Source organism: Poromitra crassiceps (genome assembly GCF_964638095.1).
Source record: "Poromitra crassiceps genome assembly, chromosome: 4".
Taxonomy (NCBI): Eukaryota; Metazoa; Chordata; class Actinopteri; order Beryciformes; family Melamphaidae; genus Poromitra; species Poromitra crassiceps.
In genome coordinates, this window is record NC_139626.1 from 10,181,094 (window position 1) to 10,287,862 (window position 106,769).

Consider the following 106,769-nt stretch of genomic DNA (forward strand, 5'->3'; position numbering starts at 1 on the left):
TTTCCGGAACGGGGTGAACAGACTCGGCCAATAGGTCCTTGAGTTTCCACCGCATAACAACAATGTTTCAATTTGTCTAATCGGGGGTATTTAGGCTAAGTAAACTATCACTCTTCAGGATTTCATCTGTAGCCACAGCCCAGTCCTGCAGACCTCTTATTCAAACCATTTGTGTGCGGTGGAGAGTGGGAGTTGGGGAGGGCGGCCAGTGGAGATGACAGGGGGATTGGATGGCCCAGGGAGAAAGTCTGGGACGCAGAGAGTGAGAGGTCTTGGCACGGAGCTTGAAACCACACGCAGCTTTGCGTGATTGTGGTGCTCTCGCAGCTCTCTGCTCTCTCTCTGCTCCCCCTGCCTTCGCTTCCTCCCTCGCCGCGCTAGCTCTCCCGAAAGCACCTGCATGCCTGACCGCTTGACCTCTTGACCTTTGAACTTGACCGCAAGAGACCGGACCCCCCCCCCCCCTTCCCGACGTCAAGCCGATTCGTCTGGTAGGTCCGGTACACGGTATATAAGTCGTTATTGACACTGGGGGTTGAGCAACGCACTACGCTGGTGCAAAGAGCCGTACAATCAGCCACACTCGCTTTTATTTGTGAGGTCATGGCACTGCTCCTCCAACTCTGTTTCCTGCATCGATTTAGGATCATAACTGGCCTCATAAAAGTTTGAGAGGGACGTGAGAGCCAAACTCCAGACCCAGCCAGCGGGTTTTAATGGTACAGGTTTATAATGAAACACTCCTTGTTACTCTCCCAAAGCGCTGACGTTATCCACTGGACACACGCGCATATTAAAAGCGCACGCTATTTATAAAGTGTGGGACTATCAGCAAGGCAAGGCTGCGGGGAGTTGAGAGGATGTAGAGGGGTTGGTTGTGTGTGTGTGTGCTCCAGAGAATTGACCGTTACCACGAGGTTTATCTGCCTTGGTTACACTGTGTAGTTTTTGTCGTGAGGATTTTGATTTTGATTTTTTTTTTTTCTTGCCATTTTAGCCGGATGAGCAGAGCTCTCTGTTGTTGTAAAGAGCAGATGTTTTGAGGTCACTGCTTTTCGATCCGCCTCTCTGCAAGTGTTGACACTTGTGGGTTGGAGTCATACTTAATGAGCGAATCATGATGTGTGGGTTGTGGCGCATAGGAAACAAAAAAAATAAATGCCATAGCCATTCATGTTCTCCAGGCCATACAGGCTTCGATTATTAGGTATAGCAGTGCCCTAACCTGACGCTGCCAGATGGGGGCGCTAAGACACGCAACCGCCCTCCCCCCATCTGGCAGCGTCAAGTTAACAGTACCCCGCTGTGCCCAGTAAAGTCATGTCCACAATTCCTACCATCAATCCAACGGTCCCACCTCCCACCTCCCACCTCCCACCTCCCCGCTCTCTGAGGTTTGTGACCCATGATGAGATCCCAATTGGCCTATAAAATGTTCGTGTACATGAGATATTTTAAGGTTCGCACACGGAGTTGCTATATTTATGCATCTATTGAGGCGTTCCTAATTCAGGTAATGGTGCATTCCATCTGTCCATGTTGTTCATTGCCTCCACGTGCCCAGTCCACACAGGCTCTAATGGTTTCTCCTGATTAGGGGTCGAAATATTCCCATGTGTGGCCGCTATGCGTCTGTGGCGTCTGGTTACCAGTCTCACCCTGCAGGCCACTTTGAACATTTCACTACCGCCTGTCCAATGAAGACACAAGCCCATGATGTCATTTCCTCCTCGGGGGGCTTCTGCTCTTTCCCTGATGGTAGCAGGAGGGCTTCCTGCCAGTGGAGCGAGCACTATGGTCCCAAAGATGGACCATTCATTTTGAACTGACATCCTTGATCACCTTGGGCATGACTTTTACTCATTTATTTTAGTCTTCCTGAAATGAAATGTATGGGGTTTGTACATTTGGGATTATCTGACCAGTAAAGGATCTTGAGTCACAGCCAGGCCACGGTGGCGCAGTGGTTAGCATTTTTCTTTCCAATATTTTATTTTAAATTTTTCAAAACAATGCACAAACAAGACAAACGAACACGCTCAGACACAAGAAAATAAAATAAAACATACTATTATTGATTACCAGCTGCATAAAGTGCTTGTAGGAGATATTGTTCCTGGGATCTCACACAAGGGGTCCATGAGAAACCAGCCAGGCGAGTCACCCGTCACCCCGAACTTCATCAAGGTAGGCTAGAAACGGCTCCCAAATGATTGAGAACTTTTTAATTGAATTGGTCCTCAGAAACCTAAGGCCAAGTTCAGACTAGGAGGCCAAATCTGATTTGTGAACTTTAGTGACCTATTAAAGGGGGACTAACCCCCTAGATATGTATTAGAACAGTGATTTGAAAATACCTATGGAAAAAACCAAGAAATGACATATACTCTTGTCTATACTAGACTCTTTGGCTGTGTTAATGACTTTATCCAGATTGGTTTTATGAGTCTGGATGCTCCAAGTCTGATTTGTGTCACTTGTCCCAAACCACATATGGAGGTAGTTTCCAATCTGCTTTCGACTGATGTGACTTCAGTGCGGACGCGCAGATCCACCAAATCTGATTTGAACGTCACTCGCAACTCGTCATCAAATGCTTCTGCACAGGAAAACCACGTCACCAACATACGTATTTACTGACGCCCACATCGTTATCAAAGCAACCCATGCAGATAGGCTGTTTAGGTCTGGACACACAGATCCGACTTGAGAATCAGATTTGTGGCAGTGCGGACACACTCCCAAATCAGATTTGGGAAACCAATCGAGATAATGATGATTAATGACTTTATCAGCAAATCAGATTTGCCTGTAATGTGAACATGGCCTAAGTCTCTCCATCCGTATAACAGAGGTCATGTCCGTCAACCACAGTTGGAAAGAAGGTGAAGAGGATGACTTCCACTCCTTCAGAATCAATTTTTTGGCAGCGCGCGGTGGTTAGCATTGTCGCCTCACAGCAAGAAGGTCGTGGGTTTGAATCTCCGCCGCCGCGGCCCTTTCAGTGCATTCAGAGTTTGCATGTTCTCCTTGGGTTTCCTCTGGGTGCTCCGATTTCTCCGCACATGTGCATGGGTGCTGTTCATGTAATATCATAATCAAGTAAAATGTGTAGTATGATATATGTAACCTAGTGTAGTATGATGTATGTAACCTATGTTGCGTGTACAATGTACATGTAGTATGTAGTAGTATATGACTGTGACAATGCTATGTAAAGCCCTGTGAGACATGCGTGTGTGATAAGGGGGCTATAAACATAACTGAACTTTCAAATTGTCAGTTGACTTGTGTCGGCTTCCCCAGGGACCTGCAGGCCCCCCCCCCCCCCCCCCCCCAAGGGCCCCGCATCACACACGGATGAAACATGGTTGATCCCCTTGTGGGATAACAACATAGATGTGGCTGTGATCTGGTCTTGACGCTGAGCCTGTGTCATTCCTTATGCTTCAACGCTTTGAACAGAATGCTCTCAGGAGTGGAGAGCATCATGGAAATATCAGGCGGCAGTTCACAAGCTGCGCTGACACATGGGGACACCCAGGGACTCTACATCACAGAGGCTGCACGCTTCCTGGTTAACCAAAACAGTGACTGATGTGGAGATGTGAGTAAACCTGAGCCACCACCTGTGGCTCTGCGGAAGCAACAGCCACTGTTCAGTTCTCCATGAGTAATGGATCACAGTATTATATCACTGGAGGATACAAAACGACCATAGTTCCCATTCACTGTTCATGTGCTGCCATCTGCTGGTTAACGCTATATTTCTGTGGAATAGAAAGAAGCACCTTGTGCAAATAGTTTGATTAAACATATTGAGAAATAACAAATTGAATAGTTAGCATTAAAGAAAGGTCGTATTATTTTTGCTTCAATATAAACATCTTAAAAAAATAAAAACTTGTATTCTCGGATTTCCTCTGGGAACGTTGAGATGAGCTACACCTGGATCTGGTTTGCTTTTCTCTGCTCACAACCTATTTGATAGATAATATGAGCTTTAGAAAAAACGTGTTGACCTTCGTTAGACTTCCAGGATGTTTGATCGCGGGGCAATCCAGCCTCCCAGAGGAGCAACAATACCAGAGAGGAGGAAACAAATAGACTGAGGGAGGCAGCCACTTCCTCCTGGATACCCCAGGATATAAAAAGAAGATGGATAAATTTAGCTGTGTGCCTGTGTTTGCATTTGTGTGTACAGCTGTTAGAGTAGGTTAATGTGCCCTTGTGTGTGTGTGTGTGTGTGTGTGTGTGTGTGTGTGTGTGTGTGTGTGTGTGTGTGTGTGTGTGTGTGTGTGTGTGTGTGTGTGTGTGTGTGTGTGTGTGTGTGTGGTTGGTTGTGCGTGCTTCTGTGTGAGTGTGTGTATATATAGTGGTGGAAAAACGTGAGTCAGAAAGTGAGGATGAAGGGACTCATACGGTGGAATGCCCCAGCAGCAGGACACCATCGGGGGGGTGGGGAGGAGGATGGGGGGGTGGGCGGAGGATGGGTGTTGGGGGAGGCGACTGGGTCACAGCAGTGGGGCCCTAGGGTGCTCAACCAGGGATAGAAGGGAAATACTGTAGGGATCCTGTATAGGGATGGTCTGGCCAGCTGGTCATCTCCTCATTATGTTTGCAGGTGTCAAGAGGTCAAGAACGGCCCGTCCACTTCGTCTGAGCTTGAGTCATGTGCTCTCTCTCATTAAACTCCCCAACAACTTCTGCTCATCATGGTGCTCACATACTGAGACATGTCTCATGTTTGCAGTTTGTATCCATCATGCTGTGGGAGATTCTGTTGTCATGGTGACATCTGTCTGTCTCTCTGTCCATTTATCTGTCCATCCCTGACCAGTGTTGGGCAAGTTCATTTCAAAATGTAATATACTACACATTGCTAGTTACTTTCATTTGAAAGTAATAAGTTACTTTACAATATTACTGTCTGTGTAGAGAGTAACTTGTTTACTTATTACACTACTTTTGCATTACTTTCACCAAAACAACAGCAGCAACAGAATGACATCGCTGCCCCGGAACCATCCAGAAAAAGAATGTCAACCGCCACGAAGTCAGTGTAAACAATCCAAAATTCTAAAAGTACGGGGTACCACACCTGTACTTACAGGGTAGGTACGGGGTACCACACCTGTACTTACAGGGTAAGTATGGGGTACCACACCTGTACTTACAGGGTAAGTACGGGGTACCACACCTGTACTTACAGGGTAAGTATGGGGTACCACACCTGTACTTACAGGGTAAGTAAAGGGTACCACACCTGTACTTACAGGGTAAGTACGGGTTACCACACCTGTACTTACAGGGTAAGTACGGGGTACCACACCTGTACTTACAGGGTAAGTACGGGGAAACAATAAGTGAATTTACCCTGTAAGTACAGGGTACCAAATCTGTACTTACAGGGTAAGTACAGGGTACCAAATCTGTACTTACAGGGTAAGTACAGGGTACCAAATCTGTACTTACGGGGTAAATACGGGTTACCACACCTGTACTTACAGGCTAAGTACGGGGTACCACACCTGTACTTACAGGGTAAGTACGGGGTACCACACCTGTACTTACAGGGTAAGTACGGGGTACCACACCTGTACTTACAGGGTAAGTACGGGGTACCACACCTGTACTTACAGGGTAAGTACTGTTAGGTATTGCACACAATGCACAGATGTTCTACATCATCTCTTACTGTTGAAGTAGTTTGACAGTGGAACAATACTTTAACATGGGCTTGAGAGCCACATCATTATGTCACTGAATACATCTGAATGCTTTGCAACATGGCTGACAGCCAAGTGTAGGAGCCATTCATGTCATTGTGTCTGTTTAGTTGTGGCATAATACACCAAGTTGACCACTTGGTGGCAGCGTAGGCAGGTGAGGTCTTCACCAGACAAGGGGATCAAAGCAAAGAAAATCTGACTGAACATTTTGCCAGGCATACTTTAGCTATTTCAGGCTTTTTGAAGTGTCTGATTTTTCCCACCGTGTGGTCGCTTCCCATAGGTTTTCATGTAAAAAAAAAGGTGGACAGTGTACATATCACACTCATTTCACTCTAAAGTTCCCAAACACCCAGTAATGATGCATGAATTGGATTCCAGGCTGAATCAGTAGGCTATGTTATAGGTTCCAACATAGACATTAGCGCGCAAGATCCCTAGTTTCTTACAATTGGCGAAGCCTGGAGTGGGGTGTCTCTAATATAAAAGGTTTCTGGTCAGACACACACAGTTCTTCCATCATAAAGTATTTTGATACAAATTACAAATACTTGCTCAAAACATGTATCACAATACAAATACAAAATACTCGTCGGAAAAATGTATTTGAAATACAAATACGCATTTTGTATTTTGAAAATACATAAAAATAAATTTTCTAAAAACTGATAAAGAGCTGCAACAATTAGTCAATCCATCGATTCATTGCCAAATATTACATTAATTGCCTATTTTGATGATCTATTAATCATTTTGAGCCATTGCTGTAAGGAAAATGTCCTAATTATCTGATTCCAGCTTCTCAAATGTGAAATTTTCTGGTTTCTTTAGATGGTAAATCCTCTCTTTAGTCCTCTGTGACAGTATTCTCCTTTGTGTACCCTCTAACACAGTGGTCCCCAACTACCGGGCCGCGGACCGGTACCGGGCCGCAACGCATTTGGTACCGGGCCGTGACCCGGTCTGATGACATCACAATCGTGACCCACACTGCTACCACACACACTGCCACCCACTTTGCCAATTTTAATTAAGAAGATAATTAGTTGTGTCTTTCTAATATGATACACTGTGACTGGTTTGAATATGCAGTAAACCGTTTCATTTGCAGATAGGCCAGCACATGCAATATCTAATCATCAATTTATATTGACACCAGGGCCTTGAAGAGGGCCAGAAAGATCATGGCTGACCCATCCCACCCGGGTCACGCCCTCTTTTCCATGCTTCCTCACGGTAGGCGGCTACGCCTGCCAATGACTCTAAAAAACCGTCACAGACTCAGCTTCTTCCCCTCAGCAGCACGTCTCGTAAACCAGTCAGGTATCCCCCGGTCCCCCCCCCCCCTAAGGGGAGCTGCCTCGGGCCTGAACCCTTATCCAAATATTTGCACTGCCCATACCTGTATGATCACCAAATATTGCACTTTCTTGTCCTGTTGTTCCACTGTATTTGCCTCGTTTTGCACTGTCCCTTTTATGTGAAAAAAGATTAAGCACTTTAATGCCAAAACAAGTTCCTATATGTTACATAACATAATGGTGAATAAATGATATCTGATTCTGATTCTGATTAGTAATTGATCTCTGGGGGAATTTCCACCAATACAAGGCTTCATACTAGTTTAGACAAAGAAGTGATGTGTCTGACTCAAGACCCACCCTACTCTGCCTCTGATTTGTGGTTGAGTTTGTTCTGAGGGTAAGCCAATTAGAGGTGACATGTCACTTTTTTTTCTCTCCAGTTTAAACCTGTGTCAATGGTAAAAATGTGTCAATTTGAATGAGTGAATGAGTAACTCCCCTGTAAGTGATGTTTGTGTAGATGGGCCATTGTATTTAATTGAGCAGTATTCTGCCATATGTGACCTGTATGCAGAATATATATTATGTGGGGAGACATTTATTTTTAGCATCATTATAAAGCAACAGCACAGTAAAGAGGATATTAATCTAATATTATGTCTGTAGTTCTTTATAGATCTAGCCTCTTAATTTTGCTCTCAAAGTGCACCAGATTGAAGCATTTTACTTTAAAATTGACACAATTTTCTTACCGGGGCGGCACAGCCCCCCCTGGACCACCCACGCCGCGCTAAAATGACCTCGGTATTTCTCAAACCCTGGCTACAGCCATGTATGCATTTAAAATACAAGGTCTGAAAGTATTTTGATACAAATTACATCTCATTTTTCTCTGTCCAGCCAAATACAAAATACAAATTACAAAATACACAAATGTATTTGAAATACATGTATTTAAAATACTGCCCATCTCTGCTTGTTTCACCGACAGAGAGTTTGTCTAATGCTTCTTTCAGTGGAGAACTCAATTGAAAGAACAAATGAAAAAAATCACATCTTCAAATGCGCTTGAGTTTGAAGTGTTTTTTCGGTTTTATTAAACAAAACAATAATCGTAATCTGTAGTCTGTAAGCTGTAATCGACAAAAAACTATGTACATGTTGATTATTTGTCTTAAATGACAGTGAGCCCTGACACCACTATACATCAGATGGCAATAAGCCATTTTGTTGTAGGCTCATAGGCCACACACCCATTTAGGGGGACACCCACCATAGAAAAAGACTGTACAAGAAGCCGAAAATACTTCAAACTATTTACTGTCACTAATGATAAAAAACAAACAAACAAAAACACTATTATTATTAACATTTTCACATTTAAGATGAACTGAACTGGCAGGACCGGACTTGTTCCTCAGCACAGCCTACACCCAGCCATGCTAGAGCTACTATGGGGGCTGGGGGAGGCCTGCACCGGGGAAGCATCACCATGGAGCCGTTGGAGTCGGTGGAGGTCTGGGGCTGCAGCTGGGGGTGACGGTGAGGGGCTGAGCGTGGAGGTCTGGGGCTGCAGCTGGGGGTGACGGTGAGGGGCTGAGCGAGCTAAAGCCGAGCTGTGAAACTGGGGGGAGAATTGAGACATGGTGGGAATGGGGGGAGGAGCTGGCTTGCAGGGTTGTTGCTAGTCAGTCATTTTGCAGCACAGAAGCAGCCATGCTCTTGATGATGGGAGACTTGAGCTGAGGAAGCAGGCTGATCATGGAGGCTGAGCTGCTGGCCAGGGGCGTCGCTAGACCCTGGCTTCCGGGGCTAGAGCCCCGGATGTTTTTTTCCTAGCCCCGGATGTTTTTTTCCTTTTTTTTTTTTTTTTTTTCCCCCCCAATAAACAAAGTCTGGCATTAATAATCAGTACATTATACAAATCAAATCAGACTAAACATTTACAAAATTGGAACAGACAATCAAATAAACAACAAAATAAAATAAATAAAGCAAAATCATTAAGTCAGAGTTCTAAACAGTTTTCTAAAAAAAACAAACAGAAAATATCAGTAGGCTATGCAGGACCAAATTATCAGTTACTATTGTCATAGTGTGTCATTACATAATGTTTCTGCTTCACTCCTCACCACCTCCTCTCCACACGAGCTCATCATCTCACTATGAAATTATTCAAACAAATGACATGCGCCAACATGCACAGCATCACAGTAGCTACAACTATGAAATTATCTTATGTTATTTAGTTGTTTAGTTGTGAAGATATTTTCTGAGATAAATGGGCCTTGATGCTCAAGGCCCATTTATCTATACCAGAAAATATCTTCACACAGAATATTATTAACCATACAACCTACAACGCTAGCATCAGCATGGAGCCACAGCCATCCACTCCAATGTCTATAGAAGCTAACGTTAGCATGACTGTCACAATAACAATGCCTTCACTTCACAGTTACATTAAACAAAACCACACATCACTGCTTCATTAAACCATTACAACAAACAATACGTTGTTCCCAATTCCAGCTAGGCGCTTTTGATTAGATAGAACCGTAGGTTGAAGAGCGACATGTGTTTTGCGACCGGCCGGTGAGCACACCTTACGTCAAGTAGCGTAGATATAACATCACTACGTCCGCTCTAAGTTTCAAAATAAAAGTACCATATGATACAAAAACGGCACCATCAGAATTTAGGTTTACAGGAAGCGTGTACCTTAATAAAATACCTTCACAGGAGTTACTGGGGGGGTTCGTACCATTGAGATATAATATTTAATCAAATAAAATATGTAAATTTGCTAAGTGGACTCCCGCCAGAACCCTATCAAGGACCTCTGGTGGTCCCTGGACCTCGAGACCCACTAATCTTGTTCTTCTGTATCCATCTCAAATGACTCACAACATGGGTATTTACGGATTGGAAAAACCAAAATTTTTGGAGTGGGGGGGGGGGGGGGGAGCCCCCTCCCCCCTTACCCCCCCTCCCCGTCGGGGTACCTGCCTAAAGCCCCCAATGTCTTCAGGACCTAGAAACGCCCCTGCTGCTGGCGTATATGTTCCTGACAGTCTGCAGGGAAATACAAGGCATTAGATCATACTAGAAACCTATTTCATCTTATTGAGACTGCACTGTAGGCAATAGGCATCTAACTCACCATGAACTTGGTTTTCCCCTCATTCACTGTCAGCACATTTCTGGCCATACGCTGCATGACCGGCTTCAGGTGGGCCTCGTGGTACGTTGAGTACTGCTGCTGTGGAAGAGACTGCAACACAAGGGAGGAGAGAGATACATTCAGTCAAGTGTTGTTTGATTCTTTAAGTCCTGTCATTTGCATTATGAACTCATGTTGACTTGCTTCAGTCAACCTTTGACTCCATTTGTAGCTCTATACATGATAGACTTCAGCTCACCCATGACCGCCCATCCAGCAGCAGCTGGGAGAGGCAGAGGGAAGCAGCACCGATCTCAGACGGCCGATACTGCACCATGTCATAATCAAGCAGACTCAGCTCCATGAGGTACTTGGCTAGCAGACGTGTCTGGAAAGAAGACTAGACAGAGAGAAGACAATCACTTTGAGAGCCCCGATGACAAACTACATGAAGACAGGAGACAAAATTCCAACTCTCCAACATCTATCTATCTATATATCTATCTATGAAATTCCTTCTGCCAACGGCCATAAATGCATGTAGTATTCATCCCAAGGTGTTGGGAACTATTTTGTGTGGTGTTGTTGGGAACTATTTAGTAGACAAACTCACGCTTTCAACCTTTGAAACCCTCCTGAGAAAGTGGAGTGGCACAGGGCGCCCAAGATCAAAGTTGAGGGCCCTCAACATGAGCTGCTCCATCTCCACAATCTGGGCCTTTGTGAATGCATGGTCTGTGTAGTAGGCCAACTTGTCAATCTCAAGACGGTGGTACCGCTCCTCATACTTTGACGCCAGCAGTATGGCGGTCACACCGACAAGCTGCAGATTGGCGCGAGACACTGCCACTGGCTGGACCTGCAGCATATTAAGAAGAATGTCAGCTAGTTCACAGAAAGCTAAACAAGAAAACCTTTAAAACAGTTTTTTTTTTACCTGTAGAAAACGGTCCAGGATGGCAACCATGAGGTACAACGTCTCCTGAAGCAGCCCGAACCAGGAGTGAACCTCGACCATCCAGTCAACGAGCTCAGCTCGCATGTGTCCAGTGATTTGGGAACCCTGCATGTACTTGGGTCGCACAGCCAGCTGCACCTGTGGAGACAGGACAGAACAAATGGTAAACCGACGAATAAACCGACAGTCTTACCTCAGTTTTCAAAGTAAATGAGGTAAATGGATGGAGGAACAGGTTTGAGGTAGGACTTTGGAATGTATATTTTTATTTGATGTTTGTGTGTATATATATTATGCACTGATCCCTGTTCTTTGTTGTACAGTGTAATCAGCTTATAGTGATCACGGTTATAGTAGTCTGGCTGGACGGAAACAGGCAACTGGGATAAGCCCTCCCCAGCTGCTCTGCAGCTGCTCCCCATTGGAGCGACTGTTTCAATCGCTGCCAGATGTCCGCTCCCCGCTTATTACAAGCTCTGTCATTGGCTCCGACCATGTCAATCAGAGCGGCTTCCGCTCCCTCCTCCCTGTGTGTCGCTGTAAATAGTGCCCTGCCGCCTCAGTGAAAACAACAACGCTAACTAGCTAGCAAGCTAACGGCAGAAACCTACACGCTAGCTCGTTGCTACATGGTGAAAATGGCAAGTTGGATTGTTGGAAACTATTTTCCAAGGGCACTGTCGCCAAGCGCCGCCCATCGCAATCCCACAATTGAGACCTGCGCCGCCAGACTCATCTCCCGGTAGGGAGGGGAGGCTGGCCAGCGAGACTACGGTTATAGTGATCAACCACTTATATTGATGAAAAAGCTTGGTCCCGAATCATTCCTATACACATGCTGTTTAAATAATTTGCTTATATCAATACTGTAATTACAGTGATCATTGTGGGCCTTGTCCCACCTGAGAACAATATATTTTTTTTAACTACAGTAATTGTATTATTTCCTTTACTTACAAACTGCCAAAAATGAGCCAACGAGATACAGCAGCGATACTCAGTGCATGTCTGTCTGTATATGGAGAGATACAGCAGTGATACTCAGTGCATGTCTGTCTGTATATGGAGAGATACAGCAGTGATACTCAGTGCATGTCTGTCTGTATATGGAGAGATACAGCAGCGATACTCAGTGCATGTCTGTCTGTATATGGAGAGATACAGCAGTGATACTCAGTGCATGCCTGTCTGTATATGGAGAGATACAGCAGTGATACTCAGTGCATGTCTGTCTGTATATGGAGAGATACAGCAGCGATACTCGGTGCATGTCTGTTTGTATATGGAGAGATACAGCAGTCAGTGCATGTCTGTCTGTATATGGAGAGATACAGCAGTGATACTCAGTGCATGTCTGTCTGTATATGGAGAGATACAGCAGTGATACTCAGTGCATGTCTGTCTGTATATGGAGAGATACAGCAGCGATACTCAGTGCATGTCTGTCTGTATATGGAGAGATACAGCAGTGATACTCAGTGCATGCCTGTCTGTATATGGAGAGATACAGCAGCGATACTCAGTGCATGTCTGTCTGTATATGGAGAGATACAGCAGTGATACTCAGTGCATGTCTGTCTGTATATGGAGAGATACAGCAGTGATACTCAGTGCATGCCTGTCTGTATATGGAGAGATACAGCAGCGATACTCAGTGCATGTCTGTCTGTATATGGAGAGATACAGCAGTGATACTCAGTGCATGTCTGTCTGTATATGGAGAGATCACGGCATCTCAGTCTGTGGAGAGATGGCGACACCTTTGTCTACGCGAGACCACTGTGTTTGAAACAGCTAAAGGCCTAATTTATTGTATGTATTTTTAAAGTCAATAACATTCCTTTACTTTATATGTGATGTATTCATGTCATACATATACAAATGTCAATTAGCATGAGAAATAAAGAAAAAGAAATCGGTTATAATCATCCACTTATAGTGATTGATTTGACCTGTCCCAAGGTGATCCCTATAAGAGAAGTGCACCGTATTGTTTTGTCTGTCTAGGACCAAGGACCACAATAGAAACAAGTCTAGGACTTTATAGTGTGTCTTTGCTTGATGTTTTATTCAGATGCGTGTCTTTTTATGTCGTGTTTTTAACCTAACGTCAAATCAATCAATCAAAAGCATGATTTACCTCAAGGAGGCGCAGATAGGCATCGATGTCTTCGACGTATTCAGAGCAGCACTGTGGCATGTCTCCAAATCCATCCTGCTCATCCATGTCCTCCATAGAGACGAGCGTCTGTGAGTAAGCCGGGCACAGTTCCATGGGCACCTCCTCCATGCACACATCGGCTGTCTCCTCTGCCACGGGGCGGAGCGGGGCTTCCTCCTCCTGACAGGTGGAAGCAGAGTGATGCATTTTGTGTGTGCTAAAGAGAAGGTGAGTGAGTGAGTGAGTGTGAGTGTGAGTGTGAGTGTGTGTGTGTGTGTGTGTCTGTGTCTGTGTGTCTGTGTCTGTGTCTGTGTGTGTGTGTGTGTGTGTGTGTGTGTGTGTGTGTGTGTGTGTGTGTGTGTGTGTGTGTGTGTGTGTGTGTGTGTGTGTGTGTGTGTGTGTGTGTGTGTGTGTGTGTGTGTGTGTGTGTGTGTGTGTGTATGTGTTCTCTACCTGTCTTTTTAGACGTTTGGATTCTGGTTGGTCAAATCTCCCCTCACTACGTCTCTTCCTGCTGCAGGAAGGGGAAGCCTATGAGGAAAACAGCACAAACAATGACAAACCGCTCTACTGAATTTCTACTTTTTACATTTCAGCTACCATGCACCATGACATCTTCCTCACAAGAAACCTTTCCCACATGTTACATCCACTGTAGCCTATACACAGAGAAGCTAAAGACCTGATCAAAACACAGTATTCTGCCCTCAGTAGCGTGTTGAGGTGCTACTAGTCTCATGATTGAACTAGCTTGGCACATAGCTTAACAGGTTTCTTCAATAAAACACTGTGAAACTACATGTCTTTGATGGTGAGAGGAAACCGGAGCACCGGGAGGAAACCCGCACGAACACGGGGAGAACGTGCAAACTCCACAAAGGACCTGGGATGGACCAGGATTCCAACCCGGGATCTTCTTGCTGTGAAGCAGCAGCTCTAACCACTGATCCACCATGCTTTGCATTGCATTATTTGGATATTTTACCAATTCCAGTTCTGCTTTTCACTTCTCTGTGTAGATATTGTATATAACCTCATGTGTGCCATGTGTTCACTGTAAAACCAATTTCTTTGTGGACTCATAATCAATGAAATAACCCCTTGAAGTACATGTTGAAGACATTTTGGTTCCCAATTTTAGATGCTTACCTGCTTGCTCCCGTCCTCCATGTCTCTCCATTGCTCCACTATAGCTCTGTTCACCTGGTGCGGAGCTGGGGGGTTTTCTGTTTCTGCTGCTGGCACTCTGAAGAACAGGATTCAAGTCAGGAAAACAAACATACAATTCCTACCCGTCCACACACTTAATTACCACCTTCACCAATGTAAATTTCAACTTCAGTTAATAAATAAATCTGTCTGGTTGTTCAGTAGTCTTCGTGTCAGTCCTTGTGCAACATGTTACAGCTGACGTCCTGAAGTCCCACCGACAAACATGATGTGTCCTCCATATTATTATCATTCTCTCAACAATTATAGCTTTCATATTAATGCTCCCATTAATGTCAGTGAGTTCATCCTCTTCTACATGATTCATCATAGTGGAGATGACATCTGTCAAGTGGCTACCAACCTCTTCACATGAGATCACATAATGACCTTGTCCGTTTCTTCAAACATGAGCACTGAAGTCTGCGGCTGCATACCTACAGCCTCATTGTAGATCCTCTACTTGTCATTCATGAGTCCATAAGGAGAATTTTCTGTTACATGTAAATGTGAGGAACAGCAGAGTTTTATAGATAACTACTTGCATAATGCAATACATGGATTACAGTTAGTTCTGGTTCCTAAGCACTGACAATATCCTTAAAGCCTGGATTCATCCATTTCCTTATGGTAAGCAGGAACCCAGAAGTGAGAACGGATGTGTGTGTGAATATTTACAACCTAACTTGGTCAAATCCTTTACATCATGACAAATTACTCTAATTCTAAATGCGTTTTTGAAGGCTGATACATCATACCTACTGCTATTTTTTAATGATGCTCCCGGTAGCTGATGTTTTGTGTCAACATCTTCCAATTTTACAAATTATTATTATTATTATTAATAAAGTATTCAGTGTTTCCCCCAGAAGACTCTCAACCACCTGTTCAATGGTAGGGAGAACTATGGGATGTGTTGCTGCATTTGTTTGACACACAAACAAAACAAACAAACAAACAAAACATTGAACAATTAAATCAAAAATTGAAATGTGCAAAGAAAATAAAGTTTCATGTGAGGTTTGACAGAGCGTTTTAGCTGTGGTCCAGATTGGCAGTGTACCTCACTGATTGGCTGATTTTAATAGAAGTTAAATAACGGCAAACCAGTCTAACCTCAATAGGCCAACAGAGGCGGAAAAACAGAATATAGGTCACAGTCACATCATTCAAGCAATATGATGCACATTCATTGACATTTATATTGCCATGCCATGGTCACACTTGACATACATGTATGATTGCATGATCTCATTGAGTCATTGAGTTTGCAGGCGCCTATAGAACTCCTTTGCCTTTACAGTAACAGTGCAGTTGAGATGATACAAACGGTGATGCTGAAGTGTTTGCTGTCCTCTTCGGCTTCATTTCAAGTGTCAGCCACGTTGCTGCGAGCGCTTCTTCCATGGCAGCCACCTATTTCACAGAGCCCAGTGCATATAAAAGCCATCACACTTGAAGTCACCTATTGAACTCTGCTGAGACACAAACCCCAAAGTTTCACCATTGACCATTTTTTTCCGCCATCTCATTTTAACCTGGATGTGAACTGTTATATAAAACAACATGGTTGCATAAAATACCACGAGCAGCAAATAATATCCTTGAAGAACAATATTACTATTATTTTTTGTCAACAATGTTTTTATTGAAGTTTTCAAAAATAAACAAATATACAAAAGATGTCGGGAAGGGGGGGTGTAAATAATGCTCCGAAGTTGATGAATTGGAATGTAACTAAACGAGTATGTTGATAGTGCAGGGGAAGGCACACTCTGGTTCCAGATGAAATAAAGTGTAATTTAACGCTATTTGACAACAGTTTCGGCCGTAGCCTTTGTCAAGTCTCATACAAACACAGTGCAAGACAGGTGGGCTGATTGAATGGACAACACCTGTCTTGTGAAAGCACACCTGAGTGTGATTACAATGACATCATAGGATCAGTCATGCAGTAATAGGCTACATTTTCGGTACTGGCGCAGATTAATCAAAACATTGATGTCACAGGTAGGCTGTATACCATATTATAAAATGGGTACCTCAAATCAAGCAATCTGATTGGTTCACAGCCATTGTATAATTCCAGTAACCGAGTTCAATAACCCATGGCCATGGGTTATTGGTTACCATGGCAACTCTCTTACTAAATGGCAGCGCTGCGCTCGAGCCAAACAGCTTTCTCCTGATCTGCTGTATGGAGGGTCACTAGTCCTTCAAGTCTTTGTACAATGAGTCATTATGGACGCATGATGGCGCAACTCTCTTACTAAAAGTACGTTACTTGGTGTCGGCATACGGCTCTGGGGCCGGTTGCACCAACTGGTCTTACACTGGTCTTAACTGCCTGTAACAGAGATCTCCGCGGAGACCTTTTTGACCGTTATCGTCGTAACTGCGGTCAACTGAGCCGTGTTCGTCGTAACACCGCCAGTTCGCTGTCTTTGAAAGCACGACGTTAGATTATAACTAACTAGTTGTGTGGCTTAGCCTTCCAAAATGTTGCCGTTAGTTTTTTAGAAGTTAATACATAGAATTGGGAACGTTACATTCAATTTCATTCAGACTGTCTTTCTGGCTCAATCGCCGCCATTGGTGCAACCGGCCCCTGGTCGGGCTTTGCTCTCAGCAAGCGCCAGGATTGGCCAATGTCGACTTCAGTCTCCAGAACGATCCAATCAAATCACCCGCACGTCTATCTTCTTGCTAGAGGTCCCGCCTTACAGTAGTGTTTCAACTGACTCTTAAAGAAAAACCATGCCAGTCAGACTTATAGTATTATTATTATTATATTATTATACTTGGAAACCGTTTTATAAAAGCAATATAGCACTCGAGCAGCGTGTGTTGTGAAATATATCACACTGATAAGCTGTTATCCCACTCGGCCTGCGGCCTCGTGGGATAACAGCTTATCAGTGTGATATATTCATCACAACACACTTGCTCTCATGCTATATTGCTTAAATATATCATGAATATATGTGAATAAATATATTTATATAAATAGTAATCACAGCCTAATGCATAGAGATAAATCCTGAAACCTTGCAACAGTTGTAGCCTAAAGCCAGTGGTTTTCAAAGTGGGGTAATCTATCTATTTTTTTTTAATTCTATCTATAATCTATTTTCACTATAATTCCATGCCATCCATAAGTAACACAATCTAAGCTAGTGTAGAAGTGAGTAACTAGGCTAATAATAACCATAACAGCACAAATAATTGACAAAAATCACAAAATAAATATACAGTATTTACTCTGAGAAATGAAATAATGAGAAAAGGAACAATTATTGATGGTTAAAACTGAATAATGACATCACAACAGTCTAATCCTAATGCTAATTTAAAATGAGATATTCCTCTAAATCTGTCTTCAAACTGCAAGAGAAAAAAAAACGCCCAAATTTTTGTGACCGTCTGGTAAACAACTCTCTAATTGTATTCTAATAAACCCTGTCTGACATTTATGAAACAGAAAGTTCAATACTAGGGCAGACACTTTCAAATGTACAGTTGATCCACCCGTTCTACTATGAATCACTTAATTCAATGGAAAGGAATTGCTTCAAAATGTCCCCATTCGATGGGGTGGAGTTGTACAATCTCTACAACCCAGTTTCCCTGGAGATTGTGAATCAATGATTCATAGTAGATCGGGTGGTTGATCAGAAAAGCAGTTATGAAAACAGATGGCCTTCCGTTTCAGACAGTTCTAGGCAGAGAACAAAGTACTTTGATTTCACGTCAGACAGACAGATCACAAATTTGCAACACAAAATACATGCAAAGGGAAGCTACCTCCCCTGTTTCCAAGCTCACCAGCCGCCACTGAAAACTATACATGACATCGCTTATATTTTGACATTCTGAGTGAGAGCAGAAGTAGCTCAAGAGTCTGATGTATAGGCATGTTGTGTTAAAGTTGTGTGAACTGTCGCAGTTTTTAAAATGTAAACAGGAACAGAAAAAGTGGAAGCAAGCAAGCTCAAAGTCAAAATTGTGATCAACAGTGGAAAAAGGAGCTTTGTGGTTTCCTTTTAGAGAAAAATGTAATGCTTGCCCGACCGTGTCTCCTATTTTTTGAAGTTGTACATTGTATTGTAAACCTGTGCAGGTTACCTGTGTACCAACACTTCTGCATTAAACCTGTGCAGGTTACCTGTGTACCAACACTTCTGCATTACATTTTTCTCTAAAAAGAAACCAAGAAGCTCTTTTTTCCACTGTTTAAAATGTAAACAACATAGAGTGAGACATTCAAGGCTGGCTCCAGTGTCGTTTCGCCCCAGTTTGTTTACCAAAATGCTGCTCGGCTGACCCCTCGTATAAGCTTGTCTGTAAAGTGGCATCACTGCCTGGAGTGAGAAGGGGCTGGTTTCCTTCAGAGACCTATACACATAGATGGCCATTTTGCGTCCTTTGATCTTCTGAGGAGGAAATTTGATTTGCCCAACACACATTGGCTTATATACCTACAAGTTAGAGCTCATGTTCGATCCAAGATTCATGACTTTGAAGTAATCCCAAATGAACATGCCTTTTTTGATGTTTTGTTAAGCCCCCCCGACTCCAGGCATCTTATTTCTAGATTTGTGTGTGTATTTGATGGCTGCACCAGAGCCCCCACTGAGAGGATAAGAGAGGCGTGGCAGGAGGAACTTGGTGTTGATTTATCAGAATTTATATGGGACAGGAGTCTATGTGGTCCAACTCTGCTCAATCAACAGCAGACACCAGCTGATCCAATTTAAAGTCACTCACCGTCTTCATTATTCGAAATCTAAGTTGCACAAGATCTACCCCTCGGTCTCACCACTTTGTGATAGGTGTCAAGTGTTAGAGGGTAGCTCCAAGGCCTATAAAGTAACCCTTCAGCCGGAGGCGGAACTTGCCATCTTCGGCTGCTCTGAATCTTCTCTGCTCCTTCCTACTGCTGTGCAGCAGTCTCTGACGCAGGGGACGACTGTCGCCAACAGACTCATCCTAAGGGAGTGGAAGTCCCCCTCCCCACCTTCTTTTCAGCCATGGCTGTCAGACATGGTTTCAGTTATACGTATGGAGAGACTCGGGTTGCTGAGGACCAATTCACTTAGGAAGTTTTCTACCATTTGGGACCCATTTATGGCCTACTTGGACGAGGTTAGGGGCAACGGGTAACTCACCCAACTGATCTCTCGTTTACTCCTCACACTGGATTCTATATATCGTGGTAGCACCTCACTATGATGTTGTAAGATATGTGTATGCTTTTTCTTTCTTTTCCTTTCCTGTGACTGAGCTTGTGTGTCTTTGTTTTTGTTGTTTTTGTTCTTGTGTGTCTTTATTGCATATAAAAAATGAAAAATAAAATATAATATATTTTATTTTTCATTTTTTATATGAAAAATAAAATATAATATATTTTATTTTTCATTTTTTATATGCATAAAAAAAGTGGCATCACTGTATGCTTTCTTGGACATATTACTTGGCTCAATAAGTGACAAATTGTGTTTTCGGAGAGGATAGGGGATATATCAGCTATTTTACAGTTGTGACTTTTAAAATGACTTTATCAGAAGGGCCCATTGAGAATGGTCTGCCCCCTCTGGACTGAGAGTGTCGCTCCGTCCGCCCCCTGTCTGGGAAAGAAAGTGAAATGAGAGAAAAAGAAAGCAAGACAGTGGAGCACTTCTCTTATCTGACAAGTCACACTATAACTACTGAAGGCTGGCTGTCTGGATGCAGACGAAGGAACAGCGGACCTCAGCAGATGCAACATCCAGGTTGTTGTCCAGCAGATTTCAAAACGTACATTTATCTTATTATTTATCATACAAGAAAATGTATGTGGTCACTTCTTACAACACTATTTTTATAGGCTTACGTGTATTTTTAACCTACCGGTATTTTAGTCCTGCTGTATATATGCCTGCTTCAGTCGTTTATCATTCTACTTTTAATGAATGCCTACATTCATTATTACTGTTATTGTTACTAACAGTAGTATTAACAGTAGTGAATATTGTGTGGTAGTCTAGTCACGCCCTGGTCATCGGGCCCTGAAGCTATAATAATTAGCAGATGACAACCGCATCATGTGAGGTAGGGGTTTATATTATTAATAACTGCTGAGATTAATACCGTATACAGATCGGCTATCAAGTGTTCCCTGCAGTAAATTCTGACCAATGCTGTCTATGGGGTGTTGTGGTAGCCTGTATAGGAACTGGGATTATAATGTAACTTGCAGTGACCTCTCTGACATCTTCTGCCAAACTCCCCCCAAAACCAGAATCTCTGTCACTTCTGAATGTGTAACTTCTTAATTATTTTTAACAGGATTGTGGCACTCTCGGCACCCGTCGACTTGGCATTCCATTATTTCAACGACAATAGAGCTTTTTCGTGACGTCATTTGCCCCAGAACTCAGTTCCCCATTCATTTTCTCCATAGACATTTAGAAAAATCCTTATATAACGAGTTTTGATTTTAGGCTCTTTGCTCATAACAACTTCAGTGTATCGCCTCAGTTCGACCTCTTATGCCCATGTGCCTATGTGCTGTTTTCTGATAGGCTTAAGGCAACTAGCTGTGTTGTAACAGAACCTGGTTTAATGTAGACTAGTATCTTACAAGGTTTTGAAAGATGTGTGTTTGTTTTATCCAATACAATATAGTATAAGACAAATATAAGAACAGCCATCTTGGTCCAAGTGAAAACTACTCGTAATCCAAAGCAGTAAAGGTCAGAGCTCCAGTGGAACCAAGTATAGTGTGAACAGAAAGAGGACTGAGGCCCCATCAGAGCTGAAATGGACCAGAAAGAGAACTGAGTCCACTTTCAAATGAAATGACAATGTGAACACAAAAAGAACTGAGTCCCTTTTTTGTTGGTCCCCTTAAAGAGGTCTGAGTTCGGTTCTTTTAAAGGGGTCCAAGTGTGAAAACATCCGAAGAAACCCTCCACCGTTCCCTGACCTATAGTGTCCCCAACAGCAGGTCTCACTCTGAATGGAAGAATGGAAGATTCGTATGAATTCGCCTTGACAGTGACGGCATGGATCGTCATCTCCGTCGGCCTTCCTTTGACCTTGCTGGCCATCTGTGCTCTGCTTTTCCTGGTACTGTCTTATCTGATCTACCTGTCTTTCTGTTATCTGTCTATATGCATAGAGACACTGCAGAGCTCGTCATCATTCAGAAACCACGCCCAAAACGGGGGAAAACAACCCCCCCCCCAATCCTGGCGTTCTCCTATGCATGGTTGCGTGTTGCACACAAAGATCATAAATTATTTACGGAAGTTGAACACTCCAACTTACTTCCTTGACAGCTAGATCCAAATTTTTCTTCTCGCCAATTCTCAATGGCTTCCTTGTTTTGCTCGGGAGTACAAAAACATTTGAATTGGTGATTTCTTTTACATTTGTTGTCTGCGCAGCGCACCACACAACAGCTTTTAGCTATGTTTAATTCAAGGAAAATGACGCTGGTGTATGGGAGTGAATGGAGCGCTTTCCCCCGTGATGGGTGTGGCCTATTTCATGCAGTGTCTCTATAGAAAGGTGATGATCAGTACTTTTAAAACACCACATACTGTAGCTACAGGCAGTTTAGTGTCTAATCCACCTCGGCTGTGACAGGGACTACAGCGCAGCATTTTATACAATCATCTTTATTCTGTCGAGTTCTGCTTATTGTTTCATTCAAGGTTTAGGCTACACATTTCATTTTTCGTGTCTTATTTCGATCATTATTTCATCCACACATCTATGCATTCATTCATTGATTTGTGCATTCTCACATCCCTCCAATTGTTGAATCACTCATTGATTAATTCATTCATTCAAATAAATTTATTTGGACTTTCTCAGATCATGTATTTCTACCTCCTGTGCCTGTAGGTGCGAAGAGGCCAGGTTGCTCCGATCTACGTCATCAACCTCCTCGTCTCTGATGTCATCCAGATCTGCTGCCTGGCCTTCCGGGAGGCGGGTTACACCGGCCGCTATCTTTATCTTGTCTACAATATTGGGGTGGCGGCCAGTCTTTCCTTCATGGTGTGTGTAGCCATGGAAAGGTAGCTAACCATCTATGTGTGCTCTATCTATCTATCTATCTATCTATCTATCTATCTGTCTGTCTGTCTGTCTGTCTGTCTGTCTGTCTGTCTGTCTGCCTGCCTGCCTGCCTGCCTGCCTGCCTGTCTGTCTGTCTGTCTGTCTGTCTGCCTGCCTGCCTGCCTGTCTGTCTGTCTGTCTGCCTGCCTGCCTGCCTGCCTGTCTATCTATCTATATATCTATCTGGTTTAAAACACCTGCCCACTGGCCTACAATGGTGCAAAGTAGGCTACATTGTTTCTGGGACCTTTTGGGTTGAGGAATTCATAATTGATGTAATTTTGATTATTTTACAGATTTTTGACCTTCAAATGCAAGAAGACCACCGATTTTCAGCTCCAAAAAATGTCAGATTTTCAAAGTCGTCGTAGAGTCTTCATATAGGCTCTAATGATGATACAATGCCAGTCGCGACTATGCTAAGCTGAGGACGAGGAACTACACTGTGACACGTGACAGTTGTACTCGACTGTGAGAACACAGACATGTTTGTGCTAGTATGCCATCCCTATCAATATCCAAGAGTGCGGTCTAGCAATTTGAGAGCATGATTTATGGATTTCACCTTCAGATTTTGAAAGGCTTTCCCTCAAACTCCGCCCTCGCACTCAAATAGCCCCTGCTCACGCTTAGATTTGATCTGCTTGTGCTCAAACTCGGTGCTTGCACTCAAATGTCTTTTGTTGCTTGGACAGATTTCCTGCCCTCAGTCAAACTGCTTCTGTGTGCTTGTGAAATTTCTTGTCTGTGCTCGGATTCTTTGTGCAAAATTTTGACAGGGTTTTTTGCACACACAAATCCAAGCACAGAGAAGAAATCCAAGAACAAAATTTGATGTTTTTTGTTGTTGTTGTTGTTGAGGAGTAATACAGTACAATAACATTTTCTTTCTTTCTTTCTTTCTTTCTTTCTTTCAATTACAGGTATTTGGTCATCAGCTCCCCACTATGGTACCACTCCAGGCGCACCATCAAGTTCTCTCTGGTGGTCTCCTTCATGTTCTGGGCCTTCTCTATCACCCTCAACATTGTTGAATATTTTGTGGTGGGCAGCTGGGTGGGTTCATTGATCCTCCTCGCCACCTCTCTCCTCCTCCCCTTCCCCATACTCATCTTCTGCCTGGCTGGGACCCTCAAAGCTCTGTCTGCTGCCATCACGGTGCCCCCTGAGGAGAAACGGCGAATTGTGGGAGTCTTGGTTCTGGTGCTGCTTAACTACACACTGCTGTTCCTGCCCACCATCTTTTGGTTCCTGGCGGCTGCAACAGGATCGTATGGGCTCATTTTCGATGATAACCTGCGTCTCATCTTCATCCAGTTCAGTCCTCTTATGGATGTGATTCTGTATTTTTTCATGAGGAAAGGAGCCATAGACAAGCTGCTGGCCCGCCTATGTCGGTGCAGGAACAGCGAAGAGCAGACAGAGCTCAACACCGTGAATGATACCACAATCAGCACCGTGTAGGAAAAGGAGAGGAAGAGAGAGGGGGGAAGAACTAGAGGAGGGGAAAGGAGGTGAAGAGAAGAGATGGGAGGAGCCTTCCAGCACTGAGGAGTTGTTGTCGGGGGTTGAACTAGACCAGAGAGAGAGTGAGAGAGAGTCATGTGAGTGAGTGAGTGACCAGAGAGAGAGGGGGGGGGGGGGGGGGGGGTCGTGAGCAATAATTTGTCTGTTAGGTACATTTGCAAGCCATTGAGTTTATTATCAAGGTCATCCATGCTCGCTTAAATGCTCTTCTCATAAATTCTGTTCTCTTCTCCCTATATGTATTCCATATGATATAGCTTTGCACAAAATAGGGAGAAACCATATAGTGCCGATTTTTATATTTTGTATTTGTGTAACATTACATAACCAAAAGGAAAACAACCATAATAAAATCACCAAAATTATGGAATAAATAGTTGTTTTCATTTGTGCCTGGCCAGTGGAAATATACAAGGGGCCAGTGGGGGGAAGGGATGTTGACCACTGTTGTACCAACATCCCTCTTTTTTACTTCTTCTTTTTCTCTCCCTCTATCACACATGGAATCTCACAGTGTCCACAAACTGGACTGTTAAGTGTAGAGGAACTGGCTTCTTAAGTCTATTTGAGTTCTTTGTTTTATTTAAGTGTTCGTCAGAGTGATGGCCTGTGGGAAGAAACTATTAGCCTATATATCATAATATATTTTATTATGTTATACTATTGTAGCAACCCCATATTATACTATGTTATATTGACCTTTATTGGCCTTGACAAGGCCAATAATAAAGCTGATTCTATTGTATGGCTTGAAGTCCCCTTGCAAGTCACAAAATCAAGACAAACATCGCCCCCATGCGGCTAAGACTAATACAGCACATAGAACAACAACAAAAGCAGCACAGCACACAGCACGGATGAGGGAACTAGTACTACCCATAGACAAATAAAACCGCGACCAAATCGGAATTACTGATTGAACGTATTTAATTGGATACTATATAACGTTTTGTAACGGTGTAGCTCGACGCAGTGTTTTAAATTCACAGACCAGCAGAAGGTAAACGAACAAGAGCTGTCACTCTGTCAAGGATGTATTGTAGCCTACGGAAACGAAACGGCCTTCCATCAGTGCCGCCGTTTAGGAGCGAAATATACCATCTGGTTTGATGAAGATCCGATCGGATATTTTTGTCTCAACTGTCCACTTTGACTTTGGTCATCTGTGTTTTTCTGCCTGCCGCAGCCTCCTCTCTCCTCTCCTCGGCTCTAATAGTCTGGTGTACACAAAATGGACGGTAAGCTCACATTTGACTGTCTTTCAACGACCTGTAGCTTGGTTTGGCGTCTTCGTCGTGGTAACAGTTAAATGAGAAGACTGTAATTCAGTTGTATTTTGCGTGTGCAGTAGGCGTGTGTGCGTGTGTGTGTGTGTGTGAGAAAGAGAAAGAGAGAGAGAGAGAGAGAGGGAGGGAGAGAGAGAGGGAGCAGCGCGTCAAGCTAGCTCACAGTGATCTTACCTTCAAAATAAAAGCATATTGTTTGTCCCAAGCACTGACCCAATGCTTTTTGTAGATATTCCACTGCATGTGTGATCTCTGAGCTGTAGCCGAAAAAGCAGACAAGAACAACAACATTATGTTATTGATGACACTACTGACCCTGTCTATCAAAACTCAGCGAAGCACAAAATGAGCGACTCTGGGGATGCAGACTGTGTACCCGGGTCCTCTGGAATCAGCGGCGGTGGCGGGCTGAGTTCCCCACCGGGCAGAGGGCTCCCTGGCCGGGCCAGGGGCCTGTCCTCTCCCCCTCCCCCTGGAAGACTGACCTCCCTCAGATCCAGGGACCTGACGCTGGGAGCCTTCAAAAAATCAAAGGTAATTGATATTTGGTGGCAGTAGCCTATTCAATAGTGATGATCGAAATTCAATATATCCCAATAGAGAAATGTGACAATATGTATTGTGGCCTCCCCACTTTTTGCTTCCTGACAGAAAACCTTTGAACCAAACGTCAAAGCTGTGAGGAAAAGCAAGGATGAGTGAGTGACTGTCGATAAGACAATTGCCATGTTTCATGTGTGTTTTAATAGGATACACAATTGAAATATATATATACAGTATATACTTTTTTTAAGCCTTTATCAGCCAATACCGAAGACATGCTTCCCTGTTTTAAACATTGCACCTGCTATTGTTTCTTTTATTGATTGTCATGTTGGGTTCTTGTCCAGGTTGAGGGAGGAGATTCACACGGCACCGAAGGAGAGAAGACAGTGGGAGGAGAAGAAGAGAGAGAGCAGAGGGAGGAGGAGAGAGAGGCCTCAGACCATCCAGTCTCACTCCATCTTCGAGCAGGGTCCCGCCGACTCCATACGCAAAACAGGTTTACACATCACTGTTCTGTTCTTTCCTTTTCGGTCTTCACGCAGGCTTGCCACGGGTCTGTACTTGAAAGTGGTTTGGGGCAGGGGGGGGGGGGGCCTTGAAAGTGCTTGGATTCATAAAGAGGTCCTTAAAAGTGCTTGGAGCCTACATTTATTTAGCCTACAGAATCTCTGAGTTTGAGCCTTGTGTGCTCCTTCATCTCAAAATTCACCTATGATACGATTATAATGGGAGAGTTGCGTGTGCGTCTGTCCGTCCGTGCAAGGCACACCTTGACACAGGGGGCGCAACAGCAATATTTTACATAGACCAATCTCTGCAGGTCATGCTGCTATGACATCACTGATGACATCACACTTGCTTGAGTAACCACTGTCACTACAGTGATAACAGCTCACAGCTATGACATCAACTTACATAGACCAATCACAGCTCATGCTGCTATGACATCACTGATGACACCAGAAATCACTGATGATGTCATACAGTTCTACATCACTGTCACTACATCACAATTGCTTGAGTGACATCACTGATGATGTCATCAGTGACATCACTGATTATTATTACTAGTGGGAAATGGACCCCTCCCCACCCTGGGAGTTATACCCCGTTCAAGACAACTCGGACCGCCGGAAAAAATGGGTTCCGACCTGTAAAAAGTGAATTGAACGGTCGTCCAGGCCAGAATTACAGCTCGGAAATTCGGGTATCATTCAGAGCTCCGGTTTCTCCGAGTTGACGTCACAGCCACATCAAAATGGCTACTTGCATCGTTAATGATAATCACAGAATTATTATAAAGACGTTTGTTGACGTTTTAACACACAAGTTGAGTTCTTAATTATGTAATGTTAACATTTCATATGTGTTTGTATCATCTGTGTTTCGCTCTGTGTGAAATTCAGCATTCAGCATGTTCGGTTAGCATTGTTCACTAGTAGGTAGCTACCATGCTAACGCGGGTTGCTATAGCAACAGTTTGGGCTTTCCCCCCGAGCGGGAGGTGCAGCGTGAACGCAAATCTGTCCAGGGCGGAGGTTCCGTGTTGAAACCTCCGGTGGGCCGAGTTGTCATGAATGCGGTATTAGACCCACCCAGTCTGCCCACCCACTTCCCCCCTCCGCTGGGAGTTGGACCTCTTCCAACTTAGGGCAATTACCTAATTCAAAAATCTGGTTCTGTCAGGTCACCCGCACGGGTGCTTTTTACACGCCCTGAAAGTTTCAGCCCGATCGCACGTAACATGGCATAGCCGTGACCGGACCAAATTCTGCTCACTCACTCACAGACGGAGACTTTTCATTTTTAATAGTACTAGCAATCGAGCGCCGAGGCTTGCACGCTGCGCGGGCTCGCAGCCTCACCCGCCCACAGCTCATCGCATACGCAACTCGCCCGCTACGTGGCTTCGCCTGCTCTATGACATCACTGATGACATAATCACAGATGACATCACTGATGACATCATCACTGCTTAAAAGTCCTTGAAATGTATCATTACAAAAGAGTGGCAACCCTGCTTTCAGTGAGATGGTAACATGTAGATTAATCTTTTCATCGTGGTGACGGATTGTTTTAAGGTGTCATTTCAGTTTAGTTTGTCTTCTCCTCTCTCCCATCCAACCATCAGTCAGTCAATGAATATAAGTCCCTGTCCTCTCCTCCCTGGCAGCCTGGCGCGGTGCTACAGATGTGTGTGACTCCACAGCCTCTCCTGTATGTAAATCTGTGAAGGAGAGGAGACAATCGGAGGAGGATGAGGACGAGATACTCCGTAAGCTGCAGCGAGACGATGTGAGCACTTACTGCTGTCTGCTATACCATGACATCACATTTACACACACTTTGTGCGGCGCCTCACACCTACCGTAGTTAGTTTAGAGCAGTTAAAGCAGCTTTCTATGATCTCATGCTATATCTATTTTACTTGGATATTACTTATTGCCAGTCATTATTACATAATTAATGGCCTGTAATTTAAAGGGTTACATCATTTATTTCTCTAAAATATAATTAATGATGTCACAACGACTGTCATGATGTCATAGTCACAGATCACATGATGTCATTAACGAGCCAGTGATGTCAGATCTCCTCTGTGTCCTGTGTTCTAGACACCCGGGGGGCGAGCGCCAGCTAATAACGAGTCGGCATAATGCATCATAATAAAAAACAACAGCCTACTTTTTTTTCAATATTACGTAGCCTTGATTAGACAGTTTACAGAGGCAGATTACATGACAAAGGTCCTTGGATGCACTTTGTAACTGTTTTGAAAAGTGCTTTCGAAATGATTATTATACACAACAACATATAATAACAACAACAATACTACTACTACTGTGAATACAAAATAATCAGCTCATTAAGAGTTTAATAATTGGTGCACAAAAGGCCAGCAAGTTCTCCTGTTGGAATTATTTTAGTTAATAGACTTAATCAGGCAGATTATTGCCATGTTTAGATTGTTTTGAAGTCATTTTTCAGATGTTAAGTGTGCGTGCATCAAAAAGTACATGTTACATGCATTCATTCTGTTTAGGAGTTCTAGCACCTTCTGGATGAGGTGTTGCATGTAAAGTTCTAGCACCTTCTGGATGAATGTCGCTTATATGGATGTTTGCATGCTCATTGGTTGTTGAAGTCACATGGTCTGTTAGTGGCATGTTAAAAGAAGCCGTCCCTTCCTCTGAAGATAGATAACATCCCGAGTCAAGACCTTTGTTGATCTCGCTCCTTCTGCCCGTACCGCACATTATATAACAATCTGAACATTTGGACAAAAAAAGAGTGGTGCATAATCGTGATGCGTGTGTGAAGACAAAATAAATCTTCTTGTTGGGACATCATCTTATCTCGTGTGCTCTAACTGGACCTTCTGTGGAGCGGAGGTTGCCACCGGATAGTAACCAGCATTAACTAGCCCAATTCTGTACAATTGGTATTTTCTCTTCCCAAATACAGTTTATAGATGACCCAGGTCTGAGGAACGATGCCAAACTGAGACCCATTCAGCTCCCTCTGTGTCATTCCAGCAGCTTCATAAGGACAGAAGCATTGACAACCACCTCAACATGTAAGTTATGGTTACATCATTATGGTTATCAGGGGTGTTTCTTGGCAGTGGGCGTGGCCACCCCGGGAATCTGATTGCTCGCCCAGTTGCCACCTCAAAGTCCTGAGGGTGTCGGCGTGCGTCCGTGTCTTATTTTGAAAGCTAGAGTGAAGGTACTGGTATCAGTGGCGTGTCCAGGCCATTTTGACTGCGGTGGACCAGGTGGGGTACAGACTCAAGCAAGGGTGGCCCTGAGTGCGGCATTTAAGAAGGATGTAGATAGGCTTTCCCTAGAAGACCTAAGCCATCCATTGGCACCAACCATGCTATGCTAGCTTGTTGGGCACGGGGCTAAATACATTTTGGCGAGGGGAAACTGGCATAGCCATTTTCAAAGGGGTCCCTTGCCCTATTTTCTTAAAAGCAATACTTGTTTGTTTTTTCAATGGGCCATAGTATGTTTAATACCTTAAGGCTTAGATGGTAAATCATCTCTTAGTCCTCTGTGACAGTATTCTCCTGTGTGTACCCTCTAACACAGGGGTGGGCAACTATTTTTCATGGGGGGCCACATGAGAAATCCAGATTGTTGCCGGGGGCCGAACAAATATTGTCATGCCGTAACCCAGGGATGGGCAACTTTGATGATAGAGAGGGCCACAAAAAAAGTCCTCGCTACCAGATTTTGCTGAGGGCTGAACGGCGCCAGCGCGAAAAAATTGGGCATTTGAAGCCAGGTTTAGAGGAATAACTCATTTTAAATTAACAGTTGTGATGTCATTATTCAGTCTTAACCACCAATATTTGATCCTTTTCTCACTCACTCCTATGTCACCACACTCTCCCTGCAGGGCTTGAAATTAACTTTTTTCACCACCTGCCAATATGGCTGCTAGATTTTAAAGTTACCAGCCAATTAGAATTTCCACTATCCGAAATGTTTTTCTTGAAATAAACCAGAATATGAGTGGGTTAATTTAAGCATAAGTATCAGTAAGTGGCCGGGATTCTCAAAGCCTGTGTTGAGGGTCACACGAACATGCACTCTTGAAGCTAAATAAATCCAAAACCAACAAGTTAATTATTTAAATTTCTACCTCAATGTAGAACAGCCATTTCTTACACATGAGATTACTTTTGGCCTTTTAGTCATAAAGATTATTGAAAGATATTCCATATTCCAGACTGAAATGCTATAACAGAAGAATATTGGCCAGAATGACATGAACATTTGGACACTTATTCAGTGGGTATCTTGCATGTTGCGTTCAGGTGCACTGTAAAAAAAAAATATCTTTTTTTGCAATTCCATCGCGGGCCACACAGGGGGCCGTATGTTGCCCATGTGTGCTTTATAGTAACGTTCAGTCATAACTCATTTATAATTAAGCCCATAGTTAATTAACTAATCATGTACAAAACACACACACAGTCACATATTTTATATACTGTATATGTTGTAAGCCTAATCTTTGCCATCACAGCTGCTTTTTACATGTATGGGATAATACAGGCTAATATACAAGGTGTCCCAAGCTCTGAGTCATTATAAACTCAATTAGCTACAGAAGCTAATGTTCACATTCAGTCCTTGTATATTTCTCTCATGTGTTCATCATTCCTTTCCTCCTCTGTGTGTGTGTGATTGAGAAATGAGATGCAGGTGGTGTTCATCCTAATTGGCCTGGTCAGGTGTCAGATTGCTGCTGGCTGATTGGCTGGTGGAGAGCATTTAAGCCAGCTGATGCCATCCTGTCGCCCCTTGCTCTCCTCATTCCCAACGATGATGGCTGCTGTGCTGACTGCTGTGTTCTGTCAGGTAGGAACTTTGTGTAGACCTACTTTAGTAGTTCTGCAGAACTTTATTAAGATGTGTCTTTATCTTGGTAGACCTGTGCAGTCTAAACTGTAAATAGTTACCTTCCAGATCTACACTTTTGTACACTGTAAATAACACTTACCCAAGTAGCAGAAAGTAGGGGGAGAAGCCCTTTAGTTTTTTGTAACATTTTCTCATGTTTATTTTGTAGGAGCTTATAGGTAAGAGCTGTGTCTCTTATTTAATCCATCATTTTCTTTTCTTAGGTAAATTTAAGGTTGGGGATTAGTTTGATTGGTTAGTTGTGTTGGGGCCATGCTGTGCTCTGAAACTAAACCTGCTACTTGTGAACTTGTGATGGTGGTTTGGCTGATCATCCTTGGGAGTGGGAAGAGTGGGGGCACTCTTGTGTTGTGGTCCGGTTCCCCGAGGCCGGTTCCTAACATAATTGGGTGCTCATCTGCTTTTCTCATTCGTCAGCACGTTGTGTGTGTGTGTGTGTGTGTGTGTGTGTGTGTGTATAAATATATTTTATGTTTGTCTGGTGGGCAGTCTTTGTGCAGGTGGTAAATGGTGTTAGTCAAGGTGCCTTTGCATGGAGCTGAGGAAGCTCATGGTGGTAAAGCTGGTGGAGATGTTTGTTGGAGGAGGAGCCGGTCAGAGGGGACCAGTAAGACTGAGGATGGGCGTGACAAGGCAGGGCCGTCAGTAGCACCGTTTCTCCTCTTTCTGTGTAGACTGTTACCCTACAAGAGTCTCCGTACATAGACTTGCCTGTCACTCTGACTCCCAAGCCGTCTAAATCAGCGATACAGACGTATTTACAAGTGTCACAGAAACATTTCAAAGCCACATATTGAGAAGGGTTCATAGCTTCTCGACGTTGGGGTTAGAAAGCTCGTCGCTGCTCATAAATGCCTCTTTTCATCTGAAGTCTGTGCTGGTGATATTTTTTACCAAGCTTTCGGCCAGAGTGGCGCTGTTGAGCGCTCTGACGGCTGGGAGCTCTAACCTGGAAAAAATATCACCAGCACAGACTTCAGATGAAAAGAGGCATTTATGAGCAGCGTCGAGCTTTCTAACCCCGACGTCGAGAAGCGATGAACCCTTCTTCTCAATATGTGGCTTTGAAATGTTTCTGTGACACTTGTAAATACGTCTATCACTGATTTAGACGGCTTGGGAGTCAGAGTCACAGGCAAGTCTATGTACGGAGACGGGACTCTTGTAGGGTAGCATAGTCTACACAGAAAGAGGAGAAACGGTGCTACTGACGGCCCTGCCTTGTCACGCCCCTCCTCAGTCTTACTGGTCCCCTCTGACCGGCTCCTCCAACAAACCTCTCTCTCCACCAGCTTTACCACCATGAGCTTCCTCAGCTCCATGCACACCATTTACCACCTGCACAAAGACTGCCCACCAGACAAACATATAATATATATATATATATATACACTCAGACGACGTGCTGACGAACGAGAAAAGCGGATGAGCCCCCAATTATGTTAGGAACTGGCCTCGGGGAACGGGACCACAACACAAGTGCCCCCACTCCTCCCACTCCCAAGGATGATCAGCCATTTAAAACCACCATCACAAGTTCACAAGTCGCAGGTTTAGTTTCAGAGCACAGCATGGCCCCAACAACAAACTAATCCCCAACCTTAAACTTACCTAAGAAAAGGATGGATTAACTAAGACAGCTCTCACCTATAAGCGCCTACAAAATAAACATGAGAATGTTACATAAAACTAATGGGCTTCTCCCTCCTACTTTACTTGGGTAAGGTGTTAGTGTACAAAAGTGTAGAGCTGAAAGTAGCTATTAACAGTTTAGACTGCACAGGTCCACCTAGATAACACATCTTCAAGTTCTGAAGCACTAAGTAGGCCTCCACAGTTCCTACCTGTCAGAACACAGCAAAGAGTCAACAGAGAGCCATCATAGTAGGGAATTAGGAGTACAATGAGTGGACTCTTAATTCAATCACACACTGAGGAAAGGAATGCTGTGAACACATGACACAAAAAGGTCTAATTCTGTAGCTAATTGCGTTTTGAATGATAGCCTCAAACATTTTATTTCATTCACTTCCTGTTTCTGTACTGTTGAATGGGTTTGGGGATGCCATCCCTTGCTGTCATTGCGAACGATGATGGCTGCTCTGCTGACTCTTTGTTCTGTCAGGTAGGAACTGTGTGTAGGCCTACGTTAGTAGTTCTTTAAGATCTGTCCTTGTCTATGTAGACTTGTGCAGTCTAAAATGTAAATAGCTACCTTCCAGATCTATACATGTTTACACCAAATAACTCTTACCAAAGTAGCAGAAAGTAGGAGGGAGAAGCCCTTTAGTTTTGTAACATTTTCTCATGTTTATTTTGTAGGAGCTTATAGGTGAGAGCTGTGTCTATATATTTTTTTTAATCCATCCTTTTCTTAGGTAAGTTTAAGGTTGGCGATTAGTTTGATTTGTTGATGTTGGGGCCATGCTGTGCTCTGAAACTAAACCTGCTACTTGTGTACTTGTGATGGTGGTTTGGCTGATCATCTTTGGGAGTGGGAAGAGTGGGGGCACTTTTGTGTTGCCGTCCCCTTCCCCGAGGCCGGTTCCTAACATAATTATGGGGTCGCCCGCTTTTCTCGTTAGTCAGCACGTCATCTGAATATATATATATATATATTTTATATGTTTGTCTGGTGGGCAGTCTTTGTGCAGGTGGTAAATGGTGTTAGTCAAGGTGCCTTTGCATGGAGCTGAGGAAGCTCATGGTGGTAAAGCTGGTGGAGATGTTTGTTGGAGGAGGAGCCGGTCAGAGGGGACCAGTAAGACTGAGGAGGGGCGTGACAAGGCAGGGCCGTCAGTAGCACCGTTTCTCCTTTCTGTGTAGACTATGCTACCCTACAAGAGTCCCGTCTCCGTACATAGACTTGCCTGTGACTCTGACTCCCAAGCCGTCTAATAAATCAGTGATACAGACGTATGTACAAGTGTCACAGAAACATTTCAAAGCCACATATTGAGAAGAGTTCATAGCTTCTCGACGTTGGGGTTAGAAAGCTCGACGCTGCTCATAAATGCCTCTTTTCATCTGAAGTCTGTGCTGGTGATATTTTTTCCGGGTTAGAGCTCTCAGCCGTCACAGCGCCACTCTGGCCAAAGGCTCGGTAAAAAATATCACCAGCGCAGACTTCAGATGAAAAGAGGCATTTATGAGCAGCGTCGAGCTTTCTAACCCCGATGTCGAGAAGCTATGAACTCTTCTTCTCAATATGTGGCTTTGAAATGTTTCTGTGACACTTGTAAATACGTCTGTATCGCTGATTTAGACTGCTTGGGAGTCAGAGTGACAGGCAAGTCTGTGTACGGAGACTCTTGTAGGGTAGCAGTCTACACAGAAAGAGGAGAAACGGTGCTACTGACGGCCCTGCCTTGTCACGCCCCTCAGTCTTACTGGTCCCCTCTGACTTGCTCCTCCAACAAACATCTCCACCAGCTTTACCACCATGAGCTTCCTCAGCTCCATGCACAGGCACCTTGACTAACACCATTTACCACCTGCACAAAGACTGCCCACCAGACAAACATAAAATATATATATACACACACACTCACAGACGACATGCTGACGAATGAGAAAAGCAGACGAGCACCCAATTATGTTAGGAACCGGCCTCGGGGAACTGGACCGCAACACAAAAGTGCCCCCACTCTTCCCACTCCCAAGGATGATCAGCCAAACCACCATCACAAGTTCACAAGTAGCAGGTTTAGTTTCAGAGCACAGCATGGCCCCAACACAACTAACCAATCAAACTAATCCCCAACCTTAAATTTACCTAAGAAAAGAAAATGATGGATTAAATAAGAGACACAGCTCTTACCTATAAGCTCCTACAAAATAAACATGAGAAAATGTTACAAAAAACTAAAGGGCTTCTCCCCCTACTTTCTGCTACTTGGGTAAGTGTTATTTACAGTGTACAAAAGTGTAGATCTGGAAGGTAACTATTTACAGTTTAGACTGCACAGGTCTACCAAGATAAAGACACATCTTAATAAAGTTCTGCAGAACTACTAAAGTAGGTCTACACACAGTTCCTACCTGACAGAACACAGCAGTCAGCACAGCAGCCATCATCGTTGGGAATGAGGAGAGCAAGGGGCGACAGGATGGCATCAGCTGGCTTAAATGCTCTCCATCAGCCAGCAGCAATCTGACACCTGACCAGGCCAATTAGGATGAACACCACCTGCATCTCATTTCTCAATCACACACACACACAGAGGAGGAAAGGAATGATGAACACATGAGAGAAATATACAAGGACTGAATGTGAACATTAGCTTCTGTAGCTAATTGAGTTTATAATGACTCAGAGCTTGGGACACCTTGTATATTAGCCTGTATTATCCCATACATGTAAAAAGCAGCTGTGATGGCAAAAATTACGCAACATGCAAGATACCCACTGAATAAGTGTCCAAATGTTCATGTCATTCTGGCCAATATTCTTCTGTTATAGCATTTCAGTCTGGAATATGGAATATCTTTCAATAATCTTTATGACTAAAAGGCCAAAAGTAATCTCATGTGTAAGAAATGGCTGTTCTACATTGAGGTAGAAATTTAAATAATTAACTTGTTGGTTTTGGATTTATTTAGCTTCAAGAGTGCATGTTCGTGTGACCCTCAACACAGGCTTTGAGAATCCCGGCCACTTACTGATACTTATGCTTAAATTAACCCACTCATATTCTGGTTTATTTCAAGAAAAACATTTCGGATAGTGGAAATTCTAATTGGCTGGTAACTTTAAAATCTAGCAGCCATATTGGCAGGTGGTGAAAAAAGTTAATTTCAAGCCCTGCAGGAAGAGTGTGGTGACATAGGAGTGAGTGAGAAAAGGATCAAATATTGGTGGTTAAGAGTGAAAAATGACATCACAACTGTTAATTTAAAATGAGTTATTCCTCTAAACCTGGTTTCAAATGCCCCAATTTTTTCGCGCTGGCGCCGTTCAGCCCTCAGCAAAATCTGGTAGCGAGGACTTTTTTTGTGGCCCTCTCTATCATCAAAGTTGCCCATCCCTGGGTTACGGCATGACAATATTTGTTCGGCCCCCGGCAACAATCTGGATTTCTCATGTGGCCCCCCATGAAAAATAGTTGCCCACCCCTGCCTTATACCATGATATTTTGGTCAATACTGTACCTTACTTTGAAAATTCATACTGTTCCAAAGCTTGCTCTGTATTATCTTCTGTCTGTATGTCTTTACAGTATCTTTACAGTATTACAGTATCTTTACAGTATTGGCGGCAGGGTGGCTCAGTGGTTAGTACTGTTGCCTCACAGCAAGTCCCGGGTTCGAACCCCGGTCCGTCCCAAGTCCTTTCTGTGTGGAGTTTGCATGTTCTCCCCGTGTTCCTGTGGGTTTTCTCCGGGTGCTCCGGTTTCCTCCCACCACCTAAAGACATGCATGTTAGGGTTAATACTCCTGTCAGTGCCCCTGACCAAGGCAATCGTAAAAGAACTGGAGTTGGTCCCCGGGCGCTGCACTGTGGCTGCCCACTGCTCCTAGTCCTAGGAAGGTTCCTAGTAGAGGATGGGTCAAATGCAGAGGATGAATTTCCCCATGGGGATAAATAAAGGTTAACTTAACTTAACTTAACTTTAACTATCTGTATTTTCTTGTCTGTTTTACTCCATTCTGTTTGTGCCAGGTGAAAATGTGTTTGTTGTTGTCCTGCCAGGTAAAGAGGACCCTCCGCTCTTCAGGACGCCGTGCTGCGTACCTCCAGGCAGAGGGGTCCAGAGCGCGGCGGAGCAGCCCGGGCCAGAGCACCCGTCGCTGCTCCAACTCTTCCAGGATCTGAGGCTGTCGGGCGGGGAGGAGCTGTTCTTCATCCAGCTGCCTGACTGTATGCCTGGCAGAGCGTCGGCCAAGGCCCCCTCTGGTGTCGGACCTGCGACAGAGAAACCCGGCAAGAAAGATGGCAAGGCAGAGGACAAGAGGGCGGCACATGTAAAAGCACAAGTGAGTGAGTTAAAAGGACCACGATGGAAATAAGCCTTTGGACTTTATTGTGTTTTTATCCTTTTGGTGATTTTTGTATCTGGGGCTTCTCTGAGGCCACTTGTATTTTAATTACCAATAAAGAAAAGAAAGAAAAAGTGAATACAAGGAACAATCACCTGTGTTAGTGACACATCTGGTGTTGCTTTTCTGCTTTAGAGGCCACTACTTTAACCAGAACATAATGCAGGGTTCCAACACCACCTTAAACATCAAATTCAAGGGGGCACGGTGGCGCAGTGGTAGCGCTGTCGCCTCACAGCTAGAAGGTCCTGGGTTCGATTCCCACCTGGGACGCTGTGAGCGCTGAAGGAGTGCGTGCCCGTCCGCATGTCCTCGTTCAGGGTGCCTGTTCAGAGGGAGGGGAACTCGTTGGAATAGCGTGATCCTCCCAACGTGCTATGTCCCTACCGGTGAAGCTTCCCCTGTCAGGTGAAAAGAAGCGGCTGGCTAACTGCCCGCGTCTCGGAGGAAGCATGGAGCCAGTTTCGGCTCTCCTCAGATCGGCAGAGGGTGGAGCAGCAACCAGGATAAATAAATTAAAAATTAGCACTAATGGGGGATAAAAAAACATTTTCCGGGCATAGCTGAAGGTTTGCTTAACGTTTCCTTTCTTGCTGCTGTTTAATCTGCGTCATTTGACTTCTATTGGTCATGTGACTGTGGCACTTTCTCCAGGTAGAATGTAGCCTTTCATTCATTGCATGTTTATTGGTGTAGGGACAGATATACATACAGTACACACAGAACATTTAACAAGAAACACTCATGTCATATGTCACATTTATAGCCTGAGCTAATTTGCAATGCCTATTCATTAACATCAAGTAAAACAAAATATCAGAAGAACTTGCATTTCTATTCTTGCCCAAAATATATCAATTCAAGCACTTTCATTGACATGTCGTCTATGTCTATTTTCAAAAACGTCAAGGCCTTGTTTTTTTCTCTCGCTCTCAAATACCCAAACTTTCAAGTATTTCAAGGACCTGTGGGAACCTCATATTGGTCAAACCTTATTTTGAAGCGGTTGTGTTGAAGGCTCTCCCTCCATCTCTCTCCCCCCTCCCTCCTTCCCTCCATCTCTCTCCCCCCTCCCTCCTTCCCTCCCTCCCTCCCCCCCCCCCCCTCCCTCTCTCTCTCTCCCTCCCTCCCTCCCTCCAGGAGTGTGTGGTTAAGGAGGACTGTCCTGTGCTGTCAGATTTCCCAGAGGGTTTTCTGGGGAAACTGCAGATCAGGAGGTCGGGCAAGGTGGAGCTGAAGCTGGGTGACATCGTCCTGGACGTTTCTGAAGGAGCCGCGTTCTCATTCCTACAGGTGTGTATGTGTGTCATATACAGTGTTGGGAGTAACTAGTTACTAAGTAACTAGTTACTGTAACTTAACTACTTCTTGCAGTAACTAGTAATCTAACTAATTACTTTTCAAATTGAGTAACTCAGTTACAGTTACTAAAATAGCAACTGGGCTAGTTACTAGTTACTTTAGGACATGAAAATAACGGACAACTTCAGAGGATTATCTGGTTTCTGATCCTCAGACCTAGTCCGGGAAGAGAGCTGCAGCTGCAGCCAGAGCCCCAGAGGCTAATGACCTTGATAGGCTATAAGCCTCCCCAATAAGTGAATGTTCAATGCCACACTGTGGCACAGCAACACTAACATAATGTGTGCATTAATAACAATCGAAGCAGACTTTTAAAAGTAATGCAAAAGTTACTTTCCCTAGGCAGAAGTGAAACGAACATCAAATCTGTTATTCTTCTATTCTCTCTTCGGTTCTCAGTGGGCCTTCCAGAATACTCACTGCTGTTACCAACTGTGCTACTCTGGACTACTGGAGTACCAACTCTTTACCGTTACTGTGGTACACTGATCATATTAAGTAGGCTATGTATGTGAATGTGAATGCTTAGTCTACTGTCATACCGTGCATCTTGTCTCCACTATATTATGATTATAATTAAAATGTCATCTCCTTCCCCTCACAGCAACTGGTTTCTGTGCGTCTGTCCGACGGGCGAAGCGGAGACATGATGGTGTTGGGGAACGTCCACCACAAACTGGTCTTGTCTCCTGACTTCCAGGCTTTGCTCCGAGAAGCTCCGACAAAGCCGCTGCAAGGACACCGATAATCTGGCTGCTGCCTGCTACATGCTAACCCGACTCGAGCATAAGCTAGACTTTTCCTACAGGAAGGACATTTCTACTTTGACCTGAGCACAGACAAGAGACAGAGACAAGCCCCAGAAGCTGTATGACACATGTATATACAGTACATACATGTATGTATGTATGCATATATGACTGACTTCTCATTGAGAGGATACTATACATGCATACATACATACAACATACTGCACACTCCATCACAGCACCGAGTAGGGGGGATTCCGAGATTGGTTTAAAATATTTTTCTGTCACCAGTTGGTCTGTCCTCTTGACCAGTCCACAACTCTCCAACACACCAGCTACATGTACTGTATCAGGACAGATGACCCATACTGGGACGACCCATGTGGATGTTAAAGGCTCTTATCCAAGGATGAAAAGCACAGGAACAACCAAAGTGCTAATAGTTTGTATTTTAGGTGAATGCTTGGTTATTATCAGTATAACCGACCATTCATATTTGCCCAAAACGGTGGTCCCTTATTGATTCCATGTAATACATCCGTTTTAATAATGCAGGGCAGGTGTATGAACAGAAAGAGATGGTTAATTAGAATCTTTTATAACTTGAGACAATTGAAACGTGGATAAAAGTGGTAGCCACGTAATATTAAGATTATGTTCTTAATCTTATCTTGTACTATTTTCTTACCATGTTGTTAATGTTGGGGTAAAGACACATTTTGGCACAGACTGATAACTCAATGTAACAAATTTGGACTGCTACACAGCAACTGCCAATGCACTGATAATGTATACAATGGCATTTGGAACTTCTATATTGTTTCTTTAGGGGTAAAGTAGTATTTTCAGTGTACTGTAGCTGTCAGGGTTTTGTTCTTTGCGTGAACCTGATTCGTCCGGCTACAACTTAGTTTTTCAATCAGTCATACAAATGTAAAGTAAAAATGTACAACTGTTTTTATCTGGTTAGACTAGTGAAACAAACACTGGTGGTCTTTTTTTCCATGATGTTACCACTACTTGGCCCCATTGATCATAGTCGGTTTATGTTTGGTCTTTTGTGTTCCTTATAAACTTTGTTGATTTGTCTTTTGTATACAATAGTTTTTTTTTACTAATTTTAATGATTGCACTACAGAGACTACAAAGAGGTAATTTTGTAGAAAAGTGTAGGTAAATGTTTATTTAGTAAAACGATACAAAATACATACTTAATGCAGTCTGAATATACTACATTCTACAACAAAAGGAAACAGTCATTACTGTAAGTAACTGTTCATAACTTCACAAAACACCCATGAGTGTTGGAGAAAAAAGAAGAAAGTCATGCAGCAGGATGGACAGCTATCTATTTCTCTATCTATATATATATGGTATATATGGACAGCTGATAGTGGCCAGATTGACTTTGACATGAAGGATTTTTTAGCTAGATGTTTGCCTTATGTCACAAAGGAGAAACAAGGAGGGAAATTATGGAATGAGATTTTTGCCGGTTTATAGAAACCATAAACCGTTAAAAGTATTTTTCAGTTATTTATAGGGGATGTGACCAAATATGCCACTCAACAAAAAACAAAATTCTTTGGATGAAAGCACTCCAAAAGCTCATCCTTAATGACAAAAAACGCCAGGGTTTTATTGCAGTAAAACAAAAAAATCTCATATGACATTGCAATGCATAATTTTATACTTGTGTTCAAAAACTGTCAGCTATTATAATGGATTTTGCCTGGACTTATTGTTTGCCATAATGACACATATTTCAGTTTGAGGTTGCTACTGCAAAGCTTATGATGCACTATGATGATGCACTACCGTTCAACATTAGTGCAGCCAGTGATGGAAAGAGTTTAGGCAGGTTGCTTTACTGGATTGCTGCCCATCCAAACTCATTTTAGCATGAAAAACAAAAACTGAAGAAAAAACGTGAGGTCGTTCTTGGGACGGCAACTGTTTACATTCCCTCAAGTATACTGTGGTTACGTTCAGGGCGATGGAACCTTTTATTTTGAAACATTGCAGACAGAAATGTACAAACCAGAACCTGTGCCTGTTTTTGAAGACGACCTCCAATCATGTATCGCCTCATTCAAATGCCTACAAAAAAAAACAATCTGAAAACACTCCGTCTGTCTGCCTGGTGTATAATCCCAGTCAACATAATTTCTGGGATGTATATATCCTGTAGATTTTTAAATTGATGTGAATGAAAATCTTTTTTTTAAACAGGAGAGGGGTTTCAACAAGCATCTACACACAATTTCCCATGTGAAAAAAGCTCTGCAGAGGTCTGTTTCCAGTTGTAACGAACGCACTTTAGCTCCTCTCGTCTCAGTAGATAAACGCGTCTTACGCCTTCTTCCTACCCTGAACAGTCTTTGCTGAGCTAGATTTTGTGGTTTTCCCGGCTGTTTTCGCAGTGCCCGACGCCTTCTGGACCACTTTCGCTTTAGGCTTGGCCTTCACGACTTTCTTAGCCTTGGTGGGGTTTTTCACAGCAGCTTTTCTCCTGGCGGCCAGCGTCTGCTCGCGGAGGAGGTCGTCTCGTCCCATCTCCACCATGTTGTCCTCCCACACCTTCATCTCATTCTTGTAACGGATCTTGTCATCCTCAGCTAGCTGCATGTACCCCTGGGACGCAAAGAGAGGAGAGGGCGTTTGAGGGGAATTTCTGGTTTAATTAACATGCAGCGGCAAAGGAAATCTACAGTATATTAAAAGTACAGTCATTCATAAATGACTGTGTCCAAGTCCAACCTGTCTCTGATGGCCAAACAGATTCTTCCAGTCCTCCATCAGTGACTTCATCTTTGCCTGAATGACATCAACATCATTATTATTACAGGGTTCCCACACATTTTCATAACCCGACTCCGCCAGGTGGGGCGGTATTGGGTTGAGAAATGCATCTTTTTTAAGGTAAATACCGTACATAGCCAGAATTACTTTCCAAACATGGCCGCCAGGCACATGCGCTGTGTACAGCGGAAGCGCTGTTTACAGGCAAACAAGGAAGTAACTTGGTGTGTGGATTTACTAAAATGACGTTTCACGTAACTATGAATTAATATTTCATTGCATGGTGAGTACCCGATGCACAAAGAGCTTTTTTGTGGCGTTAGATGTTTGTTTTTGGTGATTTTGAACGACTATACCATTTGCCTCCATTCTATGGCGATGCTAACTTGACGACTGTAGCTCACTGTATACTGTGCGGAGAGTGACCGTAAACACATTGTGTATCTCGTGTGGTGAATTCCATTACTTTTCGAAAGCTTTCAATGATTTTACTAATTCCATGACATTTCCAGGCCGGGAAAAAGAGATGTTGAAATTCCATGAGTTTTCCATGGCCGTGGGAATCCTGTTATTATTACGAATATTATACAATAATCTTTCCTCTCCATAGGCATGGAGATTCTTTTTTGCAAGGCAGGCACACAAATAATTTACATGAATGAATACATTTAGTTGTGGATATTACATACTGGCCAAATAAATTCTGGTTCCAACACAACTGACAACAACACAAGCTCAACTTTGGATATATTTTTTTTATCCAGGTGTGGAAAGCCAAATTTTTCAGTGGAGTGAGTAGAAGGGCAGGTAGACTTTACACAATTGTAGGAAGGCATTGTACACTCTATACAATAGGGTAGACTTTTCTATCTACACAAAAATGTCACAGAAGGGGCATGCAAATGCTTAATATTTACTCAGACTATTGAGATTTTCTCTCACACACAACTTGATTTGTAGACTAGGGAATCTGCACCACAATACTTTGTTTAGTAGGAAGAGGCTACTCTGAATGTGTGTCTGCCTGGTGCACTAAGTTGACCAGATGGCCAGTGTTTGTGGTGACCGACCTGCGTATTGATTCCTCTGGCCTCCTCAAAGTGCTCCGCCATGAAGATGTTGAAGGAGGAGCGAGGCCGTTTGGGCTTGCCTAGGTTGGTCAACTCCTGAACCAGAGAGAGAGAGGGAAGAGAGACGAACCAGAGAGAGGGAGAGGGAAGAGAGACGAACCAGAGAGAGAGGGAAGAGAGACGAACCAGAGAGAGAGGGAAGAGAGATGAACCAGAGAGAGAGGGAAGAGAGAGACCATGAGGTTGATGTCAAGCCACCGGACTGCGACTCAATCTTCACTGATTCCAGGGTTCCTACACATTTTCAATTTAAAAAATCCAGACTTTTTCCAGACCTTGATTTGAAGATTTTGTCCGGTGTTCAATAGGGCTGGGTTCAAAAAATCGATTCTCCGATTTTTATGTTAATCCTTTGATATCGATTCATATCTCCAGAGATCGATTTTTTTTAAATTATTATTATTATTATTATTTTTTATAATAAACATAGGCTAAAATATTATGCTGTGTGTGGTAGTTGAAACATAGTTTCAAGTTGACGTTTATTTATGTTTGTAGTTGAAACAAAAACATAAATACTGTAGGCTACATAAATGGAAATGTTTGATCAAATATCTACTTTTAGAAATTATATAGGCTGAAATCAACTCACTGTGCATAATTGTGAAAGTGTCTTTATTGACAGATGAAAAGGCTGTTAATTACCCTTTGTCACCACCTGGTGAGTAAATATATTCAAATTGACAACCGGTCCGCAACTTTTTTCCCCCATCTATCTACTTGGCGCAAAAAAGGTTGGGAACCCCTGTGTTACATAACTGGACAGTCATGTAATTCAGGTTACAGCTCAAAAACCACGTTTTGGTATCACTAACCAAATCGATATTGAAATAAATCGAATCGGAATCGAATCGAATCGCGATTAATTGATTCGCAACCTTGTGAATCGGAATTGAATCGATTCTTGAAATTTGAACCAATACCCAGCTCTAGTGTTCAATATGATTCATGCAGTCACAGATAGACATCTTGCCGCTGCTAACTAGGTCATATCACTGTATAGATGAAGATTGTTCTTCACAGCAACCAGAGATGATTGTCAAGGTTCCTACACACTTTCCATTTTAAAATTCCATATTTTTCCATGTTCCATTTTTCTATGTTCTTGACAGGATGTGATTTTGGTGCAGGGTATTTGATATAATGCATGCAGACAGTGGCTGGGTAATAAGAGCATCGCTCGCTCTGAACATAATTGTTCCTTCACCTATCCCAGAACCCCGGAGGGTCTTTGGGGCACCACAGACGATCTGTTGACAAGACATCATTTTTCACATCAACAAAAACTGTGGACTCAACAACGACATAAAAACTACAACATATATTTTTGTACCATTTCTATATATTCTAACATGTTACTGTCCAGGTTAAAACCTCAATACCACTTCGAGCTGTAACCCGGTTACATCAGCAACACGCCTTTAACTTAACATTTACCTTTCATTGATTATGAGATTGCAAAAGGAAACAGTGTTAGTTTGAGATCACTTCTATGGAGCACTGTATCAATATGCAACAGAATTCCCCGGGAGGGAATAAAGCTCAAGAGAATAAAGTGACTAACACAAAAGCAAGGTTTATTAAAAACAATAACATTAACACACTAAATAAAGGAGGAGCAAAATCGGGGCAGAATAATTTAATTCAAACTAACTTTTTAGCACCTAAACTAATACTTTTTAAGGGCCTACATTTTCACTAAAATGATTTATTCCCCTTTAATACTTTTTAAGACCCTGTGGACACTCTGTATAATTGTGTGTATCGGACTTGAACCACAACATTTTCCATACTTTTCTGCACTTTTTTTTCAAATTCCCAAACTATTCAAGACCTGGAAATGATCTAATTAATTTTTAATACTTTTCCAGACCTGCATAGGAACCCTGTGATTAATTCCTCTGCATTCGTCGATTTATTTCTCCTGACAATAGTTGGGTTTCCATCCAAAGGTATCGCAAATTTTAAACTCTGTGGTTTTTGAATGGAGAGACAACGGAATATCGCTTAATCTCTTTCCACTGCACTTATCGCATTTTCCTTTTATCGATACACCCGACTCTTCCACCTCCCTCAAGCGTGAAAACTTTTGCGATATTTGGAGGCTTTTGCTTATTTTGCAGCCTTTCCACTCAGTTTATTTATTCGCAAATTAAAATTTCACATAAAAACAGGTGGATGGAAACCCGACTACTGATCCTGGGTCTGAAATCATCATCTCTCTCTCTCCCGCTCTTACCCTCTTCTTGCGAATGGCCTTCCTCTTGTCCATCCTCTGCCTCTTCTCCATAGCTTGCTGTTGGAGCTGTACCGGGGTCAGCTGGGCCTGGTACCGCTGGAGGTCCACTTTGAACTGCGCCCGGGCCCGAACAGACGCCTCCTCAAACGGCTACAGGGTGCAGAGAGAGCTTCAAGTCACATCTCTTAAACACAAGCTTTGGTCACAGGCTGTAACAGTGAGCTAGCTTTGGTCACAGGCTGTAACACTGAGCTAGCTTTGGTCACAGGCTGTAACACTGAACTAGCTTTGCTCACAGGCTGTAACACTGAACTAGCTTTGGTCACAGGCTGTAACACTGAACTAACTTTGGTCACAGGATGTAACACTGAGCTAGCTTTGGTCACAGGCTGTAACACTGAGCTAGCTTTGGTCACAGGCTGCAACACTGAACTTCCGTTCACAAATGAAGAACTTGCATTAAGTGCAACAGCAGAATAAGTCAATAAACACAAATTCCATTCATTCCTAGTCGCGAAGTAATAAAGAAGAACAACAGGCGTTAGAGCAACTCTCAGGCACAACAGGTGATTCCAACTGAAGCTATCCATATTGACACACTACCAATGTTTACAAGTAGATATTGTAAATACTGTTTGTACCTGTTTCTGTTCTGGGTTCAACATTCTCCACTGTTGAGCGATGCTCCTGATGATGTCCACTGATTTGATTTCTGAAGGGAAATAATAACAAGATTGTCATCACCATTATGATTCTGTCATGTTCAAGACTCCAGAGCCCTTTCTAAGCATGCAGTGAATTCCTGAACATTACCAGACACTACTCGGTCGGTCTGCATGTTTATGATGAATCACATGCCGAAAATATGGACTTGTTAAAAGTGTGTTGGGATGCATCGGCAACTTCACAGTGAGATGTGCGTTATGGAGTGGAGAAAAGTGTTGGGCAGAGATCTCGTGTTGTGGATACAGTGTGCCTGTGTTTGGTGCCAATTCTGTTCCTTTCTGCGCACTCTCTCTCTGCAGCCTGCAGACTTTTGCAGCACCACTGGAGCACACGTCATGCCCCATCTCTCCCCACTCCCCCTGCCCACACGTCATGCCCCATCTCTCCCCACTCCCCCTGCCCACACGTCATGCCCCATCTCTCCCCACTCCCCCTGCCCACACGTCATGCCCCATCTCTCCCCACTCCCCCCACCCACACGTCATGCCCCCTCTCTCCCTACTCCCCCCGCCCACACGTCATGCCCCATCTCTCCCCACTCCCCCCGCCAGCTCTACTCAGCCAAAAACAGACCTTTTCCTCATGTTTAGAAACAAAGATCTTTCATGTCTGGAAGGGCATTTCCGGGAAATACCCGGACCTGATTTACCGGGCATAGTCCAGACTTCATGTGTGGAAATGGCTCAGATGTGTGTTTTACAGAGTAATGTTTGTCATCCTTTAGATTACCATATATTTTATTATGGCAATCACTACTGCAAAATAACTAGAACTCTGTTAGGAAATCGTTAAGACATACACATTACTGACGTAATAAAATAAAATAAACAGCAGCATAATAAAAAGCAGTGTTCAATCTACCTGGGTATTGTTTGGTAACAAAGGGCTTCTGTTGCTGAACAAATCTCAGGTATCCATTCATAGGTCTCTTTGGAGGGCTGCTGGCTTCAGAGCTCAGACACTTCACCATGCTGAGGTATGGAGCAGGCAGCACGCTGGTACACCTGGAGCGCACACACACACACACACACACGAAATACTCAAGATGTTTGCTTGAAATGGTCTGTAGACGGAAGTGGGCCACGTTTACTATGCAGATCAAAACCCTAACATGTATCTTGTATAGAGAGAACTTCAAACTAAACTCCATTCAAAAATCTGGCAAGTCTATGGTGCCTTATCATCAAAATTACATGAGTGTTATTACATAAGGCACATTAGGCACTCTACAATTCGTCTGTAGGTTTGCTTATTATCAAATGCAATTTCTATTCCAATGTTTCTATACATACATTCTATGCATTAGTTACAATACATACACATAGCGTTATATTAATAATGGGGGTTGACTGGAGGTCATTCATCCAACTTTTTATTAAAAAAAAACTTTATTTACGTTAACGTTACCACTGACGTTAGCCACATCACTGACATATATCAACATGTCAAAACTACGTTGAATAGGATATTTCTGATAATAGGAGTTGCAATATCTGTAATGCAAGTGAAGCTAGTTGACTGGCTCTCTCGACAGCCTAGGTAAAGTTAACTTGAGGTTAGCCAACGTTACCTTGCCAGAGTAGGTCTGCACGACAACACAGTGAAGGACTTGGCCAACAGGCTAACACCCGCCGTCATTAAGCCGAAAGGAGCCATGTCTACACGAATTACCCCTCAAAACCCTTGTGCAAAGTCAGAAAAGACAGACGTCTTCACCCGTCGATCAACGGGTTTATATTTTCATGCATTAATTTGAGATGAATCCAGGCCTCAGCTTTCTCCCCTCTGCTAGCATGCAGCTGCAGAAGGCGCCTTCTGTCTCTCCTGGTGGATTGTGGGAAAATTTCAGAGTCAGAGAGTATACGGCGAGACGACATGGTTCACTCGAGCTCACTTCAGTCTTCGCTCAAATCCAGTTGGGCAGACTTTGTCAGTACCGCTGTGTTAAAGTAGGCTACCTACGACCAAATCGGTCCCCGCTTTAAAAAATAAAGACCATACCGAAGTTGCTCAACTTGATCAAATGGCTGTGTCTTTTGGGCAAACATATCACAAGGCCAGATTTCTTCAGTCTCTTCCTAAAAACCTGTTTTAGGTTGAACTTTGTGGAGTCTCAGTGAGGTGCTGGTGGCCTTTGTCAAGTCATGTAAACAGAAACACAGCCTAAATAGAAGAGACACACCTGCAGCTAATCAACATGATAGACGATGATTACTACAATAGAAATGAAAGCATTTAGATGATGTAGATGTAGAAAAAGATACGTGCATATTTAGCTGTACCCTTGTACCTTTGAATGGAGTGTCTAGCTTAAAGGGATAGTTCCGTTTTTTTATGTGGGGTTGTATGAGGTACTTGCATACAGTCAGTGTACTACATGCAGTAGAATGCAGCTGGCGCAGTCCCAGTTTGGAGAAATGGAGACCGGCCGCGTCAGGCAAGAGAGGTGTCTGCTGAGTGGCGCTCAAGCTCAGGCTCCATAGGGTTCCATTGGTGTTGCCACCCAGTGACGCGGCTTACCAAAATGCTGCTCGGCTGATTTCTTGTATACTTTTAAATCCCCCACAGACACACTCTTTAAACGGACACCTAATATTAGGTCTATGGTAACGTGCTCGGATTTACCTCCCATAAAACCACGGACTGCTGCGCGCTTCGCCCGCTCAGCAGTTGAGCAATTGTGGGCCGCGTGGAACCCCTCACCAGGGTTATGACCTAACATTGTCCACTGAGACGGGACTGGATTCCCCCTGACACATTCACTGATTGAAGGGTGTTGGGATGTCTATATAAGTGTTGGATAGAGCTAATCATGTAAGCTGACGAAGGGCTTCCTGGGCGAAACATTGTTTTTTATTTGAGGGTGGAAATAAAGCACGGGACAGCATTATACCATGTGCAGACAGTTCCTTTCTTTACTCTTCCTTTAAAATGATAACATGTCAGAAAAAGGGCACAAAACCACAAACAAAATGAGTTGGCTACATGCCAAAATGGTGGCTGCCATAATGGCTGGGACTCCTATATGTAGACTGCAGAGGATTTGTATTTGGGGTCTTTCTTGCTGGCTGCTGATGGGACACAATAGCGGGGACAGAATCTGTGATTTTCCAGTTACGGGACACATCATCTCCAACAAAGGCTTGCAGTTCTAATTCTAAACATATAAATATATCAGGGTGCAAAATTAACTTTTTTGTCAACCGGCCAAATGGTTAGTAAATGTTCACATTTTACCAGCCACTTAACAGATTACAGTTTGTTTTTTGTTCTGTTTTTGCTGGTGAATGAAGCAAATCTACCAGCCCCACTTGCATATTTTACTATAGCATTTGGCTGGTGGTTGGTGCTAATTTTGCGCCATGAATCATAAACACGCTAAATTTCAAAATGTCAAGGCATCCCTTAAACGATGATACGAAACATGTATCATCTGTGCAAAATAAAATCCCCAGCCTCGCTTTGAAAAAGTAAAAATACAATAAAAGTAAAAATCTCTTAATTCATGGTCTCATGATAATGATAATGACAATACAGTATGATGGATGTTACATAAGATTACTTCATGATTTTTTTGTATATTTTTTTACAGTGTGTTGTGACTTAAAAATAAAAATAAAGGGAAAAAGAAATGTTCTCTGCATGTTTTTGTTGTTCGTTTCTTATTTACATGGCGTACTTCTGGGTCCAATCTTTTGCTAGTTTGTTGTATCTGAGGAGGAAAGAAGAGAGAAAAGTGAGTGCATGTATGGATGACATCATCACATACACATATAACTTTATTTCCACTATTTTTAAGTGGTTCAATGACAACAAAATATTATTATTATCACATTGAAAATAAGGCTCACAGACGAGCTGGGGCCTGTACTACGAAGCTAGTTTAACAGATCCGCGATAAGTCCCTTTGATCTGGTTTGACTGAACAGGATCAAAGCTATCTAGTTTAAGGATACTACGACGCTGGTTTTTTACTCGATAACTGAAGCTGGGATCTGCCTGTGCACGCGCACGTTTTTCGCTCGTGCACAGGCGCGCGTCCACGCGAAAGAGGTGCGCTAGCCAATCACATTATGAACAGCTGAGTTGATCCACGCCCACACCCATTTCCACACCCATTTCCTCGTTCAATGTCAGCGCAGTGCATGATCTTTATATTTAATGTATCCGCGATTTAATGTCAGAATGAAAATCCGCGTTGGATAGTCTGCTGAAGGGCTGTCTAAAGCAGCAGCTTGTATTCACATCAGTCATTTGATTTACTTTGATCAGCGATTTCTGTCTGATACAGCTGCATTGATACAGCAGCAACAAATGTAAATGTGTAATCTCAGTCTATACATTTCCACAATCTGTAAGCCTATTTAGACCATAGATTTAGAAACGCATGCCCAATGAATAATGATCTCTATCACTTAGGGATGCACCGATATGAAAATTTTGGCCGATGCCGATATCCGATATTAACATTGCTGTTATGGCCGATAACCGATATTTACCGATGTCGATATGATCTGTATAAAAACACATTTCTATGATAATACAATTTTGTAGATACTGAAAAACATATGTAAACACTGAATTTGAAAAAGTAATGCATTTCTTTATTTCAAAAACATTTGTAAAAGCCCATAAATCATAGATTTACTGCATTATTTCATCTCAATGTGAAGAATTTGGCTGATACCGATAACCGATATTAACATTGCAACATCGGACCGATACCGATATGTTAAAAAATGACTAACATCGGCCGATACCGATATGATTGCCGATATATCGTGCATCCCTACTATCACTCATGTGTGTGGTTGCACTGATCGAATAATTCATATATAAAATAGCCTAGTATAAAGCCTAATAGCCTACTATAAAAGAGAAAACTGCTGAACTGAATTGAGACGATGCGGGCATAGTTATCATTGATAAAAACTAGCCTATTTTTGCTCATATATTGGCATACAGCCTACAGGACACAGTTCCAGCTGAAAGATGCAAGAATAGCCTGCATATTTAGTATTGGGGCTATCCCATATCTATATTATATGTATAGGCTTTTCTGGCATGTAGGAGAATATCACCCTCACTCCATTTGAGGGTCCGTTCATGATATGCGCCGCGGTGATTAATAGTGATCATATTTCTCCACGCATCGTTGAGCTGTTAAGACATAAAGTGGTAAGTAGGCTTAATTTAATTATGTAGCCTACAGAGCCATGAATGTTTTGCTTGTTCTATTCTCAGTTGACTGCAATCTATTTTTCATATGGCGATCTTATGAATGGTGAGTGACTCCAGAGAGCCGATTATATGGGTCTCTCATGGATTTTGATCTTATCCTCTGAAGCTAACCTGGTCGCGACCAGGTTAGCTTTGCAGCGTCAGTTGCCATGGTGATTGAAAGTTAACTTGCTTTGTAGTACGGCTAAACCAGGTTTAAACTCAAACTTACTCGGATAAGGCATTAAACTAGCTTCGTAGTACAGGCTACTGTTCTGGCTGAGCTAGACGGAGTTAAACCACCTCAGAACCTCTGGGAATACAAGGTGGTTAATGCAGGGAGGCTATGTTCTTGCTGTATGCACTGAAGAGCTCTCCTCGTCTCACACTCTACTACTTGTATCTGTTTGTATCTGACGTGACATCATCAGTGATGTCACTCGTCCAATTGTGGTTTTTGGTTACACCACTCTAACAAACCACCACATCAGCCTGTCAGTATACTCACTTGTCTTTGTCGTTTTTGTAGATGTGTGCTATGTCGGGAACTAAGGGGTCGTCTGGGTTGGGGTCACAAAGCAACGAACATATGGACAATAAAACTGAAACAGAGTATCAAAATGATTACATTAGTAACATGTAAGAGGAATATAGACACAAAATATGTATATGAAATGGGCCTACTTCTTGTCCCCTGAAGTGACAATTATGTCTTTGTCTCAGGGTGGGAGAATACATTTATCAAATGGGTCTCAGTGTTATATTTTCAATCTCAAATTCCAAACTTTGATGATCTTGGTCGATGTTCAGTTACAGTATATGTCCGCCAACTACGGTACCTTTAGTACCGAACGTTAGTTGGATGGGACGGAGGCTTGTGACGGAACATGACAGTATTTAAGGGGACACTTCATGAATGCATGCAAGCGTTGGGGAACGTAATTAACAAAATTACCATTAATTAATTGAATTAACGATTTGATTGAACATTGAATTGCCATGAACCAGATTGATTCAGTTGGAGGTTCCAAATGTCGATTTCGATACATTTTGGTTAATTGCCCAGCCCTACTTTAGATTCATTCAATTCAATTGTATTTGTTCAATAGGGGACAGTGTACAAGAGTAGAGTGGTGATATAGCAATTACGGTTACCTTTAGATACTGTTAGTTCTATAATAATTACGTTTAGACTGTTAGTGATAGTAGTTAGGCAAAAAATACAGTTAATAGTCAAAAGAATTATCTAAGATCATTGGCACCTCCCCTCCTATCAGTTGAATCACTATAAACGCACTACCAAAACGGCAACTAAAATGATCTCTGACCCTCACTTATTTAGCTCAGTGCCCTCACCCTGCTCACCACCTGTTTCAACGGTTGTCCTCTGGGTGGCGCTATCGATCCATGTCCAACAAAACATCCCATTTCAAAGACCCCCCCCCCCCCCCCCCACTGCTATAAGGACTCCCAACACTTAACTCATTGCACTAATCCTGCCAGATGTACTGCACTTTATAGCTGTAAATATTGTCTGCGATCATTGTCTTGTGGTTATATGTGTGTACATTGTGCCAGTCATGTGTAGTCTGTCTATGTCGAATCTTATCTGACACTATGCTGTATGTGTGGTCACTAAACCATTACACGAAACGATGACCTTTAGACACAGTTAATGCAATAGTAGTTAGCTTCAGATACACAGCTAGCGGTACATCATACAGTAGTTACCTTTAGATACCGTTAGTGCTGGAGACCACTGTGACCGTAGAATGTCCAAGCAGATGCTCCCATTGCTGTTGATATTTGGGTGATAGATCTTTGTTGTAAACGCTAACTGTAAAAACAAATCAAACACATTTCATTCACATAGTGCTGTGGAAGCTGAGATGTTCCCAGTGTTTCATATGCAGTCGTCTGAAGCAGCCACATAGCAGCAGCAGCAGACAGGCTGTAAAAATGAATTTTAGACTTAAAGGAGCTACGAGCAAGATTTTCGATTGTTATTAAACAGTCTAAATTTAATATCGATGCATCACATCTTACCTCTAATAGTAGACGAGACCAACGGCGAGTAGTCTCGCTTGAACCCCGAGTGAATCGGCCAGTGTTGTCTTGACGATTGGTCTGTCTGCGGCCGGGGCAGATCAGGAAGTGAAATGAAACGGTTTGCGGCAGCCACTTCGGCCATAACCACAAAATAACTTCCAAACAAACTGTTAGAATATAACGAGAGATGTTCGCGAGAGTAGCAAGCCCCTGCATGGCGTTCTCCGTGTTTATGGTCTGTTGCTAGGCAGAGCGAAACGGTTGAAGGCAGGCAGCTGCCGTAAACCGCGGTAGACAGAGACAGACTCTATAATTATCACGAGAGCAATCTCCGATTAACACGGCTTTGGTCTCAGCTACTATTATAGGTAAGATGTGATGCATCAATATTATAATTATACTGTTTAATAACAATCGAAAATCTTGCTCGTAGCTGCTTTAAATTGCTCTGTTTAACTGTATTAAATACAGTACTTGTCAAGCCTTGGGTTAAGATCTCTTGATCTATGATTTAAAAGATATGAAGACTTCCAGGGCCTGGAGACACCCTGGCTGTGCAAGGATCATCATAAATGACACACAGTACAAGACCACAAAGCTTTGAGTAAACAAACCAGTTCTTGCCTTTGGTGGCTTGAAGGGGTAGTCGGTGGGGAAGTGGATTGTGAGAAAGAAAACGCCTCCTTGGTAAGGACTGTCACCCTGGCATGAAGAGACAAGAGACGCGTGTCACCAAAACATCTGACACTACTTAGCTGAAGCTGAAGCCATGCATGTGAATGTACAGTGGAAGTCGTCAGTGGTGTGGCCATTCAGCCTTATGGCACCACACCAGCTCCCACCACCCACATCCCCCTAGCCACTCCCCCTACACACCCCTCCAATCCTGACACTCTACCATCTTCCTATTCACCTTATGTAGCCCCGCCCACTTGACCCAGTTGTGTTATGACTTCCTGTTCAAAACACCGTCTGTTTTACCTGCTCACTAGTACTGTACTGTCACAGGAAGTGTCAACACAATAGGAAGTAACTGGCTGAGTGAGCCCTGTGTTGGAACATAAGGTGAATAGAGCAATTTGGAGTGGACGTCACAGGCTTACGTCACTGCAGTTGCGCACGCAGCGTGGTTGCAGAAACTCTGAGGAAACAAGTGAAGCCGAAACTAGAGAGATCCCCGGAATATGGGAAAAATACATCTTGTGTTGTATAGACGCTGGAATTTCCCACTAGGAATATGACGATGTCTGACACTGCAACTTTATAGCGATGTAGTTGGATCCTAGACCCTAGGACCCATCCTGACAGTGAGTACGGGTCAGGAAACCTCACCCCATTGAAAGAGTTAGCTTATTTGTGTAAGATAACCTGTCTGTTGCCAGAAAAGCTTAAAAATATGTGGAAAAGGCATCTGGACCATCCGGACCTTCCATATCTCTATGACAGCTGAACCACTAGCTGTCACTTTCTGCAACCAGTTCGGCTCCGCCCACAAAATACGTAATCGCTGTTTACAAACATAAAAGATGTCTATCCCCATCACCTTTCCCTCCTGTATTTTTTTTATTTTTTTTATTTTAACACCTTGAGTGCCATGGACGAGATATCTCGTCTTACATAATCCGACCGTTGAGTGCCAAAGACGAGATATCTCGTCTTACATAAACATTTTTTTTTTTTGACGGTGGGACATCAATCAACCCCTTTTACGTCTTCTATATCAATATTGGAGGAAGAGAATGTGTATAATCTATTTTACCGACCACTAAGTGGCGACAGTTCTCTCCAGACAGAGAGAAAGCCACAGCCACGGGTCCGCTGCAGAAAGCCAGTCTAATTTTCAAGGAAATAGCTGGGCGAAAACTCTTTCGATTTCACACACACACACACACACACACACGCGCGCGCACGCGCACACACACACACTCGAGTACCTTTGCGCATAAATAAGACCAGAATCGCAAAAGCTTCTTCAAAGCTCTCAGCCGACACCTCAAGAAACGAACGAGCCAGTTTTACAGTCCAGACTGCCCGAGAGCGGCCGCGGAGCCTCCTCCCTCCGCAGCACAGACGGAGGGAGGAGTTTGGAGACACACACACACACACACACACACACACACACACACACACACACACACACACACACACACACACACAATACAGTATACAGACTTGCCCAAGGGCACCCATAATCACAGGCACGTGAGGTGGTTCTAAAAATCCATTTATCTCTAAACTCTCTGAAAATCTCTGAAACCATGCTGTACTCAACGGCTAATATCTACATAACTACTAACTCTGCAAACTAACTCTTTTAGACAGAGAAAGCACACATTCTATTAGTTCTTTTTAGATGATTGGTGTTCACGAAGTCTTAACAGAAAAGAATCCTCGGCTCTTGTAAAATGAGCCAGAATCCTCAAAAAAAAACCTGGCACAACTTACCTACAGGATTGAAAAAACGGCTGGCACTCAATGTGTTAAGAGCCATGGTGGCTGACAGGTTAAAAATTGAAGCTTACCGAGGTAAAAACAAATATGTGCACATCCGGGAGTAAAACTTACAGTTTCTGGACAAAAGAGTCACTAGATAAATCACATCCAGGAGTAAAACGTACAGCTTCTGGACAAAAGAGTCACTGGATAAATCACATCCAGGAGTAAAACGTACAGCTTCTGGACAAAAGAGTCACTTGATAAATCACATCCAGGAGTAAAACATACAGCTTCTGGACAAAAGAGTCACTTGATAAATCACATCCAGGAGTAAAACGTACAGCTTCTGGACAAAAGAGTCACTAGATAAATCACATCCAGGAGTAAAACGTACAGCTTCTGGACAAAAGAGTCACTTGATAAATCACATCCAGGAGTAAAACATACAGCTTCTGGACAAAAGAGTCACTTGATAAATCACATCCAGGAGTAAAACGTACAGCTTCTGGACAAAAGAGTCACTTGATAAATCACAGGGTATCTGCACACTGAAGGCTCCAATCAATGTTTTTTTATTTGCAACATTTTGATCCACCACCATCTTTGTCAAGTACAAAACAAATACACAATTTGGCTAGTAAGTAGTCCTAATTTTCCACTCTGTGAATGATGAAGGTGGGAAATTAACTAAATTAACATCAGCCACTTTGACATGTAACCAAACATAATTTTAAAGACCATTCGATTGTAAACATATACTTGGCTGGTGAAATAATTAAAGGCTGTGGTGAATTTTGTCATTTACTAGTCACTGTGCTCTGTAGAAAGAAAAAAAAATGGCTCACCCTATACAGGTACTGGCTGGGAACTGATAACCTGACACTGCCAGGTATTGTATTCAAAATACCGCCCCCGTCTGGCAGTGTCAGGTTAGGGAACTGATGAACAACTCAGAAAATGGCCATAGCTGCTAATGGACACGCCTAATGCACCAGCACAGGAGCGTGAGAAGAGTGAAAGTGTAAAGTGATGATGGCGTAGAGAGCGTAGACTTACCGGACCCATTATGGTCGCCTGCCAATGAAACACTAGAAGCAAATGAGGGAGCGAGAGAAAGGGAGAGAGAGACAGACAGAGGAATGCAAGTTATACAAGTTACCAAACAAACTGTCCATCAATCATTCACTCCATTCAAGTCCATGTGCACAACCCCGTGACTTTGCCCATAAGGTTTCAGTAGCATTCTTGATATGATGGGGAGTAGATCACAGGGCTGCTCTGCTAACAGCCACTCCCTTCTCTGGTCTCTGGCTACATTTGGATTATTTAAAAGGTAACCAATCCAACTGACCACAGGGCTTTTGTTTTGTTTTGTTTGGTGGTTTTTCCAAAGAAAACCTATTCTGGTGGACCTGCTGCAACGGAAAATGTTAGTTATGGCATCACTAATGACATCTTCAGTGATGTCACAAATGCCTATGACATCATCAGTGTGTGTGTGTGTGTGTGTGTGTGTGTGTGTGTAAATGGTAAATGGTAAATGGCCTGCATTTATATAGCGCTTTTATCCAAAGCGCTTTACAATCAGTAGATAGTCTACATTCACCCATTCATACACCAATGGCGGCAGGCTGCCACGCAGGGTGCCTACACACCATCGGGAGCAAGGAGGGTTAAGTGTCTTGCCCAAGGACACAACGACAGCAGCTGGGAGGGAGCGGGGATCGAACCGCCAACCCTTGCGTCATTGGCCGACCCGCTCTACCTCCTGAGCTAAAGCCGCCTGTGTGTGTGTGTGTGTGTGTGTGTGTGTGTGTGTGTGTGTGTGTGTGTGTGTGTGTGTGTGTGTGTGTGTGTGTGTGTGTGTGTGTGTGTGTGTGTGTGTGTGTGTCTCACTTACAATGCACAAGTGACATCACTGATGACATCACTTCCAGTTGAGTGACATCACTTCCGGGACAAAAATCGCAGAGCCCACTTGCTCCCTTTTAGTTATGAATGAATGGATGATGATGATGATGATGAAAGCAATGTGTGTACTCACAGTCTTTTATGTTTCGATAGTATGAATCTTATATTTTATGTTCTTCTTACAGAGGTTTTGATAGTATGAAAAAGCAGTGTGTGTATTCAGTCTTTTTTACCACATGCGCAGCCCCTCGTGATCAAGAGAAAGCATTTTGGGGTGAGTCAGGCATCCATTCATTCATTCAGTCAGGAATGGATAACGCTGTTGATGTCATCAGTGATGATGTCATCAGTGATGTCATCAGTGCCAAACTTGGGCAGTTGAACGGTGATGATGTCATCAGTGATGTCATCAGTGCGGGCTGTTGAAAGATATAGTTTCCTCGAATGGTGCATGAGGGCACCTGGTTGCTACATGACGCACATGGTCCTGGGCCGAAGTTGCCCTTGTTATGTTTGACAGAGGTGTTGAAAGTATGAAAGCAATGTGTGTACTCACAGTCTTCCCCAACAGGTCCAGCAGAGCACTGCGCTGGAGGGTCTCTCTGCAGGTCCTGCAGCTCCTGAAGCACACAGAAGACGTTTAGCCAGTCAGGGACAGGCAGGTAGATATCTCTTTTAAAGACATTTAGCCAGTCAGGCAGGTAGATATCTCTTTTAAAGACATTTAGTCAGTCCGGCAGGTAGATATCTCTTTTAAAGACATTTAGCCAGTCCGGCAGGTAGATATCTCTTTTAAAGACATTTAGCCAGTCAGGCAGGTAGATATCTCTTTTAAAGACATTTAACCAGTCCGGCAGGTAGATATCTCTTTTAAAGACATTTAGCCATCTCTTTTAAAGACATTTAGCCAGTCCGGCAGGTAGATATCTCTTTTAAAGACATTTAGCCAGTCAGGCAGGTAGATATCTCTTTTAAAGACATTTAGCCAGTCAGGCAGGTAGATATCTCTTTTAAAATACTAATCCTTGAGATTATCTTTTTATTGGCGACATCTTGACATCATCTGCCAATAAAACAGTGTGTAAAGCACTGTGACATCTTCCTCCTTGGGTTTTCTGTTCAAGTGCGAGTTTCTTTTCTTTGTCTGTTCAGCCATGGTGGCTAGAGAGCGCAACAGTCACAGTCGCAACAGTCACCTCGGCTTCCGCTACAGTATTTCCCCACTCATTTTTCTCAATCACGTTTAAAAAAAATCCTTATCTAAGGAGTTTTAAGCCTGGAACCAAGCCAACTGGCCTTCCAGAGAATCATGCCCATAAAACATTTGATTCAGAGTTGAATAAACATCGGAAAACTGAAAAAAAGTGCTGGGTACAACTACAAGACTGTGTACATGGGCTCGTTTGAGTTGACTGCTGCCTCCATTTTGCCTCGACAAAAACAACTAATCAGGGTTAGCTAGAACATAACTAGTCTCTCCCCAGACTCAAATATTATATTGAATTGCTGTGCACCGCATGTTCTCCCCGTGTTCATGTGGGTTTCTCCCACCATCAAAGACATGTATGTTAGGGTTAATACTCCTGTCAGTGCCCCTGACCAAGGCACCGGCGAAAGAACTGGAGTTGGTCTCCGGGCGCTGCACTGCAGCTTTCCACTGGCTTAGTGAAGTTACCGTTACCGGTTGCATAAAAGCACCATTTTTTGCATGATGTTTCCTGAGGGTCTATCATACAATTTTAGCCTATGAGCCCCTAGAAAATGGCCATGTAAAATATAAAATTGCAACACAACCAATATCAATAAAATATGTTAAAAAAAACACTGCTATATTCAAGTCAATAAGCATCATACAATTATCAGATTTCCAAAATTGGTAATTTTCATAATTATGTAACATCAGACTAGAGGATGGGTTAAATGCAGAGGATACATTTCCCCGTGGCCATGATAAATAAAGTATAACATAACATAACTTAACATGTGTGCCATGGGCAGTTAGTTTTCAAAGACATTCTAAGACAACTGCCAAGAACTGGAGAGAGTTTGATTGGTGTGCCATGGGGCTTACGGCCGGAGAACACAAACAAAATGACAGCTGGGAAAGATTAATTGGGGTAACATGAGGGTAGCCATCCAGGGTAGTCACTAAGCTAACTTCGCAGTTAGCGACCTAGCAACAAACTTTTAAGTTGACATCGGACGCCGTGTCGTTTTTTAGGAGTGTCAACAGACAAACGGTGTCCGCACAAATATGACGAAGTACGCCAGAAGTTTGTTCAGCAACCAGGCGACACTGAAACATTGGTAAATAAATAAGCATTTCTCGGGTAACGTTAGTAACTCTAGCCACTGCTGGGCCAAATAGCTGTTAGCTAGTCAAACTTACCTTGTGTATTCTTTTCAGTGCCATGTTGACAATTACAACTCGCCGCCGCAACTCACTTCACTTCGACTCGTTCCTTGTGTATAACCGTTTTATTATGAATCTAGTTTATTCCCTGAGTAGCTAGATCACTGGGGATGTGTTTGTGTTTTTATGAAGACCTCTTTTGTTTCCGCTTTCTTCTGTTTACGGTTGGTCCTCTGAAGTGGATCATGGGAAATGTAGTTCTCTGTTGCATTCAGGCGGAGAAACCAGAAACCAGTGAAAAAATCTTGACATGGACATTTGATTCAATCAAATAACGGCTACTACACTGTTCACAGCGTTTTAACTTGCCGTCAATACACAATATAAGTGAAGTTCCATGTAGATATATATATATGTGTGTGTGTGTGTGTGTGTGTGTGTGTGTGTGTGTGTGTGTGTGTGTGTGTGTGTGTGTGTGTGTGTGTGTGTGTGTGTGTGTGTGTGTGTGTGTGTGTAGCCACCAGACTCCTAAATAATAAATAAAACGACCCAATAATGACTCAAACCCCTGGGCAATATGTAATGTACTATGTATGGGCAACAGCAATACATTTTACATACAGATTTGACATGTAGGCCTACAGACAACAGATTTGTAATATTGATGAGGATGTTCTGATGTTGATATAATGATGAGGCAATGATGATGATGATGACGACGACATGTAACGGAACACTTGTACTTGGTGTGTACTTGTACATCGAGTGACAATAAACATCTTGTATCTTGTATCTTGAAAAACCTGGTGCCTTCACAAGTGCATCCCTGATCTTCAAAAATGGGATTGAAGGAATTCTCAGTGCAATCTTTTTGCAAAGTCATCATGAGGGCCGGATTGGACCCTTTGGTGGGCCACTTCTGGCCCCTGGTCCGTACGTTTGTCCCCTGATGTTTGTCCCCTGATGTACACTACAGAGAGCTGACTGTACAGACAGCTGACATCATAATAGATAAGTTAACACTGATACAGAGGCATATGGCACAGTACGGTAAGCTGTGGTACAGTGATTACATGTGTGATGAACAGTCAGAGCATTCATGGAAACAGTTACACTGCTGATATGGGAGGACAACAGGACAGGACTTACAAGTTAGGATTGTTTTTAACCGACCGACTCCATGGTTGGAAACGTGACTCACTGTTGGAAACAGCAAGCAAACAGTGGTCCACTGTTACGGATTGCCCCTGCCAGCTTAGATCATATGATCAATATTTATGTCTATTTGTTGTGGCTGTTTATCTTTTGATCTGTGGATCTGCTCACAGACTTATTATTACCTATTACCTTGTTTAAAACTTTCCATGTACCTTTGATATTGTTTTTATTTTCTTTCAACATTTTATTATAATATTCTTTCTTTGCTTGTCTCATTATAACAGTCAACTTATTTTTGTAAACCTTGTATTGCTTTTCAGCTCAGAATCAGAATCAGAATCAGCTTTATTGGCCAAGTATGTAGACATACAGACAAGGAGTGTGACTCTGGTATACGGTGCTCTCAATGTAGGCTACTTACAAGTATGTAGACATACAAGGAATGTGACTCTGGTATACGGTGCTCTCAATGTACTTACAAGGGAAAAAGATCAGGCAAAACAAGCTAAGACAACAGACAAGGACATCAATCAAAAGTGCATAAAGTACTAAGCTGGCTGCTATTTACATGATATACAATACAATAAGTATGATGTAGTAAGGTGACCATTATAAATATGTATATAGGAGAAGTAATATCTATGTAAGTATATGTAAACAACGCTGGATTGTAAACAGGCTATATAGGTTAGATATTGCACAGTTGTTTATAGATCTATATAAGCAATACTTTGGTACAGTAATTGCACAGTTATTGAGATAGTTATTACACGCTTATTGCACAGTTAACATGTTACGCCTTAGGGTAGTGTGAGTGTGAGAGAGAGAGAGACAGAGAGAGAGAGAGAGAGAGAGAGAGTGTGTGTGTGTGTGTGTGTGTGTGTGTGTGAGAGAGAGAAAGAGAGAGAGAGTGTGTGTGTGTGTGTGTGTGTGTGTGTGTGTGTGTGTGTGTGTGTGTGTGTGTGTGTGTGTGTGTGTGTGTGTGTGTGTGTGTGTGTGTCGGGGGTGAATTTGTTACATGAGGTAGGAGCAACAGGTACAGTAATGTTTTTGTTATACATTTGATTAAGTCTATTCACCTTATGTAGCCCCGCCCACTTGACCCAGTTGTCTTATGACTTCCTGTTCAAAACACCGTCTGTTTTACCTGCTCACTAGTACTGTACTGTCACAGGAAGTGTCAACACAACAGGAAGTAACTGGCTGACCCCCGTGTTGGAACATAAGGTGAATATAGTTTGTTCTTCTTTTTACATGCATTTTGTAAGCCCTTTGTTATCCGAGGCTTAATGCTGACATTGCCTTTATGTTGTTTGCATGCTATTATTGGACAATCAACAACAACAGAAAGTATCCACATCCACGACACAGCGGCTGGAAGGGATTGATTGGACGAGAGAGAGAAATAGCAGCAAACAGTATTGGGTGCCTGCCAGAGTTGCTCAGAACAGAAGTCGAGAAGACGTTGGATCTCAGAGTGCAGGTGTTCTCTTTGTTTTACATCTTGGATCTCGGAGTGGAGTCGCTCACACCATAAACACCGCCATTTTGTTGACACGATCACATCCTGCAGGAACTACAGCTTCACTTCACTGTAAACATGGCTGTCATTTGTTTACCAATCCAAGCATTTGTGTTTATGTGAATATAGCCCAATTTGGGCAATCGCTCGATCTTACCGACAGATAACCGTAATTGTCGCTGCAATTAGGGACATGGACTTGTTTCCGATTATGGTAGAAGAGGCTTTATATGACAGATTGCTAGACAACGGTGCTTGACGAGGGGACACCAAGTCAGTCTCAAGTCTTGATTCTCAAATCAAGTCTCAAGTCATATAGTATGTCAATGATATCAGGATGTGTGGGGGCGTATAATGTAGGTTCACACTCGAGTAATTGTGATGTCACCAGTGATGTTGCTCAAGCAATTGTGATGTCATCTGTGATGATGTCATCAGTGATGTTACTTGAGCAATCTCCCCATGAAAGAAAGAGGACAGGTCGCCAATGATGTCACCCTCACCGCTGACGTCACAACTGCTCAAGTGACATCATTGATGACATCACTGATGCAGTTTCAGATCTGCACATGGGATGGGCATTGAGCATTGATGACATTGTGACATCATCAATGATACTATAAAGCCTTCCCTGAAGAGGCTTTAAGTAGGACTGCACACATTACAAAATGATGAGCGATGTCAGAAACTTCAAATGTGGAGGTGAAAGGAGACCCACATATTGATTATGGTGGAGATCAAAGTCGATATGTTTTTTACAGAGACAGGAAACAGTGGGCAGACTTGGAGCCTGTTCCTCAAGATGAAGGGCCAAATCCTGTGGTGAAGATCTCCTACTCTGACAAGTTCTCAGATGTTTATGACTATTTCCGTGCGTTGCTGAAGAATGATGAAAAAAGCGATCGGGCTTTCACCTTGACAGCTGATGCCATTGAGCTAAATGCTACAAATTACACAGTATGGCACTACAGGCGAGTGTTGCTGAGAGCCTTAGAGAAGGACCTGAGGGAGGAGATGAGCTACATTACTGCCATCATTGAGCAGCAACCCAAAAGCTACCAAGTCTGGCATCACAGACGCATGGTGGTGGAGTGGCTGAACGATCCCACAGAGGAGCTCCAGTTCATCGCAGACATTCTCAGTCAAAATGCAAAGAACGACCAAGCCTGGCACCACAGACAGTGGGTCATCCAGGTGTACAAACTCTGGGACAAGGAGCTGGAGTATGTGGAGAAGCTTTTGGAAGAAGACGTGAGGAATAACTCTGTGTGGAATCAGAGGCATTTCGTCATTTCCCACACTTCAGGCTTCTCCAGTGCAGCCATACTGGACCGAGAGGTTCAGTATTGTCTGAACCAGATCAAGAAGGCTCCCCACAATGAAAGCGCATGGAACTATTTGAAAGGCATTCTGCAAGATCGAGGCATGTGGTCTCACCCAGGGCTAGTGGATCAGCTGCTGGTGCTAAAGGAGACACACTGCTCACTTTACCTTTTAGCCTTCCTGGTCGACTGCTATGAGGATGCCTTGGAGAACAACAATCAAAAGGAAACTTTAAGCAGGGCTCTAGAGGTTTGTGAACTCCTGGCCCACGAGGACACCATCCGGAAGGAGTATTGGCTGTTTCTGGGACGCTCGTTAGAGAGCAAATACGGACCCAGCTCCACCTCTGAACCTTCAGCCCTATAGCATCTGGGCAGCAGGAGCTCAGCTAGGTGTCCAGGAGGAAAACACTGTTTCCACTCCAACTGTTGTCCCACGTCGTCATTACTCTCAGCAGAGCCAGCTTATGCAGCTCGATCTGACTGAATTACTGTGAGGTGCAGTACTGACATTTCTCAAAATAACCAATAACACAGGATCTGTGCTGGGCTTAGCCTAAATCAGTTTTATTTGTATGTATTTGCCATTTGTACACTACTTTTTTTATATTGTTTGAGACCACTTTAAAATGAACATGTTACAAGCTTGCCCATATAGGGTGTCCATTCCATTTGTTTAATTGTCATTCTCCATTGAGGACATTTTGTGAACAACATTGGGAATGTGAATAAAGTTTTCTGAAACAGAAGTTGCAACTTTTTTTTATTGATGGATATTAATTCATACAACAGGAACTGTTGTATAATGAAACTAATACCGTCCATCATTCAATGTCAGGAACAGTATGAAGGTATGAAAAAATAGATACTGCCAAAGCCAACAGCTGACACTTTTAAAGTATATATGTAGCAGTCTGAATGGATACAATCAGGTTGTATATAGGTGTCTATCAAAGAAGTCAAGGAGCCATATGGATGGACCCAGATAACTATAGGTACTGTATTCAGTTTCATAGGCGCAGTGGTTCTCAAATTTTTTCACATGAAGGACCCCTAAACTGACAAAAATTAGACCACGGACCCCCATTTGATAGGATTTTGTCCCATGGTCCCCTGATAATAAGATTGAGTTCTAGATGTTTTATTACAGAAAGTGTATAAAATCCATGACCAAAATAGTCATTGTGGTACATATGAATGGAATTATAGCTAAAATAAAAAATTGCCCCCCTTTTGGCTGGGGACCCCCTGGAACCCCCTCAAGGACCTCTGGGGGTCCCCGGACCCCCATTTGAGAACCACTGGGCTACAGAATTCACCATTATTTCTATTGATTAGTACTTTTAGAATTATTACCATACAAGTGCATATTCTCAGTCATTTTTTTAACCTGAAACTTATTCTGAGTTTCAGCCCCGCCAGCTGTGATGTGTGTTTGCATGCACTATATTATAATATTCCAATAGTCAGGATACAGTAGGCCTAATTACATTTTTCTTAGTTGAAACCTGAATACTGATAGGCTACAGTATAAGGCTGCGTACACATGTCTGAAAAAATAAATCAGTGATGATGATACAGAATGATGATGTCATAGACATTGTGACATCACATCAGTGAGGCCATAAATCCTTCACTGCTGAGGTAAGGTTATAAATTGAACAACTCATAAAGCCTGAACCTGCAGCAACAAGCGCATCGATCGACCAAGCCCAAGCCTCAAAGTCAAACAATCTATTGGCAATAAACCCATTGCTGTTGAACCATTGATAGTTAATTAATAGATCAGTTAATAGTTAATAAGATAAGTTGAACACACATTGTTGTGTTGCCCACGAGTTACTACTTGACAAGATTTGTTTCACACACACACACACACACACACACACACACACACACACACACACACACACACACACACACACACACACACACACACGTCACACACTTTTAGTCACGACGACACTACTGATAGGAGCGCAAGAGGGGTTTGTGATTACAGTGATGCAAATCTACGGCACCGAAGCTGCCGCAAAGGTATCAAAACGTTTGCAGCAGTGATGGCAAGTGTCGCAAAAGAGTAGGCGGCTAGGTGCTGTCGGTGCTGTTCGTTTCGTAGATAGCTGCCTACACACTGACCGGAATATCTATCGCTGGCGAGTAATCTACAAACCTCACCCAATATCATGGATTCTAATAGGATAATGCGACGTTTTCGTGTGTGTTTTCGACGAATACCCTTTCGTGTCGAAGGCGTTTGCACGGCAGGTGTGATGTCGACTGCCCTAGTATTGGGGGACGTGTGATGAAAGAAATTGGCTTGTGTGTTTATAATGTACAATATCGAGCTAGCTATTGAAACTGGGACTAAATAGCCTCTTTGTGCATTTGCGGAAGATACTTTTCTCCTTGTCATCCCACCTGCTTCTGACTGAGGACCTCTTCCGTGTCGTTACCCCCATTGCTAACGACAGACAGAAGAGTGTTTACGTCTCTCCAAGCGAGGAAGTGGAGCTGCGGCAAGGTGACTGAATTTAGCCCGGACAACACCGGAAGCAAGATATATGTCCTTCGCAATAAATGAGCAGAATATTTATCTTTTGAAGTGGGATTCGTTTTGTGGGGTGCAGAGCAACAACCTTTGGGAGGCAAACAACAACCGTGTTTTCACTGATTACGGATGTATCTGTGTTTGTGTTCAGTTTGCTGGTTTGCGCCACTGTAAAACGACACCGGTGTTTTATTTTGGAATCTGTGGTCGGAAATCTTGCGTTGTTATTCCAGCTGACTTGACGCTGGTAGGAAGTGGGATGTGGCCAGGATGTATTTGCTGCTGTTAAAGATATGAAAATCATTGAATCGGGTGTGCTCCGGGAGCTGTGCTTCACCATCGGACAGACACGCCGGAGCTTACGGCAGTGTTGGCTCTCCCTCCGTGGTGTTGTCGCTGCGGTCGGTGCTCGGCAACACCCAAAACCACCAAAGCTGCTGGGTTGGCTCTGCATCGGACCATTTCCACGAAGGCTTCTCAACCTCACGACTCATGCATTTCTCAAAATTGTGTGAGGCTGAGGTGCTATATTCTCTGATTACGTGAAATCAATATGTGAACCGATAAAGTCACATCCTTGACTTTTATTTTTGTATTTTTTGTCTTGGACAAAATACTTTTTTTATTTTGTTTTTATTTTATTTAATGTCAACAACTCAGCATCAAGTGATGATGGAGTCTTCTCTAGCCCTGGGCAGACTGGAATTGAGCCCCAGCCCCTCTGCTGTTGGGGTCAGACCCCCTGGGAAAGACAAGACAGGACAGCGGCCTCTGGGGCCCCAAGCCCCGGCTCACCTGAACGGCTGCGTCCCGCTGTCACACCAGGTGGCCGGTCACAAGTACGGGGTGGATAAAGTGGGTAAGTTAACCTGTCAAGAGACCAATGCCTCTCTATAGGGTCAATGATTGCAAGCTTCAAATATGATTTAAGAGTTGTATGTAGTAGTAGTCACAATACGTCCATGGCATGCCAAATCTTAATTAAAAAATCTGGCAATTCATGTAGTCTTACTTTAAAGACAAGCAGCGACATATACACAATTTAAGGCATATACACAATTTAAGGCATATTATGAATCATGAGGATCAAATGGTAAATTCAACAAACACAAGATGCGCTGAGGTTTCTATTTAATAGTGTTTGAGGTGTTTCAAACTATTTTCAACGCATGAAATACGAAAGCTGCAAAAGACTGTTGGTTCTACCTTGTTTGTTGTTGCAATAGGCTATAGCTTCCGACCAGAATGTCACTGTGGAGCGCTGTGATGGCTGCGCGCATCCGACATATCGCTGGCACAGAATTGGGATAAAAAGAGGTACTTATTAGCAGCATCGAGCTTTCAAATCCCAGCAGATCTAATCAATGGAGTCTTCTGCTTTGATACTGTAGGTGGCTTTGGAATGTCTCTGCGACACTTGTACGACGAGTGGATCGGCATGTCCCGCTGCTTGTGACTTTTCTCCGGGCCCTCACTTAATGTTTGGGGAAGGGACTGTGGAGGGTAGCTGATTCCTTCAGTTACATGACACACATCCTGAAAGGGGCTAGCTCTATTGATACGTAAGCGAGGCAACATTTAACTGACAGATTTTTGAATAGAGTTTTGCATGACGTGGTTTTGCTAGCTCAGGAGGTAGAGCGGGTCATCCACTAATCTCTTTGGATAAAAGAGGTCGGTGGTTTGATCCCCGGCTCCTCCAGTCGACTCCTCCATGTCGAAGTGTCCTTGGGCAAGATACGGAAAGGGGGGCCACGGTGGCGCAGTGGTAGCGCCGCCGCCTCACAGCAAGAAGGTCCTGGGTTCGATTCCCGCCTGGGACGCCGTCGGCGCTGAGGGTGTGCCCTCAGTGCCCACGGCCCAGGTGGGGTCGTCAAAAAGGGCCTTTCTGTGTGGAGTTGGCATGTTCTCCCCATGCTCCCCTGGGGCTTCCTCCAGATAGGAACCCCCTGCTAAAAGAAAACATGCGGGAATAAAAAAAAAGATACTGAATCCCAAATTGCTCCTGATGGCTGTGCCAGCAGCCCAGCACCCTGCGTGGCAGCTTACCGCCATCGCTGTATGAATGTCTGTGTGAATGGGTGAATGTACCTAACGGTACTCATTGTAAGGATTGTAAGGATAAAGGTGCTATATAAATGCAGGCCGTTTACCATTTACATGTCAGGGCTATGATTTATGCACCTGTGTGGAAATGAATCAGCTCTGTGTCTGACTCTCTCTCACACTTATTCACTCTGAATTAAACATGCTAAGCTTTTCTCGCGTTGCTAACCTAGCCATGCAAAAACAACGGGAGAAAAGGCTTCGGATACCATGGGAAAGTCATTGAAAACCACTGATAGTATATATGATGTTTCTCTCTCCTGATATTTTCTCTCAGTGACATACAGACACACTCGCATATACACTCACACTCCTACAGTACACGCAGGACACCTGATGTTATCAAAGACTCCATTGTCCATTATCAGGTGAGGTGTTGAGATGATAATTCAATCACTTGTGTCAGGTGAGGTGTTGAGATGATAATTCATTTAGTTACTTGTGTCAGGTTTGGCCCCGTCATCACAGTCTGTCAGCTGCTGGTTCAGTCAGTTATCTTACTGAAATCCTGCAACTTACATCTCCATGTTTTGGGACAGAAGAGCTCATCTTCACTCCATGCATTTGCAATGGAATAAAGATGCACTTAGTGTGGAGATGCTCTCAGATCAGAGGCCTGCAGACTGCAGTCATCCAGGCAGGCCAGGGTGTGGCCAGCAGGCCAAACCTGTCCATCCACACAGCTCTTTTTGGGAGAGCTCTTTCTTCTGTTTGGGCTATTCAAATCTAATCTAATTCCAGTCCCTAACTGTCTGTCCTAACTGCACGATGGACTTGTCTGCACTCTTTACCCTGCTAAAGTGACCTTATGGCCCATTTCCACCGCTGGTGTTAGCCCAGCTCAACTCGCTTTTTTGTCTCATTCCACCGGTCAAAAACCGGGACAGCCCGGGTTGAGTCGTGCTGCTTTTATAGTCCCTGCTTTGTTGAGGTTCCAGCCCTGTGGACCCGGTACCATACGGTGACGTGAAAACACTGCAGACGACTGATTGTTCAGGCAGAATGGTGTTTACTGTGTCTACTGTCAATGCTGGATACCACTTTAGCGGCACTTACCTTCTCTTCTGTTATTTCCATCAGTCTTTTGTGTTCCTGCCTTCGGCTCTGGTGAAATAAAATCGATCTCCTTGCTCGGCCTTAACAAGACGGTGGTTTTCAATTGTTTTGAGAGAGAAAAGTCTGGGGCTCTGGAACCCCTTGTAGTTGTGTGCTACGTCGGCTCCGCTAGGCCGGAGGCGGGGGTTTAGCGGAGCCGCGGCCTTTCCTGATGTGAGTGGCCGGGCCTGTGGCTCCTCTTCTCCCCGTAGCGTAGTAACCACCCGTCCCCCGTGCAGCACATCCATGTACAGTAAATAACAACAAATTGATATCCAGGGGATTTCACCCGCCATCCATTTTCCATCTACAGTTTGTTCAAATGTCCATGTTCATCTAACGTTATACAAATGGAGGGCGAAGGGAAGATATATGGGTGGAGGGCAGATATGCGGTCGCTATGACAACCAGTTGTGGGCGGAGGCAAGTAAACTTGCGGTGGAATCGAGATGAGTAAGGCCAAGTAAGAGTAGAGCCGTGCTGTGCTGTTATACGTGGTGGAAATCTTCTCTGGTGTTCCCTGTTAGGAACACATCACGAAACAGTCATCAGTCCAGACTGTGGTTTGTTGTGCTAGGCCAGGGCTGCACAAACTTTTTTTAGGATGAGCGCTACTTAGAAAGAATACAACTAGTTGCGAGCTACTTCTTTCTCCTTGTCCCCCCCCCCCCCAAGTACATATTTAGCACATTTTAACAGTATTATATTATTTATTTAACATATGTTAATAATGTTATGTATGTTAAATACTATACTGAGTTAGCTATACATGGGATTTAGTTTATGCATAAAAAATAATAAATTTTGGATTTCTTTGGCCTGAGATCTACTGGTCGATTACAATCTACAGTACCTATTGGGCACCCCTGCTCTAGTCTTTCCAAGCATGAGCAACTGCTGCTGGCTTATCAGATGTCAACATGTGTCTCCTTATACCAATAAGCCATACATTTTCGAGTCATCTCCTATAGTTGGTTCAGATTATATTCCCGATCTCACCTGGTTCTTCTCACTGTTAACAACCCTCCCACACAGTGTCTCTTGTTAGAGGACTAAGACTGGCATTTACAGGTGTCACAGTGCATTAATACCTTACTTATTACACACATATGAACAAATAGCACAATGACTTAATGGCCTAAGAAGCTAAATGAGTTGATTGTTCTTTTCTTTTGCCCTGCTGTCTGTGGTCCACTCCTGGCACAAAGTGATGCTCTTGGACCTTCATGTCATAATCATATAGTTTGTGCATGCTGCTTCAAAGACTGGCGTTGTGATCTACTGAAGTAGCCTGGCTTGAGAGAGATAAGACGAGAGGATTGTTGTGATGTGTGCAGGACTCCAACTCACATGCTCTTACCTCAGTTTCCCTGTGTTATGCACAAAGCGCCATGCACTTTATGTGCATAACAGGGTTTCTTGCTTTCTGTCATAAAGCAGAAGAAACACTCTGATTCTTCAGACATTTTAAGATTTTTTTGAGAATTAAAAAAAATAACATTATTATTGTGTCTTTTCTCTGTCTGCGCCGGCGTCTACTTTCAAATAAAGTAGAAATAAGATTAGATTACAGTACAGTTCATATTTAACAAGGTGAAGGTAATATTTTGGAAGTTTCATATATCTCATTGTAAGAGAGAATAAACCTGATAAGAAACCTTCCATCCACCACGTCCAGTCAAGTGAACAGGCAGATCATTTAGCTGTGACACAGTATTGAGATCCAGCTAGGCATCTCCTTCTGCAAGTTCCTACAGTCAATGCTGGCTGTTGAGCAAATACCGGAATCCAGTTTAGCTTGTAATGCCTGATAACGTCACTGCCATGTCCCCCTCCCAGCGCTTAATTTGGGGTTCCAGTCATGTGTGTTAATCACAGAGATCACCTGGTGTAGTTAGTGTGTTAGTCACAGAGATCACCTGGTGTAGTTAGGGGAGTCACGGAGATCACCTGGTGTAGTTAGTGGAGTCACGGAGATCACCTGGTGTAGTTAGTAGAGTCACGGAGATCACCTGGTGTAGTTAGTAGAGTCACGGAGATCACCTGGTGTATTTAGGGGAGTCATTGAGATCACCTGGTGTAGTTAGGGGAGTCATGGAGATCACCTGGTGTAGTTAGGGGAGTCATGGAGATCACCTGGTGTAGTTAGTGGAGTCACTGAGATCACCTGGTGTAGTTAGGGGAGTCACGGAGATCACCTGGTGTAGTTAGGGGAGTCATGGAGATCACCTGGTGTAGTTAGGGGAGTCATGGAGATCACCTGGTGTATTTAGGGGAGTCATGGAGATCACCTGACCTGGTGTAGTTAGTGGAGTCACGGAGATCACCTGGTGTAGTTAGGGGAGTCATGGAGATCACCTGGTGTAGTTAGTGGAGTCACGGAGATCACCTGGTGTAGTTAGGGGAGTCATGGAGATCACCTGGTGTAGTTAGTGGAGTCACGGAGATCACCTGGTGTAGTTAGGGGAGTCATGGAGATCACCTGGTGTAGTTAGTGGAGTCACGGAGATCACCTGGTGTAGTTAGGGGAGTCATGGAGATCACCTGGTGTAGTTACTGGAGTCACGGAGATCTCCTGGTGTATTTAGGGGAGTCATGGAGATCACCTGACCTGGTGTAGTTAGTGGAGTCACAGAGATCACCTGGTGTAGTTAGGGGAGTCATGGAGATCACCTGGTGTAGTTAGTGGAGTCACGGAGATCACCTGGTGTAGTTAGGGGAGTCATGGAGATCACCTGGTGTAGTTAGTGGAGTCACGAAGATCACCTGGTGTAGTTAGTGGAGTGACGGAGATCACCTGGTGTAGTTAGGGGAGTCACGGAGATCACCTGGTGTAGTTAGTGGAGTCATGGAGCTCACCTGGTGTAGTTAGTGGAGTCACAGAGATCACCTGGTGTAGTTAGTGTGTTAGTCACAAAGATCACCTGGTGTAGTTAGTGTGTTAGTCACAAAGATCACCTGGTGTAGTTAGTGTGTTAGTCACAGAGATCACCTGGTGTAGTTAGTGTGTTAGTCACAGAGATCACCTGGTGTAGTAGTTAGTGTGTTAGTCACAGAGATCACCTGGTGTAGTTAGTGTGTTAGTCACAGAGATCACCTGGTGTAGTTAGTGTGTTAGTCACAAAGATCACCTGGTGTAGTTAGTGTGTTAGTCACAGAGATCACCTGGTGTAGTTAGTGGAGTCACAGAGATCACCTGGTGTAGTTAGTGTGTTAGTCACAGAGATCACCTGGTGTAGTTAGTGTGTTAGTCACAGAGATCACCTGGTGTAGTTAGTGGAGTCACAGAGATCACCTGGTGTAGTTAGTGTGTTAGTCACAGAGATCACCTGGTGTAGTTAGTGTGTTAGTCACAGAGATCACCTGGTGTAGTAGTTAGTGTGTTAGTCACAGAGATCACCTGGTGTAGTTAGTGTGTTAGTCACAGAGATCACCTGGTGTAGTTAGTGTGTTAGTCACAAAGATCACCTGGTGTAGTTAGTGTGTTAGTCACAGAGATCACCTGGTGTAGTTAGTGGAGTCACAGAGATCACCTGGTGTAGTTAGTGTGTTAGTCACAAAGATCACCTGGTGTAGTTAGTGTGTTAGTCACAAAGATCACCTGGTGTAGTTAGTGTTAGTCACAGAGATCACCTGGTGTAGTTAGTGTGTTAGTCACAGAGATCACCTGGTGTAGTTAGTGTGTTAGTCACAGAGATCACCTGGTGTAGTAGTTAGTGTGTTAGTCACAGAGATCACCTGGTGTAGTTAGTGTGTTAGTCACAGAGATCACCTGGTGTAGTTAGTGTGTTAGTCACAAAGATCACCTGGTGTAGTTAGTGTGTTAGTCACAGAGATCACCTGGTGTAGTTAGTGGAGTCACAGAGATCACCTGGTGTAGTTAGTGTGTTAGTCACAGAGATCACCTGGTGTAGTTAGTGTGTTAGTCACAGAGATCACCTGGTGTTACAGTCACATGTGTTAGTCACAGAGATCACCTGGTGTAGTTAGTGGAGTCATGGAGATCACCTGGTGTAGTTAGTGGAGTCATGGAGATCACCTGGTGTAGTTAGTGTGTTAGTCACAGAAATCACCTGGTGTTACAGTCACATGTGTTAGCCACAGAGATCACCTGGTGTTACAGTCACACGTGTTAGTCACAGAGATCACCTGGTGTTACAGTCACATGTGTTAGTCACAGAGATCACCTGGTGTTACAGTCACATGTGTTAGCCACAGAGATCACCTGGTGTTACAGTCACATGTGTTAGTCACAGAGATCACCTGGTGTTACAGTCACATGTGTTAGCCACGGGGATCATCTTGTGTAGTTAGTGGAGTCTTTGGTTGGAATGCACAGATTGCACAGTTACCTGCCCAAGGCCCAAAAGGGCTCACAAGCATTTGACTGATGGCTTCTTCTGACATCAGGTATGAAGTGGTTAGTTCATGAGGAGGCAGGCTCACAAGATGAAACTAGTTGAATTTACATTTAGTTGAATGTATCCTACATTTATGAGTCTTTGAATAATACCAAATGTGATGGATTTTCTGTTGATGCAGTTTGAGTTGCCCCTTTCTTTCTCTGTTCAGCCATGGTTGCTACTAGCTATCACTGAATGCTAACTATTCACTTCTTCTGTCTATTCCAAACAAGCTGGCATTTTATTTTTATTTGATCCATCATGTAGGCTTTTAGATTGTAAGAGAATGATTGTAATAGAATAATCGAGTCGAATAAAAATGTCTCAGAATAATTTGAGTTTAGGGGTTTCCCACAAACCAGTGTAGTATTTTATTGATCAATACTATAATGCAATCACCATATCCATATCCATCACGTTGGAGGTTGATGACTGGCATATATATATATATATATATATATATATATTAGCGGTGGGACTCGATTAAAAAAATTAATCTAATTAATTAGAGGCTTTGTCCTCTAATGAACAGGTTAAAAAGCAAACATGAGCACAGGCCATGTCACTGTTTTCTTGCCACTTTTGCACCAGTTTTTCCGCCTCGGCGCAGCTGTGGGTGTGCCATATGCTAAACCAGGCGTGGCTGTGCTCAATCTTCACGTTTGCTATCGTCCCTATGCGCTCAACTCTTTGTGCTAAGACTTCTGAAAAGCAGGTTTTAGCGCAAAAATACCCCGCTACGCTTGAGCGCACCATTATTCTCCGCGCTGCACAGTGCAGTGCAGTGCAGTGCAGGGGGAATCCTCGGATACGTCATCATTACGCACCGATGTCCCATTAAAATACAAATGCCAGGACATCAAATTCTGCTGCTAAAATTGCAGAACAGCAGATTATTCAGTGAGATCAATCAACTATTATTCACTGAAAAACTTTGATCACATGTAAAGAGCCATAACCATGCTGGTATCGTCTTTCTACCCCCTCTCCTCTCTCTCCCTCTCTCTCTCTCTCTCTCCAAAACCTTGTGCACGAACGCAGACGCACGCACGCACACACACACACACACACTCACATACACGATAGCCTATTCAGCTGTTGGTTGCATGCCCTAATCACCTGTCAATCAAATGCGGCCGGACACGCACCGGCTAGACTCCTCCGTCTATCTCTCTCGCCCTCGATGAAAGCAGAAGTCGGTTGTGTTGTGAAAATGTTGAGACAAAGAAGAAACTTCACGTTCTTTCCTGTTTTTCAACCCAATGTGAGAGCAGTGTTATACGTCTTCAACTGTGAATTCAACCTGCCTGTTTCCATGAAGACGCTCCATTACGTAGACCGCCTGCTGCTGTGTTTCTAATCTCTCCTTAACAGGTTCCGAACTGAGCCCACACGAAGCTAACGTTAGCCGCCAGTAATTCTGCCCGTTTTCAGCCAGCTAGTTCAATTCAACACACACACGTTGTGTTGGTCAGGAGGAATGAATTCATCGAGACATTTGTTAAAAATACAAATGAACAGATTAAATCCAGACACCGCTATTAAAACTGTCGAGGAATAAAACACAATAAAGTTCACGACTTGTTTCCATTGTGGTCCTCATTTGTCACTCTAGCTGTAAAGATGAGCCCGCTACAGCCTCTGAAAGACCGCAAATAAATAAACATATGATTCAAATTTCAACTGAGGGTGCAGAATATTAAACTTGAGGGTGCAATGCGCTCTCTTGCACCCCCATAGAACCGGGCCTGCTAAGTCAGTAGTGTTAAACAGAACAGGAGTGTCCAGTCTATCCTGTCTACTTCTGTGATCAGGTCTCACGAGTGAGGGGCAATAAAGGCAGAGTCAAGTTTCTTATTGAGCGCTTATGAAGACCTATGGTATGTCACTGCCCTACCTAGATCAAGCTCAAAGTCCATCGCACGTTTCCCTGTCTCTCTCCCCCTGTTTCTGCCTCCCTCTTTTACTGTCTCTTTCTCTCGCTCTCTCCCTCTCACTATCGCTCTCTCTCTGTTTCTGTCTCCCTCTCTCTGTCTTTCTCTCACTATTGCTCTCTCTCTGTTTCTGTTTCGCTCTCTCGTTCAGTTTCTGTCTCCCTCTCTCTGTTTCTCTCTCTCTCATTCGGTTTCTATCTCTCTCTCTGTCTCTCTCTCGTTGTGTTTCTGTCTCTCTCTCTCTGTCTCTCTCTCTCTCTCTTCATCTCCCTTCTTCTGATTCTGTCTTTATGCCAGCTGGTTAAGCTCTATGTGTGTTTGATGAATGACAGAGAGTTTATGGCTTCATGTTAAACATTAGGCTAAGCGGTGTTACTGTTGGAAGTGTTAAACGGTCAAATAGAATTAGGCTAGAATAGAACTTCATTGTCCGTCCAAGACAGAAAAATTATCTTTTCAGCCATGTAGAAATGTAGAATACATGAGCATTCCCAATGAATTGCTTTATTTTTTATTGTTAGACTTGTTCAATAGGTTGTGAACATACCTTAGTTAGGACTCTATCACATTAACTCAGCTTTAATGTATCTTTTGTACAGTTTGCTTGATACTTTTTTCAATCTTTATAAAGGGACCCTATGGAGCCAGGAACTCACTCTAGGAGGCTGTACCTTTTACTAAAGTCACACATTTTAAAACCGCAAAACAGTTCACACAACTTTAACACTATATGTGTTATACATATATATATATATATATATATATATATATATATATATATATATATATATATATATATATATATATATATATATATATATATATATATAAATTATATATGTGTTATACATATATTATGCATCAAAGCCTTTAGCTACTTCTGCTCTCACAAATGTCAAAATAGAACGTTATTATAATATAATATTAACGTTTGTTTGGCACAGCTTTTCAGCTTTATTTCATAATGGTTTCTGCTGCAGTACTTTTTTCTTGTGGTGATCAGATGTCACGCTGATTGCTCCTATAATGTTGTGTACTTCATCTGGTAAACTATAATGTTGTGTACTTCATCTGGTAAACTATAATGTTGTGTACTTCATCTGGTAAACTATAATGTTGTGTACTTCATCTGGTAAACTATAATGTTGTGTACTTCATCTGGTAAACTATAATGTTGTGTACTTCATCTGGTAAACTCAGAGAAGTTATCCCCCCCCACTTCATTTAGTTTCCTTTCCTTTTTGTATTTGTTGCAGGTATTTTGCAGCACCCAGATGGAACAGTTCTGAAGCAGCTACAGCCTCCACCAAGAGGTCCACGAGAGATGCAGTTTTATAGCATGGTAACACACGTGGACACACACGCGCGCGTACGCGTGCGCGCACACACACACACCCACATACACACACAACATGCTCATACACAAACCGATATTTACAGCACTTGTCAGTTAAATACATTGGTTAAATATGGCACATTGTGTGTGTGTGTGTGTGTGTGTGTGTGTGTGTGTGTGTGTGTGTGTGTGTGTGTGTGTGTGCGCGACATAGACTTGTCAGACAGCACTTACAACACAAAGTGCAATACACACATACACGTGGCTATGCTTTCACAGCAGTGTTATGAAAAACGGAGGCCACACACTTGTAGCCACGATGCACCCACCCCCCCAAATACCAACGACAAAAGTCTTCTTCAGGGTATTAAGAACAAACCAGCTCAACAGGCAATATCTGCAAAAATCTGTTTTAATTTTAATTTGACTGTACATCCCAGAACATGGCGCTAATGGTGTTAGCATTGTCCATCCCCATACTGTTTAACGTTAGCCTTTGAGCTAACGCTATTGTAACAAAACTATATCGGATGCACATTGCACATGAAACATTGCTAATGTGATTAATATGACACATTTGGGTGATGGTGTACCGTCTGTCAAATTGCTGTAGCTTAGTTTTAAAGCTAGAGCAAAGTTCCTGGCATCATCTGAAACTAGCAGACCTACGGCATCCATTGCTACCAACCATCTCATCTCGCTTGTTGGGAAGGGGGTAAACAGCGCTCCAAATAGCGGTATTTAGGTTAGGGTCCCTTGACCTCTCACCTCAAGATATCTGACTGAGAATGGATTATATGGGTACCCAGCGTACCCACGAATCTCCCCTGTACAGAAAAGTAAGTGATATGCTTATTTGAAAAATGTCCTGCAATAGGAGGGCAGAGTAGAAATGTATTACAAACATTAATATTAGTTGTTGCACCTTCTGTGTTAACTTTTGTACCATTATTGAATAATGATTTTTGAGACTCAGTTGCACTGAAATATTGGTATATCACTCCCCCCACATTAAGTTCATTAAATGAATAGAAGTATTACTAACTGCATTTGAATATTAAAAATATAACTGTTTGGATAATAAACTTTGATTACCAGGATATATTTGGTCCTTTTCATCAAATTAGTAGCTATAATTGGGTTACAGTAGTAGGCTACTGGTGGAAGTGCACGGTCACAATCTGGCCCTCTGATAGCGAGGACATTTTATTGTGGCCCTCTCTATCATTAAAGTTGTCCATCCATGATCTAGGATAAGGAAAAGGACACGTGTGTGTTCTATCATAGGTAGGAGTGTTCTCAATCACCTCTGAACACTGTGGGAGGAGCTATTTATCATAGGTAGGAGTGTTCTCAGTCACCTCTGAACGCTGTGGGAGGAGCTATTTATCATAGGTAGGAGTGTTCTCAATCACCTCTGAACACTGGGAGGAGCTATTTATCATAGGTAGGAGTGTTCTCAATCACCTCTGAACACTGTGGGAGGAGCTATTTATCATAGGTAGGAGTGTTCTCAATCACCTCTGAACACTGTGGGAGGAGCTATTTATCATAGGTGGGAGTGTTCTCAATCACCTCTGAACACTGTGGGAGGAGCTATTTATCATAGGTAGGAGTGTTCTCAATCACCTCTGAACGCTGTGGGAGGAGCTATTTATCATAGGTAGGAGTGTTCTCAATCACCTCTGAACACTGTGGGAGGAGCTATTTATCATAGGTAGGAGTGTTCTCAATCACCTCTGAACACTGTGGGAGGAGCTATTTATCATAGGTAGGAGTGTTCTCAATCACCTCTGAATGCTGTGGGAGGAGCTATTTATCATAGGTAGGAGTGTTCTCAATCACCTCTGAACGCTGTGGGAGGAGCTATTTATCATAGGTAGGAGTGTTCTCAATCACCTCTGAACACTGTGGGAGGAGCTATTTATCATAGGTAGGAGTATTCTCAATCACCTCTGAACACTGTGGGAGGAGCTATTTATCATAGGTAGGAGTGTCCTTAATCACCTCTGAACGCTGTGGGAGGAGCTATTTATCATAGGTAGGAGTGTTCTCAATCACCTCTGAACGCTGTGGGAGGAGCTATTTATCATAGGTAGGAGTGTTCTCAATCACCTCTGAACGCTGTGGGAGGAGCTATTTATCATAGGTAGGAGTGTTCTCAATCACCTCTGAACACTGTGGGAGGAGCTATTTATCATAGGTAGGAGTATTCTCAATCACCTCTGAACACTGGGAGGAGCTATTTATCATAGGTAGGAGTGTCCTTAATCACCTCTGAACGCTGTGGGAGGAGCTATTTATCATAGGTAGGAGTGTTCTCAATCACCTCTGAACGCTGTGGGAGGAGCTATTTATCATAGGTAGGAGTGTTCTCAATCACCTCTGAACGCTGTGGGAGGAGCTATTTATCATAGGTAGGAGTGTTCTCAATCACCTCTGAACACTGTGGGAGGAGCTATTTATCATAGGTAGGAGTGTTCTCAATCACCTCTGAACACTGTGGGAGGAGCTATTTATCATAGGTAGGAGTGTTCTCAATCACCTCTGAACACTGTGGGAGGAGCTATTTATCATAGGTAGGAGTGTTCTCAATCACCTCTGAACACTGGGAGGTAGCCTAGGTAAACCCAGCCCCCACGTGACCTGCTCTCTCAGTTCCCAGTCACTAGTGACTGAGAGCAGGTCTGAGAGCAGGTCACGTGGGGGATGGGTTTACCCAGGCTAACTGGGAGGAGCTATTTATCATAGGTAGCCTACCTGAATCATGCATTTTGAAAATCACATTAAAATAGCATATTTGATCAACAACTTCCACAGTACATAAAAACCCCCGAATATTATTGGTTCTCTTTCAAACCCAGACTCTCTTGTTTAGATCTAAGGTGTCACTCTGATAGGATATAACATCTACACATATACACATTTCGAGTGTCCATATTTTTACTGTACTTGTACTTTTTTTTTATTATTATTATTGTTTTGTTTGTCTGCTTCCCTCAAGTTTCTTTTTTTTTCTCCTTACGCCTAACATGTATTTTTAATCTTTTCTTTGCAAGGCATTGGTGATATAAATATAGCCTGTCAATTACTGTTTGTATGCATATGACTCCTTGTACTATTTATAGTACCACTGTCATGATCCTCATTTGAAAAATTGAATAAAAATTTTATCACAAAAAAAAACAAAAAACCCGAATATTAAGAAGAAAAACAGACAAACCAAGGGTCCACATTAGAAAAGAGAGTATATTATAAAAAAATAAAAGTCATATAGAGACCAAAAGGGTAGGACACATAATAGCCAAATAGGAGAGACATAGCAAGTATTACTAGCAGAAGACCAACCACTATTGTAGGGGGGGGGGAACAAAAAACATCCCTGGTTCCGACTGGGCACCTAAGGAGGAGATCAAAGAATACACAAACATAGACACAGAAAATATTAGAAGAACATTTTTATACACACGCACACACAGGTGGCATGTCAGCACACAGTGGCCTGCGCCTGTGGACTAACTGCTCTAGCTGTTTGCTTTAGAGCTTAGTAAAGCTGTCAGCCTCAGCAACTCCCATACAGTCAGGGCATTACAGTGTGTGTGCCCCGCTCTGACCACACTAACAACACCACATCTTAATGCTACGCAGTGTTACGCACTGACACACTGCTGGAAAGAACAACATATATACTGCTCATCAAAGTGTATTATACCAACATTTCCATTTTCCATATTCAAATGCATTTAGTAATGCGTCTATTAATTTAATTGACTTATTTACTGATTTACTTCTTAATGAACTTATGGATGCCGTAGGTCATCTAGTTTCATATGATAGCAGAAACTTCACTCTACAGCCATTTGATTTGTATCACTATGAAATCTTTCCGGAGATTAACAGGAGAAATTGACAAAAATCAGCACCGGGATGCCCCTAACCGCCCTTAAAATAATCAATGAATCAAATAAGTCAAGTGCCACACTGGGTGAGGATGGGGGCCGCTAGTTTACCATCCCTGCTCTAGTTGATATATTGCCAGGCCGCTACGGGTTCCGCTGGCATCATCCTGACCAAGGCGGGGAGGAGCTCATCTTGTGGCTCTCCACCAGCAGCACAAACTGGACCGTTGGACCGTTGTAAACTGGACCGTTGTAAACTGGACCGTTGTAAACTGGGCAGTTGTGGTTCACAGTGAGCAGCCAGTCAGCAAACAAGAGAAGAGTCCTCTTTGTTTGTGCACTTTAATGTGTCATTTAAACATGTCCAATTAAAATAATCTAGTTTCAACTCTGTCCTTTTAGAATCACAGGGGAAATATCACAGCCAACAATGTTCTCTTTTCTCAAAAGTAACTCTTAACCTTTACTCTACATTGTAAATTAGCTACTTTCTATTTGTTTTGTAGATTTTGTACAACAGTATTTTTTACCTTTTTCCTTTTTATACCTCCAGTCAGATTTCAGCGAGGTAATAGACATCTTCAAATCCAATTAAGAAAGAGGTGTGCGCGCGCGTGTGTGTGTGTGTGTGTGTGTGTGTGTGTGTGTTACAGCTGTAATTTCTCACTGCAACTTTGACTCATTAAAATGGTATAATGAAATGATCACAGAAAGACTGTATGCATGGAATAGAATAGCAAATCATTTCATTGAGGCATTTTCAACTTGGGCAACACAAACACACATATAACACAGTCATGAACTGGTTATGAATGATCTCATTTAAATATATGAGCCTCAGTCATGACGCATGTGGTGTTCCATGCTGGTGTGAGGATGCTGTACTGGAAATACTGACAGACGTAGCGCATGGGAGGATCATGCTGTTCCCTCCCAGTTCCCCTCCCCCCCTGAACAGGCGCCCTAACCGACCAGAGGAGGCACTAGTGCAGGGACCAGGACACATACCCTTAGTCCGGCTTCCAGACAAGGCCAATTGTGCCTGTATGGATGGTTCGAACCTGCGCCCCTCATGTTGATAGGCAGGGAATCTACCGCTGCACTACCCGGACATGCCTTTGACATTTTTAACTTGAACCAGTGATGCTATAAAACGTCAATAACGCGTGTGTGTGTGTGTGTGTGTGTGTGTGTGTGTGTGTGTGTGTGTGTGTGTGTGTGTGTGTGTGCGTGCGTGTGTGTGTGTCTCCTAGGTGTATGCAGAGGACTGCTATGATCCATGTCTGCTGGAGCTCCAGAGCCACCTGCCCAAATACTACGGCACCTGGTCCTCTCCTGACAGCCCCAACGGTAACAAAAGCCACATTTTGATCGCATGGTACCCGGCTCGACTTTACTCTACCCTGTCGCGATCTTGGGGTCCTTGCGCAGCTCATGTGAGATGGGGGTTTCCCAGAGCCTGCTATTGGTCCGTGATTGGCAAACTGCACGATCACTGGACAGGCAACCTGTCAATCACCTGCTGTTTTACTCCAAACGGGCAAGTTATCTAAGAAATGACCCCCCTTCCTACAGTTGTTATGAAAAGGTGAAATTAGCTATATTGACCAAAACCCTGTTTGGGTCCAGGCTGTAAAGATGCTTAATCACTGTTACAAAGTGGGGCATTTTAACATGGGGGTGACCGGGAACAACAGGACTTCTGAGTCCTGCCTCAAGTGGCCATTCGAGGAACTACAGCTTTCAGCATTATTCCTCATGAGGAAAACCTCAGAGCATGACCACTGGCGTGCGTGTGTGTGGAGGGAGGAGCCTGCAGAGACACATGCACAACACTGACTGGCTGATATCTGTATATTTTATATAAGATATAAAAGACCAACACGTATCATTCCACCAATCAGTGTAAGCCTATAGAACACATTCTGACGTGAGCACACTTGTGCCTGTGACTCAGACCTGTACCTGAAGCTGGAGGATGTGACGCGGCGCTTCGTGAAGCCGTGCATCATGGACGTCAAGCTGGGCCAGCGCAGCTACGACCCGTTCGCCTCGCAGGAGAAACGGGAGCAGCAGATCCGAAAATACCCTCTGATGGAGGAGATCGGCTTCCTGGTGCTCGGCATGAGGGTGAGTAAGACCTGGAGTCTGATGTGCCCGGATCTGGACTTCTCTTTGTAGTCCGGTAGCGTTCGGAGTGGGATTTGGAGGCTCGACATTTCAGCCCAACCATCATCCGTATGGACCAAGCATAAGGATTATTACAGGTTTTTATTTTGGGTGCAGCAGCCCTTTAAAGTGCAGGTCTTAGTCTAACTCCTGCTAGGTTCACACACTCTGTCCTGCTGCTTCCCTGACATTAGAGAGGAATAGAAATAGATCAAAAAGAGGAGAGAGAAAAAAGTATATATACTGTATATACTGTATATACTGTATACAGTATATCAGAGAGAGATAGGATCAGCTTTATGTCTTTTCCCAGTGAGCACAAACCGGGATTTGAACGTTGATTTCTAGTTGAAAACTGGGTGATCAGGTCTGGTCAGATCAGGCTTTAGCTGACGTGGCCTCCCTCCAGGAGTGTTCCAACCCTCGGCAAGCTCCGCATGAGGGATCCAAGACAGTCCTCACGTAGAGCCATATGAAATCTGTTTTATTTTTTTCCAAATTCCGTTTTATTTTTCCCCAAATTCATTTTTTTCCATTTTAATTTAGATTTTAAGGGGTTAGGAGCGATATTTTTTCTTTTTTTGACGACCCGCCTCTCTCAGACAGCCTCTACGTCATGTTTCTCAAGGTGAAAACTAAGTTGTGTGGTGCAGTAAGGGTCCCACGCAAGACCGGACCGAGGCGGAAGCCATTTTATATACACTTATGGCAGCCCCGTATGGACAAAAAGGCACCCTCTGTACCCTTCTCATAGAGCAGACCACAGATCAAAGGAGAAACAGCCGGTCCAAATAGCAATAAACATTTAACATATCTAAGCTGGCAGGGACGATCCATAACAACCGGTATATGTGTATGTAGTATGTACACACACACACACACATGCACACACACACACACATTTGTGTGTGTGTACATACTCTATACACACTGAGATCGCTGCTACATCCTACACTAGGTGAGCAAAGTCAATATGAAATGAATGAAATTAGCTCGCCCTGATCGCCTTTAGCTTTGAAACACATACACACACACACACACACACACACACACACACACACACACACACAGAGTTTATCTCCACCCATGCAAATAGCCATTGTACATGCTATGCTCTGTGTGGTTGATCTGGTGCTTTCCCAGGCTATGGAGCAGAAAACACACATTATAACACTGTCTCATTATGGAGGGGATGAGATGATGAGCATGGGAGAGAGGGTAAGAGGGAGACAGACAGACAGACAGACAGACAGACAGACACAGACAGACAGACAGACAGGACAGGAAGTGGAGAGCTTCTTATCTGTCGGAAAATATGAGGGTGAGATTGTGACACATTAAAGAGAGGCTTGATATCTCCTCCATCAGTTTCCTACGTAACCTACTGTCACCACCATCGCCATCATCATCATTAGCGCTATCTGCCCTTCTGGGCACGAGGTTTTTCTGCAATCGTAACAACAACAATACTAGGTCGAACCTAGTCTCAATACCAGACCCATGAGAGTTCTTACACTGATAGACTACGTTACTGCATGCGGCAGATCTCTCTCTGGTCTGGAACACTGCTCGCTCCAAACTGGTTTTGGGAATCCTGGCCAGTGATTGGTTGCGCCGGAATCTGGAATCCTCCAATCAGTAGCGACTTTAGTGATCACGCACGTTCAACCAACCTGACTCTGTTGACTTTTAAAAATGAACCACTCTCTCATTGGTGCTACGACGTGTCAGTCATTCAGCTGTTCTCTCAAAACAGCAGCGGGGGCTGCGAAGTGGCACAGACTCTATTTTGTAGTATGAAGAGCACAGCAATTCAATATCATATTTGAGTCTGAGGAGAGACTAGGTCGAACCTAGTATATATATGGCTCGAAGGCGTGTGATGTGTGTTTATACTATTATTAAAGGTACTATCCGTAGGTTTTGGCAGAAAATGAACGTTCACAAAGTGTTTTCTATTACCAATGAGTGAATGCGCCGTGTCTCTCTGCGTTCACCCATTGCAAAGATATTGCAGGATTTTCTGCTGGGTCGCTGGTCAGATTTTCCCGGCAAATTTGGCGGATGTGACGTTCTGCGCGTTCACGAGCCTGCCCGTTGTCCTCCTGGCTGCGGCTGGAAAATATTACCAACGAAGAAGAAGGCTAACAGGCAGTGACGTTACGTTCGTCCGTATCCAAAAATGTATATCACGATACTGTCCTGCCAAAATATCGCAAAATACAATATTATCGCTTACAGTATTAATATTTTTGTTTTTTTTAGCCTACCACAAGTAGATTATGGGTTTATGAGATTAAAAGCTTGTGCAATTTGGGATCTAAGCAACACATGGTGCCATGGCCAAGAAGGGTGGGTAATGTGTTTGTTTGTTGGTTTTATTGGCGGTGGGGTTATCAAATATCGTGGGAATTATCACGATGTTGATCCCTGATCACCCCGAAGGAGCTTCGAAGTGTTTTTCCCCAAGAGATGCCGGTCTAACCCACCCTGTTTCTAACCCACCCTGTTTCTAACCCACCCTGTTAATCCAGAACAAACCAGCCTATTGAGTGTTGAAGGATTGTCCGTAAAGGCCTAATAGTGTTTGTCTTACCTCATACAGTCAGCCATTGTTTGGGGCAAGTTACATCACGACGTGTCCGACTCTTTGTAAAAAGGCCATAAAGCCGATATTTACCTATGGATCAGCTACGTGCTGTGATGTTTGCCCATATGGAGCCTGGAGGCACTGTTTGATGTTCTCTGCTGTAGCATGGGCTGAGGAGAAGACAGGCCCTGTCTTTGTAACGGCTATGTTACTTACAAGTGATTGTTACAGAGGTGACTTGGATTAGGCTGATGCAGTGTTTCGCCAATATTCATATCGGGACAATGTTGGTCTCTTATTAGAAATCAGATATGGGCACCTCACTGGCAGGTTCCTTCTCAACTACCGCTAGTCCGAGGATTTTAAGCCGTCATTTGTGCCATTCTCTCTTTCCCTCTTTAGGTTTGGGAGAATATTGGATCAAATAGTAGTTTTAATGTTTTTAATGTTATGTTAAGAGTCTGTTTTCTCTTGTATGGAGAGAACATCATGGCAACATGTGTTAAAGATCTGGCAGTTTCGTGTGACTTGGACTTGGCATATTACCAAATAATGTACACACTTATGAGCCTTTGCAAGTTGCTATTAGGATCTGATATTCCCACAATATTGAATACCTCCCATTTACTTCTCTCAATCCAACTTTTAGAATTGGTCGTCCTCTTATTCCCACAGTCCTCTTCCAACTACATACACTGTACCAACCAATCATAACTACATACACTGTACCAACCAATCATAACTACATACACTGTACCAACCAATCATAATAAGTGATATTTGATTGAAATGATGTGAATGAATGCTGAATTTTCCAGTGGCTCCTGACTATTTGTAAACCGAAGGAGGAAAACTCAACCACAGAACACAAAAGCAGCTGTTGGCGATGTACTGTGCCTGGCTTTTATGGGATCAAGGATACAGTAGGGTTGTAAAAATGAATCGTTTAATAATCGATGCATCGCGATGCGGACGTGTAAATCGAATCGAATCGTTGACAGTTGAATCGTTTGTTTAAATTTCTGTTGACATTCCGATTTTAAAGCACTTTCTAAGTAAAAAAGGGACTTGATATTTATCTGACTGCTTGTATTGATTGATGAAAAATTAGCCATGTGCACTAATAATATAGAAAATTGAGGATTTGATACTTGGAGCTGCAATACTTTGAGCTGTATCGAGATGCATCGTGATGCATCGTGGAATCAAATCGTTGACAGATTAATCTTAATCGAATCGTGAGGCCAGTGAAGATTCACAGCCCTAGGATACAGACAGACATACAGGGAGAATAGTGCAAAATCTAGCTCTTGCGTCCTTGGGTCAGGTTCTTGAAGCATCTGTATAATATCTGACTGGCACCGAAGATGGAAAACGTGCCGTCTTATCGCATCCATGTGTTTGTTTAGAGAGAGCGGAGACTCATTAGTGCTAATGATGTTCCAGATGGAGTGATAGTCGGGGAGGAGAGAGTTATGGAGAGATTGAAAGGAAAAGATAAAGACGGACACAGGGAGCATAGGGCTCAGGAGGTAGAGCAGGTCGTCCACTAATCAGAAGGTCGGTGGTTCAATCCCCGGCTCCTCCAGTCCGCATGTCGAAGTGTCCTTGGGCAAGATACTGCACCCCCAAATTGCTCCCGATGGCTGTGCCAGCACCCTGCGTGGCAGCTTGCCCGCCTTCGGTGTGTGAATGGGTGAATGTAGGCACATTGTAAAGCGCTTTGGATAAAAGCGCTATATAAATGCAGTCTATTTACCATTTTTCCATTTATTCCTGGTCCAGATGTCATATGTACGACAGAAGACTAACTGACTCATTAATGAGATCTTAACTTTTTAATAGCCTGCCAACTTTGCACCGGCCCTCTGGGTGTGTATAGGTTCTGGGTGTGTACTGTATAGGTTCTGGGTGTGTGTATAGGTTCTGGGTGTGTGTATAGGTTCTGGGTGTGTATAGGCTGGACTTGGTATACAACCTATCCTGTGGATCACGGGATTCCCGTGGGATGGGAGTCATTTTCACGATTCATCTCATGATTGTGTCGGGACAGGAACAGAAAGTGAACGGGAGTGGGCAGGAGGAGTGGGCAGGAGGGGGAATGATGACAACAATAGACCAGTCTTTATAGAGCACCGCAGGAAGGAGTCGGAAGTAGCAAATCCACGCCATGCTGGTTCCTAAGCGGAAAAGCCTATGGGATTTTAGAATGGGGATTTCGGTTAAATACATGAATTAAGGTGTGTGGTTAACACAAGCTTATGGGAGTGGAAATGTGTGTTCAGCAGGGTAATCGTCACAAACGAGGACCACTTTTATGACTTTTGAAGTGTTTTCTGAAAATCGTGTTTAAAAAAACACATTGATTTATTTATCCTTTATTTAACCAAGTGATTATAACGCATTGAGATAGAAACCTCTTTTTCAAGGGAGCCCTAGGATTTAGGCTTCAAAAGTCATAAAAGTGGTCCTTGTTTGTGAAGATTACACTGCTGAACACAAATGTGTGATCAGCAGTAAAGTTCTGTTCACCATAGACCTTATTTCATGCATTGAACCGAATTCCCCATTCTAAAATCCCACAGTCTTTTCCCCTTACGAACCAGCATGGCGGCGATTTCTGGGTAAGCCTACAAAAATACGTCATGCCTGTGTGGTACTCTACATAGACAGTAAATATGCACATGCAGTTCTAATATGAAGAAATGCTATTATTATTGTTGCAGGTTAGACCCTGGTAGACGTGTGGGGAGAAATAGGAGCGGGAGGATGGGACAGGAGTCATTCTACCGGGATTGGGATGGGAGTATTGTTGTGCGAGTGGGATGGGACAGGAGTGAAAACGCACTCCCGTGTCACTCTTAACTCATTGAGTGCCATGGACGAACATGTTCGTCATTTCGTTTAGTAACGTAGAGTGCCAAGGACGAACATGTTCGTCAATTGCGTTTTTTGACGGGGGGATGTCGATCTAAGCCTCTTACATCGCCTCTTACAATATGGGAGCTATTGAATGTGTCTAACCTATTTTACAGAACCCTTAGGTGGCGACAGTGCTCTCCAGATTAGACAAAGGCCAGGAGAAAAGAGAGAAGAAGTCATGAGGAAACGGAAATCGCATCGATATGCTTGAAGCATAACGTTAGCTGTGCCTGTGAACAGCAGTCATCTGCTGCCACAATTGAGCCCCATCCGTGTCCGCTGCGATAGCCCATCCATATGATTTAGTTGCCGACACGACGACACCAGCGTCTTTCTGAAAAGTTACATTATTCTCAGCTGGGAGCCAGGGACACGCTGTAAAAAAGCGGGGGGATGCAGCGGACTTTTCAGTGCAGATCAAACTCAGAGCAAACCGCAGCAGAGACACTCCTCCCACCACGGAGGAGGAGGAGGAGGGGGGTGGGGCACGCAGGGCACTACAGCATACAACCATTGACAGTACAGTAAGCTAGAATAGGCTATCTGATGCCCACCAGCAGTAAATCAAGACCAGCAAGAAGGTGTAGGGTCTGCGCACGCAGGGGCCAGCGCTGCTGGTTGCAGCTAAAAAATATTATTTGGCCAAACAAAATTCCTTTGTTTTCACTCTTTTATTGAAGGAAATTATTTTTGAGGTGTCATGATATCAGAAAATATTAGCTTCAGAGTCAATAGCTGTGTTTCCATTACAGTTTTTCGCAAAATAATTGCGATATTTCTACAACTTCGACAATGTACAATTGCGACTTGTAGGCGTTTCCATTGAAGTTGAGTTTCGCAATTCCCGTTACCAACAGCTGCCACAGTGATTACGCACGCGGATCTGCCCCATATCCCGTTCCCTGCATGCTCAAATCCAACCAATGGTCAATGCAAATCACAACATGAAGTTACAACGCATATAAACGAGCCTGATTATCAATTCAAAAGAACATGTTGCGGGCTGCGGTGAATGCAGTGAGCGCGACAGGCAGAGGAAAAAAGGTAGCCTACAACTTGTCCCATTTTAGAGATGGAGGAGGGGGGGAAAGGCTGATATGGTGCAATAGTGAGAATATCGTGTATTATAATTATAACATTGCACCTGAAACGTGTGTAATGTATTAATCACTTCAGTCAACAGCACCGCACCGGTGTGCTTTTCATCCCGCCGATCATCTCGCCGCTGTGCCAAATGCGCGCACACAGGCATGGATCGATTTCTCCCATTAAACATGATCTATTTTCCGGCTCCGCTTTTGCACAACACGTCTTTCTGCTAGGTAGCGTTGCTTCAAAGTTTTCCACTTGCTGCGAAGGTTTTGCCACGGTTTATCAAACCCTTTCTCCCTAATTTCCTTTCATTTTCCAAAGGAGAAGATGGGTCACATGACGTGCAAATGCGGAAAATCTGTTTCCATTACACTTTTGCGATAAACTGCTATATCGACACGTCTGAAAAACCACCTCATGAGAGCGCAAAAACGTTTTGCGATATTTGGGAGCTTTTTCGAAATTTACGTGTTTCCATTACCCAATTTCTATTGCGATATTTAGATTTTGCGCATTTCTGACGGTAATGGAAACACGACTAATGATGTGCTTGAAATGTTTAATTTCACAAAAGGCTCATTATCTCAGCTTCTAGAAAAAAATGGCTGTTTTTGGTTAAATCAAGCTATCTTCTCCGGCTCATAACTAAAGAACGGAAAATGGGATCAATAAACTTTTTTTTGCAGATGATAGAAGAGAGTCTCCTCGTTCTTTGTGCGTGTTCGGTGTTTACATAGTAATATCACACAATATTCTGTGGGCCTCGAGAAATCACTGAAAACGCTCTGAAACTCTGGCACTGGGAGCGTCCGTTCTCCAAAAGTGGCTGGCACTCAATGAGTTAATACACACCCGTCCCATAGGACCGATGCAAAGTCCAACAGCCGAAGTGAAAGCAGGACCGGCCTACATCCGACTTTCCCCATTATCCACGGCCTGAAACCTGAGTACGGCTGTATTGAGGGATTAGATATTAGAATGGCCTCTGATAGTATGTGGCTTTGCATGAGCATCTCTGATCTCAATCGGCTCATCTTACAATTTGTCACTTGGGTGCAACAAGCGTCATTTGATCTCTTCACTGACGCACAAGACCCCAGCGGGGGAAACCCTGGAATGCCATTCTATAGTGGTTTAGTGGCTTGAATGTATTAGAATCTCCTCCACAAGTGCCTAGAAAACTAATTTAAATTAGTTACATTATAACACAGTAATAATAGGCTATTGGCAATGATTGACTCGAAAAATGTATACATTCATTCACTTTTCGTCTGGTCACACTGTAATATCATGTTTGTTACCACCCAAACTCTATGCTTGTCTTTTAATACCCAGTCACACAAAGGGCAAATTAATGTAGTTGCTCTAACGAAGCCAGGATCCACTGAATCATAAGGCGAGTCATGGGCAAGTTTTTATTTCTTTATTTCACCTTTATTTTAGCAGGAAAGTCCTGTTGAGATTAAAAATATATTTTTCAAGGGAGTCCTGGCAAAGACAGGCAGCAGCATAAAACACACACACACACACACACACACACACACACACACATAATTACAGACAGTAAGCACAAAAAGAGAAAGAATTACAGTAAAAAGAACTACCGTACCCAGGTAAATTAAAAACATTGACATCTCAAGGAAACCGCCTCTAATTCTCTTATTTTGGATTTAAAAGCATTTAGTGAGATTAATAATTAAGTTTCAAGTCATTCTGCAGCGTATTCCATGCCGAAGGTGCAGAATACATAAAAGCCCTTTTTCCAATTTCTGTGCGGGCATTTGGGACAGAAAGCAAAAGGTAAACCTGAGAACGCAAAGAGTAGCCTATTGTCCAGCACGTTTCTGCATGAGAAAGACACATATGTAGGCCGGGAGCAGACCAAGAATTATACATCAAAATGTACCAATGACAGAGCCTACGGGTGGCCAGAGCGAGCAGGCCATCCTACCAGAGAGTATGGCCCAATTCCAATCCGCCCCCTTACTGACTCGCCCCCTTAGAGGCGCGTTCACGTGAAGGGAGTGAGGGCTTAGGGATGTCCCACGGTGAAATCTCAAAGTGAACGAGGGCTCGGAGTGAGCCCTTTCTGCCCCCTTACCGTAAGGGAGCAGCTGTGGCCACTTACGGAAAGGGAATTGCTCACAATGCATAGCGTTGTGACGTATAAACCGGGGTTACCGGGGAAGGCCGCAAATATCTGTTAAAAAAAGAAAAGAACACGCGCGAAACGAACGAGGAAACCATTAAAGGACTGGTACACGGGTGTTTAGCCGCGTGTACGGGGTGCGCTGGAATGACTAAATTGACAATGAAACATTACATTAATAGGGATTTCACATTAGACAAAAATATTATATCAGAGGAATGCAAGTAGTTATATTACACAATCCTACTATAATCATCGATCATTTATATTACAATTGCAATCAACAACTTTTTTGATGAATGAGAAATAGTTTTACCGAATCTGTATTGTACAGCATTGACATTGTGTAGCCTATAATGTTGGGTGACATGTCATTATTAAGCTTATTTTAATTATAATTACACAGTTATCAATTGCAGATTTTGCAGTAGGCTACATTTATTATTTTTAAATGACCTGTTGTCCACTCTGTAGAGCCAGAGCCTGGATGAGAACAGACTCATCAGGGGGTTTATCCCTCAAACACCTTAGGCGTCTTGACAATAAACAATATATAGTGAGCCCCAAACCTGCCAGAGTCAACATCATCTTGTCAAGTGCAAAGGGGTCTGCTGTCCCAATCCTCCTATTTATCCAATGTGGATCCCTTCCACACTTGATGACTCAACCACTTTCAGATGGCGGCCATTATAGGGAGTGAGGGAACAGGGCTTGAGTCTTTAGGGGGCGGATTGGAATTGGGCCTATAACTCACAGTGGTGAGTCAGAGCAGGCCATCCTACCAGAGAGTATAACTCACAGTGGTGAGTCAGAGCTTTACATTTTGTAATGAATCTCAGTGAAGCTATGTCAACCATATGAAGACTTTGAGCAGAGGTGTGCATAATATAAAACATCGCCATAGTCCAACACAGCTAAAAAAGTGGCGGCAACTAGGTAGTTGCTTTTTACATTAAAATAAAAACACAACTTATTACGGAAATAAAAACCCAGTTTTAGCCTCAGCATTTTCACCAGGTACTGGACATCTCAATCAAAATGACATGGTATTTGATTTTGTCAATCAAAAATACCCAGGTATTTATAAGAGTTTACAACCTCTATTTGAATACAATTTCTCTTCCCTCAAGATTGACCACCGAACGGATATTTTGTGGCCTATTTCTAGATTTGGTGAACAACATAAGTTTGGTCTTATCTGCAATTAGTGTAACTGCAGTGATGGTGTTTCACCACAAGATGGAGGCAGTGCTGCACCTATGGCTCAGAGAAAACACCCACAATTGTTTCAGGGTCACAGGAATAGAGCTGGGGCAAACCTGGGTGAGCAACACAAGGCATTGTGGGTAATCATGATCCGCTCCTGTAGACTGTGACACTCGCCATTAACTTCAGTGTAAAATAGCGGTACAAAAAAATCAATATAATTAATTAATTAATTAGAAATAATTAATTTCATCATTTATAAATTACCCAAAGACACCATGACATGACGATATATTCGCCGGCCATAGAATGTGTAAGATACATCGAAAATAGTAACTTATGGTTTAAAACATACAAGTTGAAACTTTTGATGGAAACATATAGACATTTTATGAATACTTGTAAGCATGTCTCTAATTCGGCAGACACATACTCCAATAAGAAGCACACATTTCAAATATATTAAAATGTTTCGCCGGTGATTCCCACAGCGCTCTACCTGCAAAATACACAGTGGAGGTAATACAGCAGCAGCGTGAACCACTTCCAGACATGAGATTTTACGTTCACAAAGTGCTTTCTTGGAGATCATGTATGCCGAATTGGAGAGTGGTGTCTTAACGATTCGTAAAGGTTTGTAAATTATGTTCTGGCAGCATTTAATTTTCCGATAGGCAGGGCCACATTTAATGTTAGTTGCCAGATTTCTGAATGGAGTTTGGTGTGGCTGCCTACTACCCTAGCCGCGAGTCATGTTAGACCACAATGCATTGCGCCAGCCCTATACTTTTGTTACATCCGTTGTTTAGATGCTGTTACTACTATCGGTTGCTTGTTTGGTTGGTGACGCACAAATTGAAATCATGTATTGTGTTTCAGGTGTATAAGGTGTGCAGTGACAGTTTTGAATCTTACGACCAGCACTACGGGAGGGGACTGGTGAAGAGCACTATTAAAGAAGGTATGTGTGTGTGTGTGTGTGTGGGGGGGGGGGATATTACATCAGCAAATCGCATTGTACTTTCCATTGCAATTGTAAATTGACATGTAGTATAAGAGGTTTTCAAAGTGGGAGGCGGGCCTCTCCAGGGGGCTCCAAACAGTTTCAGGGGAGGTTCAGTGAATGGAAGTGAATAAATATGACATTGGTTATTACATTAGTTATCAAAAGGAGATCACATAGAATAGCCTAAATGTGTGGTCAAGCAGCAATATCAGGCTATCTTGGCTCAATGATTATTATTTTTTTATATATTTTTTTTTTTCCAGTTTTTCAGAACATATGAACAAGACAAACAGGCTCAGACACAGAACGGAACAAACAAACACAAAAATAAAAATAAATACACATTTTCAACATTCAGTGCTACCAGTCATGTAAGGTGCTTATATTTTTACGAGAGGTACATTATTGTGCTCATCCGTCTCCCGCAACCTCAACAAGGTAGGCTAGAAACGGGCCCCAAATGGCAAAGAATTTCTTTAGTGAGTCGGTCCTCAGGAACCTAATCCTTTCCATCTGTATAACAGAGGTCATTTCCGTCAGCCACAGTTGAAAAGAAGGCGAAGTAGAAGACTTCCATTCTTTCAAGATTAATTTTTTGGCAACAATTGTCCCTTGCGTCAGAGATTGCTGCACAGTTGTGGGGAAGTCCAGAGAGAGTTCCGAGCAGCCGAAGATGGCAAGTTCTGCTTCGGGCTGAAGGGTTATTTTATAAGCCTTCTAGTACCAGTCAAATATCTTAGCCCAGAATCCGGACAGTGAAGCGCAGAACCAAAAAGCATGTGACAATGTGCCCTCCGACCCCTGACACCTACTGTATCACATAGCGGTGAAACAGAGGGATATATCTTATGTAGCCTATGCTTGGAGTAATGGAGACGGTGAGTGACTTTAAACTGGATCAGCTGATGTCTGCTATTAACTGAGCAGAGTTGTACAACCGACAGGCTCCTTTCCCATATAATGTCAGATAATTCAGTACCAAGTTCCTCCGGCCATTGCCTCTCTGATCCTCTCAGTAGAGGCCATGGTACAGTCTCTTGGCTCAATGATTGTCTATGAGATCAAATAACATAATCATGATCCCATAGGCATCTAGGGAGTGAAACACAAGTAAACTGTGTGTTCAAGGCTTTCTCCGAAGGATATAAGGATTTTTCGAAATATCTCTGGAGAAAATGAATGAGGAATTCTTTGATGGAACGGGAGCTGAGAAAAAATAGGCGATCACTGGTGAGCTCTATTGCCTTCACAAAGTGTTGCGTTTGTATTGTAATAATGATCCTGAACTTCTTAAATATTGTCCCTGACGAATACCCCACATATTTGAGTAAAAAGAAAAATCAATCTAATAAAAAAGTTATTTGTAAAACAATAAAAACTAAACTGAAACAAGCAAACACACTCTAAAAACTAACGGAAACTAGACTGAATTCAAAACAAAAATTTCAAATGCAAACGAAAAACAAAAAACGAATGAAAAATACTAAACTAAATTATAATAACTCTCCTCTCCTCAAGGCCTGTCTAAATTCTTCCACAACGGCGTGGGCCTGAGGCAGGACGCCGTGTGGTCCAGTATCCGCCGTGTGCAGCACATCCTCCGCTGGTTCGAGTCCCAGCGGCAGCTGGTCTTCTACGCCAGCTCCCTGCTCTTCGTCTACGAGGGCCTGCCCTCCTCCTCCTCTTCCTCCCCCTCCTCCTCCCCCTCCTCCCTCCTCAGCAGCCTGTCTATCAGCCCGCCGGCAGGGAAGACTGCGGTGTTGTCGTCGGCGGGTGACACGGACGCCGACGGAGGTAGGGCTGTGTATTGGCACGAATCTGGCGATACGATACGTATCACGATAGGGGCGGCTTTAGCTGAGGAGGTAGAGCGGGTCGGCCAATGACGCAAGGGTTGGCGGTTCGATCCCCGCTCCCTCCCAGCTGCTGTCGTTGTGTCCTTGGGCAAGACACTTAACCCTTCTTGCTCCCGATGGTGTGTAGGCACCCTGCGTGGCAGCCTGCCGCCATCGGTGTATGAATGGGTGAATGTAGACTATCTACTGATTGTAAAGCGCTTTGGATAAAAGCGCTATATAAATGCAGGCCATTTACCATTTACGATACAGGGGTTACGATTCATTATATTGAGACACGATAAGCAAGGAGATATACTGTATATTGCCATTTTAATCTAATTGTATGAGAACTGCCATAGTATAAAGAACACACAACCATATGCATACAATCTGACTAAAGAAAATGTTACGTTGGAGTGGAAGAGTCAAATGGCTGAAAATACAACACTACTGTCTAGCGGGCAGGGGTTTAAACACAACACATTTGTTGTTTTGTTTTTGAGAATCAATACAGTCTCACAAAACATAATATTGCGATACTCAAGTGTCTGGTTATGTTCTTACACGCTAGGCGGAGGAGAGGAGGGGAAGGAGCGGGGAGTGGCGGAATACAACAACAACAACATCCGGGTGGCGGCGCCCTGGGACTACAGCCTGGCTACCATGTACGCCAACCACCAGAAGCTAACGGGCGAGACGCGGCCGCAGCAGCAGCAACCGAACGGAAACGGAATCCCATCGCAACTGGAAGGGGAGCAGGAGGACGAAGAGGGGGAGAGAGAAGGACAGAGGGGCGAGGATGCGGGAGGGGCAGAGGGAGGAGACGTGGAGGTCCGGATGATCGACTTTGCCCACGTCTTCCCGAGCGACAGCCACGACCACGGCTACGTCTACGGCCTGAGACGCCTGCTCACGGTGCTGGAGCAGATCCTCCACGACGCCTCCGAGGTCCGTTAGATACTCCTCGCCCTCCTCCTCCTCATCAAGCCTTTACCTCCTCTTCCACCTCCTCTCTCGCTCCCGTCAGCTGCTGCCAATTCTAAAGCTGCACCGCCTCTTCATTTCCCCCTCGACACGTAGTTCTTTTTTTGATGGGAGGCGGGCAGTGTTGCTTACATTCGTCTCAGAAAGCCCCTCGGAAGAGAGAGGGGAGTCATCAAAGAAGTGAAACGCGATATGGAAATCAAGCGTGACGTCATCTCACCTATGAGTTTTGATGGTCTTGTCAGTTGTATGTGTGTGTGTGTGTGTATGTGTGTGTGTGTGTGTGTGTGTGTTCCATGTAACCAGAGTGGAGGCGATAACAGCTTGTGATCAGCAGCGCTATATGCACTAATCTAGCCTCGATGCGAGACTCGGCCTTCATTCTTCAGTCTCAAAGGAGCACCCCGATATGGCGTTGCAGGCCCTGCTAAAAATGGCCCTGCATCTTCATACACGTAGCAATCACAAATAAAACAGTACCTACCTGCCACATAAGGTTGTTGTCTGTCAGATCGGAGAATCGGTGTTTCGATTCTCCATGTTCAATGGAAAAGACAGAAATGACGGCTGGCTCGGTATTGGAAACTACTAAATATTTCGGCGATTCTCCTCCTGTCTGTCGGACAACAGCCTTGTGTGGCAGGCAAGTATCCATATCGCGGTGCTACTTCGAGAATCCGAATGAAGGCTGAGCCTCGTGTTGAGGCTAGCACTAATCATACCCATGAAGGCATTGCAACTGTAAACAGCACATGGATTCAACTGCTTGGTTCACTGATGCTCAAGCAAACCCAAAGCAAGCTCATGCTAACTAGTCACTACTTTTTGACCACTAGTTGGTTTTTCTGTCCAAACCGTAGAGGAAAGGTTTACTTTGTTGTGTGTGTGGGTTTTTTTTTCTGTTTATTGGACAGAGTTTTGCTGACCTGTCATCCTATCAAGTTAGAGGGTCAAAACCAATCTGATTCCAGTCCTAAGCCTGGTGGACTTGGACTGTGTTTTTTGGAATTGCTAAATTTTCCGTTCTGTTATTTGTCACTACTAACTCAATGAACTGATTTGTTGATTTGCGACAACATTGATGTGCAACTGAGTCCTCTAAAAATGAACTTTGGTTGGGTTGAAAATGGAAGGTATTATTGATGCAGAGTTGCTGTAAATTTGCTGAGCACCCCGGTAAACCAAGCAGTCTGTGTGTATGTACAGTTTTAAATTGGGTTGTTGTTTTGGCATAACTCTTAAACATGTTTGTTTTGTTGTTGTTTTGAACCACTGTCTACAGGTATCTAACTCAGGTAAATTTACTGTAATCAAAAATACTTTCATTATTAATATTACTACTATTATTATTCTCTCTCATTGAGACAATCCTTCTCCTGTCCAGTTGTTCTGAGCTATTGTTTTATACCTAATTTTACTAGATGTTGATGCTTTTGTTTTAATACCTTAACTCATCCGTTTTGACCTTACCGAATGATTTGATCGATCTCTGACGTTTAGCAGTGATTCCACAGACGGTGTGTTATTTTAACATGACTGTTTCATCGTTGATGTGCATCATTTGTCAGCTGCCAAATTGCCCTGCCCTCTCGGAACCCTTTGCTCTTTGCCGTGTTTTGTGGTTGAGGTTTCCTCAGATGATTTTGATCTGTGTTGCCCCTCTTCGGGAATTAGGATTATATTGCTGTGGTCATGCGAAAAATTGTGACCCCCATCTTATTTTTCTTTTCTTTTCTTTTTTACTTTAATCCAAAGGCTACATTGATTCCAAGTAAGTTGGAAGCAAGTGCCAATGTGCCATCACCCTAGTATCAATGAAACCATTAATTATGATATTATTATGGAATTAATCTGTTTTAAAATGGGCATCGATATGAACCCCCCCCCCCCCCCCCCCCTCTAAATCAGGAAAATTTTACTTTTCTTTCTTTCTGTCTTTATTTCTTTAGGTTTTCCCCCCGACAGGAGCGATATGTTATGATGACACATGACATGGTGTGTTTATGTGGCATGAAGTCATCTAATATGATATGACATTAGCCTGGGTAGACCCAGCCTTCAACGTGACATCACAGACTATGCCTGTAGCATACGTTTCTTCAGTGACTGATAATACATAGAGGTCACGTGGAGGCTGGGTTCACGCAGGCTAATAGTAGATGTCATAAGGACTGTAAGATTGTAAAAAGTAAAACTGCAATGCGCTGCTTTGAAGAACTAACAAACTGACCACAATCCTAACGGGAGAAAGACAGGAGACACACACAGCCTTGATTTTGAAAGTTGTCTTGTTAGCTTGGCTGAATGTTGTTCTTTTGCTTGGGTCAGTTGAGCAGAAATGCCAAAGTAGTGGTTACTATACAGTAGTATAGGGGAACAGAAGCCTGCGTGTCATTTTAGGAAAATGTATACAAATGTTGGAAACACTAAGTAGAGCTGCAGATCTCTTCAATCTGTTAGCAGCTTTTAAAATGTCACTTGAGCCCTCGTTCACACCATACGCCAATCCCACGCTGAAGCTACGCTGCAGCGATAGTTTCAGCTTCTGTTCTATTTTTCAAGCGTGCAGCGCGCTGCACCCGAGCTGCCAGGCATGAAGTCAATGCAAGTTGTGAGCGGGGGGAGGGCAGCTCCGAGCAAGGCGCTGAGGAAAAGAGAGTGCTTCTGGTGTGACCGGTTTAGCCCTTGTTCACACAGGACGCCGAATGTAAGTAGAACTGAAGCTTGAAGCAGCACAAGCTGAACTGACACCTAACCGTTCACACAAGAAGCCTTCTCTTTTCCTCTCAGTGCCTCCTCGGCGTGCCTTGAACCTGCCCACAACTCCCATTGACTTCATGCCTGGCAGCTTCAAGCTTCACGCGTCACGCTTGGAAAATAGGCGTGAATCCTGAACGATCGCTTGAGCAAGGCGTGAGCGTGACTTCGGCGTGGCTTCAGCGTGACACGCGCGCGGGTGGTGTGAACGGCTTCGCTTGTTAACAAGGACGCCTAAATGAAACTTGTGGGTTCCGCGTAGGTCGAACGTTGCTTCGGCGTATAGTGTGAACGGGGCCTTAGCGTGGCAGTCTGCTTCAGGGCGGCTTCTGAATAGCGCCTGGTGTGAACCAAGGGTCACATTAGTTTGGTTTCTCCATTACATCTCTGACACAGACGCATGCAGCTGATGGGTTGAAATTTTCGAAGGAGTTGCCAGAGAAGATCTTTCTCAAACGTTATGTAAAACGTCCTCACTTTACCTATCCCATAATACTAAGACTGAACTGCGTTCTGCCCAATTGTACAGATTTCCATGACATGGTATCTGCTTTTTACTTTGTGGTCTTCGAAATCTCACTGCCCCGGTTCGCCACAAACCGACTTTGATTTTTTTTTTTTATTATTATTTTAACCAATAATATGCACTCGCCTCTTCAGTTTATGTATGTATCATTGTAATATATGGATATAACGAACAATATGAAAATGATGATCTTTTGCAAAGTGTAAATGAACTAGATTAATTGCGTTACGATTTTAATCCAGTCGGAACCAAAAGAGACTGCGAACTATTAGAGTATATTATTTTCTCGAGTATTCTTGTTAATAAACTTGATAACTTGCTACATATTTGAAATAATCAAGGTGGGGGGGGGTTAAAGATGTTTACAAGAATTGGAGAAGAAATTCATTTTTTCCCCCAATTTCTTTGATCACTGCCTTATTTGTGTTGTCATCGTCGTCTTCGTGTTCATGTTTTGAATACTGATTATTGATTATTGCTCATTCTGGCAGCTTTGGGAATCTATACTCATTGGAAACTCCATCCTGTGTTTCTAGCTGGTGGTATCATTGCTTACTAAGAAAAACCATATTGTGCATTTTTGTACAGGGCATTGTTAATGTGATTGATTGATTCGTTGATCGGCCACATTTCAGACAGTGAGGCAGCAGTTGGAAGTAAATTCATTTTATCAGTGTAAGTGATCCGAAAATCAGGCCATGAAGAAGGTGGGCAGTTTTACCAACAGCTACGACCAAAAAAAGCATGCTTCTGAAATAGCCATTTGCTATTGGTTGATCTGTGAATCCTATTTAAAGCTGGAAATAAGGTCCAGGATGTAAAAAAACAGAATTATCCTTTAGCTAGACAAATAGGCTAAATAAGAAACATGTTTTGGGTTTTCCTATTATCTTGTTGCGTATGACATGGCTACATTTCACCACCAAGCCACCATGCGTTGCAATAACTAGGCCTCCTCTTGAGCAGTGTTGGGGGTAACTCATTACAAAAGTAACATATTACATGTAATATATTACTTTTAGCAGTAACTATATAACGTATTACTCTTATTAATCTTGAATCTTGAATTACTTATAGGATTTCAGTAATTATACCAGTTACTTTGTCAAGTAACTCAAGTTACAAATTGAGTTACATTTGTTTAAATCAAAGCACAAAAAAGATGCAATAATTTCCTAATCAAACTGTGTGTTTTTATGCAAATAACCACTATAGATGACAATAACAAAAGAAAAGAATAACATTTAGAATTTTGGATTGTTTACACTCTGACTTGAAGACGGTTGAAATTATTTTCCGGTGGCGATGTCATTCTGCTGCTGCTGTTTTGGTGAAAGTAATGCAAAAGTAGTGTAATAAGTAACGGGTTACTCTACACAGACAGTAATATTGTAAAGTAATGTATTACTTTCAAATGAAAGTAACTAGTAATATGTAGTATATTACATTTTGAAAGTAACTTGCCCAACACTGCTCTTGAGCACGCGTGTTCTACTAATACACTGCTTTAGTTAGGTGCGATGCAGACAGTAAGCAGACAGAGACAGAGTTAAATAAATGTCCAACACCAACAATTTTGTCTTGTAAAATAAAATTTATTTTATCAGATGCAAAAAAGTAAATGATCATATGGCATTATATATCAGCAGGTGGTGACGTGGAGGTGAGTGAGAAAAGGAAAAAATATTGACGTTAAGAGTAAGACTGAATGATGACATCACATTCACAACAGTATAATCTAATGTTAATTTAAAATGAGATATTCCTCTAAATCTGGCTTCAAACAGCCACAATTTGAGGGGGGAAAAACTATCCTTTTTTGGGGGGTGGAGACCGATTTTGGGGACCCCCATAGCTCTCTGTTTATAACTCGAACCCAGTCTTTATGCACCTTAAATTCTTGTCAATTATGAGTTAGAGAGATTCTTAAGTCAATGGAAACATGAATTGTCTAAAATGTGGACGTCTATTTACAAAAGAGTCTGGGTAACTCTGCCCACCTCAAAAGGTTGCGTGTGTAATATCTCGATGCACCGTTACCAATACTGGAATCTGATAGTGTCACTATCACTGTCCGAGACTTTCCCTAAGCCTAACATCTGACACCAAGAGCCTTGGTAATATGTCAGTGACAGTCTTTTGCACATATAGAAGAATGTTAAAGAAAGATACTCTGCATCTTTAAAATTTCATGACCAAAACATTTATCAAAATGTCATACAACACATCCAGTGTAGTAGTAATCAATCAAACTGCATCATATCGGAGGCAGATGATACTGACTGGACCAGATCTGATATTTAATAAAAGGACAATATCTACTCAGTCAGTGCATCCTTTTCTGCTGTTTAATGAGTTAGGATTTGGATGTAAAAGACCACAATTACAATTTGTTTACATCACAATTTGCTATCTTCCTAGCAAAACATGGCCAGGAAGTTAGTTTGACATAAAATGAGAATCTTAGCATTCAATAAGGCCAGGATTTTATGATTTTTGTGTTTATTTGGTGGGCTTCTCCCTTCGGCCTGTGATGCACTGATATGGAATAGCAGCCAATATGTAACACTTGTTTTTATTTCTGTTTGCTGCGAACAAACATGACTAACCCAGTGGTCGCTCTTCCATAATGGCGTCCGAGAAGAAAAATGCAGGGAGGGACGACGGCCAATCAGAACCCCTCGCTTTCAGTTGGGGTCATAGCTCTATGACTGAAGCCATTTTGCATCCCCTCTTCTGCATTTCAAGCCTTCAGTTCAATTCAGTTGGGGGGTGTAATGCTGCGTACACATCATGTGATCAGGATCACATCATGTGGGAGGATCCACTGACTCGACAGTTCACACGTTCTGACCCATTTTATGCCCTCAATTGGAGGATTTCTGTAGACTTTGGTTGCTGCTTGTCTTTTTCGCACTTCACATACAGTGCAGTTTGTGAAAATACAGCATACTTCCTGTTTTACAGCAAGCCAAACATTGTAATGTCAACCACAAAGGAATAAGTTAGTGTCCTGTCATGACATTTTAGGACACTAACTTTGTTCAGTACAACATTCACACTTGACTGGAGGTCATCACCTGAACATGAGATCTGCCGTCTTTCCCACGGGACCTAAAGGCAGCATAACATGGTACAAGTGAGAAACTCTGGTTTGACCAGAGTAAAAAGAAGTGGTGTAGGAATGTACTTTAGCAAAAGACTATGGTTCAAAAATTCCATTTGGTACTGTATATAAAAAGCAAACAAAACCATGACCGCATTATTTAAAAAGTGAAAAATCCCTTATTCTGAATGGCCATGATATCCACCGGCATTTTTCTTCTGGGTGAGAACTTGTTCTTTTTATCCACTTATAGTAAGTGTCCTCAATGCCTGACCACATTTAGGTTTGAAAGCCACAGTCTTAACTGTACGTGTAAAAAGCTGAACATAACTTCCCTCTGGAATCCCACACATATTTTGGGGATAACTGATCGACACTGCAATGGAAGCAAAGCTGTTCAGTTCCTCATTGTGTCTTTTTTTCTCTCTCCATAGACTGGATTTAATATATCTGACAAATGAGCCGAAAGCAGAGAATATCATCAGTGTACATAAGGAGAGGAACCCAGATATTCAAAATAAATTCTCTGCTAGTACTACAAACCTTATATTAGTTTTGTTTTTGTTTTTACAAAATACAAAATATGAATCAATTTTTCATCAAAAATGTTTGATGAATTGGTTACTGGCTGGAACCTGGAATGTTTTTTTCCCCTCCCCTCATTTGAGTATGTTTCATATCCAGATATCTACTGCCTTTTCCCATAAAGCACATATTCTTTCCCAGCATAGATTTAACTCCATACACCAACTTTAATGTTTGCTGAGCTCAGATTATTTTTTTATTTGTCCTGAAAATGACGTTTATTTGGAAGAATAACAATCTGTTCTTTGTTTTTCTATCCTCAACAAAATGTCCTCTCAACTATTGTCTTTTTCACTGGACTACACAATAAACACACGTTGATCCCCAGCATCTCTTAACGGTAAACTTTCAGTACACACCGAGAAGACATACTGCAAATATGATTTCAATTTGAGTATCTCAAAGAAATGTCAGAGTGATAAAACATCATATTCAGTGTTTCTCTTCTAATCTGTGTAGCCCACACTTTATTAGATTAGATGAGTCATCTGAATCTATAAATTCAAGTGGCATAGCAGTCAGGTGACAAGTTACAAATCTTACAGGTAAACAAACTCACATTTTCCCCAAAAGTTATAGTTCACTTCAATTTACGCTTCGATAACAAACAAAATTTTACATACATAATTCAACATCTACAAAAGGAGTTATTTTGTCTACTGTGGACTCTACCATACTGTATCATTTTGAGTGTAGTGTCAGGAGATGTCATATCTCCCAAACATCTTATGGAAGACATCATTTTGGAACAAAGCGGGGTGAAAAAAACAATGTGTTTAAATAGTGTTGTCCTAAATGAAACACATCTGGAAAAATGTCATATCACAATCGGGACGGGATTTTACTAATTACTTTTTTGTACAATTGTATTATAATCTGTACAATATGTAAAAGATTCATAACAAGCTGTATATTTAGCAGATGAATAACTATTATTACTAATAAAATGTATTCCCAGTAACTGAGCCGCATCTTGCATTGTCCTCTGTTGTCACATAGCCAACAGGACCTTATAACTTCATATGTCAGTGGAGACAAGAACCTGAAGGAGGGAAGGGGGGGACCACACAATTCATAACAAAGGGATCATGTTTAAAGGAAAAGACATCATACACCCTGAAATCTGCACTGTAGCCAGGTGCTCGAGGAAGAATCAAAAGGGGACGTCCAGCTGCACATATGGCAGCATCAAGTCAACTTAGCATCTCAGGGCTTGTTGAGACTTGGATTATGCTAGGGGAGCACAATGATATAACTTAAGAACCTACTTTGTTCCAGAAAGCACCCCCATTGAGGAAAAACACAAGAGCTAAATTAAGCTTTTCCTGCCAGCAGGGGGTGATGTGACTACAGTACTGAGGGAGAGGGTATGGAGCTGGATGGGAGTGGTTGAAGAGACTGTCCAGTGAGTCTGACCCTGCATCAACAGCTGTGTCCTGTTGAAGTGTCCCTGAAGAATGAAGAAAACTGTGTGTGTGTGTGTGTGTGTGTGTGAGACAAAGAGAGACTTGGTATTATCTCAAACCTGGAGACGTGGATGTTATACAGGTTTTTATTCAATGACAATATCATTATCCATGTTTTATTTGTTGAATACAATTCTACCTTTTTAGGCTGACATTATCCATAGCCTGCTATGCATTCATTCATACTTTGTATCAATTATGAAGGGTCATTCAAGGATTCAAGGAAAAGTCACAAATATATGCTTTTATAATTATATAACTTAACTTTTATAACTTATTATAAAAAGTTCTGGTTTGGTAGTCATTTGACTCAGGGTGCTCAGTCACCATTACTGTGTCATAGTTTAGCCAACTTTTGATTTACCGTTATATAACTGCCCACACAGAAGATCTATATATATATATATTCCTCAGTCAATTGTGCAGTTGAGCAGTGTGAGCGCGTGAGCTAGAAATGAGCACATGCAGTATGCAATATTTAATATTGTAGACTCTAACATCATCAGTTGACTAAAGGCGAAAAATATAACCATTTCCTGATTTTTAGCTAATGTTTACATAATTTATGCTAATTAGGAAAGTTTGCATGTGTTTACTT

The 106,769-nt window shown here is 43.0% G+C and overlaps 6 protein-coding genes across 9 annotated transcripts; 4 read left to right on the forward strand and 2 right to left on the reverse strand.

Moving 5' to 3' along the window:
- The first annotated feature begins 20,219 nt into the window (after positions 1-20,219).
- LOC310775131 (G-protein coupled receptor 4-like) lies at positions 20,220-24,281 on the forward strand. Of its 3 annotated transcripts, none has more exons than XM_083635225.1 (4): positions 20,220-20,323; positions 21,513-21,637; positions 22,421-22,596; positions 23,560-24,281. In XM_083635225.1, exons 2-4 carry the CDS (start codon positions 21,536-21,538, stop codon positions 24,098-24,100), a joined length of 819 nt encoding a protein of 272 aa, XP_083491351.1. In that variant the 5' UTR covers positions 20,220-20,323; positions 21,513-21,535; the 3' UTR covers positions 24,101-24,281. The 3 variants fall into 3 exon arrangements, with proteins under 3 accessions (XP_083491351.1, XP_083491350.1, XP_083491352.1); XM_083635224.1 differs by having other exon boundaries at positions 20,245-20,298; XM_083635226.1 differs by having other exon boundaries at positions 20,294-20,323; positions 21,516-21,637.
- Positions 24,282-25,028: 747 nt separating this feature from the next.
- On the forward strand, positions 25,029-40,643 carry LOC310776040 (DNA-directed RNA polymerase III subunit RPC4). The gene is made up of 9 exons (XM_083636191.1): positions 25,029-25,401; positions 25,784-25,983; positions 26,101-26,147; positions 26,340-26,491; positions 28,169-28,290; positions 29,461-29,572; positions 37,126-37,409; positions 38,613-38,765; positions 39,439-40,643. The coding sequence occupies exons 1-9, from the start codon at positions 25,395-25,397 to the stop codon at positions 39,580-39,582; spliced, it is 1,221 nt and encodes a 406-aa protein (XP_083492317.1). The 5' UTR covers positions 25,029-25,394; the 3' UTR covers positions 39,583-40,643.
- Positions 40,644-40,755: 112 nt separating this feature from the next.
- tfam (transcription factor A, mitochondrial) lies at positions 40,756-48,284 on the reverse strand. The gene is made up of 7 exons (XM_083634930.1): positions 48,051-48,284; positions 47,342-47,484; positions 46,396-46,466; positions 45,755-45,904; positions 43,456-43,551; positions 42,344-42,400; positions 40,756-42,217 (listed from the first exon to the last, which is right to left on the reverse strand). Exons 1-7 carry the CDS (start codon positions 48,134-48,136, stop codon positions 41,936-41,938), a joined length of 885 nt encoding a protein of 294 aa, XP_083491056.1. The 5' UTR covers positions 48,137-48,284; the 3' UTR covers positions 40,756-41,935.
- Positions 48,285-49,373: 1,089 nt separating this feature from the next.
- ube2d1b (ubiquitin-conjugating enzyme E2D 1b) lies at positions 49,374-60,664 on the reverse strand. 2 transcript variants are annotated; one of them, XM_083636214.1, is made up of 7 exons: positions 60,486-60,664; positions 58,653-58,716; positions 57,242-57,273; positions 54,374-54,451; positions 53,432-53,537; positions 52,209-52,260; positions 49,374-50,192 (listed from the first exon to the last, which is right to left on the reverse strand). In XM_083636214.1, the coding sequence occupies exons 1-7, from the start codon at positions 60,507-60,509 to the stop codon at positions 50,147-50,149; spliced, it is 402 nt and encodes a 133-aa protein (XP_083492340.1). In that variant the 5' UTR covers positions 60,510-60,664; the 3' UTR covers positions 49,374-50,146. The 2 variants fall into 2 exon arrangements, with proteins under 2 accessions (XP_083492340.1, XP_083492339.1); XM_083636213.1 differs by having other exon boundaries at positions 52,209-52,302.
- A 3,143-nt stretch (positions 60,665-63,807) lies between these two features.
- LOC310775584 (protein farnesyltransferase/geranylgeranyltransferase type-1 subunit alpha-like) lies at positions 63,808-64,844 on the forward strand (the record flags this gene model as incomplete). The annotated part of the gene is given in 2 exon segments (XM_083635750.1): positions 63,808-64,812; positions 64,815-64,844. Coding segments are annotated over 2 exon segments (1,035 nt in total).
- A 2,830-nt stretch (positions 64,845-67,674) lies between these two features.
- Positions 67,675-98,213, forward strand: ipmkb (inositol polyphosphate multikinase b; the record flags this gene model as incomplete). Its single annotated transcript, XM_083635751.1, is given in 9 exon segments — positions 67,675-67,861; positions 77,797-77,882; positions 83,029-83,125; positions 83,733-83,905; positions 94,783-94,864; positions 96,428-96,578; positions 96,580-96,585; positions 96,630-96,703; positions 97,319-98,213. Coding segments are annotated over 9 exon segments (1,242 nt in total). The 3' UTR covers positions 97,705-98,213.
- Positions 98,214-106,769: the final 8,556 nt, after the last annotated feature.

Bases quoted from the DNA above. Each gene is read 5' to 3' on its own strand.
- LOC310775131 (XM_083635224.1), top strand. The intron at 21,638-22,420 runs GTACTGTCTTAT...CTGTGCCTGTAG, and splicing joins TCTGTGCTCTGCTTTTCCTG to GTGCGAAGAGGCCAGGTTGC. The intron at 22,597-23,559 runs GTAGCTAACCAT...TTTCAATTACAG, and splicing joins GTGTGTGTAGCCATGGAAAG to GTATTTGGTCATCAGCTCCC.
- LOC310776040 (XM_083636191.1), top strand. The intron at 29,573-37,125 runs GTAAGTTATGGT...TTGTCCTGCCAG, and splicing joins ATTGACAACCACCTCAACAT to GTAAAGAGGACCCTCCGCTC. The intron at 37,410-38,612 runs GTGAGTGAGTTA...CCCTCCCTCCAG, and splicing joins CGGCACATGTAAAAGCACAA to GAGTGTGTGGTTAAGGAGGA.
- tfam (XM_083634930.1), bottom strand. From the start codon at position 48,136: ATGGCTCCTTTCGGCTTAATGACGGCGGGTGTTAGCCTGTTGGCCAAG. The intron at 45,905-46,395 runs GTACAAACAGTA...TGCACCCTGTAG, and splicing joins TGAACCCAGAACAGAAACAG to CCGTTTGAGGAGGCGTCTGT. The intron at 42,401-43,455 runs GTCGGTCACCAC...GATGTCATTCAG, and splicing joins CCAGAGGAATCAATACGCAG to GCAAAGATGAAGTCACTGAT.
- ube2d1b (XM_083636213.1), bottom strand. From the start codon at position 60,509: ATGGCACTGAAAAGAATACACAAG. The intron at 53,538-54,373 runs GCAAGAACTGGT...TTGTTTTTACAG, and splicing joins ACCCCTTCAAGCCACCAAAG to TTAGCGTTTACAACAAAGAT. The intron at 52,303-53,431 runs GTAACTACTGTA...ACTCTGTTTCAG, and splicing joins AGCACTAACGGTATCTAAAG to TTTTATTGTCCATATGTTCG.